Genomic DNA, 121,896 nt, shown 5'->3' with positions numbered 1-121,896 from the left:
TCATTTTTAGATAATGCAAAGACACAAATAGTACTGATGAACAGTTCACTACCAGAACATCCACCTGCAGAGACAGAAGTATGTTCCAAATTAATTAGTAAAATAACACTTCAATAAAAATGAAGTTATAAACAACAGATTCACATTATCAAACAGTGCTGCACTTGCTTCACTTACAGTTATTTTTAAAAAGTAAAAGAGTAATAATACTGTAACCAGCTTTAAGGTAAAAGTGAACTGATTTTTTAACTCCATACTCTTTTAATGGAAATAGCTTTTTTTAAAAAAAAGAATAGATTCAGCATTCAAAATTCCAGGGTGAAATTATGGTCATCCATTAACCCATCCATATCTCTTGACAATGCTTTTATTTACGTGATTTGTATATGAACAGATTAAAAAGTTGCTATATCAAATTTCATCATAACGAATGCTTATCATGAAATAAGATTAATAAAATGCATTAATGCGTTATCATCAATCATGATTAATGCATTTATTAAAGGGTATGTAAAAAATTCAATGTAAATATATATGTATTTTTTTTTAATAATTGTCACAACTTTTTACAATTAAAACTGGAAAATGTAGTAAAATGAAAGGAATTTATTTCATTGGACTTGATTACAAACTGAAAAATTACAAAGAACAATCAATTAATTTTTCTTTTTTTTTCAACAACACCATCAATTTCATCCATTAATTTATTCAAATTTTCTTCCTCTAGCTCATCACTCATAAAGTAATCTGTCATTTCTTGCTGCTTACAATCCTGAAAGAAAAAAAACTCAGGCTATATAACTAATAAAATAACTGTTTTTTTTAATACGTCCACAGAAAATGATCAAGTCAATTTTATTTTTTCACAATCAAATTTCTAATGATAAACATCTGTACAGAACTAAAATTAACAAAAGTTAACTAACAACAAAACACAATCCTCCTACAATCATATTGTCACATCAGGCATATCTCAGTGTCATCATCTTGGAAATTGAAGGGTATGAATAATTATCGACAAAATTCCAAAGGCTGAATAACATTAAATCAATTTCACAAAAGTTAACAGACCCAGAAAACAAAAGCAGAAAAAAATGTTAAGAAAGAATACCTACTACAATTACATGGCTTCATAAAAACTGAGGCACAAAAAAGCTAACTCATAAGAAAAATGCAGGAGGAGTAGAATGTGACAACTAACAGCATCAAGAATTCTGACCTTTGTAGATGCTATTTAGAGAAGTAGACATTTCTGTAACAACTAACAACAAAAGAGTGCAGAGATCTGACTATGTTAACAATTCCTTATTTAGCAATCAATATATTTTTATTAACTAGAAGTAAGAAGATCTTTACCAGGTTTAATTTCAGGAAGGAAAATAGAATTAACCATGATCTGGATCTATTAGGTGCTTCAGAGAGATATGAATGAGAGAAATGGAAGACGGCAGTTAATAAAAAGAGGTAATGAATTAACTATGCTTTAAATAGTCAGAACCAATTAAATGTTTTAATATTACAATAAAAACTAAAAATATAAAGTATTCTCATTTGAAACAATAACAAGGATGCATACAAAAAAGATTACATTTTTTATAATTACGTTAATAAAATATAAACTAGAACTATTAGCTCAAACTTATTTTCACCTCTTAACTGATGAAATGAGATCCCACCCCAGTTTTGTAGAAAAAAAAAAAATTATTTAATAATCTCTTCATTTTTGAATTGCCAAATTTTCCATCAAACTTAAATTATTCAAATATACAATTATTATTCAAAAAGAGGAAATACAAGATGTGTACAATTAATTACAAATTACAAAGATTACAAAATTATACCATTGTCAATTGTGATTTCAATATTGTCCATTTCAAGCCAAGATATCTCAATTAGTAAGCGATGAGAATCGGTAAGTTCATTAAAAAATTCTGGTCCAACTAGCTCCAGAGGTTAACCAGTAAGAGCCTCTGCTTAGGGTTACACAAAACAACCAGACAGTAGATTTGAATGTGGAAGAGAGACATCCTTCACAGTGGAAAGGATGAATGGCACAAGGGGCTAAATCCTGCAACCCTGAAGGCAGTGATGGAACAAATCTACCACCAAGAATTATCTTTGTAGCATTTACACTGTGACCAAAAAACTGTGAGGTAATTCTCTTGTAGGTGCTCCTATACGGCTCCTCTATTGTCTTGTGAACCTAAAATGTGAGGGAAGAGCCTCAGAAGGCTGAGGCTCTAGTATCGTATATATAATTGCTAAATGGATTAAAGATATCACAGGATTAGATGGATTTCTTGGCGATACTTATATTTAAGAAAGGAGACGTGGTTTTTTGGACATGTGGTGTTCAAAAAACACTTAATATCAATTAATGGTAGATTTCCTCTGACTCCTGACAAATACTACTATGACCAAGATGTGAAGAAAAGTGCTTTACCCTTTTGCAATGTAGCATCTTCAAAGGACTCAACAAGGCACCATTGTGGAATAAATATTCTTTCACACCCAATATGTAAACTACTTTATATAAACCACATTATCTAAACTGACTTTCATCAGTAGTTCTCTTGTTATACTTGGTTCTACTATTTAACTCCTGGTCTGGATTTGAGGATGCTCCCCCTCTTTTTGCATTGATGATTTCACCTTCATACACCACCAGTTTTTACTGCTACTGTTTCCAACATGATAAGGAATTTTAATCAAACCAGTATGAGTATCATAATTAAATATAAACAATCAAGTTCTGTGATTAAAATAAAGAATTAGTATTCATATGTGGGCAAATTTAACATTTTGCAAATCAAAATGAAATATAGGAGCATCGTTTTCCTTGCCCTTACTCCAACCTTCTTGAACTGCAATTTTTTTCTTTGATTTGAAGGGTGTATTCTTCTTCAAAATCTTCTATAACCATTTCTGTTAGTTTAGCAACTTTACATTTTTCAGAGGGTTCGCATTTATCGCCCTTCAGGATGTGGAAAATGCAATTTCAACACAAAATATTTTATAGTATGTAAGTTTTGTAAAATGTGTGAAATTGTTTTGATTACTATTCCAATATACAAATTGCGCATTTTGGCAATTCAAATTTGATTCCAAGCATTTTCTTATGATGGAACCTCTGCATCTGTTTAACTGACGTGACTGATGTATGATTTAATTTATTTTCATTTCATAGTTTACATTTTTCACATTTTCAGATTTTTACATAGATGGTTTTACAAGATCTTTCATTCATTTCTTTTCTTGGTGTATCAATAATAATGTTTGATATATCCATTTCATTATGTTTGAAATCAAAATATAGAATATTTAGCCTTCAATAACAAGAAATGAGTAAATACATAAACTGGTCTTCGTGGTTAAATTTACAGTGTTTTAATTATATTAAATAGTGTAGTTCATTCGTATCAAATGGATGCTTCAAATATAAATTCCACACATAACAGAGCTTCTACAGAAGTAAAGGCAGCCGCCACCCATATATTTTTTTATATATGTATCTACTATTTGTATCTTCTGTTTGTAGTTAAATACTGAAAATATCTCATAAAATCATTATTCGTACAACTTTTAGCATAAAAATAACACATTAAGTATCCATAATTCTGAATCTTACTCATTTACTTTACTATATTGTTTGTCATAATCCTGTTGTTGTGTAAATTTTAACTGAAAATAAATAATTACACAGCTGGAAGTAGTCAAACTAATTATATTTTTTTTAATGTTAACACAATTTTACTAGAATTGACAGGTTTCTTGTAAAATAGATTATTTCTACTCCATTACCTGTCTAACCAATTTTATTGATAGGCCTTCTTAAAGACTGAATGTAATCAGAATCAGTAGGTGAATAATTTTCTAACAAATCTTCAGAAACAGTATCACGTAAATTTTTATTCCAAAAACGTTATTTTATATTTAAAAAAAAGAAAGTAAAATCAGAACACAAACTCAATTTATAACATTTAAACTTATTACAGTCTCCTCCCAGAAAGACAACTATACTAGCAGTTCTTCTACACTATAGTTCTACCATACTAAGCAGTTGAGCTGACATACTGGTAACAAATTTCTTCAGCCTTTTTGAGGCAATTCTAACTACATTTGGAACAGTGAATAAACACATGATATGATAAAAATGAATTGCAGTTTTAACTTTGTCAACTTACTAGTTCTGTTAAACAGAATGATAGATCGTGGCTTCACAATTGCAAGAAACTTAAGGTCTTATTTTATCATTTTTGTTGAGTTTATCAGTCAGAGCCTTTCAAAGGTAACAAAATATTTACATTGCATGTGTACTTTAGAAAAAAACAAAACTATTAACTTAATAAGGCTAAAATGTTGATTTATCAATGCCATTAACATTTATGGGCTATGCATTAATGGTTTATTAAGCATTTATGGGTTCCAGCTTCAAAGTCTATTCAATCTGTTCTTGGCCACTCCAAACATTTTGTACCTAGAAGATTGTCTATCCTGTGTAATCTATGGTACATGCCTCTTTTGATTCTCCTTTTACTTCTGAACTCTCCTAATTTCAGGGTTTTCCTTCATAATTACAGTTATTTAATTTTTAAGTTTGCCATTACATTTATTAGCTGGGTAAGATTTTAGTTTTTTAATACTTTGTTTTCTAAAAAATAACTACTTTATATATTCATTTTTAATCATTGATCTTTGCATTAACTTTCATTTCATTTTTTTCTTTCACTAGATGAGACACTATAAATCCTATCTACTTTTACTTATGCCAACATGCATAGATACTTGGGAAAGTCGTTTTATGTACTTAACAGCAGTTATTACGGTTTTGAAAGTTCAAGATGGATACTTATCTTAGTAAATTTATATTATTGCCATTATTTTTAATTTGTCAAGTAATAATAACCATAAATCTTGTTGTTTTAGATTGATACTCAGCAATGTATAGTAAACTAAAATAAGTGTTAACCAAATAACTATTTAATAATAAAAAAAAAACCTTTAACTGAAGTGTTTCTTTTGAAAATTGAAATCCCAATCATAAATGTCCTATACTGTAAACATAGAAGAAAATAATTTCATTAAGGTTCAAAACATTCAATATGGAGAAATTTTACAGCAAAACTATATGACAATAACCCTTCAAATATAACATAGGTGTATATTTTGTTATAACAGTATATTCGGTACAGTGAAGAAGGCAACAGGAAGCTACATCATTATTCTTTTGATGTTTAGTAAGACAGACATAAGACAAAGTTAATTTAAGCTAAGAACAATTTCCAATAGAAAAAACAGTTCAATACATAAGGGAATTACAAAATACATACTGTTTTTCTGTTAAGTGATGAAACACTCATATCAGTAAAAGTGTCCTTTGAAAGGCCAACTTTAGTTAGAACATCCAACTTATCCAGGACTAATGGCCAAAGATAATCATCAGCAGTCCCTTTGGCTAACAAATATTGCACAAATACACTATCTTGCTGGCCTATCCGATGTGCACGATCTTCTGCTTGTATCAGCTCCTGCAGATAACAAAAACAATGTTTTCTTTTATTAATTTTTTTTTCTTAATTTTGTTACTAACTATTTACAAGATACGACTGTCAATTTTTCACATGTCTTTAATTCAAATACAGTTTAATTTCGTCAATTTAAATACAGTAGGAAGAATCAAGGAATTTTATGTAAATGGTTTGTCAAACTTTATAAATGACATACCACTAAAATATCAACCTAAAACTTATTCTACAAATTTATAAGTAATAGTTTCTTACAGGCACTTTTCAGTTAACTTAGAAATTCAAAAGCAAACACAATGATTGATATAATATGATAATATATCCTGGCTCATCAATTTGATTCAGGATTGGCATTTAATTTTATTGATCATTACCAATAGCTCTTTGATATCCTTTGTATAAAAGTACCAAAGACTTTCATTCTATTTTCCCCCCAAGAAATCACAATGAGAGCATAAAATTATTACATGAAACTTCTTGATTAATATCACTTGTTATACTATATGAAACATTAATAACACTACCTGCCATCATGGCTAGCTAGTGTTATTGATAACCAGTGCATTTATTCTATCATCACTGTAACACTGCAGGAATAGCAAGCCCAGACTAATATGTTACAGTTTTAGGGAGCAATATATAACATGTTCCTTGTAAGAATTTGATAAGTGTCCGACACTTAAACCAGCCGTTATCATTCACTGCATATAGAGCTTAACCACATCATTTATACTCCTTGTATTCTTTCTCAATAATCCCTCAAGTATCAGTTTTATTTGCAGACTATCAACAAAACAAATTTTCTCAAATTGATGAAATATTTTTCTGACACTGAACTGTAAAAATTTATGACAAAACGTCATTTTAAAGTTTTTTTTTTTTTTATTATTTATTTTACAAGTTCAATTAAATACAAGAAAAACATAAAAATTGTTTAGTGTCCTAATAATGAATTTCTGTTACAATCTCCAAGCAAAACAATTTTCACTACAATAATACTTTTAACATACATCACTTTACATCACAACAGAGTTGAGCCAACAGAATTTTGAATAATAATAATTATAAAAACAATTGTAAAATAATTCACAGAAACCTTATCTAAATTCCAAAATATTAACCAGTTTGTATTATAACAACACTATTATACTTTTAATTATTATACATGACTTATATCATTTTATTAACAATCAATTTTAGGGAATGTAGATGATTTGTATTTATCTACATTCCCTAAAATTCATTTACATTATAGTTAGAACTTGGCTGTAAGAAAACTATCAATTGGAAATTTATATTCTTTTCAAATGAAATAAAAAAATTATACCCAGATAACTTAGTTTCCTTTTTTTATAGCTGGATTTTACATACTTTAACAACAAATGTATTTTCTTCTCATACTATTCTTATAAGAATATCTTAATTACATTTGAACATATTTACAATATTAGCTTATATGTGCAATGAAAGTAACAGTGGAAAATCTACAATTACATGAATGATCAAATAAAAATTAATTGTTACTTCTCTGTAATTCATTAATATTTTCTAGATTGTATTTCAAATTAATGCTGTATCTATAAGATGGTGTAAATATCAATTAAAACAACAATGAAGTAGAGACTTTTGAACATTTTAAAACAAAACCAAAAAATTTTAAAATAAAAATAACCAGAAACAATGCTAAATTAAAATTAACTAAGAAACTTACTTCCCAGGACATGCTGATAGTTTGTGGGTTATCATGCCAGGAAATGTTTTATTTTATTTTTTAGTTAGAAAAGGTTTTTCCTTTTTAAACTAAAATATTTCACTTAAATGGTATATATATATACTGATATAACTAAAAAAACTAAATTTACTAATTATATTTTTAAAACCATGTATAAATGATTACCACAAACAATCTTCATAATTAGCATATGCAATAGAACTGCTAATGAAAAGAGAATTTTGTTCCAAATTTTATTAAAGAATTAAAAATTGAATTTCTTATTCAATAAAGTCAGGTTCATGTGATACAAAGTTTAAATTTTTAGTCATTTTATCAGACATTTCTTCAACAGTTACAAAACTCAATGATGAGAGCCAAAGTAAATAAGCCATCAAAGTGCCAATGGCTAAGACAATACCACAGAAATCAACCGAGTTTTTATCAAGAAAGTGAAGTGGAAGGTTTTTTTCTGAAGGTGAAAAATGCTTTTGCGTTATCACCCGGAATAAAACAGTCTCATAAAAAAATTAAATAAGTGTAATAAAATAATAAAAATATAAAACATAAAATAAAACTTACAAACTCCCACAAGGGAGGGGGTGTAAACGGCCCCTTCTCAGATAATAGAAAGACTAAGAACTAACATAAAAACTATACCTAACATAAAACTAAAATATTAAAAATGAAATAAAACTTAAAACTAATATCATTAAAAACTTATAACTAATATCACAAATGGAACCTTAAAATACGATAAAATTTATTTAAAATAAACAGAAATAAAAACAAAAAACAATATAAAATTTACATAAACATAGAATTTCATAATACCTGACACAGGTGTAAAGGGCCCCTTCTCAGATAACAGAATAAAAATAAAACAACACAAAAACATAAAAATTAAAGAAAAAACAGACACATTAAAAACTTTTTCAAAACAAACACTACGCCACAATATCAAATTTTAGATATAAGACCAATACGATGCAAAAACAGAAACATCTGGTCTAAAACTTCATTATCATTGCCCAAAAATTGATGGAAATTTCTGGGCAATTTAAATTTACAATGCAACGCCACAAAACATATGCAATCCACAAATCTGTGGTACACAGTGAGGCGTGTCAAAGCTCATGAATAAAAAAATAAAGCTGACACTATAACTTGTATTTAATTGTATGACATTGTATTAGATGTAATATAAGTAGCGTTTTTTGACATTATATTAGATTTAATATGAATAACGTGTTTTTTACTAGTATTAAGTAGATGTATATTAGTGTTAAGATGTTGAAGTTCTCACGCATGCGATCTGTAACGTAAGAAACTTTGTTGGAAGGGGAAGATAATTTTTTTTTTCTCCAGCTGACTAGTAAGCGTGTGGAAAGGGCACTGGCACTCTCACTCTGGACTTGGAAGAAGCAAGATTAAGACATTGAGATCGGCGCCCGGGTGTGCTGTGAACGGCGGAAGGCGAACAACGTAGTGAAGAGTCGAATGCGTATGAAGATGACTTCCTTTTATGATGTAGCGAGCGTCCGGCCGGCATAAAAGGGTGAATCCCAACATAAAAATTATTAATTCTAAGACAAATTATGTCAATAAAATTTAACTTTGTTCAAACATTCAAATTTCTTAGCGTTATTTCAGTTCATTTAAAAAGATCCTTCAAAAAACCAAACAAAATCAGAATTTTAGTAATAATTTTGTAAAACATTTAAAACATTTTCATTTTTTTGTGTCGTTCTTGGCACGTCATCGGTGCAGGGCGAAGCGTGGTCGGCCGAGAACGGCGCAACAGTCATGCGACAGTTGCATTGTGCACATGGTGGTGCATGTCCTGCTGACATTAGATACTCGTGTGTGATTCTGTTATGTCCCAATTGCAATCAATCCGTTCTATTTTTGACAAAATTTGTATTTTCCTTGATGTACATTGTTTCTAGAGTGGTCCTTTTATATGTATATTATTCTTTGTCTAATATTTTGGTGCTGTCAAAATCAAATGAGTGTTTATGTTCTATTGTATGTTTTGTGAGTGCTGTCTCTTCCTTTTTTCTGTGTTATGGGTTTCTATTTTTTTTTTAAGGTATTGAGATGTTTGTCCAATGTACACAGCATTACAATATTTACATAGAATGCTGTATACTATGTTGGCTTGCTGATTTTTTTCAATTGGCGATTTTAATTTAGAAAATATGCTATTCAGATTGATGTAATTTTGATGGGCTACTGCGAAATCCTTTTGTAGCAATTTTTTTATCTTTTCAGACAGATCCTGCAACATATGGTAATGCAACATAATTCTCACTCTTATTTTATTAGGATGGCTGGCTGACTTGGCATGACTTGAGTCATGTATGAGTAGGGGGATCTATTACAATAGGGGTGGGGATAAAATATTGTTATCTAGGATGAGTAGATCAGTTAATTTCTAAGTATGCAAGAAAATTTTGTATGATGTACGTATGAATGTGTATTGTCACCTGAGGAAGCTTAGAGAATTCTAAGTGAAACATAGTGAATTTAAGATTAATAAAGATAATATTTTTGTAAAATATGTCTTGTTATTAATTTAATTCTATCCAACCAAGAGGAAAATAAATTACATTTAGTTAATATACATATATATGTTTTCTTTAGTATAAAAATATCTGATGTGGACACCATATGATTTCCTTGTACGACTATTAAATTACATACTTTTAAAAATGTAAGTACATAAAATTTTATTTCATTAATAACTTATAAAATTCTAATTTATTGTAAAATTTTTTTTACAAGGGTCTATTTTTCAGTCACTGTAGTTAACTTTAATTTAGGTAAAATTAAATACAAAATCCAAAATAATGAAATAAAATTAAGATAGAAAATCCAAAAATAATACGATTCTAAATTATAATTTTCAATTAATATTAAATAATCAGATGTTTCACCAATTCTATTATGTATACACATATGTAATATTGCCAATTAAATTACATATACACATTTTTAAAAGTATATAAAATTTTATTTCACTAAAAACTTCTGATTTTTTCATATTTTTTTTATTATTATTATTATAGAATAATTATTTATTGTAAAATTTTTTTGCAATCACGGGTTAATAATTATTAATAAATCAATACATTTAATTTAAAAAAAAAAACTAAAAAGGTCCAAAAACCAGCTTTTTTGGATTTTGGGCTTTTTATGACACTTTTGGTTCAGTTGATAGCAATCAAAAGGGTAGGTGCACAACTAGATGTTACAACAGTCCTAAATCCAAAATTTCAATTGTTTTTGAGTTATGCGAAATACATACGTACATATATATGTACGTACAGACGTCACGCCAAACCTAGTCAGAATGGATTCAAGGATGGTCAAAATGGATATTTCCATTGAAATCTAAAAACCAAAATTTTTTGCAATCACAATATTTCCTTTCCTTTACTTCATACAAGGAAGTAAAAAGAAAAACATAAAATGCCTTCAAGAATATATAAAAAACCAACAATGACCAACACTTTGATTTACAAGAATCCTAATTACACAACTTAATAAAAAGTATCTAGTTCTAAAAACATTATCCACAGACTGCCAACACACCCATGTCACTTTAGATCACGTAGAAAAACTTATCACTACAAAATACCTAGCTCATACAAATGGATACAACAATATATTCTCATTAAGATACTCCTACACAAAGTAAATAAAAACAAATATAACAAAAAATAGATCACATTAACTCACACACACATATGCGCACATATAAAAGAGTTTTATTTATTTATACTAGAGTTTAATTTTTGCTGTATTATACACAGCTATACATATACATATTGTTACCACAATATACTTATATTATACCACAATTATAATTATATTGTTACTACAATATAATTAGGCATATGTATATACCTAATTTAATATCAACGGACAAACATGGTATAGCAACTCAGATGCGAGTTGGCCCACAGCATATGGACGCGTTGATACAAGCATCACTACCGCCGCATAGTTCTCTCACCATAGTGGTGCTGCAGCCCCACTACTCTCAGGCTCCGATAAAAAAGTGTGCACAAGAGTGAATTTTCAATACAGTGTCGACCACCACCTGGAGAAGACCAAGAAGAAGAAGAAGAAGAAGATGAAAGAAGACAGAATTTTCCTGGCTCAACGTGGAATCTCTTGGTGGATGCTAAAATCCCCGCCAGAGCAGCTGGCCTGCCGAGGGTGTCATTGGACGTGGGTACTACCTTCCTGCTCCAGCTCACCGGGCTTCAACTTCCCTGACCAATGGACTTGGCAGCAGTAGCTGGCCCAGCATGGAATTGCTCGGGAAGAACTGCCTCGGTTGGGACGCCGACCCGACACTGCGGTGTTCTGGGGGCCACCACTGCCACGCTGTAGTGGGGACCCAACTGCCACTGAGGGAAAGCCCGGTCTGGCTTTAATGGATGAGCCGCAACTCCCCGACTTCACCAGAGACCAGCTTCTGGACCCAACAAATCTTCTCAGAGCTAACACAAAAAAACAGGCCTTTTTTTAGGGCCACCACAAGGTTATAGATTACAAACCGTCAAAGCCATTCGATGACAACAGCCCTTCTCAGGGCTACCATTAAGTTAGCAATTACAATGAACTATCGAAGCCAATCGATGACAAAAACGGTCCTTTTCAGGGCTACCATAAGGTTAGTAAGTGCCACGTGCCGTTGAAGCCATTTGGTGACAATATATATAAACAAAAATATGAGACAATTAGAGATGGATCTAAAAATATATATATATATGAAACAATGAGACCCTCAGAATAAGGAAAACAAATTATGCAATAAAACAGTGCAATAAACACTGAAAACCCTTCATAACAGAGGACAGTCAATAGTTACCTACCATCTCATATGCAGAAACTACAAATCCACACTGACAACAATATTGATATTCAGCTCATAAACAAATAACAATGATAACACACTTTTCTAATGTATTCTAAACATGTGTCTGCCTTATAAAGAAAAGAAAGGCTGCCAGGAATAACATGAGATGACAGTAGGGTGAGAATAGCAACACACAAGTTGCTAAAGATGGCTGCAAGGGCAAGTAAAAATTTATTAATTGTATTAATAAAATTTGTATTAATTGTATTTTATTAATTTAAAATTGTATTTATAAAATGACTGTTTGTCATTTTGATAATCACTGGCAAAACATAGCAAATTTATCACATTGCAAAACCTCACAGAGTTTATTTGCCTAATCTCAAGAACTACCGTATAGTCACATGAAAAATTCCTATTCTGTTTTAAGGCTTATTCCTTTATGATTGACTATGGCTATATAATAGTTTCGTCAACTCACTATATAACCCCTCTAACGTCATCTTATTTGGTAATGCATAATAATATGATTATATTTTGAAAAAAAAATCTAGTCTGAGCAAACAAATGATCACATCAGTCAAAATAATAATGGAATTGGTTTCTTCCAGTTCAAAAGCATACCATGAAAAAGGATGAAGAGACTTCAAGCACTTGAACTCCCAAAATTATATTGGGGTAAAAACTAAAATATGCATACATTTAAACTGTTCTTCAAAATGTGTCCTACCTTAAGAAAACAAAGAGGGACAGTAATGGCAACCAAGAAGGTTGTGCTGCCCCAATGGGCTTTTACATCTCAACCCTGCTAAATTAACAAAAATTAAAATACTGCTATTCTTGAAGTGTACTTTTTAAATGTATTCTATAATCTTCAAAAATTCATTTAAAAAATTTTTTATACCTTTTAACTTTAAAGTCCATAAAGGTGTCTAAGAAGTCCAAATGCCCTTGACCACTAGGGGCCCCTAGCCTACCTCAAATATCAAAAATTGAAATGTTCTGGATATTTAAGCCATTGTCTTTTCAAAATATGTTCTTCCTTAAAAAAGAAGTATAAAACCTAATTTAGTCCAAAAAGCCGACTTTCTTTCTCCCAAATTTTTCTTCAGCCTAGCCCATTTAATTAAAAAAATTTAAATTTTACAATAATGGAACTTATTTTTTTAACTGTGTTCTACCTTCATAAAAGAGTAAAAAATATAACTGTCAACTAGTAAGCAGGTCACTTGCCTCCCAGCTCCTCAAACTAATGAAAAACTGAAACATTTCATCCTACCAGTTATTATTTTTTTAAAACATGCTCTAAAAAGAAATTACACTCAAGGGTTCAGCTCCCCTAATCGCAGAGGACCTCTAGAACCCTTTAATTAAAAGCTGAAATATTTTGATATTTAATATGGTTTTTCATGTGTTATCTCCTGTGAAGGCAAAAACATTATGAAAGTTTTATTCTGTTGTCCACAAACTCTAATGTCTTTTTGGGTCCCTTCATAGACAAAAAATGAAATTCTGTGATATTTTAACTTATATTCAAACTATGTAATTTTCCAAGGATACAAAGAAACCTCAATGATATCAATGACCTTCTGCCACCTCAAGTGTTCAAATAATTAAAATTGAAATTTCTTATCTCATAAACAGAAATAAATATTTCACTTCTAAACGTCTTACCAAAGCTTCTACAGCACCTTCCAGAACCCTTCAACTATGAAAATCTGACTCATCAAAGAATTACTAAAAAAATTTAATAAAATTAAACCTTTGTAAACAGAGACCTATCATGACTTAATGCATAAAAACATTTATCCAAACAAGCTCAATTCTAACCAATTCTGCAGTATTTATATTAATAAATTTGTTGCTCATCACATAACACCACCAGTATTAGTTTTAATAAAACTTTCATGGGAATTTAAATAAAAAACCAGGATTGAAGTACATTTTGTTTTAAGATTAAATATTTTTGAGGATTAAGACTGAAATATTAATACATACAAAAAAGGAAATGATAGTGTTTCATAAATTTTCACAAAGTAAAAATCAACTTGTTAAAAATACCAACATAAAATTTGTTAGTTTAAAATCCTCCTAAATTACACAAACTCTATGGGAATTGTCAATCCCTCCCCTCCCCTCTGATTAACAGGGGATAATCAAAAGGGGTTTTAAAACCCTTTTAGACAGGTTGATTAAAAATATATAGTTCAATAAGATATTATGAGAAAATGTATTTATTACACATCTTAAGGATTCAGGAGCAGATCATACCAATTTTGTCAAGAGTACAAAATATGATAACCCCAACCAAAATTATCATGGAAATAATTTGAAGTATTGCAATATAAACTGATATTCTTTTTAATGAGCCCTAATGTTGAGGGAAAAGAAAGAATTGGTGTCAACATGTTCAGGTTCCTTCCTTCCCAGGTCCACTGTTTTTACCGTGCTAAAAAAATAAATAAAAAAGTAATATTGAAAAATTCAGAATATTATTTAAAAAATAAACTATTTTGATCCAAGGGGTAAAAAACTTAATAGTATGATTTAGTTCTGGATCCTTTTATTTTCAGACATACTATACCTATCTGCTCCACCTTAGCCTCCTTAGGCCACAGTGGAGCAGATAGGTATAATTAACAAAAATTAAAATATTATTATATTTTAATCATTCTTTTTCAAAATGCATACTAGCTTCTGGGACAAGAAAGTGACTCAGTTTTGTTCAAAGCAATAAGGTCCTTCATTCTCAGTCTTTCTAGCACCCTTAGTTTATGAAATTTAATCAAAATTAAATTCAATCAAATCTTTAATAAATTAAAAGGTATACTACTATTTTATATAAGTTATCTAAGAAAATATTTTATTTTAATAAAATAATCCCTCTTACACTGTTCTTGAATCAATCAGTCATATGACTTGTCTGATTATCATCTCAATTACTTTCTGTTTTGGGATAATCCTTTCAATTATCTATGTAACAAATGTATCACCATCATCTGAGTGAGATTGGGTACTCCTGCTAGATACAGATTAATATTTACAAACAATAAAAGGAATTTTTATTATAACAAAATATATACCACAATTACGTTAGAAATACTAGCCAAAAAGAAAATTTCAACATTTATTTTTTCTTACGCACATATTAACCCCAAAAGGCACAGGGATATGAAAACTCCTTCGCCCCATAGTGCCACCATGGCAAGCAACCTCTATAGAGTTCCTTCTCTTCCCATAGAGCTAAAGGGAAGCTGTTTACCTTATACTTATCTCTTTAAGCTGCTTGATAACTTTTCTGGCTAACCCTTGTTTCAATCCCTAATGACTGTATCGAGAGCAAAAGCAGTCCATTTCACTATCACTTTCCTGACTTATAATTTTTCAGCTGGCGAAAGCTTTAAAACACCTAGGGTGAACGGCAACATCTAATATTTACAGTCCAAAATAAATATAGTGGTTAAGAAGTAACCAGACATAGATTCAAATAGCTAAGAGTTAATTAAAATTGTGTGGGCACCTATACTGAATGAATGGACTGTAAATGTAATGTGTGGGAACAGAAGGAACTGACATTAGAATAACAGGGCTGGAAATGGAAATGATGAATGGATTCAGTCAGGAAGTGGAAAGAAGAGGGCTTCAAGTGCTTGGGAAGTGGTTTTTTCAGAGGAAAATGGGCAGACACATTGTTGACAGCTTGACCTAGTGCAAGATAACATCTGAAGAAAGATATACTAACACTTAAAAGTAAAATATTGCTTTAAAATTTTATAATATTTAATCATTCTAGGATTCCCAATAACTTCTCAATAATAAATTTAAACATCAAGGAATCTTATTTGAATAAATTTTTTATAAGACAATTTAGTTATTATTTTAAAACAAAAAAAAATCAATGAAAAAACAACTGAAACAATGAAAGAAAGATAATGGAAGTTCAAATAATTGGATTCATGAAATAAATCAGATCATTTTTAAATGTACTATGTAACAAACTATAAATTTAGAAACTAATATTTCAATGTACATAGCAAAGAACAACATTGATCATCAAAATGGCGTGGTAGGTTGCTTACTGAAGGTTCTTAGAATGGAAACAACTATCTAAGGTTTTGTGATGACTAATTTCAATTAATAATGCAATAAAGACTATCTCCTGCATTTTTATTTCAATACAGTTTAAGAAATCTTTATAAGAGTGGAATTAACTTCTATTATAGCTGAACATTACGATGTAATTCATAATTTAATCGTTCAATATTATTTAATTCACTTACATTACTTAAATTACATTTAAAAAAAAAATCAGTTTCAGACATGAAAATTATTTAATGCAAATGAAAAGAATTAGATAGGAATTATAACAATGACTCTGAAGAAGATAGTGTGTATAATTCTGGAATAAACAACGATGTCAAAAGAAACTTGGTACATATATTCAGTGGAACTGTGGTACATAAATCAGTCTAACACTTAAGTACTTTTATTTTTTCAAGTTTAAAAACATGATAGAAAATGAATTATTTCAAAAAACTTAATTCTAAACAATTAAAAGCAATTTTTTAGAAAGCTGTCATAAATTTGCCCTATTTGATTAGAACAGTATGATCAGTAAAAAGTGTCTACCACATTTTAATTATGAATGTTTGTAGTAGAACTTTGTAGTTTTGCTAAATTATGAATTACTGACAAACAAAAATGTGCTCTGTTAATAAAGATACAAACCTATTTGAAAAAGATAGAGGCTAATATTTTCTGCATTTTCAAAGTAATGAAATTTGTTTTCAATACATCATACGTGAACTGGCCAATTACAAGTATAGTCATTAGAGAAAGTTTTTGAGCTACACTAATTAACTACAACTACTATTACCACTACTCAGAAGACTAAGTCAAATACTTCATATTATTTCTATATATTAAGTTTAAGAGCTAAATTACTGTTACTTGTATTTGAACATCCAAACTCATCAGTGTACTTTGGCAAGTTGGTTTTCAATTACTGACAAGATTTTTAGGATTGATTACCTTGAGATGATTATATATAGTCAATCACATAGCATCTAGTGCATGTGCTTAAAGAAAACTTGCTTAGCTGAATAATAAAAAAATACTTAACAGTTTATTGTGTTCTCATTATGTCAAATGTCAGATACAGTTGTTTTGTGTAGTTCCTATTCATATCATAGTTTAAAATTAATTTATAAAATTCAGAAAATTACAATTACTGCTGTTAAATAATGAGTTTGCAAGTTTTTTTATCACTAGATAACATAAAATTCGACAATCTCCAAGTTTGTAAATATATAAAACTTATTCTCAGAATCTTCAGCAATACAAAGAATATATATATTTGCATGTGATTTTAATACAAAGAATAAGAGACTATTTACAATAAACAACACAATCTAAAGCTACTTTAAAGACCCCATAATATGTGAAGGGTTATACGATAACAAAAAAGAAGCTTGTAGAGATGAAAAATCATTAATGGCATTTTTAATCGATAATCCAATCTACAATTATTGATGAATCACTTTTCTCATAAAACTAGAAGTCTATATTACATATCACATATTGATAACATTAACTATATAAATTATACTGTATTATAATATGGTGATAGCACTGTATGTTAGTATTAAGTTTTTTTTTTACACCCTATGCTTCTTTGAAGTTGGGGTAGAATTTGTTTTACAAGTCAGTTAGGGCATTAAATGCCTTATAATTAGTTTCTTGTGAGGCAATAGAGTAACAACATCATACCCCAGGATTCCAAAATAATTCTGCAAAGACCACGAGTTGAGCAGATGTCAGAGTAAGGCCAGTATTTGCAGCTTTAATGGAGAGAACAGCAACTCTATACTTCTCTTCATACTGAAACTTATCGCATAACATCTTCCGGTCTTCTGTACTTACTTTGCCATCAATCCTAATATATCTGTAATAAAAAAATGTAATTATCTGCAATAGAATTTAACAACAGAGCAGAATTACAGAGAAATCCCTAATTATATGGGAAATCTTACAAGAAAATGTCATTAATCTTATTTTTATGGGATTTACTTAGCCTGGATTATGGAAAATCCTGATTATTTGGAATGCATTTTAATGCACTAATACATCAATTTTTTTACTTATCCTGAATAAAATACAAGGGTCATTTAATAAGTCATTAGAAAATTCAAGAGATGGCACTCATAGTATCGAAAACGGTTTGCTTTTAGTAAGCGTCAATTGTACCTAGAGTGCACTTAAAAGTTTCAGCTGTATCCATCACATGGTTTCATTGTCATAGACAATTGAAGCAACAAGCTATTGTTTATTTAGAAAAATGGAAAAAAGTGAATTTCAAGTGGTGATTAAACACTTATATTTAAAAGGCTTAACACCGAAAGAGATCAAAGCTGAGTTGGATGAAGTTCATGGCACATCTGCTCCTGTGCTTGCAACTGTTTACAATTGGGTAAATGAGTTTAAACGTGACTGTACATCCACAAAAGATGGACATCATGTGGGATGTCCAGTGGAAGTGACCACCTCCAAAATGATTGACAAAATTAACAAATGATTGACAAATTAATTAAGGGATATCGCAAGGTACAGTGTTTCCAATTTTGCATGAAAAATTGGGTGTGAAAAAAATTTCAGCAAGATGGGTGCCACGTTTAATCTCAGTGGAGAATAAACACAATCGTTTGGTCGACTCTGAGGCTGTTTTGGCGCATCTCTGTCACAATCCTGATGAGTTTCTGCATCGATACATAACTGTGGACAAAACATGGATATGCTACTACATTCCAGAGACAAAGGAACTGTCAAAACAGTGGGTTTTTGAATGCGAATGGGCTTCGAAGAAGGTGAAGATGGTGAAATCAATTGGCAAGGTGATGGCCATGGTTTTTTGAGATGCATGCGGTATCATCTAAACTGATTCCCTTCATAAGCTGCCCTAGGACAGCTTATGAAGGGAATCCTGAATATTTCCTGATGGCGACTCCAGAATCGGTAGCATATATTAGTTTGTTAAATCTTTGTTTATAATTTTGACTGTAATTGGTGTTGTGTTTAGGTGCCATACGCTAAATAAATAAATTTGAGATGCATGCGGTATCATCTACACTGATTACCTGGAAAAAGGACAAACAATAACTGGAGAGTATTATGCGTTGTTATTGTAACGGTTGGGTGAAGAAATCAAGAAAAAACGTCCTCATTCGAAAAAATCCTCTTCCATCAAGACAATGCACAGGTGCACACCTGTGCAGTTTCGATGGCCAAAATTATGAAATTAAAGTTTGAATTAATATAATATTCACCGTATTCGACCACCTTGAAAAAATGTCTCAGCGGGCAACGGTTCACATCAAATCAGGAGGTCATCACCCAAACATTTGCTTATTTTGAGGACCTTCTGAAATGCTTCTTTTTGGAAGGCTTAAAAAGACTGGAGAAATGCTTAGAAAAGTGTATAGAGTTAAATGGAGATTATGTTGAAAAATATAGAAAATCTACATAAAATAATTTGTTTTTCTATCTTTTTCTAACGACTTACGGAATGACCCTCGTAAATTTTATAATTTACTTATTTTAGTGCAACCTTCCAGCCCTAAACTCTTTTGAAATAATCAGCTTGTGAACTCTGGACACTTAACCCATTATTTCTCTGTAAGTATATAATTTCTCTATATATAGTTATACTCGTAATCTGTTTTTTCAATGTTTCATGAAAGTGGATAATTAAAGAATAGCAACCAGATAACAATATTTAACCTTCAAAATAACCTTGATAACACTTTAAACTGTTAAAATTAATTTATCAGAAAAACAGCAAAATCTTGTTTTCGAAGAGGCCTTTCAATCAATTAGACCATCAGTTCTCATTATAAAAATAAATTTTTCTTTATTATAATACACTAATTCATTATGAGAAACATTTGATTACATAATAAAACTGTATCTTCAAGGTCTGTTCATAAAATAACCAAACTTTTTTTATCTGGTGCTTATAAAGATATTTTAAGACACAAGGTTAACATCATTATAATGTGATTAACATTAATTTCCCCCACCACCCAAATATGTTAGTTTATATAATTAGTTTTTGTACAGCATTCATTCAAGTAGATACTGTTTGGTTCTTCGGTGATTTCTCCAATAAGTGAAGAGTTACACTGAAATTTTGTTAATCTTTGTAGAAATTTTATTAAAACAGACAAAATGATTCAAGAAGCTTATATGGAGAGTTATCGAGTGCACATAACACTACAAGTAGTTCAGGCTTTTTAAAAGTAAACGAGAAGATCCACTATCACATCTAAAAAGGCCATCAATGTCAACAGACAATCCCACATTGCCCAAGTGAACAATTTTTACAGTTTACGAGGTAGCAGAAAAGACTAGAATTTCAGTAAGTTCATATCACAAAATTCTAATCAAACAGTAGGGAATGCATATCATGTTACAGCCAAGTCCATTTTGAAACTCTTGGCACAAGAGTTGAAACAACTGCAAGCCAGCAAGTTTTGAATCGTCCAAGTGATGATGAAAACGTTGATGATAATAATCAGTGATAAGGCATGGGTAAGATGTGGAAACAAAGCCTTCATCATTGGTCTAACAAAGTCAAACCACTGTATCAGAAAATTGTAAGAGATCAAAAAGCCTTGTAGATGTTATTCATAGTAAGTTTCTATCTGCAGGGTAGACAGTTAATCACCACTATTACCTAGAACTTATCAGATGTCTCCACAAAAATGTGAGGAAGAAGCGACCTGTACCTTGGGGTGACAACTCATGGGTTCACCATGGCAATATGCCAGCCTAGGCATTACTGGTAATTCGTGAGTTTTGTAAAAAAAATTCACTGCTATTTTTCAACCTATTCACCTGGCCTAACACCTGCTGACTTTTTGATTTCCATAGAACTGCCATTAAAAGGACTAGTTGAATGTTCTAAAGTTATTTCCAAAAGTCTGTTTCAGAGCTGCTTCACAAAATGGAACCAAAATATTTATTGTCTTTGAAAGTAAGAGTTTTATTTGGCAAATGCCTGAAAAAAACATGTTTTATACATTAAATTCATTTTTTGGCTCATATTTTTTCAAACACATTGTTGGACTCATATTCTTTTAAAATGGTTTACAGAAATATGTTTTGCCATTGAGAACATTATGCATCCAAAACATAAGCACTTAAACTCCCCTTTCTTGAATGCCACATCACTTTTTGAACTTACTGAGCCATCCAGAGCTGGCTTGGAAGTTAGAAATTACCAAATTTGTAGCATATTCAGTCACTTTATCCTTAATGTGTTCCCAGCTACAAGCATGTTCTTGTATCGTTTTTACACATTTCAATTCTGCTTCATCGATCTTGTCAAATTTTAAGGATGTAAATCGCTTCCAATCTCCTCTTTCCTTTCAAAGATTTTAATAACCGAATCATGATTTTTAAAAATTGTTAATACTGTACTTGTCAAAATTTCATACTTTTTTGCCATTCATTATTTTTCATTCTGCTTTCAAGATCTTTTATTGAGCTAAACTTCTCTTTTGCACTTAAAAATTTATGTTTAGGGGCCATGTTCATTATAAAAAATCTGCTAAACTGAATTTAAAGTAAAAATCTCACTCCAAGTAAGAAAAGGGATCACTAGAACCAGTGTTTATTGCTTTTTCATACTTAACCTTCCAGTCTTCCATGAATTTTTATTGCAGTAAGAATCAGCAAAACAATTTTTTTATTATTTAACTTACATTCCTTCTTATGAACAAAATCCACAGGCGCTTTATGACTACAATAGGTATACATAATATTTTAAGCAAAAATGTTTGTTCGATGTATAGAAATTTTATTCTATATGCAGAAACTGTTTTTCTCAAGAAAATTCGAAGTTCCTGAAAAAAGTTCAATATATAAAGATTTTCGATGTAAAGAATACAGAAGTTTGACTCTTTTGGCTATACTTTAAATCAGCATTAAATTAATCTAAATAAAAAATGTAAAGCTGTTTTTCAGTTGTTAAAACAAGTAAAGCTAGTGTCATTACTTACTCATTCTGGCATTTCTGAACAGTTTCACTAATTTTATCCAAAACTTCCTTGTGATGAGCAAAACACAAAAACTTTTTCCCTTCATCCAAAAGTTTAGCAATATAGTCACTAAAAAATAAAATAAAATTATCTGAATAACTTGAAAATTTTCTCAAAATCAATGATTAAAACAATAAGAAAAACAGTATAGACACTAATCTCAGTATATCAACTTCACAATAAAATATAACTGCAATTAAATAATTTTAAAACATTTTCTGATTCAGGGAAACTGAATTTCAAAATCAGAAAGAAGGATGTTTTTATACATTGTACAACAATGAGGTAATTATAATATGAAAAGAAAACAAGTAAACAAAAAAGAAGCATGACAAAGATATAGCCAATCTCTGTCTGCTGAAAATTTTACATAATAACAGTTTCAGACATGTAAACATGGAACTGTCCATAAATCTGTTTCATGTTTAACAAGCATTTAATGACAGATTTTTAGCAGTGAACCAAAATTAAAACAACATGAATATCACTTTAAGGAATAGTATTTTTATTTTTTGTTTTTTTGTGTTTCCTTAGAAAATCGAAGAGATGGTGCTCATAGTATTGACAATGTTTTGCTTTCAGTAAGCGTCATTTGTCGCTAGAGAGCACTTTCAGCTGTATCCATCACAAGGTTTCACTGTCATTGTCAATTGAAGCAACAAGCTATTGTTTATTTAGAAAAATGGAAAAAAGTGAATTTCAAGTGGTGATTAAACGCTTATATTTAAAAGGCTTAATACCGAATGAGATCAAAATTGAGATGGCTGAAGTTCATGGCACATCTGCTCCTGTGTTTGCAACTGTTTACAATTGGGTAAATGAGTTTAAACATGGCTGTACATCCACAAAAGATGAACATCATGTGGGATGTCCAGTGGAAGTGGCCACCTCCAAAATGACTGACAAAATTCATGACATGGTTTTGAGTGATAAACGAAAAGTGCACGAAATAGCTGAGGCTACAGACATATTGCAAGGCACAGTGTCTTCAATTTTGCATGAAAAATTGGGGGAGAAACAAATTTCAGCAAGATGGGTGCCGCGTTTCCTCTTAGTGGAGAATAAACACAATCGTTTGGTTGACTCTGAGGCTGTTTTGGCGCATTTCTGTCACAATCCTGACGAGTTTCGGCATCGATACATAACTGTGGACAAAACATGGATATGCTACTACATTCTAGAGACAAAGGAACTGTCAAAACAGTGGGTTTTTGAATGGGAATGGGCTTCGAAGAAGGTGAAGACGGTGAAATCAATTGGCTAGGTGATGGCCATGGTTTTTTGAGATGCATGTGGTATCATCTACACTGATTATCTGGAAAAAGGACAAACAATAACTGGAGAGTATTATGCATTGTTAATGCACCGGTTGGGTGAATAAATCATGAAAAAACATCCTCATTTGAAAAAGAAAAAGATCCTCTTCCATCAAGACAATGCATGGGTGCACACCTACACAGTTTCGATGGCCAAAATCATGGAATTAAAGTTCAAATTAATATAACATTCACCATATTCACCAGATTTGGCCCCCCTTGAAAAAGCGGCTCAGCAGGCAATGGTTCACATCAAATGAGGTCATTTGATGACCTCATCATATGATTATAACATTTGATTATTTTGAGGACCTTCTGAAATGCTTCTTTTTGGATGGTTTAAAAAAGTTGAAGAAATACTTGGACAAGTGTATAGAATTAAAAGATTATGTTGAAATATAAAAAAAATCTACAAAAAATAATTTGTTTTTCTTTTTTTTTCTAAGGACTTATGGAACAACCCTCGTATTTTCTATAATTTACTTATTTTACTGCAACCATCCAGCCCTAAACTCCTTTGAAATAATTACCTTGTGAACTCCACACACTTAACCCTGTGATCACCATTTCTAAAAATAGTTTTTTGTTATAACATCATATTTATTGAAAATTGTATACTAATTGCACATTGAGTAAGGTAACAGATTATTATCTTTGAAAACAAATAATAAAATAATGAGTGCTGTCTATTATGACACTATTTTACACAGTTCATTGCTTCCTCAAAAATATAAAATACAATTCATCTTGTATGCTTCACATAGAAAATGCAACAATCTTAATCACTCTTCAATCTATATTTTTGAAACTAAATGAATCTCTGTCTCTCTTTACTTACTTTATGAGACTAATATATTTAAATTATGTTATATCTTATTTTCCACACGTTTTATCAGTATGAAAGTGTTAAAAATGTTAAGTTTTTGTATTTCTGGTTTTCTTATACGTAGTTTATTGAAATCTTTTCTAACTTACTGCAGAAAAATACATATAATTACAAAAATTGTTAAACTTACTTTGATTAAGTTGGTGATGAATAATCTTTGAAACAAAAGTTTTCTTCAGACATCTGCTTTTGGTGATAAATCTAAATACTATATGTCACAGTTTCAATTTCTGACTATCCGTTATCTTTACAGGAAATTATATATGAATAAGGAATAACTTTAATGAAATTAAAACTTAACTTTTATATAAACTTATAAACAACTGTAGTGTATATATTTGCTAATTTATAGCATGTTACTATAAAATAACTGTTAGTTTACATAAAAATAATAAATAATTTAATAATTTTATTACATTATTTGTGCAATTTTCAACACTAAAGAACTGAAATTCTACTTTATCCACTCATAAAAATTAGAAGTCTGGCTATATTTAAAAAACTATACAACACTCAATTTTTTCAATAATATTTTAAACTCTTTTGAAATTCCTTAAACATCTTTAATGAAACACCAGTATCTGAGACCAGGGAGAAAGTCTGTTTTTGTATGGTAGCATCCCTGCATGACCTTGATCTTCTAGTCTGCTCAGCAGCTTACCCTCCACTATCCTTTTCCACAGCAAACCTGTTTTCATATAGTCTGAGGGCAGTATTTGATAGTGGTTGTATTGTGAAACTCACCCAGGCCATATGACTGGCTATTTCTCTGTGCGTTTGTTACGTGCTGGTCTGTTATACCTGATCTTTCTGTACACATTATACCTTGTGTTTATTAATTGTGCATTTCAGTATAAACCTTTTATTGTTTCTGTAAACAGTATGTAATTTGTAATATATTTTGTAAAAAACATTTTTAAAATAGTGTGGAAGGGTATATTTTGAAAATAGTGTGGACTACAAAATTTTGTAAATAGAGTTTAAGTACATATTTAGTAAAAAATTTTGTAAATAGTGTGGACGAATATGGACCACCAGATACCAGTAAACAGGTTGCTTTCGATGACAAAAACTATGAATAACACATGAACATGATGTTTGAAGAATTGGAAGTAAACAATAATGTCTCAGAAATAAGTGAGTCCATGGACGATTACAACAATGACCCAGATTATATATTGTCTGATGTAAAGTTAAGATACAGAAAATACAGTAAAACGGGGCTTGAAGATGCAGCAAGGGGTGGTGATCTGAACAACAAAATTGAACTAGTTGATAAGAACTTGACAGAATATGTTTCAGGCCGAATGGAAAAGAATGAGTGTGGACCAGGTTATCCTTGGTGCACCAATGAGCCAAAGATGAGTGCCCATAGGCGAGTACCAGTGCGCAACATCATTAAAGGATATTTGCCAAGCTTGACTGGAATAGCAAAATGATTAGGAAATAAGCCTCAAAAGATGGAAATATGGAACATGCTGTTTGATCCCAAAATAATTGATCAAATAGTTGTATATACAAATGCAAAACTTGCAGCAGTGAGAAATTAGGTGATTCAACTAAGTCAAATTACCGTGATACTGACAATACTGAGATAAATGTTGTAATCAACTAACTGCTTTTGTCCTTTTTTAAAATCTAACCAGGCCATTTTTCAATGCGTCTATTTAAGTAAAGCACTGAAATTTTACCCTCATGTTTGAGATATGACAATACTCAAACCCGACATGTAAGGAAAGCTTGTGATAAAGCAGCTGCAATATCAGAAATTTTCACCAGAGTAATTGAAACCTCTAAACAGATTTATCAGAAAACATAACAACTGATGAGATGTTAGTCCCATTTAGAGGTAGGTGCAGTTTCCAAATGTGTATGCCAAAGGAACCATAAAAATATGATATAAAAATTATGTGCCCGACAGACGCCAAAACATCCTTCTTGTATAATGCCTATATTTATACTGGAAAGGATAGCGATGGAATAGGACTCATTCCTGAAGAGCACAACTTAAGCAAACCAACTCAAGCCATTATTAGGCTATGCAAACCAATCGAAGGAAATCACTGTATGTCACAGCAGACAACTGATTTTCAATTATGTAGGTTATGGATGAGCTTGAAAAAAGGGGTCTAACTTATTTAGGCACCATGAGGAAAGATAAAAGTAGATACCTACTGAATTCCTTCCCAGTTTAGGTCAACTTCTAAATTCAGTTTGTTTTGGGCTCAACAGGAATAGAGATTGGTAAAACCAAGCAGTGGATTTTATTTCCACAATGCATCATACTACTGAGATAAATGAAGAAAAGAACAAGTCAGAAGTTGAATGTTATTATAACATCACAAAATATGGAGTGGATATTTTGGATTTGAAGTGTGTCATGTAAGCATTGAACAGAAGGACCAGCGCTGGCCCTTAGCGGTTATTTACAGACTTGTAAAGGATTGCAAGTGTAAACGCACACATTTTGTACATGTGCTATATCAACGCAGAAAGTATGAAAAGATTTCGATTCACTAAATAATTAAACCCCATCTAAGAAAGAGACTGGAAATAATGAGCCTTTGAAGGGACAAAAGTGATCTTGTAATGAAAATGCTTGGTAAAGACCAAAAACACGGACATTGCAGAGAGCTCTGTGATAAGAGGCCCAAGAGAAAAACCTGCAGAAAATTCCCTTTAATTAAGTAAAGGAAAACCTAGTATAAATGTGTCAATAGTCAAATCCCCATCTATGCTTGAAATTAGCAAGAAAATCTGAAATGAATGTGCATTAGATTGTGTGTAGACTGAAAAAATTGGACTGACAACTAGGCACTTTGAAAATTGCATAGTTTATTTTATTATAGGTTACAAAACATTTATATATTTTATGTTCTTTCCATATAATAAAATGTTCTTGAATTTAAAAAAAAAATATTTGAACATTTATATAAAATACTACAGATACTAGATAGTTACATCTGTTATTAAAATTGTACAGCTGTATCTGGTAACTATACACAAAGTAAAAATAGTTAAGCCAGAGCCCATGGCCAACCCTTATTATAAAAAAAATATTTACAGTTAAACATTTAATACTGTTATCATTCCATAAATTTATTTATGGTATGATAAAAGTATTATCATATTATTATTATCAAGTATTATTTTATGAAATAAAATAAATAAATAAATTTACTAATTCTACAAATCATACTACTCATATCAGGTCATGTTTATTCCTAAGAGATCTTTCAAGGACCATTTACTAGTAAAAACTAGAACTGTATGCCAATATTGATTTTTTTTTTTTTTTTTTTTTGCCAATATTGACTGCTAAATAACAACTGAACTTACTTAAAGAAATTTATAAAAAACAGATAAAAACATAACAGAAGACAAAATATTATTTTGTCTTTATTTAGTTTTAAATACAACAATATTTAATACATAAATTTGAGTCATAGATGATTTCACACCAGAAGTCACTCTAAAAAAAATGACTCAACCTTTTCAACAATAACAAATCCCATGCCAGGCTGACTAATGAAAGTGAGGAGTGAAATGATTTCTTGTTCATTAAGCCAAAAATACTATTGCATATCTGTTTGCCGAGTCTACCACAGTACAGACTTACAAGGGACAAACCTTTATACTATTTACCATAGTAATTGAATACACAAAGAGCTCATTATCAACCTTAAAATTGAATAAAACAATTAAGTACGCTTCTCTATACAAAAAACTAACCAACATTTCTAAAGATTCTCATAAAAATTTAGAAGGAATAAAGATCCTGATCTTTCCAGTATTGGCATTAATTACATTGTGATAGACTGAAGCAATGCAAAAAATTGAACAACTAAAGACAAAATTAATGAAAACTGTGGCTAATATTATCAGTGAAAAATGAAGATGAGTTCTGACTCATAAATTATTCTATAAACTAGGATATTATTTACAATTACTTTAAACAAAATAATTATAATATTGATGAATCCAGTTATTTAAAATGTTTACTTCCTTGTGAACAGGAACAAACATACTTAAAGCACTTTAAAAGAAACAACAAAAACTGACAAATATTTTATTCAACAATAAATTAATTTTTAATGTGATATAGTTAATGTTATCCTTTCGGATGATATTAAGGATCCAATCATATTAGTTAGCTTACAGATCAAACAGCTAAATAATGCATTAAATTATTGGTAGGCTTACAATTTTCTTTTACCTATTATTTCTATGACCAACTCTGTTATGAAAATCCATTCTTTTGCGTCAAGGTATAATACAACTACACCAGCTTTAAAGGACATAAGTTGTCACAGACACAAGAGCTGAAGTCCGTAAACTGGTTTTCAAAAACACATTACAGACAATCAACGTAAAATTCATGCATTATACACAAACTGACTCGCAAACAAAAGTAATAAGTATAGTAACAATATTAATTAATCAACTACTGAGATTAATATAAATGGATTTAGTTTATCAATATAAATAAAAAAAGATCAGTAAAATTCTGACAATTTAATATACAAAGTAATTACCAAACAGCTTTTAGTTTAGTTCTGCCTGTTTCTGCAAAGTACAACAGTAACTGTCCACGCCGCTCCATTCCCTTTAAATTTGTTTGCTTTAACCTATCAGCATATTCTTGCATTGTCTGCGACTGCGTTTTAATATCATCATTATTCAAAACTATAACCTGCCTATACAAAAAGAGAAACTTCCTTTTAGTTAAGTTGTATTTTATAATAAATATAAAACATGCACATACTCTGTAATTGAATTTAAATAATTGAAAGAAATTTCAATTAATCATTAATATTAATAATAAATACAAAAAAATATATTATTTAAAAGCTATAGGCTATAACTTATATGCAGTAGAATCCCAGATATCCAAATCCAGGTGAACTAAAACACAGGTTATCCAAAATGACTATGCAAAATTAATATTCAATCAACAGATTAAAACATATGAAATGTACATAAAAAAAATTGTAATTGTATACATATTTCATAGGGTATTTTGTACATTACAATTCATAATATACAGTCAGCCATGATTCATGGGATATAACTGCCACAAATTGTCTTAAATGCTGCAGTACAGCTAATCAGAGACAAGCAAAGTGTTTACATTAATTCTGGCTGTAATAACATAAGTCATTTGCTTATTAAATTTATATGCCTTCCTGGTCAACAGTTAGCTAATGGAAAAACAGGTAGAGTTTAACAACTGAATGATTATAGAGAGAAGCTGTTGGATAAAAAATGCAAAATCTTTCCGATTATAATCTAAGTTACTTGCTCTGTAAATTAGGACAGCTTCTTTTTTCTTATTTACTTCAATGTTTAAAAAATTCATTAAAGCCAAGAAATGAGAACATTTTGTGGGACAGCTGAGAAATGCTGCTGAAATTTTAGCAAGACAATTTCTCATATTCCAATATGATTCAAAAAAGGGAATTATATATGTATACCTGAAAATGAAAATATAAAAAACATACTGTACTGTACACAGAAGAAAGTGAAAGTTGTACAAAGAACGAAATGGAAGTAAGATTAGAAAGGATAATGCAGAAATAAGATTTTAAAATTAAATTTGATATTAGAATAAGAACCAAACTACAAAAAATATGAAATCCTGAAAACAAAGTACCACGGCATGATAATTAAAATACAAAGATCTGAATGCAATTTATTTAACTTCTGAAATCTGCTTCTCAAATTAATGAACTGTATATGAAAATCATGAATATTAGAAAAGAATCTTTCTCATTTTCATATTGTAGAACCTTACCTGTTATGTAAAATTACTGAGGTAAAAAAATTGTAATAACAGTAAGGTACAACTGGTATAAGTTCTACAGATTCTTTAGTTAGTAAAACTCCTTTTTAAATTGCTTTTAGCAATAACAATACTATTAAGTTTATTAGTAATAATAACTAAATTTTAATTTAAAAATTAATCCAACAACCAATCTTAAGTTACTTCTCAAACAAAGTACAAAATAGTAACTAATAGTTTACTATGCTAAACGTAAGTAATCTGTTATATTATTTAAAGGTTAAAAACATTAATCAAATAATATTTATATCAAATTAGCTCTGTTTGTTCTTGCAAACCAATTTCTTTACAAACACTTGATTTTAACAAACATAGATTTTATTTTAAGTTAGATTTTGCATTTTGGTTATGATACATTAAGGACTTCCGCCTTTAACTGTATTTACTGTAACATTATTTTATTTATGCCAAATTATTTACCATTTAATTATTTCACTTGTATCTTTTACTTTCCCATCTAGTGCTACAGCAGAGCTATAGCTGTATAAGGGAAAGTATTGTAATTGGTCTAATTAAACTATGGTTTTCACTGGATCTTGACATTTTGACATCTAAGCAACCCAAAGAAAACGGATGGAAATTTTCCGGATGTTCATACATATGTGTGCAGTGTCTCATACCTCATATCTCCAGAATTATTGGACCGATCTTGCTCACTAAGTCAGATTACATCTGTATATGAAGCACTGATGCCATTAAATTTTCAACTTAAAGTTCAAGGGGGTCAGGCTGTAGAGCAAGGTCACCCTCAGTATCTCAAGATTTCACCTAATTAAGGTTTTATTTTTCAGTACTTATCTTATCTTAAAATAATACTCATCTTATTTTTCAAACAATTAAAAAATAATATCTGAAAAAAGTTTTCAAAATCGCACCCCACCCACAAAAATGCACTAAAGTAGTGGCTGAGTGGGTATAATGAATGGGTCAATAGTAGTATCCCCTGTCACCAGAATGAGTGTTAGTGTATCAATGACATAGTGTTGTTGTAGAAAAATATTACATTTAAATAAAATGACAAGTATTTTAAATTAAGTTGCGTGCGTAAGTATGAGTAAGCCGTGCATCAGAAAAAAGCCGCATGACTGAAAAGTCCTACAAGTGTGCGGTCAGCTTATTTTAATCAATAAGGGCTATAAATACATATTAATTTAAAATGCCTGCCTACATAACAATAGCTGTAATTTTACAATAAATATCTGTAAAGTTAAAAAAACTAAGTTTAAATTTACATAAATTTCATTAAATAATACCTTATTTTTGAAGGTAACTGTAAAATTACATCTTTTTTCAATCGCCTGATCATATACTTTGATTCCAGTAAAACCTTTAGTTCGCCAAGATTAGATGATCCACTGAAATTCCAGCCAAAATTAGTCATTTTTCCATCACAATATCTAAGACCATATTCCTTACTGTAACATAAGTCAAATGAATAAAATGATTTTACGAAGTACAATGGCAAAATGTAAAAATTAAAAAATTAATTGTATATTAATTATTCAGTACTAATTAATGGGTTTAGAAAGTCATACGTTTATCACTCAAAACAGACTACAATAAACTACTATAGAGCAACAAATTAATGCACATCTTTCTGTCCAGAAGCATTGCACATTATTTATAATATCTCCATTTATAAACAGAAATATAAGTACATTTATTAATTTATAAAAAATCTGATGTGGACATAACATAACTTCCTTGAACGCCTATTAAATTACATATACACATTTTTTTGCTGCACTTCATTTAAACTTATTACATTTGAAAGTGAGACACAATCCTCCAATTCTTTAATAAAGTGGACATTTACACAATTGCATTGTAGCAGACACCACACTGCATCACATTTTTTTTGTGTCCTTATCAGCATTTTATATTAGTTTATATATTAATTTTGTTTCACGTCGCTCAAGTAGTTATGTGATGTATGTGAGAACATGTCGAATCTGTAACCATGGACACATCGGTTCAAATCCAACTTCATATTCATATATTTATTTTTAACTCTTTTTCTTTAATTTAACCTCTGTAAAAATTGTTGAAGTACATCAAATTTTATTTCACTAATAACTTCTGATTTTTTTTCATATTTTTTTTTAAATTATTATTTATTGTAAATATTTTTTACAATCAGAGGTTAATAATTATTAATAGATCAATATATTTAAATTAAAAAAAAGAGTTATAAAAAAATGTATATATATCTTAGGTCGGATTCAAACCAATGTACCTTCCCCTTGTAAGATCCAAATATTTCATTTGGCTATAACTCTACAACTGATGAAAATAAGAATCACTGATATTGTTAAAAAGCTCTCCATGAGAGCTATTTACTGCAATTAAGAAAAAGTCCAAAATTCAAATTTTTAGGATTTTGGGCTTTTTTAGACACTTTTGGTTCAATCGAATGCAATCAAAAGGGGAGGTGCACAACTAGATGTTACAACAGTTCTTAGGTATGTACAGACATCACGCCGAAACTAGTCAAAATGGATATTTCCGTTGAAATTTGAAAACCAAAATTTTTCACGATCACAGTACTACTTCCTTTACTTTGTACAAGGAAGTAAAAAATGCTTTATTCCACCAAACCAGTTAATAAAAGGACCCCCCTTTCATTTTATACAAAATATTAAAAAATCCTCGCACATATGCACGCACACATGTGCACACACACACACACACACACACACACACACACACACACATACACACACACACACACACAATATTAATCAATTATCATAAACTCTCCCTTCCCATTATAAAAAGTATGTATTTTATAACAATAGACAAATAAAGACCAACATATCCTTAACTCAATTTACCTTACTCCAAAATAAACTTTCTGGCACTGGAGTGATTTATTCAAATTTAATGTAAAAATAAAAACTATTGTGTTTTGATGTGTTTTCAATAACAATATTAGTTTAATCAACTGCCTAAAAGCTACATTAATGCCAACAGTTAATAAAGCATGACTATGAGTCCCATCACTTAGCACAAAGCCACAGTGTGAGCAAATGTCTTTCCCTCTATATTATCCTACTTTAACTGAAACAAGCGGCTCAGTCACCTCATTGCATAGATATTTGTATGTTTTCATGGAAAAATCTCACCAACACTACAAATTTATTATGTAACATGATCTTATCAACACTCATTTTTTTCAATTCCACATTATTTAAATTTCCTAAACCTTTAATAATCTTTTATAAATGAAATGATTAGACACTCATTAAATATTCTGTGTGATAAAAACAAGTGTCTACAATGTTCATTATAAAAATAACAAGATATATAATCATTTCAGAGTAGCTGGACCGAAGGTGCAACCATATCAGAGAGGTATCTGTTGAGAACCAAACTAAGGAATGATTCCTGAAAGAGGGCAGCAGCTCTTTCAGTTGTTAGGGGCGTGAGTCAGAATGACTTAAACGGCCATATCACATCACTCAGTCCTCTGCATACTGCGCAGCTGAAAGCAATGGAAAACTACAGCTGCTTTTTTTCCAAGAAAATGTGGCTCTCTGCACTTTCATATAGCAATGATGGGAGGCGCCTTCCTTGGTAAAATATTCCGGAGGTAAACTAGTCCCCCGTTTGGATCTCCGGGTGGGGACTACTAAGGAAGAGGTCACCAGAAAATTAAAAAATAAATTCTACGAGTCGGAGCGTGGAATGTTAGAAGTTTAAAAAAGGTTGGTAGGCTAGAAAATTTAAAAAGGGAAATGGATAGGATAAATGTGGATGTAGTAGGAATTAGTGAGGTTCGGTGGGAAGAGGAAGGCGACTTTTGGTCAGGTGATTTTAGAATAATTAACTCAGCTTCAAATAATGGGCAGGCAGGAGTAGGTTTCATAATGAACAAGAAGATAGGGAAGAGAGTAAAGTATTTCAAAACGCATAGCGATAGAATCATTGTAATAAGGATAAAATCAAAACCTAAACCGACAACAATTGTTAACGTCTATATGCCTACAAGCGCCCATGATGATGAGAGGTAGAGTGTATATACGAAGAGATTGATGAAGCAATTAAACACCTAAAAGGAGATGAAAATTTAATAATAGTTGGAGATTGGAATGCAAGCATTGGAAAAGGCAAGGAAGGAAATATAGTGGGTGAATACGGGCTGGGCAAAAGGAATGAAAGAGGGGACCGACTTATAGAGTTTTGCATGAAGTATAATTTAGTAATTGCCAACACCCAATTTAAAAATCATAATAGAAGAATATACACTTGGAAAAAGCCACGCAATACTGCAAGGTATCAGATAGATTATATCATGGTTAAGCAAAGATTTAGAAATCAACTCGTTGACTGCAAAACTTACCCTGGAGCAGACATTGATAGCGACCATAATTTGGTGATAATGAAATGTAGATTGTGGTTTAAAAACCTGAGGAAAAGGTGTCAGATGAATCGGTGGAATTTAGAGAAGCTTGAGGAAGAGGAGGTAAAGAAGATTTTTGAGGAGGACATCGCAAGAGGTCTGAGTAAAAAAGATAAGGTAGTAAATGTAGAAGAAGAATGGGAGAATGTTAAAAAGGAAATTCTTAAATCAGCAGAAGCAACCTTAGGCGGAATAAAGAGAACTGGTAGAAAACCTTGGGTTTCAGACGATATATTGCAGCTGATGGATGAACGTAGAAAATATAAGAATGCTAGTGATGAAGAAAGTAAAAGGAACTATCGGCAATTAAGAAATGCTATAAACAGGAAGTGCAAACTGGCAAAAGAAGAGTGGATTAAAGAAAAGTGTTCAGAAGTGGAAAGAGAAATGAACATTGGTAAAATAGACGGAGCATACAGGAAAGTTAAGGAAAATTTTGGGGTACATAAATTAAAATCTAATAATGTGTTAAACAAAGATGGTACACCTATATATAATACGAAAGGTAAAGTCGATAGATAGGTGGAATATATTGAAGAGTAATACGGAGGAAATGAATTAGAAAATGGTGTTATAGAGGAAGTTGAGAAGGATGAAATGGGAGAAACAATACTGAGATCTGAATTTAAGAGAGCATTAAAAGATTTAAATGGCAGAAAGGCTCCTGGAATAGACGGAATACCTGTAGAATTACTGCGCAGTGCAGGTGAGGAAGCGATTGATAGATTATACAAACTGGTGTGTAATATTTATGAAAAAGGGGAATTTCCGTCAGAATTCAAAAAAAGTGTTATAGTCATGATACCAAAGAAAGCAGGGGCATATAAATGTGAAGAATACAGAACAATTAGTATAACTAGTCATGCATCAAAAATCTTAACTAGAATTCTATACAGAAGAATTGAGAGGAGAGTGGAAGAAGTGTTAGGAGAAGACCAATTTGGTTTCAGGAAAAGTATAGGGACAAGAGAAGCAATTTTAGGCCTCAGAATAATAGTAGAAGGAAGATTAAAGAAAAACAAACCAACATACTTGGCGTTTATAGACCTAGAAAAGGCATTCAATGACGTAGACTGGAATAAAATGTTAGGCATTTAAAAAAATTAGGGTTCAAATACAGAGATAGAAGAACAGTTGCTAGTAATTCTAGCTGAGAGTAAAAAGGATTTGGAAGAAACAATGAACGGCATAGATGAAGTCCTACGCAAGAACTATCGCATGAAAATAAACAAGAACAAAACAAAAGTAATGAAATGTAGTGGAAATAACAAAGATGGACCACTGAATGTGAAAATAGGAGTAGAAAAGATTATGGAGGTAGAAGAATTTTGTTATTTGGGAAGTAGAATTACTAAAGATGGACGAAGCAGGAGCGATATAAAATGCCGAATAGCACAAGCTAAACGAGCTTTCAGTAAGAAATATAATTTGTTTACATCAAAAATTAATTTAAATGTCAGGAAAAGATTTTTGAATGTATATGTTTGGAGTGTCGCTTTATATGGAAGTGAAACTTGTACAATCGGAGTATCTGAGAAGAAAAGATTAGAAGCTTTTGAAATGTGGTGCTATAGGAGAATGTTAAAAATCAGATGGGTGGATAAAGTGTTAAAATATTGCGGCAAATAGATGAAGAAAGAAGCATTTGGAAAAATATAGTTAAAAGAAGAGACAGACTTATAGGCCAAATACTAAGGCATCCTGGAATAGTCGCTTTAATATTGGAAGGACAGGTAGAAGGAAAAAATTGTGTAGGCAGGCCACGTTTGGAATATGTAAAACAAATTGTTAGGGATGTAGGATGTAGAGGGTATACTGAAATAAAACGACTAGCACTAGATAGGGAATCTTGGAGAGCTGCATCAAACCAGTCAAATGACTGAAGACAAAAAAAAATAATCATTTCTACCTATTTTAAGATAATTGCTTTATCAGAAGGATTGCAATCCATACAGCAAACTAAAAAGGAAAAGAGTTCTCATTTCACCTAACTTAAGTATCAATAACTGTGTTGAAAGATGAAGTTACTCCTAACTTAATCTGTACAATCTCATGATTTCAACACTTAAATAAATAAAACAGTATGAAACGTGATTTTTATATTCAGATCAAATCTGTAAAAAGAATTACATTAACAATTATACATGATATTTGAAAAAAAAGTTTTTTTTTTGCCACAGTTTTTTTAAAGTGACTTCTGACAAGCCTAGAAATCACATTACTTATAAAACTATAAATTGATGTAATTCAACTGTTTGCCTCTACACTACACCACATTATATTTAAAACCAACTGAAAAAAAAAATTAAACTTCAATTATTGAACATTATGTAACATATATAGGTATATGTGAAAGACTAATTATTATGTAATATATATTAGTTCCTATAAATCTGGGATCAACTTCCTTCTTAACTAATGTCTAGGAATTATTTTTTTAAAAATGAATTACTCATTTAAAAAAAAAAGATTACTAAATATGTTACCAAAACAATAAATCAGTACAAGAAAAGAGAAAGATAAGTAACAAAGAATTCTTCACAAAAAGCACACGTCCCCAAAAGAAATATGACTAAGGAAGAAGAATATTGTAATGGCATGCTTTTCAAACAAAAAATAACATTCCTACTGGTAAACCTCATCAGTTATTAAATATGCTAAATTTACAGCCTCTGATAAATCATAAGTGCATAATTGTGACTCATTTCTTTTTAATGTTTATTTATTTATTTATAATTATAAAATGTACTTATTTCTGATTTACTGTAGATAAAAATTTTAGATAATAATTTTCTATCTCTAATGTATTGGGGGAGCAGAACAGATAAACATTAGTAAAGATATGAACATGAGTAGTACAGATGAACTTTTCTAAAAATTTATCTCCCCATTGTACTATTGCATACCATTCTGGGTTAAAAACATCTTGCTGTATGCAAAAATATATTAAACTTCAGAAATATAACCACTTAAATTTTTTTTACAGTGGTTATTCATACTATAATACCATTTTTTATACAGCTTTACTTCTTACACCTTACATAAATCCATAAACAAAGTATTATAACATGAATAACCACTGTAAAAAAATTAAAGCATTTGACTATTGAAGTTGAAAAATATTAACTGTATACAGTAAGATGTTTTAACCCAGAATGGTATGCAATAGTATAGTGGGGAGATACATTTTTAAGCTCTACCCTAGCAGAGCAGTAACCGTCAGGAAAGCTCCAACTTTCATTCTTAAATGAATATGACATAATCTGCAGTTTACCTAAATGCAAAAATACAACTTGATTTTTTATGTTAAAATAGGAGAAATTAAGTATAAGCTAGAGTAAATATCAGCAAACAGATTTTGATTACATATTTGCATAATGTTTGATAAGGAGTTGAGTTCTAGCCTTGACTGAGTAAGGATCTTGTGCAGTGCAATTGCTTATCAGCACTGCCTGTTGCTACTTGTGTTTTTACACTTTATTGTGCTTTCCAGTTAGTTAATAATAATTTCTGTGTATTTTATGAAATTTGAAACATTTAAAAAATTAGTATAATTTTTAATAATTGTAATTTTTATATTATTTATAAACATTATTAATTTTTTTTCAGGTTGTATCGATTTGTTTATATTAAGGATAAGGTTGTAACATCACCATCTTGAGGAGGAAAATGGGATCAAAAATTTAATTTGCCTAACAGGAAAGGCCAGGGAGCAAAACGAATACCTGGACCTGAAAATGAGGATCTCCTTCAAGACATAGAAGCAATGATGAAGAGATTCTTCAAAGAAAACTTGGCCAAGCTGGTAATGAAAGAAGATATTTTGGGTATAACAGCTGTGATTCATGATCTTATATAAGCAAATAGATCGTTAAAAGAAGTGTGGACTTTCAAACAGGAAAACATCACAATTTTATGTAGCTGGACAATTACAAAGACCTGGCAAGCCGAAATAATTGAATATTTAAAGGCCTTAAATTTAAATCCAATGCGAACTGTCTTGTGATTTTGAAGGACTTTTGTAGGAATGTGTAACAAATAGATCGGCAATTAATGATAATTGGGCGCATAAACTTGGTAATAGAAAAGGATAATGCCCCTATTATTATCCAATAATATATTATTATTGCCATATTTGCCATCGATAATGCCATCAAGAATATATTGATAAACACAAGGAGATTAGAAGGAACTGGCAAGTCATAACTGGCAGGAATGACTTTTGTTTGGAAACTAAGAAAAAAGGGGAAAGCTTTTGGCCATTCAAAGGGAGATTACACTGAAAAACATAATTTTTGTTCCCTAACAAGCGATACATGATTTTAATCTGATTTTTGATGCTGAAAACGAATATGAACTCAGAATCTTTCTATCACCCACCATTTTTGAAAAATGTTTAAATTTTAATTAAAGGATTTTTTTCACTTTTCAATGTACAGTTAGCATTTTAAGCTCCTATATTGTATTTTGTTAGCTCATTTTTTATTGATTAATTTTGTTAACATAATTTGTAACTTATAAATATACAATACTAGACAAAGAATTAAATCATATTAAATGATATCATAATCACATATTATGACAAATGTACCTATGGTTTAGTGGTACCAAAGGATCATGTAACCGATTGTTACTTATCCTTCATTGCAATTTGCAATCAGACCTGTACCTCACATGAAATTATTCCAGTTCCTGAGTCACCTGTGAATGTATGTTTCAAAAGCAGCAATGAAGAATCAAACAATACTGAAGAAAACAATAATGATTTGGATTTTGAATTATCTTCCAATAAGTCACATCTTATATCACAAGGTGAATTAAATGACTTGGTTAGGGATTTAAATTTATCAAAAAATCAAGCTGAACTGTTAGGATCAAGACTGTATAGTTGGAATTCACTTTAAAAAAATACAAACATTTCGGGCTTTCAAAGCCGACAAAAAGAACTTTCTCAGTACTTTACTGATGAAAATAATTTGGTTTATTGCAAAATATTTATGAGCTTTTCTAGCACTTAGGACAAGTTCATAAACCTGAGGACTGGCGCCTTTTCATAGATAGGTCCAAGTATAGTTTAAAAGTGGTTCTGCTACACAACAGTAACAAATATCCTTCAATACCATTCGCTTATGGTATTAATTTGAAAGAGATATGCAATGTGATGAATGACATTCTTGAAAAAATAAATTATAAAAACATAGATGGAACATATGTGATAATTTGAAAGTTATAACTATTTTGTTAGGCATGCAGTTAGGCTATACTAAGTACACGTCGTGTTTTCTTTGCAAATGGGACAGCTGAGATAGGAATAAACATTATGTTACCAAAGAGTGGAAGAAACAAGACAACTTAACTCCAAATTGGAAAAAATATTATTCACGAGCATATAGTTGAACCCAAAGAAGGAATATTTGTTGATCCTCAAATAAGAGAGATAACTCAATATTAAATAATGTAGAAATATAATACAGCTTGGGCTTCATTTAAAGATGTTTGTAAAAGTTTTCTCAGATAAAAATCCGGCAATTATCACGAAATTGTTAATCAACTTCTTACTTCATGCAGCGTTGTGGGATGTAATATGTCTTTGAAAATACATTTCCTCCACTCACATTTGAATGTTTTCCCAGACAACCTCAGAGACATAAGTGACGAACACTGTGAATGTTTCCACCAAGACATTTCAGTGATGGAAAACTGCTATAAAGGTAAATGGAATACTAATATGATAGCCGGTTACTGTTGGACATTAATTCAAGATGTGCCTGAGGCTATTTATAAAAGAAAAGCATCAGCAAAATTATTCTAACACAGGTATGGCCATGCAAAATTATTAATTTTTACAGATTTTAACTATATTTTCCCTTAATTTTTTTTTTTGAAGCGGTAATTTATGTATAAATAAAGGAGATAGAAAAGTTGTATTTACAGATCTGTAATGTACACAAAAAAGTAAATGGTATCATAGTTAGAAAAACATTAAAAATTTTTTTTTGGTCAACAGTAATTAGCCTACTTAATGGAAGGGATTGGAAAAGGCTAATAAGATTTATTAGGTATGCATGGTCTTACAGAGGTAGTTTAGTTGTAGAATTTAATATGTAGGAACCACAAATTGTCAAATAATAGTAAGCATACGAGGGTGCATGCCAGTGTGTGTGTTTGTGTATTTGGTGCACGTACCAGTATACTTGTGTTTAAGACAGTATATATATTGCTGAATTCTATTGCATGAAATTCATAATTTCAATGAAAGATAATAAATAATCAAGCTGTATTGATTAATTGGATAGGGGATTCATGGAAATCTTTTTGCCTAGCCGTTGATTACAGTCGGATTTTCAATATTATCTTATCATGGTTTTTTAGAGGTAGCATAACTAAATAAAGAACTCAACTTGACAAGATGGCCAGTTCAGGGTCATGTCTATAAAATGTTCACGTATTTGTTGTATTTATCTTTTACTTAGAAATAAAAATTTTGCTTTATTATTAATGGTGATTGTAGATTAGTATTCACTCAACAGTCATAGTTGAACCCTGTGAATGCTCACTAATACATACAATGAGCTGAAGGCAGATGGATGTATAGCTTCCAGTTGAGTGTACAATTCACATGGTCGAGACAAAGCTGGAGTACCACTCAGTAATATCACTCGACCAATTTTTTTCACAATATCCAGCGCTGCTTTAGTTCGCTGAGTCTTTGAACTCTTCAGTGAATGACTTTCATCCTTAAAAAAAAAAAAATAAATAAAAGAAAATTATAAGACTATCCTAAAATATAATTAAATAGTCATGCACTATAAAATAGAAAAAAAAATACATTCAGTGCTTTAAAATGTGTATTCTATAAAATAAGATTTTTTTAAACATTACAAATTACTATAAATTAAAGAAGCTAAATCAGCATTTTAATTTTTAGCTGTTGTATTCCAGCAATTATTAAAAGTTATAAATAACAGAAAATTAAAAAAAAAAACCATTGACTATCATGTATACTTTAATTCAATTATTATGCAAGCTTAAATTTGATTTTATTCAATTATTTGTTATATAGCTTAAAATATAATTATTAGTTTTATTTAATTATGCTTTATTTGAACCAAGATGTAAAAAATTGTAATTATATTATTAACAGACAAGGATTTTCAATAAAGCTTTTTACTTTTAAGAAGCAGTAATTTTCTTGCTGTTTTGAAATAACATTTGGAAACATGAGGCTACTTTATAATCATTTATTTTTTAACAATATATTCTGTACAAATTAACATATATTCTTTACAAATTTCATTCTATATTCAGGTTGTTTCACTTTTATAATAAAATATTTTTGTCAAATTTATTTTGAAAAATACTTTTAGTTTAGAATAGAGAAGTAATTATTTTTTATACCTAAAAAACGATAATTTATTTTTATTTTTTCAATCAGTTTTAAAATTACTCTCAAAGGTCTCTACAAAAAATTCTGCTACTACATATACCAATTCTAGCATAAGCAAACACTTTTTCTTTAACAATATTTTAAAAGTAACATTATTTTTATATCCACTTCCACATTTAGTTTTCTTAATTTCTTTTAATATTAATTATATTTCTCTCTTATGCTTCAGTAATTTTCAATATATGAGAAAATGCTGATATTGATGTCAACTCTTATTTTTGAACCAACAAAAATATTTAATATCATAAATTAAACTAAGATAGAAGTTTATCTTGAAAGAAGTAATTAACAAGAAATTTTAACCTCCATAAAAATATCTCCTATAACAGACTTTAGATAATATTAGGTAATACAAATGTTCATATTGATAAAATCTGAAGAAAATTTACAATTCTAAAGGCTGTTAGATATCTGTCCACCATTATTTGATTATAAATTGGCCCTAACATTATTTTATAGCCAAATCCTCTACTACTCCCTGTTAATTATGATTTTTTTTTTTTTAATATTACTGCCTAACAAATTTCTTTTATGACTCGTTTCAATATTAGGCAAGACTAGTTACAGAAAATTTATTTTATTTTATAATAAAGAAAAGGGACCTTTATTTTAGTTTTAATTCTCCTTTTAGTTAACTTTCAATGTAATCTAAGTTACAATTGTCCTAAAAGAAATTTATAAATGCCTATTTTCTCAATCGGTTTACTTTCAGATCTATTATTTCCAAGGACAGAGCTGAATTTTATAAACACAGCCACAGGAACATTACAATTATATATTTTAAAATATTTTTATTTGTTGCTACATGTGGAGGTCAATGAGAAATTTTTCTGTATCCACATTTGATTCTTCTTGGCTGTTATTTTAATAATATTGTTTTCTATGTCATTCTGAGAGTTTCTAACATTTATGGATATTTATATTTTTTTATTAACAAACTATGTACTACTCTTTACTTCACTAAACACGCATTTTATTCATAGTACTAACCAAAATTGCAACTCCAAATTTAAGTTTTTTCAGAAGGGCTGTTTGCTTTCCCAATAAATCATAAGAAACAATCAGAACCTTGACTAAATCTTCATCAATGTAATCTTTGCTACTTTTCATGATGAATATCATGTGTAAAGGAACACTAGGTATATATTTACAAACTTCTTCTTCCCACTGGTATCTTAAAAAAAAACATAAAAACTTTAGTTAATAAATATATACATTCAGTATACTAAACTTAACTGTATGAAATTTAAGTAATAAATGTATAAACAACAAAACTTGCTCCTTGTGTTGCCCTACTTCAAATCAAGTAAAAAATCCATTTTGAAGTACTGACAAACTGCACATAAAATAACCATCAGATCTATTTCAACCTCATATCAACCAGTGAAACAGCTTTTCTCTCCATTCTACAAACTACTTTTTTTTTAACAGAATGAGCAGAATAATTACTTCAAAACATACACTTGTTTGCCAATGCATAACTGATCTTTCTTTCTACAATAACAGACTTTTTTTTTTAAATTTATTTAATGTCACATCTACCTTACTGCTTATAAACCTTATTAGCAACACCTAGTGGGTCACATGTATATAATATTAAATTACAGAATGCTGCTTATTGCAATAAGTACTATTCAGGGGTTTACACAGATTTTGAAGACATGTCTAATAGAATTTGTTACTTATAATTTACATTAAACCAGGTGATTCAAAAAAGACTTCACAACTTTAAAGGCATGTAAGAATTTATTTAGATAACTTACAGAATCAGTTGAAGTCTCATTTCATAGCAAAACACAGTTTTGACTCATATAGTTCACTAGTACTGAATTCGACCACCAGTGTTGTTAAAAATGGGTGGGTACATTTACTGGTGCGGAATGTGCTCACTGTGTGATTTGGTTTCTACTGCAGTTCAACGTAATTTTCATAAAGTATGGTAGGAATCCATCCATTCAGGTATGGTGGGCATCCAGGGATGACCACATCCTGAAGCTCCTGTGGAATTCATGAGAAAGCTTTATATGTAGTCTGAAGAAATGAACTCAGACATGCTTCACATGAGACTGGAATTCCAAAAATGACTGGTGCATGTTACATAAATGATTGCACTTGAAGCCCCTACAAACTAACCATGGTTCAACAACACATTACAGATGACGACAAAGTTGCTCAGCTGCAGTTTTGTATGTAAATGATGGATAGAATTGCAGACAATAATACATTCTTAGACAATGTAATTTTTAGTAATGATTCAAAGTTACACATCAGTGGCAAGGTAACTGCCACTGTAACTATATACTGCCTGTAACTGCCAAATATGGGGTAGCAAAAACCCTCATCGAAGATTGCAGCACATTCGTGATAGCTATAAGGTCAATGTTTTTTGTGCCCTAAGCAATCAAAGATAGTATGGCCTGTTCTTCTAACAGGAGACAACCATAAATTGTATCATTTATCCAGACATGCTTTAAAATTTTCTAATTTCTCAGTTAGATGATGACAAAGATGGACACCATTACTATCAGCAAGCTGGGGCACCACCTTGAAGTTCGAGATTTTCTTGATACTCGATTCCCAGGTTGGGTGGATTGGTCATAAAGGTAAAACTGCATGGCTACCTCGCACCCCAGATTTGGCCCAGCTAGATTTTTTCTTGTGGTGTTTCATTAAAGATCAAGTTTGTCTGCTGATCTTGTTGAGCTAAGACTTGGGATTAACCCTGCAGTGCAGAGGCTTGTTGCCTCTGCACTGCAGGGCAACAAGTTGGGGCTGCCCAACTAGCTGGCTCGTCTGGAATGAAATCGACTTCAGATGGGATATATGTTGCATTACAAATGGAACCATATCAAACCAAAGTGAATGCTGGATGACAAACCTTTTTCAATGAAATGAGACATCATCAAATCTGTAAGTTATCTCAGTAAAATTTTATAAGTTTTTAAATTTGTTAAGTTCTGCTTCAATCAGCTGGTATATAATGCTGAAAAACAAAGTCCTACAGATAATAAAGTTTTCTATTTTTTCTATTTAAGCACTTTTCTAGATCTTGAGGTATCTTCTGTTTCATTCTTTCCATTTGAAACTGTGGTCAGTCGGTAGATAATAATGTGTTATACTGATAATTACCCTGGCAATATTCACATTGATTTCACTCCTTTTTCAGTATGAGATTATATGGCTGAAGTTAGCATGTCCTTTTCTCAATCTAGTTATGATGACTTATTTCCAGGGAAATGAGCTTGTAGGATTTTCTTCATAAGTATTTTTTCATATTTCATGAACTTTTTAAGTTTTGATCTGTTACCATTTTTTGTTCCAGCTGTTATTTTATTTTTGGATAGTTTTTGAGATTCTTTAGGTGTTGGCAAAATGTACAATCACACAGTGTTCGTGAGATTCAGCAGCTTGTTCAGCCAACTTGTCTGCTTCTGCAATTCGTTTAAAGATGTGTTTTAACAAATTCTCATTTCATTATGTTCAGATCATTGAGGTACATTGTTGCTTTCTCTTCGAATAGTTTGCGCAATTTCTTTGCATTTTTGTATTGAAATGAGAACTGTATGGATTGTATGATGTCTATGTTAGATGGTGAGGCTATTGTAGATATGGTATAATTTAATGTTAATATTTTTCTATGGTAATCAAGTTGTTAAGATTTGCTTTGCAAAATAAGTTTTAGATTGGGCTAGTTCGGAATGCTTCAGTCAGCAGCCTTGCTGCAACATTGTATGTTGGTTCTAATATTTGCAGAAACTTAGGTTTCACCGCGTTATAAACTAGTGAGCCATAATCTAATTTACACTGTATAAAGACAAACAGGGGGTGTTTTAATTAAAACTTTTTACTTTGCTTCCCAGTTCTTCAAAGTTAATGTTTTCAACATGTTGAGTCTTTTGAGATAGTCGATTTTTAAGTATTCCACATGATTTTTCCATGATAATTTGCTGTCTAGTGTTAGATCTAGGAACTTGACTTTATCCACAACATTTAGTGTCTTATTAACCAGATATAGTACATCTTCATTCTCATTTTTCTTCTGTGCCTTAAAAACTATAACAAGCTTTTTTTTGTAGATATTTCTTCCTGCTAGCAATAACGTACAGAAATCAGCGTATAACGCAACCTTGATAGGTGTTGGAAATAGTTTTACAATGTAATTTATTGCAATTAGGAATGCGGTGACGCTTATGATACCTCCCTGCAGAATACCATTTTCAATTTCAAACAGTTTGGGAGTATGCCATTAACTCTTACTCAGATTTTTCTAAATGTTTGCAATAAAATTAATCATACTTCCATATACCAGGTAATTAGCTAGTAGTTTTATTACACGGTCTCTCCAAAACATGTCATAAGTCTTCTCAAGGTCTAGCATGATAAGAAGCAGGTGTTGATTGATTTTAAAAGCATTGCTTATGGTGGATTCAATCGTTACTAAACAATCTGTTGCAGAGTGCCACTGTCTGAATTCATGCCCAGTAAACTATTACTTCCAAAGTACCACTTAATTTAACTATTTTTTCCACAAGTCTACATGTACAGCACATTAAATCTATTGGTTTATAGTTTTCTTTTAAAGAGGGGCTATTACCTGGTTTTAATACTGGTATAACAATCACTTCTCCTTATTTCTAGCGAAATATATTGTTCAACTATATACAATTGAATATACCAAGCAGATACTGAAGTTCTACAAGTGGTAAGTTTTTGAGAAATATATTTTGGATGCTGTCCGATCCTGTGCTTGTATTTTTGCATGATTTAAATACATTGTGTAGCTCTTGGAAGAATCAATTTGCCATTTATATATTTTGTTGCTTCATCAGTTTCAGGGTTTTCTGATATCATATCATTTATGAGATGTGGTTATTAAATAACAAGACTAATGCTGCTACAAAAGAACTATGCATGCACCAAATTCGTATGACCGACAGCTGTGTAGCATGAAGCCTTGTCTTTTGATTTTTGCTACTCCAATTTCTGTTGACAAATTAGTCTGGCTGTGATCTTTGCTTGGATAACATCTGTTTTTTGTTTTGCTGAAAAAATGATAAGTATTTTATTACAGCAAAGAATTGTCGTGAAATTTCATATAAAACTTGGAAAAACTATTACTGAAACTTATCTTTTATTAAAAAAAGTATATATCAATGAATGTTTATCACGTGCATAAGTTTTTGAGTGGTTTAAGCATTTCCAAGACAGCCAAGAAAACATTGAAGATGATGTTCACCCAGGTCACCCTTCCATGTCAAAAATCGATAAAGATATTAAAAAAATTGGTAATCTGATCCGATCTAACTGTTGGCTAAATATTCCTGTCTTTATTCAAGGTCCTTGCTCAACTCCACAAAAAAAATAAGAAAAAACGACCCTAATTGTGGAAGAACAAGTCATGAGTTCTTCATCAGGACAATGCACCAGTCCACACTACATTGTCTGTCAAGATGTTTCTAGCCAAGTATAACATCCCAGTGTTAGACCATCTGCCTTATTCACCTGACTTGGCACCATGTGACTTTTATCTGTTTCCCAAGGTCAAATCTGCATTTAAAGGAACAAGATTTGAGATCATTGAAGATGTGAAGAAAAAAGCGGCACGCATCATGGAAGAGCTCGCAGAAGAAGACTTGTAGCACTGTTTTGAAAAATGGAAAATTCGCATGGAGTGTTGTAGGGATAGAGAAGGGGTGTATATTGAAGCGGATAAAATAACTAAATATGTAAAAATTTAAAATAAAATATTTTACAGCATTAGTCTCATTTAATAGCCATACCTCGTATTGTAATATTCTTTTTGTGTTGAATGAAATTTGGATTGTGATTAGAATTAGCAAAATATTTAGATAGAAGATTGGCTGCCTCTTCTGTGTGTGAGTGTTTCTTGATTTAATTAACAGCAGACTTTTTATCAATTTTTTATTATTGTCTAAAGCATGAATTTTGTTCCAAATTTTGTCACTATAGATGTGACAAATATCTCTAAAATATACAGTCTCACATGACTGTTGCAACGGTTCAACTCAGTAATTGTATTATAGATCTTGGTAATGAAAAGATGTTTAAAATACAAATCTTCTAAAGCTTGGAGAGCAATGCCCAAGTCATTGCGGCAAAATATTTTTTCAGCAAAATATTTGCTGAAAAACAATAGGTGGTGTTGATTCTTTATGGTATATCATAAGGTCAAACATAAAATTTATAAGGTTGTTCTCCATGGAGGATACATAGAAAAAATATAAGGTGAGTCAACATTTATAAGGTGTAGTAAATGCTGGATATGAACATCCATAGGTGTGATATAATGTGGACGGTCTTCGTATCTTTGTAAATTAGGATTTGCAAGGACTGCATTAAAAACCGGGTGATTCAGTTGTCCTTTAGAATAGGCAAAGTAAGATGCGCACATATCTTACAGTAATCAAGCTGATCATGAATAATCACAAACACACTACCATAACTGATGTTAAGTTCATTTGCAAACTCTCTAATTTTGATGAGTCGGTTACTCAAGATCAATTCATTCATGCATTCTGGGTTAACCTCAAGTTTGCAATTGAAGGAGGCCTAGCACGCAGTTCGTCACTCACATTTGTTCTTCTGTTTATGAACATTTGGCACCATTTTGTGATCATCAGGCATGACATTGCATTCTCACCATATACCTCAACAATTTGGTGATCAATTTTAAAATTGTAATTTTTTGACCACAAAAATCACACATACTGATTGTCATACAGAACTGCTGCTGGAGGAGTGTGAAGATAACAACACAACCAGCGCTGCCACCATAAGACATTAATATATTCCTTTCAATTCAAGAACATGGCAAGGGTGTAACTTACTTTTTGATCCACCTCTCATACAAGATGATAATGACATGAATGTGTATGATCCATCATTCAGTAGATAAAGGTCTAATTCTAGTCTCATTCTGTTTATCATATTTCCTGGAGAGGAGTAGAATGATGAGCCCCAGGAAATATGGTGGGCATTGAAGCCTCCTACTATTAACAACGGCGATGGAATTTGTGTGAGGAGATTTGACATGTCTAGAGCATAGAACTCAAAGTTCGGTGAAAGAGAAAAAAAAAATGTTACAATAAATAATAATTCAACAACAATAATAAAAAATATTAAAAAATATCAGAAATCATTAATGAAATAAAATTTGATGTTCTTTTCATTTAAAAAAAAATGTGTATATGTAATTTAATAGGCGTACAAGGAAGTCATGTGGTGTCCACATCAGACTTTTTTCTTTTTTATGCTGTCTTCATTGAGCTGGAAAAGATGGTTTCTGCTCCGTACAGATTTTGAAAATTGTCAGAGGTATCTTGTTAATGGACTCGAGGTGGACCCGTGGGAGAGGCCCTACCAAATTGCCATGAAGAGATTTGGGGGCCCTCCCACCCTACTATCCAGGGCGCAAACTTTAAGGACTGTATTGAAGTTGTTTCTAACTGATAAACAACATACTGAAATTTTCTGTACCCAAGAAAAACAATTTTCCATAAATGAGCTTAAGTGGGCAGTCATGAAAATAAATCTTAAGAAAGCCCCAGGGCCTGATGGCGTCTTGGGCATCTTCATTAAAAAACTAGCAGAGAAGTACCCACGGCAAATTCTTGAGGTAGTTAACAAAGCATTGACAAAATGTAGCTTTCCTGGAGCTTGGAAAGCAGCTACGTTGTCCTGATTCCCAAAGATAAAAGGGGTCAGGAGTCCACATTTACATTGATTTGTCTCCCCAATGCCATGGGGAAGGTCTGAGTGTATGCTAGCAGAAAGATTGAGAGAAGAGATATAGGACTATGGGAGACTTTCTCCACAGCAATTTGGATTTATACGTGGTAAATCCACCCCTGATTCAATAAGCAGAGTGACTGAATGGGCTAAGGATTGGGCAGCGGGAACCAGGAGAACAAGGCAGATCCCGCAGGTCTTCCTATTAGTTGTTCAAAGTGCATTTGGAAGTCTTCCTTGGTGGCCTCCCTGCGGATTAACATTGATTGATTATTGACATTTAATTATCTTGATGATATTTTGCGACAGGAGTGCCCGGTGGACACTACTTTGATCGCCTATGAAGATGATCTCGCTCTTCTACTGCGGGTCATACTGAGCTGGAGGTTGAGGTTTCTGCAAATGGAGCAATAAAGATTATCAGTAATTGGTTACAAGCATGAGGCATGAAACTGGCCACACACAAAACTTCAGCCCTGGCGATGGTGGGTTATCACAAAATCAGAGAGATCAGCAAATGTGTTAATGGGCTCAGGGTGAACACCTCTAAGTATGTAAAATACCTTGGAGTTTACATTGACAAGGCACACAGTTTTACAATACATATAATGGAGACTTCAAAAGAGGCTGAGAAGGTTATAGTTACTCTTGGAAAGCTTATGAGCAATAGACAGGGACCTAGTCCCAGTAAAAGAAAGCTACCTTTACGGTTGCTACTTCGGTCCTTTTATATGCAGTGCCAGTCTGGGTTGATGGTCTGGATATCAAGAGAAACCAAAAAAAAGTGACCTTGCTGCATATAAAACAATTTCTGGCCCAGCAGTTGAGGTCATTGCAGGAGTTCCCCTGGTGTACCTCAGAGCAGTTCAGCTAAAAAGAACTTATAGTGGAATGAGGAAGGAGGAGGCTACTGAATCAATGATTAGGGAATAGCAAGCGAGTTGGGAAGATTCAAACAAAGGTCTATCGACAAGACGATTCATTCCATGGTTGCAGCCAGCCATGCCATGGTATACTAGGAATCACGGTAAGGTTGGGTTCTTCCTGACCCAGATGTTATCAGGTCATGGAGTGTTTAATTCATATCTCCATAGATTTAAAAGGAGGGATTCACCCCATATGTGTATTGTGGCAACTTGGATATATGTGAACACATATTCTGTGTGTGCCCATGGTGGTTGAGCATAAAGCAACAATTGGGGCTTACAGGAATTACACCAGATTATACTATTAACATCATGCTATGGGGGAAAGAAGTCTAGGCTGTAGTTGAGCAGCTTGCCTACTGTATTATCAAAAAGAAGGAAGCTGAGCTTCAAGAGTGGGGTACAGACTAATATGGAATAATGGAGAGGATAGATGAATCATGACCGTTTACTTGTCAAAAGATCCCTAACATAGAGGTGAAGAAACTGACCAATCAGCGATGGGGAGAGGGACAGCCCTCTGTGGAATCACCATATATCTTTGCTTGCATAGATGGGTGGCGGTGTGATGAAGCACGGGAACTCCCAAACCCCTGAACTCAAAAGCACCTCTCGGGGCCTAGTAATGCTTGACTGCGGGTCAGGCCCTGGGAAAGGAGGAATGGTGAGAAAGGAGTTTTAGTTGATAGGGTGTGGGTACATGTAGGCCTTTAATTACATCTAGCAAAACCCATGCGAGTCTGACACTACCCCATTTATGGGAGGTATGTAAATGGTATTTCTCCGAATCATCAAGAAGAAAAAAAAGGTGATGGTTCTTCCATTCCACTCTGTTATTTCAGGATGTGTTTCACATCTACAACTTCTTGGGTACAAAGCTCATCAACTATTACAGTTACTTCCACCTCCAGAAGATCTCTGCAAAAAATTACTCCCTGGCTGGTATTTAAAGTCTTGTGACCCACTGCACTTACATTTATACTGTCCATATTAGAAATACGTAAGAGATATCAACTTTGCTCATCATTATAAGTCTCCATTAAATATTGATCCAGCTCTTAATTTTTTGATTTTCCTCAGTGAGCCACACAATCCTGTTATTACTTTGTTATCAGGAACAGCAAGACCATTCCATTCGCCATTACTTGCCTAATGTGGCTGCTAAACAGCAACTTCTCATCAAACAAAACACAATGCAATAAAAACAAACAATGGTGCCTCTACATCAATAAAAATTGCCATAACATAAATATGTTAACTATAAATATAACTATAACTATAAATATAGTTGGCGCTTTCCACCTCGGCAAGAGCATTTAAGATGTGATCCTCCGTGCCGACCCCTTTCATGAAGCCATAATGGCCTCGATTTCAAAATGAGTTCATAACGATGCTTTCCCAGAGCTATTCTACAACCAGACTTTCAAGCAACTTGCTGATTACCAGCAAGAGGCTGATGGGTCGATAACTTCTGACCTCACTCGAATCCTTTCCTGATTTTAAGAGCACCCTCACCAAAGCCACCTTCCAACATGTCTAAAGTAACCCCACTTTAGGGACCCTTAGAATAGTCTGCCAAGCGGCTCTCTTATGACAGGCAGCAGATGATAGAAAATATCCGGGTCAAGTTGGTCAATGCCTGGAGTTTTCCTCAGTGCCATTTGAGAAACCACTCGGTCTATATCTATGGGTTCCATAGGCTGTACCCAAGGAAAGGTGTCTCACTTGCCCTAACGTTGACTTCTGCCTCACCCTCTGGGGTCAAGGTAGAGAAAGTGGAAGTAGTTAAGAAAGGGAATGAGAACAAGTAGATGAAATTGGATAAGAAAACAATGGGAGAAATTAGCTTAGGCAATTAAAGAAAGCAAAATGGAAAATGAGAACAGTGAGAAGACCTAGATGAAAATAAAAAATGGCATAGTAAAAACAGCTCAAAAAGAAATACACTATTATGTGGAAAATACTCCCAAGAAACCATGGTCAGCAACAGAAGTGCTAAGAAATTGCAAGAAAGAAGATGGTACAGAATAAGACAGGAGAAAATGAAAAAAAAGATGTATCGAAAATTAAACAATGAGTTAAGCAGGGAAACACAAAATGCTAGGAAAAGGTAACTGAAAGAATACAATGATTTGAGGATCTAATAAAGAAAGGACAGTACAATATGAATAGGAAGGTGAAGAGCATTCACCTTCATATGATATAAATGGAAAGGGAATGCTAAGTTGAGAGAAATTGAGGATGAGGATGGTAAAATGCTACATCAAAGATAGATAGATGTAAGACAAAGATGAAAGGAATACATGAAGGATCCGCATAAGGTAAGAGAGAAACCTGAGGAACTAAACATAGAAATGGAATGGGGATAGCTGATGATTATAAAGGACCATCAATATTGAAATGTGAAGTTCAAAAAACAATTAAATTAATGAAGAAATAATATATGATTTATAATAATTTATAAATCATAAATTTATATAATTTAAATTTATATTATTTATATAATTAAATAGATTAAATTAATTCCAAGGAGATCCAGGGGCAAAAGTCTGGCCACTGCGCCAGCAGGGTTGCCTGAGATGGTCCTGTATCTGTAGCGTACCCGAAGGAAGACAACCCTGTGCATCTGGCTAAGAATAGCACAAGCTCTTCCCTCTCCAGCACAATGGACCAAACTTGGGGTCCATATAGTACTATAAAGAGCACCACCTGAAATAAGACCCTCCTGATTGATGGTGGCAACCATTTTCTCACCTTCGATCAATACTTCTCCTACAGCTTTGGTCTTACACCTACCATCACTTTGGTGTTCTCCAGTGAAAACTGAGGTCCAATTTCATGAAAGAGCACAAAACAATAATGTTTAATGCCTTGTTTCCACTGCTCATCACCGCCTATTCCAACTTTGCCATCCCCACAAGTGCCAAGTCACCAGTGAACTCAATTGCTGCCCCAAGCAGATCGGACTAAAGGATACTGGTTTGCTGCCTTGCCTCCCCTCCTTCCTGAGGAGCCCAAGCTGAGCAGACTTCCATGATTCTGGGAACCATTCTCAGGAGATGGCATAGTTGAATGCATCAACCATGCAGCTAGAGAAACAAATATTAGTAGAATCCCTATGAAAGCTCCTGTCACCCAAGTTTTGCCTTTATGGGCAGGAGTAAATACAGCTGGCGGTAAGCCATCTAATAAGTTCCCTGCTAAGAGAGCCTATATAAACACCCCCCCCCCCCTTAGAGTTGTCTTCTGCAACTTCCCATCTTTCCCACTGAAGATGTTAGAGTACTGATGTGTGCACAGGAGCCTTTAATAACATGGTTCCAAGAAATGCATCTTCTTCAACAAGATGCAGAAACACTCACAGGCTATTTCTGTGAGAAATATGACTGTCTTGTCGGGTTGCTATCTTCATGTGAGACAAGGTGTTAGTTACAAAGATACCACTAGCTATCCTCATTCCTGCAGTTAATATAGAAAGCTCTGTTCCCTTCAAATCACATATCTGCAATTTGTATCTCCCACCATACTCAATGCTTTAGATTTATCTGAAGCATTAGAGTTCAATGCTATAGATATATCAAATCTCCTCAAACAAATTCCATCAGCATTGTAAATAGTTAAAGACTTTAACACCCACCATATTTCAAGGGCTCATCAGTCTGCTCCTCGTGAGGAAATTTGATTAACAGAGTGAAACAGAACTTGGACCTGTCTGCAATCATCAATATAACACCTATCATCTTTCAGCAAATGTTCATGAATTTCTCTCCAAGACAGAGGCAGATGCAATAGTACAAAGAGAAGAATCAAAACAGAATGACACAATAATATAAACAGAATGACTTGGGTGTGCATTTGTTGCTAATGACAGAGCCTATATGTTTGATCTGCATCACATATGTTCGATCAGTATCACGTGTGTCTTCACTGCCGAACTATAAGCCATCAATAAAGCTTGAATGTTATTAACCCAAAGTACCAACATGTCCTTATTTGCAGTGACGCATATAGTGCACTCAGCTTTATACTAGAAAATTTGTATTCTAGACATCCTATCATCAGTTGCAGTGCAATCGCTGAGTTGAACCATTGCAACACACAAATGAGTTTCTGATGGATTCCTAGCCACGTGGGAATTTTAAATAGTGATCGTGTGGATTCCACTGCTAAAAGTGCATGTAGTCTTTTACCACTCATGTTACTACTGCTGACTTTATTAATTTAAAAAAATACAGTCTTTGAGCAAAATGGCAAGGTGTCTGGACTGCTATAATAGATAATAAACTCCACCACATCAAGGAGACTGTGCTGCCATGGAACTCTTCATGTAAAAAAATTCGCCGAGGAGTGGTTGTCTACCAACTGCAGTTAGGACACTCAAGAGCTACCCACAAGTATCTGATGTCATCAAAAAACAACCCCCCTGTGTACAATGTAACTGCTGCTTGACTGTGCACTATATCCTTGTGGATTACTTATGTTACACAGCCTTGCATCATAAATTTAGATTACCAACAAACATTCATCAAACCCTGGGCAATGATAAGGAAGTTTTCGACTGGGTGCTGTTGTTTCTACAAAGTATCAATATACGTTATAGAATTTAATACTGTTTTAACATTTGTAACCAACAATCAATTATGTTTAGTCGTGTGTATATTTTTTTATGGTGCTGAGACTGTTTTTGACTTAATTCCTTAATCTTTTGTTATCCATAAAGGGGCTCTTTACACTCCTTTCAGACATCATTAAACTTTGAATTTATCTAAATTTTCTATTTTTTGCTTGCTTTTGTGTTAAGTTTTGTTTGTTTTTAGTGATACATTTAGTTATGACATTGATTGTAAGTTTTTATTTTTTGATATTTAGTTTTGGTCTGGTTTTCATTTTTTTTATTAGAATATGTTTGTTACATGCGATGATAACGCAAAAGCATTTAAAAAAAGCCATGCACTAAGGAATAAGTTTTACAAGGTCAACCACCTCCTAGGGTATGCTGTCCAGACAGGACTCTTATCACACTTGATATTATAAGTGGCCACCATGAGTGCTCTTCTATGATGATAAATTGAATATCAAAGGCAGCTATCTCCTCACAATGCATCTGGCCATATCGAGGAAAGAGAGCCTTTACACAACTCAATATAGTAACCCTATCGAGGATAGGAAGACGTGTTGATAATACCTTTTGCTTTAATTAGTGGTTGAAAAACTACCAGATTACTCAGGAAGAGTTTTTTAGAACAATTCATAAATCACTGAAATAGAAATATCTCTAATTTCACACAATATGACAACTCTAATATCACTGGTAGATGTAATGTCTCTAATAAGGTACTGATAGATATAAATAATTTATAAAAAATAATGATTAAGAAATAGAAAATACTAATACAAACATAGAAATGCTTTCTACATTTCTTCAATCTGCATCACAAATTTCTACTGGTTAAAATTTAAAATAAACTTACATATAATGAACATCTCAACAAACTGGAGTTATTAATAAAAAGACTTAATTAACCACAAAAAATGCTTTACATAACATGAAGAGGTAATTTTTAATTGCATGGCTAAGAAACACACTAATGAAAAAATTCATCTATTTATTTAACTCATGATAAATTTATTCCTACCTCATAGATGATGGGCATACTATAAGTAATGGCCACTGTGATTTGTAATAATCAGCAACACCGAGTGCCTGAAGTGTTTTACCTAGACCCATTTCATCAGCTATTAAACAGCGACCATTTTTTGAAATAGCAAACCTAAAACAAATAATACTAGCTATAATAAAAAAAAATAACTGACTTAACCATCACAGAACTAATATTAAGTTAACTCTAATTCAATATCATAAGCTAGTAGAATGATAAATAAGCATTAAGCTAAATTTTCAGAATTACTAAAATAATTCCAGCAATAAACTGAGAAACAAATTATATAATGTGAAGAATATAATTTTATCTTGTAAATTCACATTCAAGTTGTTTAAATGTGAAAGTACATCAGCTAAGTAAGCCAAGAGCAACATATACTCATTACTATGTAATAACATTACGAATGGTGTTTGTTATCCTGGAAAAATATTAATTTATCTCACAATATACAGGTTAACATTTAAGCCTGCGATAAACATCTGACTTCAGTATAGAAAAGAAGGTATTTTTTTTCGTTTTGCCAATTTCATTGCATAGTTTAGCAAAAACCTGTTCTGAAACAGTTGACTTTAAATAAAATTAACCATTTTTATAACTTTATAAGGAATTTATTTGAGATTTTCCAGCATATTTTTTGTGACAAGAGCATATCTGTGAAGGAAGCAGTGTGTCCATTTCACCCTTGTATAAGACAATCTTTTAATTTTTCAGAAATTAGTAGCTTCATAAAAAAATCAAATAGACTTTATCCTGTTATGTGACCAGGTATTGATTTACAAACCAACATATTTTCTCTGGTTGATCTGTCCCTATTGCATTCATATCCCACAAAACATAAGAAATGAGAAATGTTTGCCACATTTATTGATTCATCAAATTGAATACTAAAAAATTCAGTTCAACTCACTTGCTAAATTATCTGAAACATCAGCAGCCTTGTCATCAATTCGCCTTGATATTGTGTTATTAGAAAGAGGAATTTTTTTCAATTTTTTTGCTTCTTCCACGCCTATTAAACACTGACCATATCAATTGCAACAGGCAATATGAGGTTTTCTGTGATTATATGGAGTTTAGACATCTCAGCTACTCTTAATGCTATGAGATAACATAAATGAAATAAGACGCTTCCAGTGTACTTTTATCAGTATTGCTTGATTTACAAATAGAAGCTTATTGATTTCTCAAAGTATGTAATTTTCTTTTGAAAAATTTTAAGGGTTTGCTTTTATGATCTAGGTGTTTAGTTTCCAAGTGTCAAATTAATTTTGATGATTTCATGCTTTCATTGGAGAGGACTTGAAAGCAAACAATGCACTGTGGCACCATAATTTAAATAACTGTCATTGTAAAATCTTGTCTTTTTACCCATCAGTTGACTGGATCACTTCATTTTTTCATAAATTTATCAATTTTGCATAAGAATCTAATTGAAAAAAAAGTTACACTGGTTTCACCGCACACTAAAAAACTCAAACCTCAGTTATTATTATTTTCAATGAAACTATGCTTTTAAAAACCTAATAAAGGTACGGACGCATGCTTTGCATTCAAAACTAAACTGACATTCTGCAATCCCTTACGCTTCTTTTACACTGCTCAGAACACAATGTCTTCAAACATATATGCATGTTTGACATGACACTCTCACAGCAAATATTATGGAAGCAGACCAAATTATGAGGAGCACATATATATCAAGTCAGAACCTGTAAATTGCTCATGTTTGTACACTTCATATATGCATATACACTTCATACCTGTCACTATCAACGTAGTTAAATAGTTTTAACTAGGTTTCATTGGGTTGGTGTTGTTAGGGGGGGGTGGGGGTGTAAAATATTCATTATACATTTTTTTTACATTTTAGAGTCGTAAAACTAAAAAGGCTGAAAATCTCTGATCTAGAAGTTTACAGACCTTATGGATGGTATTTATCACCAAGGAAGGACAACAATTAGCTTAAACTACACAATTTCTACAACTCATAATTTCTGCTGAAAATACTTGAGTGGTGAAGTAATAAGTTATCTCTGCATCACAATCCAGTTTACTTATCAGACAAGCAAACCATGTGCGACAACACTTCTCAAACATATCATCATGCAGCCCAAGAAAGAAATTATATTGGGTCCATTTCATATACTGAAGTATTTTGTCAACAACTCATATGCAAATATCAATTAAAAAAAAGGAACACTCATTGCCCTGAGAAGGGGTGTCTACAGTTGATCTTTCCCTGAAAAAGTGCAAGAGGGTCAAATCTTTACTCTGCAGCAGAGGAGAAAAAAAGTAAAGCTGTTTGGTGATACAGTGGCAGTGTCTGCAAGCAGGGGATATCTCAGAGGGATTTAATCCCCTCTGTAATATTATTGTCTTGGTGTAGATGTATTTCTCATCAAACTAAAATGAAAAAGTTTTAGATGCAAGATTTTAATTATGGCCTTACTACTGTTCTTATTTAGGAGAAATTTTCCCTTACCATTTCAGGGATAATGAATATACTTTGCTTACATATCCTTTGTAAAGAAAAGAGGGTCTAGGAATAAATCCTCAGAAAACAATTGCAGTAGTACTGTTTACCAAAAATAAAAAACCATACAGGCATAGTGGACCAGACATCATGCAAACAGTTTTGGAGCTTTTGGATAAAGACATCTAAATATTATCCTACAAGAAAACTCACTAAGAATAACTATGTGATAAAAATCATTAAAAAAGGTAGATGGTCACTAACGATTTGTAAACAAAGAAGTTAAAACTGAGAATTAATACTGCTTCTAGTATATGGTATTACTAATACTGGCCATTCTATTACTACTACTGACGTGATTAATGAGCTCTGACATCACAATTTATACATTTATGGCTTCACACATTTAGTGTCCATACTGAAGACAAGTAGAATGGAAAGTTTTTATTCCTAGTGACAGGGAACAATCTGTTTTCACAGATGGTTCCAGATTAATGAACATGCAAAGGTTCAAGAACTGTTATATACCCACGGTTTTCCCAAAGCTGAGCCTCTGCAAGTATTTTGAACTCAAAAAATACCTATCAAAAAATGCATGTTGTTTTATGGAATTTTAATTAATGTAGAGTTGGGCAGCAGAAACAGGAACATCTTCATCTACACAAAAAATCAAATAGCTCTTGGATCCCTGAGCTCTAAATTGGTATAACTTTGAACAAAATATAAGAATTACTAAGTTTTACTTAATCTCTTAGCTTATAATAAAATATAACAGTGGGCCCTGAGTACCAAGGGATTGATGGTGAAAAAAGTTAATGTGCTTATTAACAACGAAACATCTCTTCCTTTTATAATTTTGCTAAGAGACATACAGACTCAGCCTATCTGTGGCATAAACTCAACTGCACCAATATCAATGATTCTCCTGGTGGGCCTATATTGGGCACACCAATAACTGGCACCGCCTTCCAGAACAGTCCGTAAAAGATGCAAATTCAAAACCCTAATTCACCTGGAAGTCAGGGAGTCAGCAAATGCGACTCCCTCCGGAGAAGGGGACGCATTGCTTCCTCCAAATAACTAGAGCCCTGGTAGATGTATTCCTGCTAGCCCGAAAGGCATTAGCACCAAAGGACTTCAGCGGATGAACTGAAAGGGAATTACGCCAGGAGTACAAGACTCAAAAGCTCAGTCTCCCAAGGTCAGACCCAGTAAATAATATTTACGCTGATCCATACGGATACGAATGGAAATTACCAAATCCATCTATAAATAAAACTTAAAATTAATAGCCACCACTAAATAACAACCAATAACCCGCTCGATAATAGAAAGATACAGCAGCAAGAGACATTGTCCAGGCTCTGCGATCTGTAGGGAGAAATAATGAAACTCCCGCCATTCTTGCGTTCCGTTCCAAGTCAGGGACTGATTTCTTGATCTACTGGGCAGGGCTGCTTAAGGATTGCCCTACGTTTTATTTCTGAACATGTTCTATAAACACAGCAACATCTGCTGTAAATTTCCAGAATAGCCTAGTAAAGTCACAGTCCTAATAAACTAAGTATTCATAATAATTTATTATAAATATTAAAATGTAAGCAAAATAATTCATTAAAACAGACCAAGCTGAATTCTTCTATCATTAAGATATTTTTCTCAACAATAAAAACAAATTAATTTTGCTAAAGTTTGCATAGTTTCTTCAATCAAAAGCTAAATTTTTGTAATAACCACATATGACAACTAACAAGTAAACAGAAAAATCATACTAAATTTCAGTAAGTGCAGTAAAGAAATAGATAAACATAATTATAATACTGACTGAATTCCTTCAATTTGAAATGGATACAACTGCTTCTTCAGTTCTGGTGAAAGACAAGAAATATCAATGGATTCAGAGGAGACTGATGGCAACTTTCTTAACAAGAATTCCTACAAAAACATATTTATAGATATAAATTCTAAAATCAACAAATAACACTATAATATACATAAACATAAATTTCTAATTACTAATGCTAGTAAGAGTGCAGTTATACATAACTCCTCCTTTCATACTACCAGAAAAAACTCATCCAGCTGATGCATGCCAAATCTTGTAACTTTTAGTTTTATCACAACTACGATTTATTAAGATTCTGGAGAGGAAAAATATTGAAAGATTAGTTTCTCTTTAATTTCTTTAGATTGGTTTATAATTCCCTACTAACTTCCTAAAACTATTCTACAATGGCATTCCAGTATTCCATTATTATAAGATTTTCATAATTTTTAATACATTTGACTACAATACCTAATTCTTTATATATATTTCTATATTTATGTATTCTTCTTAAAATGCTATGTTTTAACCTTTTACCTACCTTATCTCCAATATTTTATTGGTTTCAAATTTGAATCTATCCTGTCTACAATAATTATTTAATTATAGTGGTATAGCTGCAGACTTATGTTTAACTGATTAATATTCTTACTTCATTTTTGTTACCTAATTCTGTGTTAATTACACTAAAATCGCCTAACCAGAAATCCTGATTCTCTCTTCATCTTATATAACCACTACATCAAACATAAAATAATATAATCAGACTTAAACAATAACTACAACATCAAAAACTATAACTTCCCATTTCTCACATTATCTGCTGCTATATATATGTGTGTGTGTGTCTCGTATTTATAGTATTGTTATACAGTCATTTAATTTAACTTGATTCCATACTCAACTCAAAGAAATTCATTATGTTATATAGTTTGATGATCTCTAGAACACTTAACCCAAGACTTCAACATTCCAAATAAAGAAAGACGGAAAAAGATTATTTCCTGTACAAATCCAATAATTTCCAATTGTTTTCAAGTTTACCAAGCTGTAATAGTTATTGAGGTAACTAGCAGTTATTTACAACTGCTCATTTAACAAACCCTACAATTTACAAAAAGTTAACAACTGACAGGGCACATGAAGAAAAGGTATATTTTATTAAAGATATTAACAATATTATTTCTTATATAGCCTGACCTGCTGGGTGAAGCTTTTTTGCTATATTTAAGTCCCAAATATTTGTTACCATGCTTCTGCATTGTGTAGTGTTGTGTGCAGTCTTATTTTATTACTTTATATTTGTTATAATTATTTTCATTGAATAAATTACCAGAATTATTATATATTTGAAGGCATTTAATTTATAGTTGTAGTGGCAGGGAAAAAAGACAGAAAAATCCAATGAAGACTGATAATTTAAATGGAAAGAAAAGTATAACATTTTTAAAGTAAAATAATGAAACTGAATGACATATCCAAAAATATAAATTATATTCAATTGTAAATAGAATTATAAAGAAAAGAGCAAACATTTGAACAGAAATCCTGTCTAGGGCAATAAGAACTCATGAGTTCCACTCATAAATAGAAACAATTTTTTTTATTATGGATTAAGAACCAAATGTAATCAGCAAGTACATTTCTTAATCAGACATTTCTACAAAAGCAGTGTCAGTATTTCACAAGTTAAAGTAATAGCTAAGTGAAACTGAAAAAGCATTCTTTACCAGCAAAGGATGGTTTATTAATTTCATTAATGATTTTTAGGACAAAAATTAAAATACAGATATGGTTACATGTCCAGATATTTCAGTTGCTGAATACTATCCTAACTTACCCAAAGTAATAGAATAAGATGTATGTTCAGCTAGTTTAGTGTTCTATGAGGTTGGCTATTAGATAACGAGACTAATGCTGTAAAATATTTTATTTTAAATTTATACATATTTAGTTACTATCCCCTTCAATATACATCCCTCCTCTATCCCTACAACGCTCCATGCGAATTTTCCATTGTTTGAATAGTGCTGGAAGTCTTCTTCTGTGAGCTCTTTCAAGACGCATGCTGCTTTTTCTTTCACAACTTCAACGGTCTGAAATCGTTTCTTTTAATGCAGATTTGACCTTGCGGAACAAATAAAAATCGCATGGTGCCAGGTCAGGTGAATAAGGAAAATGGTCTAACACTGGGATATTATACTTGGCTAGAAACATCTTGACAAACAATCCAGTGTGAGCCGGTTGTCCTGATGAAGAACCCATGACTTTGCATGTTAAAATTGTTATGTAAAATTTGCATTGTGCATTCTTTGTCAATTCCTAGTTTCAATAATCGCACAAATAGTTAACTGACCGTCAGATCAGATCAGGTTACCAATTTTTTAAATATTTTTATCCATTTTTGACGTGGAAGGGCGACCCATGCAAATATCATCTTCAACATCTTCTTGGAAATATTTAAAACACTAAAAACCCACACATGTGAATAACATTCATTACCATATACTTTTTTTAATAATGATAAGTTACAGTATGAAACTTTCCAAGTTTTCTAGTTTCAGATGAAACTTCACAATTCTTTGCTCTAATAAAACACTTAACATTTTTTCAACAAAACAAAAAAACAGATGTTATCCAAATGGAGACCACAGCCAGACTAATATGTCTACAGAAACTGGAGTGGCAACAATCGAGAGAAGGCTTCACACTACACAGCTGTCGGTCATACAAATTTGGCAAATGCACAGTTCTTCTGTAGCAGCATTAGTCTCATTATTTAATAGCCACACCTCATATGTCAATGAAATGGGCCTTTCCTGGTAGAATAACTTAACCCATTTATTATTCTTTGGCTTCAAAGAGTAATATAAAGCCAAAGAAGAGAACAGTATATCTGGTTTCAATTCTACAATTCCAGAGACCAGTTGATTAAGATGAGTTGCCATAAATATAAAAATAATAACAATTGGTGTAATCAAATGCTAACTTAGAGATATAAGCTTGTTATTGAGGCAAAATTAACCAACAATTAATTAATACTTTGAGGAGCTGTTGCCCCCTTTCAGGAGCCCTTACTCCTTATAAGAAAAAGGAACAAAACTGACAATTTACGAACTCTCAATCTTCAACTGCTCACTTTAATCAACACTATATCTTATAAAAAATTAACAACTAATATTGCATACAAAGAAAAGGGATATCTATTAAAGAATTAAATATTAGCAATTATTTCTTATGTTGCCTGATCTGCTAAGGGAAGATCTATTAAGAGAGCTTTCTTAGATATAAGGTTTATTAATAACATAGGTTAGTAGCAACAAATTTAGTTATATGAAATGGTGAGGACATCAAATCAATAGTGATATGGACCATAATTATTACAGTTCATACCTTAAAAGTACATCAAGATACTCAAATAAACACTTAAATTTGCAAAAATAATATAAACAGCTGAAGATGAGGTTATTAAAAGTAAAAAAGAAAAAATACATTTTGTATCTGTTTCTTTGAATTATGTAACTGATTAATGATGAACATGATTAATTATTTTTATGATACACACAACTAATGGAAAGTATAGATTGTTTTATTATGCTTTATTTTTCAGTAAAAAAACTTTCATTATACTTATTTCTCTAGTGATGCAATTCAGTTTTTTTCATATTAAATATCAGCAAGTTTGTAAAATAAGAATGTAACTATGAAACAAGATAAGGGTCCTGAAATAAATTTTTTTGAGGTTCAGAAAACTTTCCAATTTTTACTTTCATACAATTTTACAAGGGTCATTCAAATATAAAGCTGAATTTGTTTACATACCTTTATTGATATTAGATAAAATCAGAAATAAATGAGCATATTTTTCTACACAATTTCCTTAAACAGAAATACATTTTCTCCACCAGATAGGTAGCTTTCTGACTTCCTGATCCCCTTATCAAAAAAACAAGAAAGCTACTTTAACAACTAACTACACACATAATGCTCAACTGCAACATTCTGCAGTTTCACGATCTTTCTGCAGTCTTCAGTTGCCCATCTTTGAATCTTTCCCCTCCTTAAGCTTCTTTCAGCAAACCAAACATGTGGAAATCTAACACAGACAAATCTGGACTGTATGTTGGGTGTTCAAAAGGTCCAATGAATTTTAGCGAGTTTATCGTGAGTCTGAGGTGCTATATGCAGCCATGTGTTGTTGTGAAGGGCATTACAAATCAGTTGCAGTGATTTTGTTGCAATAAAAAGACCTGAAGTCATCCAACGTCTGACAGTAGTATGCCATACTTACTGTCCCTTCATTTATGCAGGAAATCAATCAGCAGCATCTTTTGAGTTGCAAAACACAATTGCCAGAAATTTTCCAACAGACAAGCATTTCTTGGCCTTGATTGGTGTCCCCTCCCCACTTTAACCCCACTCCATACTTACTCTCTTGTTTTTCAGGTAGCAGCTTCGGCCTGCCTCTGATGCAATTTCAACGATGTTATGCGGCAGTCACCTTCCACAAGGTCACAAACGACCTAAACGTTGTCTTTATTGACCCTGGTCCATGTCATAACTTTTGTTCTCTACTGAATCATAGCCACTTTGAAATTTTTTGGCCCAATCAAACATTTAAGTTTTTGATAGCGTAGCATCTCCTAACTGCCTGGAGTTGATCACAATTTCAGAGGATCTGACACCTTCATTAGGAGAAAGTGGATTATAATTTGTTCCACAATGGACAATGGCACCTCCTGCTCATACATTCTGCTACTGACATGGAAACTATGTGTGTGGCTGGCCAGTTGCTTCCCTCCACACATATCCACATAACTACTTGCAGCACGACACTATATTCAATATTCTTCCTCAGTCCACGTGGAAAAATTCCAGTTTATATTTGAATGACCCTTGTATAAAGAATAAGGTAAAAATGAGGGCTTTCATCTGTCAGCCCTCCTTGTGCTTTTTTTCAGATTCAAAACTTTAGTTAAAGCACTTATTTGTTTACGGTTTTTCCAATTTTTACTTTCACAAAATTAATGACAAGGATGAAAAATAAAATTTTGTACTTTTAAATACAGGAAATGACATTTTTAAATTTGTGACTCTGGAAAAAACTTTGAAAATGCTTACTCTGAATTTCTGTTTCTATATGCATGATATGGTCACTAAACCAATGGAATTGGTAGGTTGTGCTATCAGCATATTAATGCACTCATATTGGAGGTCAAAATCAAACATTTTCAGTTGTCGACAAAAACAACTGGACAAGCCACTGAAAGAAGAGACAAAAAAACATTGTATATTTCCAGTAACAACAGAACTTATACTGAACCCTGGAATAGTTGGTCCTTATTTCTTTGGGAAAAATGATGGAAATGCTAATAAGGTCAGATCATAGAGATATATCTGAATGATTGGCAAATTTTTACCTACTTTAAGTAGAGAAATGAAATAGCTCTTAATAGTATTACAGGTACACAATGGTTATTTCAAAACACCACTTCAATATTCCTCAAATGATGTAGCACCATCACCACATGGCATTAAAACCTGGTGCAGCATTTTAAAAACAACAGTAGTGTTGAATAAGAAGCTTCCTGGTAAATAAATAAATGTACATATTTCTGAAAATAATGACACTGTATGAGCTGCAGTAAGATCAAGTTAATTAACTCTATTTTAATAATTAACCTTTGAATTTTATAAATGTTAATAAAAATTCACAATATGTTGTTAATGAGTGATGAATCACATTTCTACTTGTAGGATATTGAATAAATAAAACTTCTGTAGAGTAACAAGCAACCCAAAATGAAATAAACTATTCCACAGTACCATGTGGTCTGTAATATAACCATGTGGTGTGCAATAGCATCCTCCGGAATGGTTGGTTCTTATTTCTTTAGGGACAATGATGGAAAATATGGTAAATTCAGATCAGAGCAACATGTCTGGATGATTGGAAAATCTTTTTCTTCTTTTAGTTGTAGAGAAATCTAAAATAGATCCAGACAGGTAGTTTCAACAGGATGGAGCTACCTATCATAAAGCTAAGCAATCAATAAATACAGTTAAATGATTGTTTCCAGACCATGGCAATATTATTTAGCTAATAAGATCTAAGCTAATAAAATTTCACGTGCAATTTTTTTTGTGGAGCTTTTTGAAGAATATGGTACTCATCAGTAATCCAACCCTACAAGACATTGAAGAACTGGAAAAAATTTAACAGAAAGTTGCTGCAATTGCTCTGGATATGTTACATTTGTAACCATTATAAATTCTGACCTAAATTTAAATTAAATTGAATTGGCTTATTTAAATTGATGAATTTATTTTAATTTTATTTTATTGTAAATTATTTGTTATATGAATTTCTTAATAAGTCGACAGACAACTTTTTTTTTTAAATATTAAATTAATAGCAGCATGATTCATTAGTTATCAAATTCCTTCTTAAAATAGAATTTTAAGAAATATTACATCACGCATGAAAAATGAGCAAACATTTTCTATATAAAGAATGTTACGTTTGTGGAGTACACACACTCACACTGACTTGGACAATTCGAAGAAATAGTGGTGGGGTTACAACTGTGACACCATCGGAAAGCGTCAGTTATATGCAGGACTTCATCGTGGTTAGATGAGTGTTGTGAGTAGTTTTAAAAAACTTATCAGGAAAATCATAGACTGTGATTTGTATGGAATACAGGTATGAGAATTTGATATCAAATGCTACTCCATAAAGACATTCATGGATTTATCAGAAGATTTCTTATCTGTCGATTTTTTTTATAACATTAAAAAATATTATTATTGAAATTATAACATGTTAAAATGAAAAATTATGTTTAAAATTCTAATTAAAATTAATTTTTGATTGGCCAGTTCCTTACTATCATAAGTATTAATAAGATATTTTATTAAATTTTGATGTATACAAGTAGTTATGTAATAGCAGTTCTACAAACTTAAGCAGACTAGTTATGAGACTTTCAAATATGTTTATTGCCATTTTTCTTTATTTTTTATAAGTAATGTGTATTATCCATCACTGTTAGAAATATTTTTTGATGTGTTGAGTTAATGTAATTTTTTTTTTTTTAAAGCTCGAGAGAGAAGCATAAGCAGCATGGTCCTAGTACATTGTTTCGTAAATCCCGACATAGTAAGCACTTAACTTAAAGAATATTAGTATTGAAATGGAAGCTACCTTCAAGATGAATGTTCAGAATTTAGGATATTTTAATGTACTGCTAAATGTTATAAACTGTCAATTTGTAGAAAATGTTTTTTTAAGTATAAATTTTTTAAATTACCTGTTTTATTGACTGACCCATTATTTTCAAAACACCAGTTTTATCAAAAACTGATAATAAAAATCCACTGATTTTTACTAAACTTTTAGTTATTGCCATAACATTTTACTATAATACATGAATGACTGCATCACTGCATCAAACAGTATGTTTGAAACAAATCAAAATAAATCACCTTATGACTTAAAACAATTCAACCCCAAATCAATAACAAACTGAATGAAACAAACAAGCCTTCAGTGGAACAGTTTTGTTCAGAATTCAATGTTTTCAATTTCTAAAATTTTACTTTGAACTTTACTTTTTACTTTTTTACTTTGTAATTGTGAATTTTAAATTTATAATAACTTCTAATGAGGAAATAGGTGTGAAAATTTTTGTAACAATTTCTAAATTGAAAATGATCACAAATTTTGAAAGTACTCTACAATAAAAGAAAAAAACTGATAATATTTCTGTAGCATTGATATGAGAATTAAGAAGATATTTTTTTAAGATTACACAAGAATTGCTTCTCTAACTTCTGATTCTATACTAAATTTAATGGAAGATGGCACAAAAAAAAGAAGTATCAAAAATAAACTATTTGTAATGCACACAACAAATCTGAAATATTTTTATTAATTTTACTGAAATTTATCTTTATAGTTTTCAGTCTTATCTTAAGTTTTTAAATATTAACTACTTTTTCTTCATTAAGTTTTAAACTCATTTTAAATTAATGATGAAGTAAGAAAAGTCATGATTTTGGAGTTTTATCAGGTTCATGGCAAGGACTTTCTTACAGAAGAAGACAACAGTTTTTCACACAAGTTAAATATTAACAATTTTTAGGCTTACCATATTTTTTGGGTCCAACCCGGACATATTTTTTAAATTACTTAAAAGTCTTAACAGTTTATTAAAACACATTAAATTCTATTTATTCAGTTGCATTTTTCACTAGACATGACTTTTTTCAGAAATGGTTTATCTGTTTTAATTACATCATAAAATTCACAACAAGAAAGTTCTGAATTAATTTTAACATTTAGCAGATGTTCAACAGTAGATACTGAAAGTCTACCTCTTTCTGCAGACCATATATCCCCGTCAACTGGAGCAGATGTCCCAGGCAAAGATATCGCAAACTCAACCAACCATTTTAGAAATATTGCAATATGAAATATCAGTCTTTTGAAACACCTTAAAAATAGCTTTCCACTTCTCTTCAATAGTATCTGGTACTTTTTCAGAACTTGAACCACAACCTACCCATTGATTTTGAATTACCTGGTTCAACAATGTACATTCATCAAATAGGTCATCAATATTTATAGAATCTTTTATAATTTCATTAACAACTTGTGCACTATCTTCTAAATCAGACCAGGCAGTTTCAGTTTGTAAATTTATCCACTGAAACTTACTAACTTTATCAAAACTGGTTCTCCATAACTCCACAATAAAAATTGTGTATGCTTGAAAAGAATTTTTGTTCCTGAACATCATTATTTTCTTTTTGAGTGCATAGCAATTCTTTGGCAGATGGAATAAATTTGTGGGTTTTTCCCTCTTAAAGTTGACAAATTAATTCAGAATATCTCTGAAATGCTTCTGTTGCTGTGATAGAATGAGCTTCCAATTTCAGAACTAAATTATTAAATAACTGTAGAGTACCATATAAAAATTTTAAAAACAGTTTACTTTCTAGATTTTCAAAAAATCAAATAACAATTTTGGGCATTTGTCACAAGGTATGGTTTTAGGGAATCAAAAAAAGAAAGAATTCTTTCTATTGCAGGTAACAAACTAAGGAACTTTATGCTGCTATGAGATAATACTTTTTTGTAATCTGTTTCCATAAATTCACAGAACTCTTTAAGTTTCATTACTCTTACTGTATATATGTGAAAATATTTATAACAATAACTTCTATGTCCAGGGGTAAAGAATCACATGCTGTTTGTACTGAATTGTGTACAATGTGAACTGAACAACCAATTCCTAAAATAGGTTTATCTAAATCACTTTGAACTTTTCTGAACACATTTTCATTTCCCTTTCTCTTCACACCCCCAAAATTATTGTTAGTGTTATCAGCAGTATAACAAAGCAACCTTTCAAGTTTGTATTTTTTCACATACTGCAAAAGATACTGGGTCAAAATTTACTATTACATAACATTACTATTACATAATTACCATTACTAATTACATAATTAATGTTTTCCAAAGAACACAACACATTAACAAATACAAATGGCAAAAATAATGATAACAATAATTATCTCGGATCTGATTCTAGCAGATGAAAATTTTGGGTCATATAACTTTTTAACCAGTTTAGATGTGCAGTCTGATGTTTTAAAACTGAGTTCGTGTCTAGCAGTGACGTATGAAAATGTAGCTTCTTTAGCAGCATACCCCAGATCACTGTTATTGTTATTCCCTTCTTTGGCTTTAAAAAAAATTCCTTATGTTTGCTGAAGCAGTAGCATTAATAGCACTCCTATGATTAACTGTTTTCACGTGGTCTTTAATATCACCCTTTCCTTTAAGTGCAACAGAAAATTCTCCAGTACATGGTGTGCAATAAACATGTTCACTGTTACTATCATTACACAGTTTCAAAAATTTGTGTTCCTGATGTAGGTTAACATTAAACACACATTTTCTTTTGCCCATTGCTAAACAATGAGGCAAAAACGAATAGAAATAAAATAAATGATCAAAAACATTTAGATGAGTTACTTCACACACGAAAACAACATAAACATATTGCCCCAGTTGTATTGCCAAAAGACTAAGTAAAACGTTGTGGCGAGACCAGTAGCCACGCCTCCACCAAAATCGGCGTCAGCACGAGCATCTCTCAGCCGACCTCACAGCTGTAAGAGAATGTTTAAAAACGCAATCTCGAACATATAGGTCTAAAATTAAAATAATTCTCGCCAGTCATAAAATTCTCAAACCCCGTTGACATTTTTGCAACCCCAGACAGCACTAAAAAACCAGGACTGTTTGGGCTAATTCCGGACGTATGATAAGCCTACCAATGTTGTAATAACATTAATTAAATTTTGTAATAACCATGCCATTTATTAATGCTTTCTTAGTAAGTCTTACCACAAAGTAAAATACTGTATATTTACAGCACTATTAACATGCCAAAACAAAATTGTTTATGCTATGATTTTATTTCTATATTTGAATATAATAAAATTTTTAAGTATTTAGATCATATATTTAAATTTTTATCAGAGGATGAATTTCTCCAACAAATCTTTCAATGAATGTAAAACACCACACACTTAAAGCTTCTAAAATCATACAGAAGTAGTTTTTATTAACTAAATTACATTAACCAAATAATTTTTGTATATCAGCATTGCACAATTTTAACAACATAATTCAATTTCACATACAATAAAATAATATGTCAGCAGAAAGTGATTCATAAAGTGATATCCCTTTAGACAATGAAATGAGTTAAAATACCAACCTACCTTTAATATAAATTTTGGTAAAGGATTAATACTAATTTCTAAGTTTAAGAGTTCAATTTTTTTCAATAAGTTCTTATACTGAGAAAGTGGAAAATTCCATTTTCGTTCTTTAGCATCTGAAAAATATAAAAAAAACTATTTTCAATTTTACACTGATTAAATGTAAAATAAAGATAAAAAATAATTATGTTAATATGTCAAATTAATTAAATTTCTGAACTACAGTCTAACTGCATTTATAGATTTAACAGCAAAAATTACTTATATCACAACTGTAATATAAAAGAATTCGCCTGTTAGTAGTGAACTGTAGTAATTTTGATAGCAATCCTCCCATAAAGAAGTTTAAATAACTAATGCAAGGTAATCAATATCTAACAAGAAGAAAAATGAACAAGAGGTATTCAATTTTAATTCAACAAATGATTGGTGCATCAATATTATAGTAGTTGATGTTTGGTATATGATAACTACCCACCTTGTAGTGGCCAAAAAATATTTTTTTATATTTAAAACAAAATTTTTTCTTGAGCAATAGACTATTTTCCAAGTTGCCAACAGGTAAAAACAGCCATTTTCATCACTGTTTCCATGAGCTGTAGTATTCTTATTTTACATCATGCAGAGATTATTTTTTCCAAAAAGCCCTTTTTGATCTCAAGCCCAAAAAGGGCTTTTTGGAAAAAATAAAGATGAAACTTCATCTTGGTGTACTCAAAATTAATTTTGTTACATAACTAAATCTTGCAATGTTTACTGAAATTATATTTACAAATTCTTTTTTTCAAATTTTGGGCCCAAAATAAATAATGAAGGGCTTAGAGTAACAGGCCTGTCTTTTTACCTTTTAACTCTTAGGTACTATTAATACTTTTAAAAAATTTGACGTTAACTGTATGTCCTTCATTAAAAAAAAAAAGGGTCACCAAATCTTGGAAGATTTTGAAAATGTCTTGTTTTTGGGGGTCAGAAACCAGATGTAGGGCAGATAGCAAAAATCTGAACTGTTTACAGCAGTAAGTACTTTTTATGTACTGTAAAACCATGTAAAATTTATTTTGTCAGTGAAAGGGGTTGACAAGTAATGAAGCCAACAAAACCACTAAAAACACCGTTCCTTCTAACTGTAAACAGCACATCCAAAAATACTGATGTTATGTATTTTTGTCAGATTATAAAAATTACAAATAAATTCATTAGGGTGGATAAATTGATAAATAATAAATAGGCAATTACAAAATGATAAACAATTCAAATACATTAACAAGTTGTTCAATTCACTTTTACCTTATTTTACTCCTGCTAATTGAAGTTATGAATGAATCTTGCACTTTTTGATAACAAACTTAACTAAAATAACTTAGCCATTTTTTTATCGAGTAGAACTGATAAGTCCTCATTCATCTTTGGTGTAATGTTGTGTCCTCTACCCGTAGTTGATAGAAAAAGCTCTGAAGGTGTGAGAATCTTTAAAATATTTTCCAGTTGAACCCATGTTTGATTATCTCTCAATGATTTCTTGAATGAAGTAACACGACTGTGAGGGTGGAAAAAGTGTATTCAATATTCCTCTTCATTTTCATGTATTTTGACTTCAATAACTTCACCTAACAACTTGCCATTGTATATGCAGCAGACATAATTTATACATTTTGACTGGTAAACCTATAAAGCAATCAGAAACACTAATGTCCTTGTGTACCGATACTAATGTAAATGTTTCTATTCAGAGGTCACCTGGACTTTGAGAATGCATTTCTGACTTGTTGGAACATAACTGTGAAAGGTTCTTGTGTTTAGGACTGTTGTGATTACCTGATGATGAGAACAGAGATATTCTTCAGTTTCTTGAACATCTTAATTAGAGCAGCAAATAAATGTTATATTTGTAATATTGTCTGCAATAATTGTACATTTCAGAAGGTGTAACAATTTGATTGTTCACTGTCCTTTGAAGGCTTGCTTTAGTCACAGTCCATTTTACAGTTCCATCACTACCATCACATGGTCCTTTTCCATGTAATGAGGTAAAAAAATGCCATTCAGCTGCGATTTCTAAATCTTCTTGATGGTAGCACAAATTTATGAATTTTTTTGTTTTTATATTGGGCTGAGAAGCCATCAGAAAAATGAAAAAAAAAATCTGTTTAACTTGTGGTAACAGTGTTTTTACTTTATCACTTGCTTTTGGAAACAGAAGAACAATGTAGTACTGTATTTCAAGTACTCAATATTCACACAGTAGCTTTGGCTACTGTGTGAATACAGTACAGTTTCCTTCCTTTTTTAAAGTACAGTTTTTTTTTACAGTACAGTTTCCTTCCTTTTTTAAAAAGAGAAATGGATGTACTGTGGCATAAGTTTATGACCAGAGATATGACTGGACTTCATCCTGCATCATAATGGGAGAGAAGTCTCCCATTACAATACATTCACCCTCCAACAAGTTTTCCTTTTTAATGTTGAGGAAATTAGCTTGTTTCTTTGCCTTTCTAGATTATTTAGATTTTCAGTAAGTTTATCTAAGTACTCTTGAAATAGAAGAATTTGAGTAGTTAGTTCACAACAGTCAACAGAAACCCAGTGTTTGAAGATAATTTCAAAATCAAAATCACCCCAGCTCTCTTGCAGTAATCTGAACACTTCATTAGTACCTGGACATTTTTCACACTGTGACAGAAGGATGTTTCATTTTCTACATCCCACTGTGGCTGAAAGGAGAATTTTACAATCAAATTTCATTTTTAGAATAAATAACATGAGTTTTACATCTTTGTGGGCGATACACACCTGAACAGAGTGAGTACCTGACCCAAAAATTTAGGTCTTAAAATCAGGAAGTTTTGAAAAACCATTTTTTAAATGTTTTTCTTTGAAGGCTGTGTACAATTCTTTTAAGTTACATAAGATAAGACTTTTTTGAACATTAATTTTCTTCCTTCAGGTTCTCTTACAGTGAAACAAAACTTCTTACCTGGCATCATTTGGCTGTGTTCATCATTCTGGTAAATATCTTGGACTCATTTAATAACATTTCCATCAATTACGTGACTGGGTTTCTTTTTGCCGATTTGTGGCAAAATTCCACTTAACTAACTGTTTGGATTGATGGGTTAAATACCGAGTAACACTAAACTCATTTTGAATTTTTTGAATGCTTCTTCTGCTTGGTAATAAACTTAAAATATTAATTTTTTCCTGGGATGATGTAACTGTTTTCATTTTATCCTTTATTTTAATGATTAATTCTTCATATTTCCTACCTAAATCAGCATAATTTTGTGGTACTAAACCACAAAATTGGTTTCTTCTGTGGAAATATTTAAATGAAAGGAATCGTTTAATTTACTGGTAACTGACTCGGCTATTTTTGTAACTTTATTTTTTAAAATTGGGGTCTTTGCGCTGCTCGATAATTTTTGAACCTTAATAGGGGGGGGGGGGATACAAAGTGCTGAACAAGCTTTATTCACTGACTCGACTATAACACATTGGGGCTCAAATATATCTTGACATTCCAGTTTGCTTTATGTTATCATCTTTAAGTTTTGTATTTTGTTTAATCATTTTTACACAGTGCTCTGCCTGGAATTAATTTTAAATTTGGATTGTTTGTTGAAAAGGTCAAAGATATTTCTTAACCAGTTTAGTGTGACAGCTAAATGGTTCACAGCAACTTTTCCCATTAATATGAAAATATTTATCTAAATATTCAGTTTTATGAAAAGTACAGATATGTTTTGTTTCAGTACATCCACTTTTTAAAGATATCAATGTTATTTGCTATTCAGTAACTCTAAAATATCATGCAATACTGAAGATCTATTGTAAGTCAATTTGTGACATACTGTTTCAATGTGAATGCCAACTGAACACTCCATAATCCGTTTTTAAAAATGCAAGGATTCTTACAATAACAATACACTTAATATAAATTATAAAACTAGCAACTCCACCTCACTTTGTCTTACCCCAGTTTCTTTACAGCTAAAATAAAAATTTCTCTACTTAATAAAATTAAAAATAAAAGATATCACATAAAAGAAAAGTTAACTGCTAATAAAATTACTTTATAAACAAATGTACATTACCTAACTACAGTATTAATACAAGCAACAATACAGCATATCACATTGAAATCAAAACAGTAACAGAGCCTTCTACAATGTTTACGCAAACATGCATGTCCATGCATGTCTATTCACTTTTATGTTTAAACATGAGTTTGTGTGTATGAGTCATACTTTGGGTAAAAAGTATCTAGAATATAAGCTATCTCATTATAGACAAATTAAAATATTTTGTATAGTAGGCCAACATTATTATCTAAAAAAAATACATGCTGTGACTTTTTTTGGATATATTGTTCACGGTTAGAAAGAACAATATTTTTAGCAGTTTTGATAACTTCATTAGTCATTAACTTCTTTGAGCAACAAAATAAATTTTATATGGTTTTAAAGTACATTAAAAATTCTTACGTTAGTAAAAATTTCAGATTTTTTCCACTTGTCCCACATGTGGTTTTTGGGCCCCAAAAATGAGACATTTTAAAAATATTATGTTTTGGCAACCCTTTTTTTTGTAACTGTCCAATTTTTTTTAAAAGTACTACTAGTACCTAAGAGTTAAAAGGTAAAAAACAAACCTGTTTTTTACAAGTAAACATTACAAGATTTGGTTATGTAACAAAATGAATTTTGAGTACAATGATGAAGTTTCATCTTTACTCTTTCCAAAAAGCCCTTTTTGACCTGTGTATGATGTAAAATAAGAATGCTACAGTTCATTGAAAAAGTGACTAAAATGGCTGTTTATCTGTTTGCAAGTTAGAAAATAGTCTATTACTCAAGAAAAAAATTTGTTTTAAAAATAAAAAAAATATTTTTTGGCCACTTCAAGGTGGGTAGTTATCATACCGGATATCAAAATAAAAGATAGTGATGCAATAACATTTTTTGAATTAAAATTGAATACCCCCACAAAACAAATGAATCACAGTTCAGGATTCAAACAAAACATAATTTTACTCAAGACTAGATATCAGGAATATGTTAGGTGATGTAGTACACACTGAGGTAAAAACAATAAGTAAGCTAAGTATATATAAGTGAGCAATAAGTAAGCTAAATTTCGGTCACAAGACATTAATCTAAAGATAGTTCTGTCATTAAAAATTACTAAAATGGATATGTAGTAAAGATAAATAGATTACCACCGCACACGACACTCAACGTAACTGTTACTTGAGATCATCATGTTTTTCACTAACAGAAAGGCTTTACACACCTTTCTTAATGAATGCAACTACCTTAAATGGACAATAGCCCAACTATAATCCCAAAGCTTCATACTTTTATGTGACAGAGCACCCTAGCAACATTACAGTACATTTACTCATTAAATATTAACATTTTTTCATCAGCTAAACAAACACAGTTGATTATTCCTTAGTCATGTTTGTTATTTAGCAACATTCATGAATTAGACTGAAGACAGTGATCCCAATTATGAAATTCTAGAGGAAAGCTTGGAATTCTAAAAATGTTATCTGCCATTATAAAAAATTGCTAACAGAAGGAAAAAAAGAAAAAGCAACCTTTTTACAATGATTATACTTATAAGGAACCAAATAAAAGACAGCCAGATTGCTATTCTGAGACTGTTATAACTTAACATGCATTTAGTAACACAATATTTTTTTGCTGTACAGTAGAACTACAGATTATTAATAGTCCATTCAATAATACCTTATAATAACATATTGTTTTTATTCATGTTGAAATAGTAGTGAATTATAAGTTCATGTTATTGCACTGCATTGATTTTTACTATTAAGTTAACTTTTAATAAAAAAAAATGAACCTGAACAAGTAACATGGTAATGCAATAATCATAAGTTGTTGAGAAATATTGTCAATGATTTTCAAACTAGATTAGACAGCTTTTTATATTTTTAGGTAACTAAAGAAAGAAGATCATTTAAGGTAACATCAGAATGGAAAAGAAATGGCAATTAACAAGTTATGCCTATATATAAAAATTATTAATATTCATGGATTATCTACATGTTTGTAAATCCAATAGTAATATTAGGTAAATATTCTTCTACAAAAAAGGCATGTATTCATACCATCCCCAAATTAATCAACATTTTGAAGAAGGTAATTACAATCTGAGAGTGAATTACTATAATTGATTAATAGGAAATAATATTTTGCTCATACAGATACTCTTTATGGATAAACAATGCGTAAGTGTGATGATACTCATAAAATTTTTCTGAACATCCTCAAGTAACTACTGAAACTTATTTCAAATCTAATTTTTCCAAAAAATGTTGATCAGATACAATATGTAACATTCATATCAGATCTTATATTTTCAACGATAGAATCACAGGTAATGATTACAGTACTTTCTTAAAAAATGAGGAGCAACAACATTAAGAGGGCATCTTACTAATGACACAAACATGTGTGTATATCCAAAATGATACAAACCAGCTTCTTTTAATATCTTATTATTCACCATCTGAATAAAACACATCTGGTGGATTGGACAAGTGAATATAGTTTAGTATGTATTAATAATAAGGTAGAATAATAAGAATATTTAGAATTAAACTCATGAGATTAACTAACTAATAAACTAACATCATAAAAGTAAAGTTAATGTGATGATGACAGAGGTGCTTGGCATGTCAACCACACTGCTTGTGCTCAATCAGTGAACTGTGCTCAGCTGCACTCAAGCACTTGTTAATCACACAATATATCTCAGAATGATGAGGTAGACACATGCATGAACAGTCAGATTACCTGATATAAATCCACTTTATTTCTTTTAATCGAGCTTATGAAAGCAAACAAATATGCACAAGATAGATAAAGTAAATGAATTTTTACTAGAGCCATGTATGCCACTGAAGAAATCAAGAACACAAATATGTTGCAGAATGCTGTAGCTTACCATCTGTAATACACACTCAGGATGATGGTGAACAAATTTGAATATTAAAAACAAAATTTAATACTGTGAATAAATATATCAAATTGTTTTGCTGTTTATTGTATGAAATTATTTTGATATAAAAATCAGCAACTGATTTTTGAACAAATAATGTATTCAGCATAAATTTAATTATTACTGTTTATACTGAAAATACAACTTATTCTTACAACATGTTTACTACTGTTGATTTTTTACACAAGTTTGTTCAAGATCAGAAACTTTATAAAAGTTGTATTAAAACTACTTTTTCTGAAACTTTCATAATTTTTTCATTAAAATTTTATAGTTAAATCTTTTATCACTTTATGTTCATAGGGATTTCTCAAAAAATATTATATTCATGACAGTGGAACCTAATTTTTTCAATCCTTTACATAAAATTATATTCAAACTCAAACTATATAAATTGTGTTCAGATAAGTATAATACTACATTTTTCCTGAAATCAAAAAGGGGGAATTTTTAACGATCAAGTCAAATCAAATCTTTTTCAGTCATGTTTTAGACAAACTCTTTCCATTACGTTAATCAGAAGAATATTTCAGTAGAGTGTAGCTGAAACTTACTGGGGCACACAGTACATTTTATTAGGTAAGGTCTTTTCATTCTTTCAACTCATGTCAATACATTTATATTTCATTCTTGCAAATAAAATACCCATTACTTAATACTGCACTTTAAAAAGGAAAGAAAAATAACAAAATAATTAACAATCAATACTACATAGAGCCTTTTTGCATACCATTGTATGATCGTGGCACGTACTGATTGATAGGCATGTAATGATTGTTTTAAATTTTTTAAGTTCCTTTTCCTACTCTTCCTATCACTCCCCTCCAGTGACAGCAAAAGAATTATCCTGTAATGTGGGCACATTCATTACACAAATCGCATATGAAACCTTGGGCTCCACATATAAAAAAAAAAATCATTAAGTAATAAAAATCATACTTAGAAGATGTAACCAAAACTTCTCAGTATTTATCGATGCATCACGTGATTATACTTTATATGGCCTGAAGAACCAAAACTTAGCAAATAAGTTTTAAATACTGCAAATCCAAAAAAAAATTACAATTGAACTTTCTTTTTTTCATTCCTCTTTTTAGCTGCAGTTCAATATGATGGCAACTTCAAAGTGAAATATACTAAAATTAGAATAGTTCCCTAAACAGATTTTCAGTTAGAAACTACTCATGAAAAAATATAACTACAAAAAAATGCATTATTATTACAAGTATAAGTAATATAGATTAGACAACTTGAAATAAGAGATGCATAAGTAAAGATTAAAAGTAGTAGGATCTAGCAAGTGATGATGGAAAGAAGAGCAAAGTTTAAAGTTAAGAGATTTTAGGATATTCAACTCCAAATCAAAAAACAGAGGTGCGTGAGTAAATGTAGTCATTCTGTGTTCAGGACCCACAACCTGACAAAGTGGGATTTTCATGAAATTTGGTACAAATTAACTGTTGATAGAGTTATGAGAAAATACTGAATTTCGGATCTCTATCATAAACTGATTTGTTTTTAGAGCCCTTCAAATTTGCTGGAAAATGGCAAATTTTGACTTGCGTCAATAGTGTTAGGTCAAAATAGCTGTTAGTTATTACAGTAGAACGACAAACTTTTTATCACTTTAAAGCTTATTTGATGTTCTTTGATATGATATACAACAAGCCTACATAAATTTTGATTTCAAGGTTACTAACTACCTTTGACCTTGAATTTCAGAAAAAACAGGTCTTCAATTTTGTAATAAATAATATGTTATTTGTCATTATACTATGAAGCAGTTGAAAAAATTTGAAACTGGGACTGCTTTGGGATCAGGAGATAAAAAGCAAAATGTATATCAATGTTTTAGCAAAATTTACTTTGTCTAAAATTTCTAATCAGTTTTATAACAAGACTGCAATGAATATTAATAGAGTCAAAATAAGGTTAAAAATCATTTTACTTTATGCTTAAAACTGAAATTAAGTCAATAATTTTAATTAAAACAATAAATCTCAAACATTTTTAAATGATCTAAAAAAATTCAAGTGTAAAACAAAAATAATATGAAATATAATTCTCAAGACTCACTTCTCCTAATACAAGAAGCTACAATAATATAAATAATAACTGTACACCTAATAATTAGAATACAATAATGCATTTCTTTAAATAATTAGTTATGGTGTTTATGATTTGGACATTTTGATCTTAAAATCTTATACAATATAGAAAAAATAAGGCAAATCAATAAAAATGTCAAATTAAAGGGTTTATGCATTCTTAAATTAACTGTTTCATTCCGGTAACTGTTATTTTAAATAAATATTTTAATTTGTATTAATTTTATCAATAGTCTGATAAAATACATTAACAGCACTTACGTATTGATTAATGCTAACGTACTTATTAATTTTTCCCAGTAATGTTTCTTAATAAAAATAATGTTTTATAATAATAATTTAATAAATATATTTTCACTGGCTTTCAATTGCTGCTACTTAAAAATTATACAAATACCTTTAATATGAAGTTAAATTTTAAAAGAATGTTTATGTACTTATTTGAAATACCTGATTATTTTTCTGTCAGTTTTTCATGTAACTGAGTAGTATGCTTTTCAGATAACGTATATGTACATCCAGTAGCACTTTTTGGATCAACTTCTGTTAGTAGTTCCTGTTGAGGTAATATTAGAATATCACTGGGTGCTGGAAAAATATAGGAAGCTGGACCTTGAGGGTGAAGAGAACTTACTTCCACTTCTGTAATTCATTTGTAGATAATACACAAGCCAATCACAAAGCACAATTATAAATGCACATGACAAACCCTTTTATATCAGAAATTTCAGGAAAACCAACTTTTTTCTCTTCATACAAAACTTTATGTTTTTCATATTGTTCATTTTCAGAAATAATTTTTGTTTTTTAAGATATCCTTTCCTGACTGGTAAAAAAGCATGCAACCTTTGAGTGCCTGGGATTGCCACCACTTTGGCTAAATGAGATGCTAAATACTTTTCTTCTTTCTGATATTCTTTATTCGAAACAAATATGAAATTCATATTTTTAATATTCGACTGAGCCCAATCATAAAGCTGAGTAACTGTTGTTATTTGATCTTGGTATGGGTGTTGTAAACTTGCTTTTGAATACCACCAGGACCATCACATTTACTCTCACCATGTGATGCGACAAAGAAGTGTCATTCTACATCAGCACCAAAGTCGTCCTTCTGATACATTAAATCCCCAAAATTTTTACGATTTTTTTGTTGTGCTGCTGGGCCATCTGAAAAGTGAATTAGTTTATTCACAATCAGTTTTATTCTGAAACAGATGAACTGATATTTTGTCATGCTTAAGGCAGTCAGACATAAAAACTAAATTATCATTTAAAGTGTCTGCCAATTCTTGGCTTTTAAAATAAATTGTGAAAGGATGAATTGTAGCGTGTCGATTGTTCTAGTGAAACCGTTGAGCTTAATCTTGTAGCAAAGTCACATATTGTGATAAAGATTCCAGGTTCAGTTACAGTTTTTAAATTTTTTAAGACATTAGATTGCTGAGAAGCAATGAATGAATGGCAAACAAGAATTGACAATTTTTCAATGAACTTCTCAATAAAATCTTCTGTATTCTTCTTTACTGTTTCTAAACATGAACGTTCAGTTGATATCCATTACTTAAAGTTATTTTGTCCGTAGAATTTTCAGCAAATATTGAATCTAAATTTTTTTTTAAATTGTCAGAATCTGGACTATTCTTATACTCACCAAGAATAAATTTCTTGGATTACAAATAATTTGTGCCATATAGTGTTTATAAGAAGTAGAATGATTGCTGCACTTTTTTGTTAAATAATTTAATTTACATCCTTCAAACATTAATTTCACATTCTGATGGATAACACACACACACAGACACTCACGCGTGCGCACACAGTTCTGCTGCTGATGTATCTCTATCAGCCAGAACTTGTCTTTTTTGAACTTGAATGTTTCCACAAGGTGATTTGATTGTGACAGACTTTTTTACCTAGCGCATTACACGACTTACATCATCTGATTTATAAAACACCTGAATACATCCAACTATGTTTTGATCGAAACATTTTCCAGGTTTAGGGGTAGGTGAAGACAGAATCCCTTATTCTATAACTAGTTGTTTTGCCTGTTGTATTATGTAATCGGTACTTCATCTTGCTCTTTTTGATGCTCCAATTTTGTGGAAGAAGAGTAAGAATTGTTATTTTAAGACTTCTATCAGTTGTACAATTAAATTTCTCTTTCAACTGTACCAAGATTTTGTTATCAGGTTCAACTTGAGATGAGGTTTCAGCATTTTTACTAGCTACACTGAATATTTTTTCCCCACTGAAGACTCAATTTTTGCAATCTTTTTGGCAGATTATGTTTTCACTTTTAAAATCTTTTAGATTTTACAGGTGATTACTCATTAGCCTCTCATTGAGCCTATCTAATGCATAATTATTTCATCATAAAGAGCTTATTCACCATCAATCTGCTTATTCTTAAACTTTATTACTAACTGAGGCAAGTTTTTTCTGATCACAAATCTTCTAATCTCTTTCTCTAAACTTGGATTTTTTTGTCACCCATGGTAACACTTTTGTTAAATTCTTAGTAACATTATTATGAACCACTTCTTGAAATAGATTACATCATTTATTATTGTAAAGAGTTGTCATATTTAAAAAAAAACCTAATTTTAAACAAAACTGTAAGTAACTACACCAACACTTAGCAATCAGTAAATGAAAACTGAATATCTTGTCTTCAGAGCAAGCATATTTATGCAGTACTCATGCTTTCTTACATCATATTATTCCACAAATAAATTATTTAAATAAATCCAATATTTTTGGTCATATTTAATACTGTTTAAACAAAAAAAATGCACACAGACTATGACTAAACTGATGATATAGTAACCTTCAATACATTTTGTCTTTCAATTTGTATTAATTATACTGAATCATTGCACATTACATCATCATTTGACATCTGACTGAGTTGAGGTATACTATTTCTTATTACTAGACAAAACAAATGAGCAACATATTACCTCATTACTTTTAGTTTCTTTTATTTGATTGTGCGAGTTCAGCTAACAAAAGTTTAAGTATTATCACCTCAAAACCCTACAAAAAAAGATTTTTTTGTAAAAACATTGAAACACATTTTTTATTCTCTTAATCCCAATGCAGTCCCAGTTTCAAATTTGCACAGCTATTTTATAATATAATATTGAATAAAATATTTTTTTCATAAAAAACTTGACTTGTTTCTTCTAAAATTCAAGGTTAAAAATCCAAGGCAGTGACCTTGAAATAAAGATTTAGAAAGTAGCAGAACTACTGATCAAGAAACAAAGACTTGGGACATCGCACAAAATCTAAACTGGTTCTTTCAAAAGGGTAGTATTGTACTGGAAACAACCTGTGAGCTACACAATTTTGATATAAAAATTAAGTATTTATAAAGATATATATAAAGATGAACATGGTGCTCTTTAATGTTGTTCCTATGTTAGAAGAAAATGGCATTTCAGACAGGAGAATTAGGAAGAAGTAAAATTTCATTAAAAAAAAATTAGATATCACTAGAAAAGTGTTATTTTTTTCATCTATGTAAGAATTACATAGGAAAGAAATACAAAAGGAAAGAAAATTATGGGTTTCTGCTAATATATCACATTCATTCAAATCATTAAAAAACAACTTCAACAGCAACCTGATTCTTATGTTAAAAATGCACATAAAATTTGTGAATTGTGGGAAACAAACAAGTCTTCAATTCAAGTGTTCATTTATGTAAGAATAAATTTTACAAAATGAATCAACAAATTTTTCAGAGGGCCATTTCCCAACAATAGTAAAATAAAAAAATTAAACTCATTTTGAAGGGACAAACCACATGCAGAACTACAGACCTATTTTCCTGAAAAGTAAATAGAAAATAAAAGATTATAGGAAAGCTTACTCCAAACAATACAATTAAACACAAAAATCCCACTAATTCGCTACTCAAATGTTAGCAGTTCCAAATTAAAGACCTAATTTTGATAAATTAAATTCATAAATAATAATTATACTTCATAAGATTAGGTCATGACTGAATGTAAATTTTTAAACATATGCATAGTTTCAACATTAAAATACATTAGTTTACATTAGGAAAATTAAAAAAAAAACATAATAATCAGGCTTATTTCAGTTCAAACAGCTAACTCGTTTTAGCAAGTCTACATTAACAGCTCTTTCAACACTTCAGAATACTGCCACCACCATGTACAAACAAATTACACTAGATAAAAAAACCTATAAAAATTGTAACCTGCTGGGTACTGACATTAATAAATACTAGATGCAGGCTCTCTCTTTAACTAATGAGGAATAAATCTGTTTTTTTATTATTATCCTAATGTTTGGACAAAAAGATATTTAACAAACTACTAATACCTATGAAAATTAAAGAGTGAGTGAAATTTGTTGTAAACTCACTTCATTCAGCTGAATTATTAGTAGAAAATAAGTGTTACCAATGTTTTAAGAATGGTTTTTAAGAAATTATTTTTGAAATTTATTGATTTGATTATCAATAAACAATTTTTTTTTTTAACTGATATAATGCGATTCCAATCGATATAGGCCTACTTTTAATATACACATTTACTTATTATATGAAATCATTGTAATAGTTTTATGTTTTTCTTTACAAACATGTTTTTTATACGACTATAAAAATAAATATTAACAATAAGATGGTTATTTTTTTAAATGTTCAAAAATAAGTAATTTTACTGAGTATACAGATAAATTGAAAAACTAATCCAAGACTCAAGAAAAACAATAGTGCAAAATATTTCAAAGTTCTGAAATGGTGGTGTAACATTATTTCAGGTATCTGTATTAAGCTTTTTTATGATTTGAGAATGAAGCTACTGCCAAATATAAACATACTAGAACTAGCTAAATGTGCCTTTAAAGACGTAACAAGTTGGATACGACCAATAATGCTTGAAATGCATTACAGAATTACAACACATTATAATAAAAACATTCACTCAAGAAGTAATGTAAAGCTATCTCTCAAAAAGCAATATCTCAGAAGTAAATATGCTGATCTGTTGAGATACATCACATAAATAAATTCCCAGACCAATCAAAAATGGACTTCCCATGATTTACCTAATTTAAACTAAGCAGTGTAAATCACTATGTTTGTATTTATACGACAAAGTTTGGAAAACACTTAACAGAATATTATGTGATTAGTATCAGATAAATAGATAAAAAATAATCTGATCATGACACATATAGTAAATGGCTATAGATGAAGCACACAAAATGTGCTCAAACTGCTAGAGCAATAAAATTGGCATGCCATTAAAATAGTTGATAACCTAACTTCTGTAAACACGATCATGCAGGATGGTGAAGTTTTATCCTCTATATGATAGCATTGGCGTCATTGTTGGAGAAAAATATCCAAGAGAAAGTTTCAAGTATTTGGGAAGTAAAATAAATGTTAAATACATTTCCTCTTTTTGTGAGGTCATTTTCATAAAGATAAAACAAAGTAAATGAGAGAGCCAATCAGAAGCAAGCATACTTGAAAAGGAAGGGAAGTTTCATACAGAACAGGGATGTATCACAGAAAAAATGAATTGATCTTGGACAGGATGAAAATTAAGCTGAAGATTAGCTGAAACAGGAACCCTTGCATGTTAAATTAAGAGTCAAGAATAAGAGATACATATACACGAGGAGAATGAAAAAAATAGAAATAGATATATGTATGAGGTAGAAGTGGGAAAAGGAAACCATAAAATACTTAAATAAAACATAAAATACATAATACACTGGAAGGAGAGGAATAGCAGTGAAGTAAATAAAGTTGGTCTCAGGAAGGACGAAATTGAGAAGTTTTTAATATTTTAAGCAGCTCTAGCCAGAATCTATAAATTACACATGATGATGAAAGTAATTATTGTATTATAGATTCAAATCTCAAGCCTTCTTTCCCTCCTCCCAAAGCTGGACCTGCACATAAGCATAAACACAGCCCTGGGAGGTGCCATAGTCTCTTAACTGCTAAGGTTGCCATGCCAGGCCTGACTATGCCATTCCCAGCGGCACCACCTAAACAGCCAGGTCTGTCTTTTCTCTGCTTTCCCTCTAGTTGGGAGACCCCGAAAGGAGTACTCCCCACTGGGACTTCGATCCTTATTTTACTCCACATCTTCTCTCGAGTCCTCACACTCATTGAAGTGGAGCAACAGAGCATTCCAGCCCTCCTGTATGAGGTTGTCCATCTTTCCATAACCTTCTTAATGTTTCCCTCCTCCACATAGTTCCTTCTTTGTCAAAATTCAACTGGCAAACTCACCACCACTTGTCACTACCCCACCCCCTTGAGCATGTAGTCCAGTATGCCATCACACATCAGGTTTTTCATCCCCAGGTCTCTCTTCAGCAGTGCCCACATCCCACAGTCAAAGACGATGTGATCAGGATGTCTACCTCCTTACAATAGACATACCCTGAACTTTCCCTTAGGTGAAACCTGTAAAGGTATTCCCCAAACTCACTGTGACCCATGAGGAGCTGCATCAGGTGATAACCCAGCTTTCCGTGCTTCCTAAGGTGCCACAACAGAATCCTCTTGAACAACCTCCAGGTCCACCTGCCCTTCTCCGACCTATCCCAATGTTCTTGCCACTCTTCCATCATCTGCTCCTCGAACTCCCATGGCTGCACAACTCTGCGTCTCCAGACTCTTTCATCCACCAATAAGCTTACTGGAGGTAACCCTACCAGTACTCTGACCACACTGTTAAACCTGGGTTCTAGACCTCTGTCCACCATGACAAATCATAAACGGACAGATTGAACTGCAATACAATTTATAAATGAGAAATCATCAATAGGTTCATTACTGTAAATACCTAGTAAACCTGCAGTTTTACCAAAATACCAACCATTCAATTTAATTTTACACACATCAGAATCATACTGCAATTTATACTGAAATATTATCTGTAATAACAGTTTTATTATAAAATTGTTACTATCTCTATACACTCATATTATTAAAGATTCTATGCTAATTTTTGAAGCCAAAATAAAGTGATGCTCAGTTGTTTGTCTCTGATCTTAAGTCTACAATTATCTGATGTCTTATTAGTCAATGAATCTTTAACATGTTCACTATCATTCTTGTTTTTATATTTATCTAATGTGATTGTAACATTTTTAGAAAGACCAAAAAAACTGAAACAATCAGGTAGTTGATCAAATTAGGAAAGCTGTTCAGTTCACTAAAGCACAATCTGGTGATATTTGAAAAGATGATTCTTATTCTATTTTGTTTATAGGTGTTACTAATATTTTATTAATGTCATCAAACTGGTGTAAGCTTTCTTTCAATATTTCTGAATTATTATAAAACCATTTTGTCTTGTAATAAATGTTACAATTGGAAATTATATTAAGAATTCTTTTCATAGCATTTATTACAATAGGATTGTTTTCAATTGTATCATAGCTGCCAATAACAGCAAATGATGTAGCATTAAGAAACTGTTTACATTCATCAAACTGCAACTGGGCATCTTCAGTAATTATTCTATTACATCTACTCCAAACAGTTTAAACTGACTGACGTAGTCACTGAGCCTTTGGTTTTTAAACCAATAAAAGGCAGACCTATATTGTTGAACTAATACTTTTATTAATGATTCCAGTTCGTTTATTGTTGATGGTTTGTTTATTTATCCTGCTTATGCTGTTGACGAATCTATTTGAGTATTAAAATTAAAAATGTAGTACAAATCATTAAGATATAAATCCAACCTGATGTTTCCATTATATTATTTTTATAATTAAACTTATTTTTTCCACTGCTATTATTACCAGAGGTACTATTACAATTCTCTCAAAGAGATTCCCTATAATTTTTCACAAGTTTTTTTTTTATCATAAATAACAGAATATTTTTTTTTTATTTTTAATTAAATATGATCAAATCAAATTAGGTAGCCAATTTTCATCTCTGATTTCTAATGATGCATCTGGATTTATACTTTAACTGGTATTTGAAATAAAATAACTTTCATTAAAATGACAATTTTCTTTTAAAATCTAAATAATTTCACATAGATTTCTTTCTATAATCAACTTGATGTATATTGCCAGTTTGAAATTCATAATTTTTATTTATTATTCTCAATTTCTTAGAAGGTATTAAATTTACACTGCTTAATAGATGGAAAAATATTCTTCATAAATTTAAATCAATCATCTTGTATATTTTTATTGGTATTATTAACAATTACTTTGTTTCTTTTAACTTCATCCATTTTTCATCTAATAATGTGTTATTTATTTTAAAATAATGCATTTCTTTTTGAGAAGTTGTTTTAATATTTAACTCATTTAAACTCCCATTTGGGATTGATTTAAAGTTCAATATTTTTCCTGAAAAATCATTAAATTGCAATTCGAGCTGTGTTGAATAATGTCTTGTCTTCAAAGTACCCATTTCAAATTTTAAATCTTACACTGATGTGTACATCTCCTTTACTTTTTCATAGTCATTTGAAACAGTTTCAATAAAACTATTATAAATCTCTGTTGAATACTGAAAATAACCTGACAAATATCTTGTAGTATTCTAAGTTACGTTTTTTAAACATGGCACAGTTGGTTTCTAATATTAATATATAAATAAATGAAATTCAACTTTACCAACAATTCATCCACGTTCTCTTTTCTAGCATTTTCAGTCATTCAACCACCCTCAGTAAAAGTTATTCTTCAATTTCAGATAATTAAAATTAAATTATGTAAAATGTAAATTTATAAAATGTTAAATCACAACTGGTCATCATAGTATAAAGTTAGTCATGTCTGTAATGTAAGAAGGTCACACTTGTTATGAATATTAGTGGTTAGAGGGAGACAGTTTAGGCTGTCTATTATATTCATAACAACTGCGACCTTCTTACATAACAGACATGACTAACTTTATACTATGACGACCAGTTGTTGTGATATTAACATTTTATAAATTTACATTTTATATAATTTAATTTTAATGATCTGAAATTGAAGAATAACTTGTAGTATTCATTAGTATATTTGTTGTTACACTGATCACTGATCTGTAAACCATACAATGAATGTGATAATTTAGATTTTAACAAATGATTATTTAGCATACCAGTGTACAAATGGTAACTTTCACTCAAATCATACATAAATTTTATTTCTAGATCAGGATTATACCTATTCAGACCCATTTCTAGCTTTAATGGTCTTTTATCATTAATTGTTGAACTTACTGTTAATTCATATAACTGTTTTCTTTTGCCCATATTAAATCTCCAAAAGAATGTTTTTCTTCATTGTTATCTAAATAAATAAGCAGACCTATATTGATACTCATGTCATTCATAAATATTTCATAACGAAAACTTAGATCATTTTTATAATTAAATTTTACATCATTCTTCATAATCAGTTAAAAATGATGTGGATTCAAATAAAATGGTAAATTCAATAAAAACCTTACATTAATATTTGTTACATTATTGTAAATGTATAAGGACTCACAAATAATTTTTCAATTTTAAAAGGTATTTGTAAATTTAATAAAATAGATTTTTGTTTTGTGTTCTCAACAGCAAAATTAAATTTTCTCGAGAATTTCTATAAAATTTTGAAAAGTGGGAAACCGTTCGTTTGAAAGTCTTTCCTTCCATAATCTGCAGGTGTAATAGTCCAATTTTGATGTTCAAAATTGAATGACAATAAATTCATATGTGTTGATTGGGATTTGGCTTGCGTCAAAAGTGTTCACGTTCGAAGATACTTCATTGATAAATTTGGATAGTCCAAAGATTTTCCTTTTATAGAATTTAATTTTAAAATGTGATCAGCATTATGAAATGCAAATATATACTTATTATCAAATTGAATTTTTAATAAATCTAATGCAATTATGTAGTTTTTGTTCGTTACTGGTAAATTCTTAATAATGGCCAGCAGTTCATCCTTCAAAGAAGAATGTAAATAATGTAATTTTTGTAATTGGTTTGATCATTTCCATTATGTACTAAATCATTAAATATGTTGTAATAATGTAACCAATCTAAGACATTACCTTTGAATAATGGTATATTAATCGGTTGTAACTGTGTTTAATTGTTGTGTTTGCACTGACTACTGGATTTATTGCCTTTTGATTACTATTTTTATTATTGTTTATCAGATGATGCAATTTGCATTCTATACTATATAAATCCTCTTCGGCTTGAACACAATCTGATGAACACTCATCATCATCAACTTCCGTTTCAAGTTGTGTTTGTATAACGTCATATTTGCCTTATAAATCAATAAGATTCCTTAATTTAATGAGCAAAACATGACTATCACCTTGTGAGACATTTGATACATTCATTTGTCAATGAATGTATCAATTCTTGTGTTAAGAGGCCTTAACTGACCATCTCTGTCTCAACAATTGATCTTTATAAAATCAATAATTCTAATTAATGTAATCCTCTAACAATATAAATTAAATAGAAAATAAATTTAAAATGATATTATGTTAATGTTGCTGAAGAAATAAATTGTTGTGAACCCTTTTTTCAATCGTATAATCGGCAACTTCATTAATTCCTTTTTTTATATTAACCGTAAATTAAAAATATTGAAGGTTGAAAAATGTAACTTGCAATTTATATAGTTTGAAGTTTGATAAATATCACAAACAAACCTTCACATCCGTGGTCAGAGGACCAAAAATGTTTGACGAATAACAAAACCGCCCTGATTCCATTATTCTAATATTAACTCGCTGATTCAAATAGTAATAAATAAAGACACTGTTCAATTTATCATAAGAATAATCTTTAATGTTTATATAAATGATTCATTGTTGATGATTTTATGAGAGTATACGTGACTGTGTGAGAACTAAATTTAGACTGAACAATACAATAATTAATAGTAATTTTCTAAATGGCAGCTGATGAACTAAGTCAACTGAATATAACAACTTCATATACTTTCACATAAATAAGAAGAGATTCTTTCACATAAAAAGAGAAGTTTCTTTATTTACAATTAATAAAGAGGGGAGGATACATAACACCAGGTCATGTGCCTTCCTCCACCTGTTGAGGTTGATCTGAAGCACTCTCATTCTATGCCCCCGGCATAGAATAGCTCTCATTCTGTCTTCAAGGGAGCCTGGATCTGAGCACCACCGTAGCAGTCTATGTGCTCCCAGACACAGCTCTAAGCAACGTGACTTGGAGGTCAACCTCTGCCTCCAGTTCTTTTGTAAGCTGAAGCCACCTCCTCCTTAGTCATGCCCAGATCTAGGTCTTTCAACATGCACCAGGGCCATCTTTTCCCTTCTGCTTCTATCTGCTACCACCAGGCCTGTTATCTTGGCACCAACTCTCTTCTTGAGACTGTATTGCTGGCCACTCCCCTCTTTAATGCGGACTTCCCACTCCTCATTCCTTCTCTTTCTCACAAAGAGGATAACTCTGACTAAGTCATCACCAACACTCTGCTTAATGTCACACAGTAGCTGGGCGTAATTAGCCCTTCCTTTTTCATTACTACTGTAACCAACCTTGAGCCCTCCTTAGCTTTGGCCCTCCATTCTCTTTTGTGTAGAAAGGAATATCAATAACCCTTCTGCTGCCCCAGTATTCCGCGGCATTCTTGGCCAGCATACCAATCCTGTCCTTGCTGGTCGCAATCACAATTCTACCTCTCTCCATCTTAGCAACCTTGTCCATCTCCTTCAGCATGTTGGGCACCAACTCCCGATCATCGGCCTCCACTGTTATTACATGTGATGTTAGCTTCTGGCTCCTCTGTCTCCTCCACCACCACCTCTGTCGCAAAGGAGACATCTTTCTCTACCATTAGTTTCCTTTCATGTCTATTACACACACCATTATACCTTCGGCTCCTTCAGCAGGCAGCTAACCCATCTCTTCTACCGCCTGAAAAACCACACTTGGACATCTCTTATCAGAGAGTGAACTCTCCAATAAGTGTCAGCTCCTCCACCAAACCTTCTTTAACCTTTTCAGATCATTTAGCCTTGGAACTGGTTATGTACGGCGTCAGTTTTAAAACGCTGTTACAAAATCATTTTATATGGAATCGTAAGTCGGTTATTTTGTTTTATATTCACAAAGGAATCAATTTTATTACACAATTTGAACGACGTTTATACGATGTAAAATGTTTTATTTAGACTAGAAAGAATATGACCATTTTTTCTCAGAAATGTGCTTGTGTGTGTGTGACTTGTGTATTATAATTGCTATGACGAATATGGATTTATTTATTATTTACAAAAATAGCTTATCTTAGTAGCAACATATCGATGTATTGAAACACATAATAAATTATGATATACGGCACACACAAAAAAAAGAAGGTATACAGTAAAAATTGTTTTTTGTCAATCTGAATACGTCTTTCAGTGGTGGGAATTTTTATAAAACGTACTTTTCTGAATCTACTTTCACTTATACTAACATATATTACTAATCTGTGATTTATGACACGGGTTTTTCAACATATTTTGCCCAATTTTTAACAGATTTGCTTGAAAGTATTATTTTTAAAATCAGCAAACTGTTTCATAAACACAAAGCAAAAAAAAAAATTACGCTAATAAAAAACGCAGTAGAAATGCGCAAAAAAATTCTGCAATTAAATAATCGTAATTTTTGTACTGCTTCAATTTTTTTTTTGTTACAGGCATAAAAAATATCCAATCGTAATGGGTTTTTTGTCAGAATCTGTTAAATCTCTTTAATATACTGTAATTTTTTTCACAAGAGGGTAGCATAAGACTATGAAGGGAGGCAATCAGATAACAAAATATTTTCACGGAGCGCTAATCAAGCTCGGATCATTGTGATGGGAAAAGGTTAAAGACCCTTTTGATTACACTAACTTCTGCCCGCACGATCTATGTACACTTATCACTCATAAATTTTGACTGCGATAACTCTTACAGCTTGTTCATAATGAGCTCAACATCCCTCGCCCTGCTGCGGACCAACAGTGCACGTTCTTTAATCTCTTCATTGGTGTTAACATTCTTCCTACACAAGTCAACTAGCCTCTGTATTTCTTACATGAGGTGATCTGTATCAGTCCCATCCATTATGTAACCATTGCTACTGCTCTCTCTTACCTCGAGCTTTCTCTTAAGTGGCCTTTCTTGGGCTTCCTCTGTACCTGAAGTCACGGCCACACATCACTTACACTGGAAACAGGTGTTGGTCACAGGGACCATGCCGCCGTTTTCTGACAACTTCTAAATGGTGCTTCCACCTCCAGTCTCTGCTGAGGTTCCATGCTGTGGTTGTCTGAAATCCTAAACGCGCACAAAATCCTAATTATTGTACCCACTCGACTAAATTGGGGCGTCCTCAGGGGAGGGTATGTAAAGAAAGGAAATTTTGAGAAAAGCTGTGCAGAACCCAAACTGTTTAGAGTTTGGGTCAACAGGTACCATGTTATTACCAATAATAACTTCCCCTGTATAATCTTCTCTATCTTAGAATAATTCTCCTTGTATAATTTCTTCAAAAATTCTCACACTTGCACAGACCTGCACACAAGACTTCATTTTTTTATTTTTTCCTGTTTAGCCTCCGGTAACTACCGTTAAGATAATTCTTCAGAGGATGAATGAGAATGATATGTATGAGTGTAGTCTTGTACAATCTCAGTTCGACCATTCCCGAGATGTGTGGTTAATTGCAGCCCAACCACCAAAGAACACCGGTATCCACGATCTAGTATTCAAATCCATGTAAAAATAACTGGCTTTACTAGGACTTGAACACTGTAACTCTCGACTTCCAAATCAGCTGATTTGGGAAGACGCGTTAACCACTAACAACCCGGTGGGTTTGCACACAAGACTTAGAAAATTCTCTCCTACTGTTCTTATAATACTACTTACAATAGTAATATAACCTACAAATTAATAAACTTACCTGTTTATTTTTACGACCTTCAGTTCCGTGCCCTCTCCAAAAACACAAAATAGGATGCCTCACACCTTATTCTTATATAATAAATAAAAACTTTGTGATCAAATCACCTATATTCAAAACTGGTTTGCACAAAAATACTTATAACTTCCAATCCCCACATAGAATTTTCACGAAATTTGGCAACAATATTAAACAACTCTAACCACAAACTTGTACCAAAAATCAGCACCTAACTCTTCAAAACATTTCTTGAATTTCTATGAGTGAGTAAGTGTGTGTGTGTGTGTGAGTGTGTGTGTGTGTGTGTGAGTGTGTGTGTGTGTGTGTATATGTGATGTGCAAAAACGCACAAACACACACACATGATGCGTGATAGCATACTTTCTTTACTCTTCATTTATTTATTTTTTGATTTTATTTTTTTTCCACAGAAATGAGTCCGTAAATGTGTTATTAAAATGTATATGTGCTAGGCATTTTACAACATCAGGTTCTGTTACTCAAGTGACAAAGATATGTTAAATAATAATTTTTGATCAAGGCTCTAACCTAAGAGGTTTATGAAAGACTGAAGGGTTTAGGATGTTGTAAATGTGAACGACTGTCATTGACAGTTTCTACATGCTATGAAAGTGTATGACTTTGCTGCATAGTTTTTTGTTATGGTGAGGTGGAAAAAGTTTATTTGTTTGTTGTCAGTATTCAGATGGAAAGTTTAATTTGTGGTTTATTTTGTTTATGTTTGTTAAGTTATTCCCATTTACTTGTATTGCCTTGGTACAAGATGATGTTGTCAACATATTTTGCTACTATATTATTTTATGAGTACAGTTATTGCTGGTGAGTATGCAAGTTTGGCTATGTGTTACAAAAAAAAGATCTCTGCTGAGTTGTTGGAAATAAGACAGCCCGTAGGCCAATCATCACATGTCGTGCATATTTATTTTGTAATACTGTTTTTTTTCTTGAGATATAGTTTTATATTCTGCAATGTATGAGTTCATCGTTACAAATGGGGTGATTCTATTGTTTGATATTGGAATATAGTGGTTTATTATGAATTATGTGAGCCTTATCTTGTTTATTAGATCTGTTCTGTGCGTTATGGAAGTATTTACTTACAAGTATTTATTTGAATATTACAAAATATACATATATATATAAATGCATAAAAATAATATTTTAAGTAAACTGACCACATTTTAATTATGAGTCTAACCTAAAAAAATACCCAGCAATAAAATCAAATTATACCAAGGTGAGAACCACAGAGCAAATTAAACCATTAAGGTGCAAGTTATAGAAATTCCTATTTAGCAAATTTAGTTATTTAAAAACTTGATAATTTTAAGTAATTTTCACTACTGATCATGCACAATAGTATTCTCAAATTACAAATGTAATTACCATACTGAAATCAAAATAGAATAATTTTACAAACAAAGAAGAAACGAATTTACTTCCATAATCCAGAAATTTGATTAAATATACATATTTTGATTAAAATTAAAACTTATTTTTGCTGAAATAGTTGAAAAACCTTTTTTATAATACTCACATGCATGCATTTGTGTGTGTGTGTGTGTTTCACAAACTCACAACAAAAGTAGCACAATGTTATAAAAAAATGGCACTTTTCAAGATGTTCGCACCCAATCTGTAGTTATTCAGTTGTCATTGTAGTTTGTTATTTGTTAGATGGTGCCACTGAAAGGAGAAAATAAATAAATAGTTTTTCTTTTTCTTTTTAAATACATACATCGTACTGTAATATCATTAAAATAATACAATGATATTGTAATAATAAAATAGTAAAATAAAATATAGCATTTTTGGGTACAGTAATTTACTTATAACTTAACAAAAACCTAACCTGTAATTCTGCTTTAAAATATTACAATGATACTGTAATAATAAAATATTAAAATAAAGTACAATATTTTTTTGAGTAAAGTAATTTATGTATATCATTTACCATATAACTTAACCAGAACCTAACCTGTATTTCTACATTAAATGTGAGCTTCAAGTTATGTGATTTCATTATACACAGAAATTGTCCAGAATGTAACTCCTGTGTAAATTGAATGTGAACTGTACAATATATTCATGTAATAAATCTATACAAATAACTAAATATATATATATATATAAAACCTATGCTCGTTTCACTTACTAGTCAAGGTTAGCGAATGAAGCGAGTGTAGGTTAAGTTTGGTTAGATTATATTTATTTTTTATTATATAAAGTTAGATTATAATTTTAATTAACTTATTTTGTCCTTTCAGTGGCACCATCTAACAACTAACTAATTACAATGACAACTGATTAACTACAGATCAGCTGCGGGCATCTTCTTGAAAAGTACTAAAAAACACCACATTAATTAGACATCTATGAAATAGATTTTTTTTTAAAAATCAAACGTAAGAGTATGTTTTATCATAGGACATAGACTGAATATATTAAGAAACTAGTTTGCCGATTCCTATATCAACAGGCTGACCAGCTGCTGTAGAGGGTACTCCAGAAAAAGCAAAATTAAACATTTACTTAAATTATACACCAATAAAATTAAAAAGTTAAAGCAGGCATATTTAAACTATAAAAGTCAAATAAATACATACCATACATCTTACCAGGAACTGTTTTTAACAAATCAATTAGTTTCTCGTGGAATGGTATATCAATTAAAAATCTGGTTTTTGAGATTAAATAACAATCTCCAGCAGTAGGTCTTGGCAATAATACTTTATTTATATCTAATTTGGACAAATCTGTGCTTTCACCAGTATTTACATCAGTTTGATTAATTTTATACGAGAACTTCGTTTCACAGTTTTTACCAACTTTAAAATATTCAGAAGTTTGACCATAAAATGATTTCATATCATTTTTATTAGAAATAACACTATATGTCATACACTTATTCTGAATATCTGGCTGAAGCACACTAGAATCATGACTTTTACTTTTTGTAACATCTGAATAAATAAACTGGTGAGGATTTTTTTCTTTAGAAGATAACAATGATTTTTGCCTTTCTTGTCTACGTTTAAGAGCAGCAAGTCGATTTTCTTCAATTTTTTTCAGTTGTTCTGGAGTAAGAGATGACATTCTGTCAACATAATTTCCTGAAACAAAAATAATTTATTTTATACTAACCCAGTCATCACACCAAATAATTATCCATCTACCAGATAACTTCACATCTCAATTATCTAATGCTAGGCTTCACAATGATAAAAATATCACATTAAATGCAGTAAAATTTCCTTACTTCCAGAAGCATCTAAGTAATATTATGTAAGACAAAAGTAAACACTTATTAAGTTATCAATATGCTGAATGGGTGAGAGGGGTATACCATTAGCTATATCGAGATATTGCAAGAACCCTGGTTTAAATTCAATAATTAATTTTATGTAAATATGAATAGAATAATATTGAAGTATTTCTGAAGTATCAAGTTCCATTAATGCATTTTCTTGGGGCAAGAATAATGTATATGTTACTATAAAGATACTTATGTTGAAACAAACTTCAGGGCCTCAAAAACTGCTTTACCACAAAAAGAAAAAGTAAATCATATTAATACATTTTCTAAATTAGTGGCAAATAATAAATGTAGTTACCAATTCATCTTACAGATGCTGTTCAAAATTTCTGATATTTCCTGTAATAATCTTGAAAATATAGAAAAGTAATATTCACAACAGAATATCACAATTCTTTGAAGTTGTTTGATTTTGATTTACGTTTTCACCACAATAAAATTCACATGACTTGACGTGGAGACCAACGTGTTATACTCTACCATCTGACCCATTCTTCAGTTACTTGCTGGGGAATTCCTGTACCTCTAAACTATAATGCGGAGAAGCAGCAAATTATGTCAGAGTCCCAAGCAATGGGCTACTGTAAGGCAGGTTACTTTAAAATACTATCTGAGATACACTGAAAAGGTATGCCACAAACCCACACATCTTGTCATATACTTAAACCAGGAATATTTAATTCCTGTTTAATTATCTTGAATTTGAATCACCCAAAAAAATTATTTATGGTAATCAATATCACCACCATTCAATTTGAAAAAAGCTTTATCTGACCGAATAATATGTTTTAGAAAATCTAGCTCCATTTCACATCATATTAAAAACTACTTCTGAGAATACTACAATGTTTAATAGCATCATATTTTATATGAATTAAAATAAAATAACAATAAAAGGATATGCTTTCAATTTCAAGTATTTCAAAATGCAATTATATTTAAATAATTATGGATTTATAAGGTTTAAACAATTGCTTTAGCTAGATTTCTTTTTTAACAATAATCAAGGTATGGTAAATATTCTCCTCCTTTGTAAATTGTACATGTTTTCACTAATTTCAAATATTTTACATTGCAGCTGGCTGGTTTGGTTTGAAATGATATTGCACCATTCATAAAAAATAATTACAGCATTCAAAGAGTTCTATTTCTAGGAACTACTGAAAAAGTTAATATGTAAAAGAAATTGGGTCTCCTGACCCACTAGGAACAATAATATATCTTCCTTATTCCTTAAAAAAGAAAAAAACTGAAAACTGGCAAATTCCAAATATCCTTTTTTTACAAGTATTTTTTATTAAATAGAAATGTTAATAAACAAAAAATGTTAATGAATATATTAACCCCCAACAGGCAAACTTTACAACAGAATATGAAAACCAAGATTTCAAAATACCAAAACAATATAAAATTTACAATCAGCCTACATCACATTTAACACACACAACATATTAAACAAACAGAATATTGATCAATTTATTATTGAATTACAAACAAAAAAATTTTCTAACCTTTTTTGACAGATAACAATAATAACAGCACTACTGGATACTCTTTATTAGCTTTGAAAGAAAAGTTCAATTATTTTGAAAATTCTTAATTTTCTATTATTTCATCTAATGCTTTTGATATATTTTCCAAGCCTCAGTTTTCTGGTATATTTTGAGTATTACTTAACAAAATAAATTATTAGAAACATAATAAAAAGTTTTCCACCTATTATTTCCCTTCACTGAAATTACTTCTTCCAAAGTCTCATAATTTAAACAGCATTTTAGGATACATATGTATGTTATCTGGAATATATAATTTATCAGGGAAAATACTTTTAGTAAAACAATTACTACTTTATTTCTTATAAAAGCCATTTAAAAGGTGTTACGACTGCACAGTGATTTACAATACAGCTGTACATTACTTCTACAGAATACAATTACAGGCTTATATTTGTTGTTATAACAGATTCTTGCTTTCATTTATTCTACTTTGTTTAAATTTAAATTAAAACTGAAATGATTTTTAGTCTTCAACTACCAAAATCATAAATCATTCTGTAAAAACCATCAGTGTTCAAGTTATCAACCAGCTTAGGAAAAAAACACTTCTAGATCCTCATTGGTACTAAATCCTACTATTATAACTTGTTACTGTTAATTTTCAATTCTACTACAACTAATTCTTATCTTCTAATAGTTAATTTTTTTAATTACCTTTTACTTTTAATTAAGTTTAACCTTTACAAAACTTTATGCATTTCTTTAATAAAATGGCTTCCCCACTTTTAATCCCAATTCTTCTACAAATTTTTATAACTGTTTGAACCATAATTTAACAATGTGATTTTTTAAATTATAATCATCTTTATTTTTTTTCTAAACACTCTAATAAACGTTTAAGCTAACATTTATTTGATTAAGATTTTGGATGGCATTATGTGTTCTAAGTTCTTGCTAGATTCATTTTTATCAGAAAATTAACATTTTACAGTAACCTTTAATGAATACTGATTAGCAACAGGGAAAGATACAAGAGACAGATAACCTCTTAATATTTATTAATTTTATAAAGCTAATATTTTTTAAGTCATATTTCCGTTACAATTCAATTTTTTTTTTATAACATCTAAAAATAAGATTTTTAATACGCTTAACGTAAACACTATATAAAATGTAAATATTAAAATTCAAAAACTTACTGTGTGTTCAGGTATGCTTTCCGTTATCTACCCATCTTCGTTATAATCATAATTCATTGTCCAAAAGCTGTATCGTAAAAAAATAAATAAATGAGTAGGTAAAACACAGCTCAGAAATGAATCGGGCAGGCGAACATAACCGATACAAAAACATAAAGTACATTGTTTACATAACTACGAGGAACTACAAGTTCCAAAAAACAAGTGGTAAGAACTGTTCAAATAAATTAGTCTTAAATCTAAATAAATCATCGATTGTTAATAAGAATTTTCAGAATTATTTGATTGCATTCTCCCAAGTATCACTCACTGACGTTCTTTGCTGTTACAGCCGTTGGATTAATCGCATGCTGATGTTACAGTTCTGCCAATGGAAAATTTAAATGAATGTTTAGAGTTCATGTATTCTTAACTGAATAAACTTTAGTTAATTATTATAAAACAATTCATTTTCAAATCTGTAGTAGTTCTATCGCTAGTAGTTTTACTCGCTTGTTATATACGAGGTCTGTTCAGAAAATAAACGAACTTTATCTTTTTAATCTTTATAATTAATTTTACAGATTTATTGGTCCTTGCTCCTTCAAAGTACTCCCCTCCCACATTTTTCCCAGCGGTCACTTCGCAAAGCAGTCCTAGATAGCTTCATTTGAAATGGCCTTTAAGATCCGTGGCGAATTTGCTTTAATGTTATCAATAGTCTCAAAAATGCCCTTCCTATTCAAGGGTCATCTTCGATTGACTGACGACCACTTTTAAATCGTGAAAACCATTCGTAACATTGGATACGACCAACAGCATGATCTCGGTAATCTAGTTTCGAAAATTGAAACGTTTTGCTGAAACTTTCCCTAGTTTCAAGTAAAAGTTTACGTTGTATCGTTGGTCTCGAATATCGCACATTACAGTTATCGCTATTAAAAACAAGTTGTACTCAAATAACAATAACACGAAAACTAAACGAGATATCAAAAATCCAAGAACATGTGGTTAAAGAGGTTATGCGAAACACAATGCTGCCAACCGCACGTCACTAAATATTTCCGTTGGCGCGTAATTAAAAATGTTCGGTTATTTTCTGAACAGACCTCGTATAGCTGCTTCGCTGATAAAGGCCCTTATACACGAAATAATACGTATTTACCGTGCAGAATTATCGGAAGTGTTAAGTGAATTCATTTCACAATGAACGTAGATTATAATTAAACAATAGAAAACAGAAATGCCAATTATAGGTCAACATAAAATATTCAATCTCAACCCAATTTTTTGTACTTTACAGCATAGTTTAGGTGGATAGCAAAATAATTATTCTGGTAGAATATCGGTTAACACTAAAAACTGTTTCTGCCGACTTTTATCTAAGAAAACAAATAGTTTTTACAGACTACAAGCAGTTTTACATGTGAAAGGAATCAATGATTTCTACAAGAGAAAAAAAGGTTAAGATAAGACCATTACCTGGCTTTTATTCTTATAATGCATTCAGTTATAATACAATAAAAAGATGCAAGTACTGTTACTTAAAATATGGGTAATATACTTTACATAAATAAAGTATTGGTTGCAGAAAACTAGTTATACAATTGGTGCGATTAACCATAAAAGATAATCATTTCTTTTAGTTAGGGTTGAAAATCTATCTCTGGGAAACACCTTATTTTAATTAGTTTACATACGTTGAAGAAGTTTATTTTAAGAGTAGTGGTTGATGCACAAGTAGTTCATTTGGTTATCTTTGGGTGAATTGATGAATGGCTATAGTGGGAATATATGGGTTGAGGAGGGGAATGAATTATAACTATGGTGCAAGTCAATTCGTAAGACAATTTTCAATCTTCAATCAATTTCATTTATGTGTTTCATCTCACTTTGGTGCTACATCAGTGTATTTCCTCACCTGCACCTAAAACATTAGGTGAAGTGAATAAAAAGTAAAAACTACTTATTAGTATCTAGTGCCTAAACTTAGCATCATCTAATTTTGATGTGAATAAACAAGCACTAAGTCTAGGTAGTTGTATCCTTCCGAATCTGGAAAATTTACTAACTCTAGTATGGTAGGTACATCTTAAAGCTAAGCCACATCTTGGTTTCCACTTCAACCACGCATGTATAATCCTTTACATGTATGTTTTTCATTCTGTCGGTTGCATCATGTCGTCCCTCTATGAAGGCAGTAGTTCTGTCGCCAGTCTGTTTGTGTTTGTCAAGGGAACTAGTGTCTAAACTTATCAATTTAATCATGTCATCCAGAGAAGGTGAAGAATATGAGAAGGAAATGGTGAACAAACAATTGTTAGTAAATTTGCTGTGGGGACACACTGTTTTTGAAAAAATTTGAATTCCCAAACTTCCAAATTCCAAAGTAGAAGAAATAAAAGTCCATGGAATAATATAACAGATCAATACTGTCATGCAACTAGTAAAGAAGTCAGTGTTGCTTGAATGAACAAACTATTGACCAACTAGAAGAGCCAGATAAAGAAGAAAACTGCATAAAGGAAAATGAGAATAAACTAATTAAATTACAGGATTGGGAAAACTGTTACTTGCCCATGAAAAATCCTGCATTTAATAAAGTGAATGAAAGTGTTTCAGTAGATGCAAAAAAAATGTACAAAAGGAACCGACGAGTGTTGGTAATAATGAGCAAAATGATAGTAATATATCAGCAGATATGACCTTATCGAAAGACATAGTACTACTTTTAAACTCATATACTAGACCTGGTGTAAAAAAGCTGATGTCAAAATTTACCACTGCCTTAGTTGCAATGGCCGATTATAATTCAGCAACTTGAACTGCAGAAATTCCAAATTGAAAGAGAGAAAAAAGATCTTGAAAAACTGGAATAAATCCATAGTTGACAACTCAATTTAAATACATTTTGATTACTAATCCTTATTATTTTCCTTGATAAATGATAATAAAATAAACTATTAGAAAAAAAAATTAAACTGAAAAAATATTAATGTATATATTTTTGAAATTAATCTTTTTAAGATTCATTCTTTCAGATGTGCCTCTAACCTCTAACACATGCGCGCTCATGTGTTAGAGGTTAGAGGCACAGAAAATTCTCTCTTCTGCCCTAGTACATTGCCCCTGAACTAGCTAACCAAGTTCACAGATGCATGAACCCATTCCTAAGTGATAGGAACTCTGTTCCTTCTATTTAGAAACTCTGGTCTACCAGGGAAACGAGGACAGACCGCTTTCTCTCACACAGCTCAATCACAGAGTTCCACATGACATTTACCTGCCCTGGTTTGGTCTGACAAAGAGTCAACGACAGACCCCCTTTTCTCAGTAAAGCTCTATTGCAAAATTGTTTGTAAAGAATATGCATGGTTCTGAAATTCAACTCTCAATCGAGGTGGATGATCCTACAAACACCAAAGGAAACATCACATGCTTTTTGTGACATACTGAAAGTGCTCCTTGAATTGAAGATTCTCATCAAGATTGAATTGTAACATACCTAATGGGAAGGCTGACCATCAATACAAGTGCTTGACGCCTATTGGCAAACCGACCTTTCAAAAACATCATAGTCATCTTGTCAGGACTAAAGACTATCTTATGCTGAAGACTCCAGAACCTTAACACCTTGCACACCTGAGTTGCCTGAAACTCAATCTCATTTCATGAGTTTCCTTCAATCAGCAGCAACCCATCACCTGCATAAGCGATGATGCGGCAACTCCTAGGCAACCTCAACTGCATTAGAAAGTCGAATTCAACAATCCAAATGAGGGGATCTAACACACTACCCTGCAGATATCCTTTTGACAGGGTCTTTCCTACTTCTAAGCCACCATCACAAAGGATGACAGATTGTTGCTAAAATAACTTGACAGTACTGCTGTCATTATGCATGACATTATGCATGCAACCACGCCTCTGCAATTGGAATAAGGCAGAGAGCCACCATAAAATGTTGAAAGCCTCTGAAATATCCAAAAATACACCTAGAACATATTTGCAATCACTGAAGGAAGCTATCTCTATAACCTTAAGAATCGCATCCTCTGTGTCTGTACCAGGACAAAAACCATTAATGGTCATCCATCAACAAGCAATTGGAAGTTAGACTACTATTAATGCAAAGATATAATATTTTCTCAAAAACCTTACCTATTACTGGCAAGAGCATCACAGGCCTACATGAAGAACTCACGTTGGGATCCTTGTTGCCACCCTTGAAGAGTATTTTCAATTCATCTTGTTTCCAACAAACAGGAAAATATCCAGTAAAAATCACTCTGTTGTAAGCCCTAGTCAACATACCAAGACTAACATGCAACTTGTGAACAGAAGTTCTACCATGATAAAATCATATCTGGGAGTTTTATTCCGTGCAAGACCACAGATCACCTGACGGACTTCCGCTTCAGTAATCTCAGAAGACAGTTCTATAGAACAGAAACCAGCTACTTCCCTACAGATGCACCAATGATATGAGGTCTCATTGGCCTGGATATCATCAGGCAGCAGATTGTTCAACAGAAGATTGAGAAGACAATCTTTATTTATAACAACACCATCCTGAGTCGAGAGAACTGACAGAAGAACGTCTTTTTTCCTCTTGTGACCTGTTGCTTTTTCCTGTTTAGCCTCCGGTAACTACCGTTTAGATAATTCTTCAGAGGCTGAATGAGGATGATATGTATGAGTGTAAATGAAGTGTAGTCTCTTGTGACCTTTTCTTTCTTTCTTTCTTTTTCCTGTTTAGCCTCCGGTAACTACCGTTTTAGATAATACTTCAGAGGATGAATGAGGGTGATATGTATGAGTGTAAATGAAGTGTAGTCTTGTACATTCTCAGTTCGACCAATCCTGAGATGTGTGGTTAATTGAAACCCAACCACCAAAGAACACCGGTATCCACGATCTAGCATTCAAATCCATGTAAAAATAACTGGCTTTACTAGGACTTGAACGCTGGAACTCTCGGCTTCTAAATCAGCTGATTTGGGAAGACGCGCTCACCACTAGACCAACCCGGTGGGTTAGTCTCTTGTGACCTAGTACCCTATAACAACACCCCATTTGTTTCCCTGCTCCTGTGTGAAAAAGGTTCAGTTATCACTAAGAAGTACCTAATCTTATGGAAGTACTCAGTCCTTGTCCTTCGATAATCAACAAGTAAAACAGTACATCTAAACAGGATCACCCTTACATTGAGCGGCTCTCCTGAGTCGGCCTGCTGTCTGCTTCATCGTAGTTAAATTCCGAGTCCACTAAGCGGTGACTCTCTTCCAACCCGTGTCTCGGGGAATAGAATGGTCAGTGGCTTCAACGACCGCAGAAGAAAATTTCTGCCAAGTCTTGTAATGGAAGATCGTCCAGACTTCAGTCCAAGACACAAAGCCTGGCCGCAAGAATATTCGAAAATTTTGGTCAATCCTCCCTCCTGTGCAGAAAGCGCCCCTGCTGAACAGGGGCGTGACTTCTGTAGACATCGCAGAACCCATCCACCAGATCGAAAACTATTAGTCGATGATCGCTTGCACAATCATCGACAACAGACCAATTCCGAATCCTTTCCGATGGTAACATCAATGTTGGTACCACGGAAAGCCCTCCGCCCGTCGACCATGCGAGCATAAGCAGCTAACTCGCCGCAACATTGAAAATCTCAAAGTTATGTGTGCGATGAAACCTTCTACTAGTTCACAGCTGTCATCCGTGACCCCACTGTGTCAAAGAAGCGATTTGGCATTCGCATCAACACCTACAAGAACCGGACAACCATTAAAAACCCAGAGAATCCTATCCTATTTTCCCAAAAGTTTTTGAGTGGGGTCCTTGTACAGAAAAAACGAGCTAACCACAACTAAATCCGAACTATTCATAACAAGCTTCAGAACTACATGATGTGTGTCAGAGGATAGCCAAATGAAGACACTATCTAATGGCTTTCTGCACAGAATGGTGGATTTGCTGTCACGTCCGACGAAGAACTAATTCCAACCTCGAAAACCTGGCAGATCACCCTTAACAACATACGGGTGCTAGAGAAGAACGACATCGAGACTTCGTTGTTCGTCAATATCACGTAATTCTACTTGGGCAATATAGGCACCTTAAGCATTCAACTGACCGAACCTAGCCATCTAATGAATTAAAATAAATTTCGACCACTTTGAGATAACAGCCACAGTCCTTGCTATTAACTGAGTCCTATGTTACTTCCGCAACCTTTTACAGTTGACGCAGCTTGGAGTCCTACCCTTACTCGGAAAGACAGTCGTCACGCTTGTGGCCTTCTTCACCACAATGAGCGCAGACCGACGCAAATTTGCAGGGCTTGACCCTATGGCCGAAACGATAGCATTTAAAGCATCGCTGCGCGTCTACGTACTCTTTGACGCGACAGAATAAGAAATCCACTTACAATCTACCCTCAGCCATAAATTCCTTAAAAAGATCAATACCTACCTCAAAAATGCCGTGATACCTCTGGGCATCACACTTGCCAGTCTTGAAGACCATCCTACACTCCTGTTTGAAAGATGCCTCATCCAAATTGATGTTCTGTTTTCAGATGAGGGACAGAACCTTCTCAACAGACAGGCGTCGATCAATGTTATCTATGAAACGGGGCCTACGCTTACGTTTAGGATCAACCTTGACATCGAGCTTCTTTACTGTGGGAGATTCCGCGATGACTGGGATTGTCTCCCTGTTCTCAGCAGCCAGAACTAGACTTTTGCTGGTCTCCTTTATCTCCCGGATTATAAGATCCTTCTTGTTACTACGAAGGGCAACCTGAAGGTCTTCTTTCATCTGTCTACTAGTTTGAGTAGACCCCTCTGGCTTATTAATTAAGACAACCTCGGGCTTTTTCTTGTTCTGGCTGGCTTCTCTCTTTCCCCGTACAATTTCGACGTAGCGCCTAGGTTGCCGGAACTGGCTTTTGTACTACTTTGGAACCGAAACAAATATTGGTTTAAATTTACATGTTTAGAAAGCACTCGGGTTCCCGTTGCCCTTAAAACCGAAGGAGAGGCATACCATTTCCCCCAGATCCTGTATAAATCTATACAAGGACCTTCCCGTAGTCCTGGCGTGCCATTCTTGCTGCCATGCTTCCATCGTGAGATTGTAAAGCCTTCTCCGCAGGCTATAAATGGGCAACTGTTCAAAATTTAGAACCTGTGCATTGAGATCACCGTTCCGCTCTGGTACAGCTCCGGCACAAAACCGCATCCCAAAGGTCTCGGCCTCCCTGCCTTCGCAATCTCCACATGGCCACCCGAGCTTACACCACTAAATCGATTGGGAGAGCCTTTCCCAATACAGTAGTAGCCTTGTGGAGGTTGTTTTAAAAACACTAGTGCATACTATCAAGACTGCGCTGGGCACTCCTTAAATCTAGAATAAATGCTCTATTCCTTACACTCTCGAAGTGTCACACTCTCGAAGACACCTCCGTACATCATGTATAATTGACAGCCCGAAAAATCCATAGTCCTTCCGAAAAATCCTCCTAAGCTTATGCATCACAGAGACGGCGTCCACCACTACTTGTTTAATATGGATGCTAAACAGCAACTTCTCATAAAAACAAAACACGTACATTTAATGTAGGGGTTTTGACTGAACGATAATTTGTCTACACTCTTCAGAAGCATATACTTCGTCTTGGGTACAGAAACTTTTAAATTTTGATAGTCCATCCAGCCTTTTGCAGCTGACAAGGCTGCCTGCCATCTTTCTTCCTGTTGTAATCGTGAATTGCCACGAAATAAAAGGAGATAGTCATCGGCAAAAGCCTAGGCTGTGACCCTTTCTGGGATTGTTAATCCCAGAAATCCATAAAAAATCAGGTTCCACAGCAGGGGACCGAGAACGGAACCCTGTGGGTTTCCTCTGGTTACGAGGTTTTCCGCAACTGGACGCGTGTATTTGAACAGGGCCGTGCGGTTAGACAAATAGTCTCGGACCACGGCCTGCAGGGCTTCGGGAACATTGCGGCGTTTCAACTTATAGAGTACAGAATTCCAACACAAGAAAGTAAATGCCTCCTCTTGTCAATAAAAATTACCATAACATATTTATAGTTGGAGCTTTCCACCTTGGTAAGAGCATTTTAAGATACAATTCTCGGTGCCAATCCACTTCATGAACCCATATTGACCTAGATTTAGAAAATCGTTCATATCATTGCTTTCCTGGAGACGTTCCAAAACCAGTCTTTCCAGCAACTTACCGAGAACCGGCAAGAGGCTAATGGGTCGATAAGTGCCTATCTCACTCGAATTCCTTCCAGGTTTTAAGTGCCCCCCCCCCCACAAAAGCTACCTTCCAACATTCTGGATAGCAGCTCCAGCTAAGGCATCCCAAGAACATTCTGCTAAGCGGCTCTCTGATGACAGGAAAAAGATGGTGAATAACATCCGGGTCAAGTTGGTCAATCTCCGGTGCCTTTCTCTGTGCCATTCGAGAAACCATTAGGTCTGTATCAACGGGATCCACAGCCCAAACGTCAATGAAGGGTGACACACCTGCCCAAACGCCGACTCCTGCTTCACCCTCTGAAACATCTGGAAACAGAGTACCCAGGAACGTCTGGTGAGTCGCCACAGGTGTTAATGTGTGGTCTCAACCACTAAACCCGCATCGAATACTGGACAGAACGTGCAATGGCTTTGTCCGGTAACATGATTTCACAAGCTGCCAGAGGTTGCCTTGTATCTCACGCATGGAGTCTTGTCAACATTTGAGCTATTATGTAGCTAGAGATCTTGATGTTTTCCTGTCACAGTTCTCACCTCTTTTCCGCTTCTGGATCTGTTACATGAAGTTTGGAAACTAACACGCAGCCATGGATTACGGCCCTCGTTCTTAGAAGACCGCAAGCAGGAGCATTGTCACAAGCATTCCCTTGCTTGTGACAAGGGTTACGACCAGATGTAGTTGCCACTCTTTCGCCACGTTGAGGTGAGTACAAGACCAAATATAATGCCTGTATATTCTGGCTTTGTTAAGAGAAGCTATTTAATCTATAGTTATAAGTTGACACCATGTATTACAGCAGCACTATATCAGCAATACTCCGACACTTCTCAAAGGTACACACTCGACCTTCAGTTCGAAACAGCACCAATACAGACAAGTAACAATATAATACTCTGTTCGCATCAAGAGACCACAGTATCATCATCACTGCGGACATTTATTTATTTTTTTATTCCTATTTGTGTGCAGTCCAATGTACCTATTACAATTGGCAAACGAAAACGTGTCTACCAGTCTAACCTTCCAAATAGAAAAGTTATGTATTTGTAAGCACTGTAAATAACCCTGCCAATAACAAAATTTATAGATTTACAAACTGTAGACCGATCATTTCCAATATAAGTGCTACTCCACTTTGGAAGCCTGGATCACTCATAGTTCCATATAAATGTAACAGTTCCTTACAATTACTTTTTTCAAACATGTTATGTTTTCTCTTATCTGACATGAACATCACTTTTATGATGCATGATTACTGAATTTACAAGAGCTAAAACATTAGCGTGTCCTATTGCAGTCTTATAAAATTTAATGATACATCTAGACCGAAGAAGTAGAAACTACTCTTTATGCATACAAAAATTAAGACGTATATAGTCCGTCCAGAAAATTCAAGATGTATCTACTCATAGTAAATCCTGTAATTTATATTCACATAAAACCGAGATACTATTAAAAAACATAAAATATTTAGCAACAACCCCTTTTTATTCACCTCGCCCATTCTTTCCAAATTGTGAGAAAACAACGCTTTTTTTTACGAGGTGGAGGAACTCCATTTACGGGTGTCTAAGCAGTGTCGGTCTCCCTAACAGGTTCTGCAAGATGTTAGGGTGGATGTTAGGGATGTTGTAAGTGCTTATGTGTTCCTGCGCAATACCGTCTAAACCTCTACCCCTGGCTATCCACCCTCCTTGGCACAGTTTAAAGAAGCATTATTTCAGGAAGAGGGAGATCGTCCACACACACAGTTGTAGTCCATAATTGCTACGATACAATAAAATACAATACATCATAATATACACCTAAGTTCATACATCTAGATACATACAACAAGAAGCAGTGTTAACCTACAGCACCAATACACACTATCATCAAACAATCTTATCAACAGGAAAATAACATCAATCATTATAAAACAAAACATCAAAATAATAAACACCATAGTTCATATCACAAATACATATTTAGAACAGGAAGTAGTGAAAACCTGCAGCATCAATACACACATAGTCATAAAATCATGATCATGCACAATCAATCAATCATGCTCAATACAAATCAATACAGTACTACAAGTACAGTGAAATAAACAGTAATAACATAATACACATGAATCATAAAGCAGGCAAAAATCAATGAGTGCGAAAACAACGCTAACAAGACAAATTCTTACTACCTAAATAAAATAAAAATACTGTCTATGTAGATATACTCTGCATAGTGGCACGAATATGTATTGAAATTCACAAATACCAATAGTAGGCTTCACGATTTGTGTCCGTGTGTGGACCCAACAATGCCTTCTTGCCTGTATAAAACATTGTTTTAAACTATCTTAACCAAGATAAAATGTGAACACCTGTTCTATTTAGCTGTTTACCAGAAATAATAGTCCTTCCTCATTACTATCTGTGTGGTTCATTCAAATGGAATTAATTTTGTGGGTGCTTGTGTAAGCTTAAAACAAACTTTTTACTAATGCTGGATTTTTTCATGTTTAAGCAATTAGCTCGAAAATATGGAATTGAACGACACTTTCAGAAACATTTCATCTAATCTGATCTCTTTGAAGGAGTTAGAGTTGCGACTTACATCTTCTGATGTTGTCTTAAATGATGTCGTTACTGAAGTGATTCAGATGTTTAATTGCCTCTGCGGTGAGGTTGAAGAGTTTGTGGGAGATTAAAAAAATGTTAGAGAAAAGAGCGCGGCATACGTTCTATCTCGGGTTCGGAAGCTGAAGTTCTCACACCTGCTAAATGTTAACCGGGTCGACAGGTGTTGCAAGATTATTTAGAAGGCTTCAGGGCGGTTATGGGTGAGTGACAGCGGATCGATTCATTGCCAACTATGTAGGCTAGTCTCTGAAGTTGTGAAAGCATCGAAACCAAAGGTTATGCTTATTGATAAGCCTGAAGGTGTTACGGCTTCACCATTTAAGGGTGAGGTGATGAAAAATCTGGAGGCTAGAGAGAAGGGCTTTCTTGAATCGTCAGTGTGCAGGACAATCCGAAGGGTGTAAGGATTGTAGCCATCTTGACCTCGTAGGAAAGACACCCTCCATGTTGTAGTTTCGGTTGCAACACCATCCCCTCCGTACCTAGCCCTTATGGGCTTTACCGGAGGTCATCTTCAGAACCTCGGAAAAAGGCAACTGCAGGTGGAGCGTGGAATAAGGAGCAATGAGGCTATTAACAAATATTCGATCACTAATGTTGCAACGAAACCCTTGCAGCCAAGGAAGATAGTATATGATGTCCCGCGAGACATTGATGAGGAAGGGTTCGTGGAAGCGGTAATGGTACAAAGCACGGCGTATTCAGCGGAGGACTTTGCCACTTTATTAAAAGTGGTGTTTTGTGCTGTACGTAGAGACAGCAATGTTGTTCATTACATAGTTGAGTGTGACAAGCTTTTGTGTACAATATTTTTGGAAAATGGTAGGTTGTTTATCGATTACCAATAATGTAAATAAAGGACTACTTAATTGTCAACAGATGTTTCCGGTGTCTGGGATTAGGCCATGTGGCAAAATCGTGTAAAGAAAAAGAACTTTGTTCCCACTGTAGCAAAGAGGGACATTATGTTAAGGAATGTCAGGATAAAAAGGATGGGGGCCCTCCTACTTGCGCAAACTGTCTCCATGCTTGAAAGTTGGCCAATCACGACTGTCGATCAGAAGAAGGAACCGCGTATAAGCGTGCGTGGGAACTTCTAAGTGATAGAATCGATACTTATGGCTATTACACGGTTGGTGTTATTGTAATTTCTAGTTAAATATATAGTCATTTCGCTTTTGTTAGGGTTTTTTGCTTTGGCTTATTGTTCTGTTTTTAGTTATTGTGCTCGTTTTTGATTTGGGTTTGGTTTTTCTAAGTTTGTTTTGTTTTATTTTTATGTGTATTGATTTATTTTATTAGCTTTAGGCTTTGACATCTTTGGTTTTGCTTTTGTTTTTGTTATATATTTTCCTGATTGTTGTGGTTTAACGTTAATGCTTAGTTTGGTTCTGTATTATACGATTTGATTTAGTATTTAATTTTAATAGAGTTTAAACAGATCAGAGAGGAAGGAATTGATCTTGTTATGCATTTTTGATAAGTTTCTTCAATTTTGGTTCTTTTAGATTCTGGTTTATTTTAGGTTGGTTTTAGATTTGTTTGTTTAATTGTTTTATTTTTGGCTTAGATTTTCTTTCTGCGTTTCGTGTTTTGATTTCTATTAATGCCTGTTTTTTTTTTTTTGTTTTTGCTAAGGTTAGTGTTATACTTATTGTTTGTTCTATGATTTGTGTTTAATATGTTTTTGTTTTCGGATTAGCATTTAGTTTGTGTGTTTTCTTTAGCATTTCGTTAGGTTTATTTATTTTAAATATTTCTAGGGTTCTTTCAAGTTTGTTTATTTTACTGATTAATTTTAGCCTTGTATTCATGTTGTGTTTTGGTTTGAATCAGGTGTTTTGCGTTTTGTTTATTTTACAATTTTATATCTATTGTTTATAGTTTGTTTTTAGTTTTCGAAATAGAGCTTGTTCTGCATGTTCGGATCACCCTCGCTTTATTAGGACTCTAGGTCAGCTCATTCTTTATAGGTCCTGTTTGGGATCTATAAAAATCATTGTTGCGTGGATCCGTGTATCCATTGTAGGCGTAGTACACCGATAGGGATGTTGCTTGTGGCATTCGCATCGGTGGCATCTTGATAGTGACTGAAATATGTCTTGAGGCTTTTGAAGGTGACCTCCAAAAATAGCCCTTAAGGGATAGGGATACGGAGGAGGTGGTGTGATGGCCGGATCCGTCACATGGTGGGTGTTTTCCCTCCGAGGTAAAGATGCCTGCACGGGTATTTTATGACTTATCTTGCAAAGGAAAGGGTTTAGTAATCTGAAAGGGTTTTCCCACTTTAAGTTTTGTTGTTGTTGTGTTTTTGCTTATTGTTAGTTTTGTTACTGTTATTGTGTTTTAATGTTCTTGTCAGTTCTTGTTTTATGCATTATGATTTATGTTACGTATTGCATGTTGAACTCACTTTTGCCTATTTCGGATAGGTAGTTCAGTTCCTTCGTTACAGTGTAGTCCAATCAGTCTTATTTAAGACTTAGCATGATGTGTTTTATTTATAAATTTGTGACAAGGGTGTCAGCAGGGTAAATCCTCCGGAACGGCTTTTGGTGGCGGTTTGCAGCCGGCAATGCCGTGGCGTTCTTTTCTCCCCGGACATAGTTCGCGTCTGTAACCTGGCCGGAGATGGCGCTGGTGCGGTTTGTGGTAATGAGCGGGGTAGCGGCCGACATATCCACTCAGACGGCAAACCCGGTGCACAGCAGACTCATCACCACTATCTCAGAAGTAAGGCCAGCAATGGTAGTGTGTAGATGGGGTACTTTTTCAGAATAATATAGAGCTAGTAGTGGCCTGATTTCTCCTTCAGTTTAGTGGCCTGATTTGTTTACTATTTTGTATTTAAGTATAAAAAGTTTTGTATTAATTTTGAGTTGCTTTCTGCAAGGTTTTCTTTTTACTTGAATTGCCATCAATTTTTAATTAATTTGGGAGCATGAGTACTCAACCGGCGAAAGGTATCTGTCCTAAAACAGTTGCTGCTTCGGAAGGCAATTTCTTCCCAGAAGGATACTCGTTTAAGAATTGCTGTTATTGCTGTGGATTTGTCCTCACTCTTCTGATGAACGATCTGCTTTCAGATGATACTGAGGTAGGTGGAACCTCTTATTATCGACGTGTCCGAAGGGAAGTTCTAGGTTTTCGCTCTGAGACTTTGTCTTCCGCGATTACTGAGGCGGAAGTCCTCCAAGTAATTTGTAGCCTTGCTAGGAATAAAGCCCCTGGATATGATTGTACCACAATGGAACTTCTTGTTCGCACGTTGCCAGTGATTCTTGGTCCCCTGACTAGGGTTTTTAATAGGATACATTATGCTGGATATTTCCCAGCGTGTTGGAAACGTAGTGAGTTGAAATTGCTCTTTAAAAATGGTGACAAGGACCCCACTGTAAGTTCTTCTTACCGGCCTCTGACACTCTTGCTTGTAGTAGGTAAGGTTTTCGAGAAGGTCTTGTACCCCACATCAATAGGTTGATTTCTAACCATATGTTGATGAACGACCAGTATAGTTTCCACCCTGGCAAGGGCACAAAGGACGCTATTCTTAGGGTAATGGATTTGGCTTCGACCAGAGAGTGCAAATAAGTACTCGGGGTCTTTTTGGACAATCCGGGGCCTTCAATAATTTGTGGTAGCCCTCTGCCTTGTTTCACATACAGCAGCGTGGTTGCGCGCAAAATGAGATTGAGAGACCCCCCCCCCCCCAAGCTATTTCAGCAACAGAACCGTTGTCTTTCGTGACGGCAGCTCGAAAGTAGGATAGACCCTGTCAAAATGTTGTCCATAGGGCAGTGTTTTAGGTCCCCCCGTCTGGATCATTGAGTTCGACTCTCTAATGCGGTTGCAGATGCCCAGTGGCTGCCGCATCGTGGCTTACGCCGACGATGGATTGCTGCTGGTCGAGAGTAACCCGCGTTCTGAGATAGAACTCAGAGTGACACAGGCATGTAAGGTACTAAGGTTGCGGAGTCTTCAGCATAAAATGGTTTTCAGTGCGGAGAAAACCACTATGATCTTTCTTAAAGGTCTCTAGTCGCGACCCGATGCCTTCTTTGGTGTTCGTAGAGTCATCCATCCGATTGGGGGTTGAATTATCGTACCATGCGTATTCTTTATAAAGGTGTATGGGCTCATTGTTTACAATTCCAATGTTATAGGGACATTTTATTGCGAGCCCAGCGTCTTCTATTGTTAGCTGTTGTCGGAGGCTACAGAATTGTCTCGAGAGAGGCAGTTTCTGTGATCACCGCCGGTATAAAACCCATTGACATTCTAGCTACAGAACATAGCAAGCGGTATGTTTCTAAGAAGGGAGGCCTTCTTATTTCTTCCCATGGGAACTCTGTTTAAGGCTGGGCGGCCGTAGTTTCTGTTTTTTGTTTATGATTTGCAATTTGTGTTGTTAAAATTGTGGTTGTTTTTGTACGCAAGCATACGGTGATGTATTAAACCGGTTATACAGGACGAATGTGAGATCATTTAGATGGAGAGAACGTTGAAAAATACGACTAGGTCATTATCTATGTACCGACTCATGGCACCGCCCGAAGAAGCCGGAGACTTTGTCCGAGGATGGCTGAGTGAGGGACATCTATGGCCGGCCAGTGCTACTACACAAAAGGTCTGAGGGCATTTTGAGGTCTGCAGGTAAAGCCACTAAAGACTAGGAGCTGCAGGGCTAGTGGACTACCGGAATAGCCAGAGGACGGTATCTTATTACAAAATAAAATAATTCAAGGGCAAGGTACGGACCGCTCGACAAAGCGACCGAAACTATCACATGGAAGGTGTCTTCCCCTAAAGGGTCAGGTTGTGCCTGCCTGCATTTAATAATGTATGGCGTAGCCCACCATGGACTTTCCGGTAGTCCTGCACGCTTGCCTTCCTGCGCGTGCATGCGCGCCTGCCTCCGTGCGTGCCAGCCTGCTTGCACGTGCCTGCCTGCGTGCGTGCATGCACACCTGTGTTCTTGTTCGTGTGCCTGCTTTCCTGCGCCCGTGTATGAGCGCGTGCCTTTATTTCTCTCTGTGGACGCGCATGTGCAACTGCCTGCCTGAGTGCGTGCGTGCCTGCATGCATGTTCGCCTGCCTGCCTGCGTGCGTGTATTGGCGAGTTTCTTCCATCCGGTCTTCCTGCGCGCGTTCTTGCCGCGTGACTGACTCCGGGACCACCGTTAGGTATTGCTTCACAGCCTGCCTGCCTGCCTGCCTAGGTATTGCCGTGTATGTGCCAGCGTGCTTTTAATTATGTATAGAGGATCTCGACAAACCCACCGGGTTGGTCTAGTGGTGAACGCGTCTTTCCAAATCAACTTATTTGGAAGTCGAGAGTTCCAGCGTTCAAGTCCTAGTAAAGCCAGATATTTTTACATGGATTTGAATACTAGATCGTGGATACCGGTGTTCTTTGGTGGTTGGGTTTCAATTAACCACACATCTCAGTAATGGTCGAACTGAGAATGTACAAGACTACACTTCATTTACACTCATACATATCATCCTCATTCATCCTCTGAAGAATTATCTAAACGGTAGTTACCGGAGGCTAAACAGGAAAAAGAAGAAGAAGAAGAAGAAGAGGATCTCGACAAGGATTTTTCCGGTATTCTTCTCCCCTGCTCCTTCTAAGCAACAGACAAGTGTTCTAAAGCAATCACACCTTTCTGGTAAACACTGCACTTGGTACTGGGTAATGATGTACCCCTCAGCCCTCATCGAAACCTCAGCTAATTTGCAGCAAATCAGTAGCTGATTCGCTAGCCATTTTGGGTATTTTTACACTTGTTGCGTTCAAATTTCGCCTTCTTAAAGATTTCAAACGTCTCTTCTTATCTTCGTCGTTTCTTCTTTTTGTCTGGCGTCTTCTATTCTTCTTTCTATTTCCTAACTTCCTTACTCGCTGGGTGGTCCACTTAAATTTTTTTTGTTTTGTCTCTAATACATGAAATAAATCCCATGTACGCGTTCATGAAGATTAGCAGGCTAGAATATTATTGTTACGTTAGGGTAGTAAGAACTGGCTAAATCTAGCGTTAACAAAAACGTATATTTAGTCAAGAAAGTCTTACGAAGAAAAGGCGATAAATTGTATGTACAGCTCCCTGTGGAATACGGGACTGGCCATTTCCAGCCGGTTGCGGTTGTGCTTTTCAGTTTCACTGTTTACAGCGGGAATGGAAGGGATGACCGGAATCTATTTTGCAGATGCTGAGAGGGGACTGCAGACGGGGAGTAGTTATCCCTCTTCCCAGTTGTGGAGCTGTGATGAGGGTAGGCTGCTGTGAGCTTGCTCTGTCGAAGTCTTGCGCCGCTCAGTGTGAGTCAGTCACTTCAACCCTTAGCAGGGATTGTCCCATGGTAAGGGCTCCGAGATTGATACAAAGTCCTTACTGGTACGAGCGAGCCCTGGTTGTCGGCATCATCATGGGTCAGGTAGTACCTGCCCCCCCCCCCTGACATGAGTAAAATTTGTGGTAGGCGGTGAGCTGGGGGAGCCCAGGCAAGATCAATGATCCAGGTAATGCCCTATGCTCCCTCCACCTGCACCTTGTGACATATAAGCTGGTGTAAATTTAGTTTTATGGAGAATTCAACATCCACAACTTCCATGATAGAGGGTCCACATAAATATATTTTTTTTACTTTTTGGGGGTTGTGGAGCTAAAAAGGATGAGAATCACTATCACAGAGTAACATCATTTTTATAAATTCAGATAAAAAAACCTGTCAAATATAACATTTAAAAAATATTTCAAAACTATTGCCAAATGCATAACTACCAGGAAAATGTTTTAAGCATACTTTATATAAATCTACTCCCTCTATGAATCATGAGACCTTGTCGATAGTGCTCTCACTATCAGCTTGAGTGCTCAGTGATACAGAGTATCTGGACCAAAGCAGCAACCATATCGGAGAGGTATCTGTCGAGATTCAGACTAAGGAATGATTCCTGATAGACGGCAGCAGCTCTTTCAGTAGTTGTTAAGGGCATAGGTCAGGAGGACTTAAACGGCCATATCAACATCACTCAATCTTTTGAGTACTGTACAGCTGAAAGCAATGGAAAACTTGGCTGTTTTTTTTCCAAGAAAATGTAGTTGTCTCATTTTCAGTAAAAAAAATGGAGGTGCCTTCCCTGGTAAAATATTCTGGAGGTAAACTAGTCCCCCATTTGGATCTCCAGGTGGGGACTACCAAGGAAGGGGTTACCAGAAAATAAAAGAATAACATTCTATGAGTCAGAGTGTGGAATGTTAGAAGTCTAAAAGAGGTTGGTCGGTTAGAAAATTTAAAGAGGGAAATGGGCAGGTTAAATGTAGATGTAGTAGGAATTAGTGAGGTTCGGTGGGGAGAGCAAAATTACTTTTGGTCAGGTGATTTTAAAATAATTGACCCAGCATCAAGTAAAGGGCAGGCAGGAGTAAGTTTCATAATGAACAAGAAAGTAGAAAAGAGAGTAGAGTATTTCAAAAAGCTTAGCGATAGAAACATTGTAATAAAGATAAAATCAAAACCTATTTTGACAATGATTGTTAACATCTATATGCCTATAAGTGCCCATGATGATGATGATGAGATAGAGGATATACACGTAGAAACTGACAAAGCAATTAAACACCTAAAAGGAGATGAAAATTTAATAATAGTTGGAGATTGGAATGCAAGCATTGGAAAAGGCAAGAAAAGAAATATTGTAGATGAATATGGGCTGGGCAAAAGGAGTGAAAGGGGGAATTGACTTTTGCAAGTATAATTAAGTAATTGCCCAGTTTAAAAACCCAGTTTAAAAACCATAATTGAAGAATATACAAATGGAAAAAGCCTGGCGGTACTGCAAGGAATCAGATAGATTATATCATGGTTAAACAAACATTTAGAAATCAACTCCTTGACTGTAAAGCATATCCTGGAGCAGACATTGATAGCAACCATAATTTAGTGATAATGAAATGTAGATTGTTGGGGTTTAAAAACCTGAAGAAAAGGTGTCAGATAAATCAGTGGAATTTAAGGGTGAAAATTAGCAAAAGAAAAGTGTCCAGAAGTGGAAAGAGAAATGATCATTGGTAAAATAGATGAAGCATACAGGAAAGTTAAAGAGAATTTTGTGGTGCATAAATTAAAATCTAATAATGTGTTAAATAAGGATGGTACACAGATTTATAATACAAAAAAGGCTGATAGGTGAGTTGAATATTTTGAAGAGTTACACAGAGGAAATGAATTAGAAACTGGTGTTATACAGGAAGAAGAGGAATTCAAAGAAGATGAAAAGGGAAACACGATATTGAGATCTGAATTTAATAGAGCATTAAAAGATTTGAATGGCAAAAAGGCTCCTGGGATAGACTGATACCTGCAGACTTACTATGCAGTGCAGGTGAGGAAGTGATAGATGAGATTTATACAAACTGGTATGTAATATTTACGCAAAAGGGAAACTTTCTGTCAGACTTCAAAAAGAGTGTTACTGTCATATACAAAAAGAAAGCAGAACCAGATAAATGTGAAGAATGCAGAATAATTAGCTTAACTACTCTGATGAAAATAATGAAAAAATTTCATTTAAATGTAGGTCTGGAAAGGCTTTGTTTTCGAGTTATGGCTAGCCAAAAATTTCGCCTGGATTTCAGCTCAAAGAGTTGGTAACAAAACGTAGAGAATTTAATTCTGAGAAAACTAATGAAAAACAGCCAATAAAAAGAATATAAGAATTTTTTAAAATAGGTTTTTTTTAAGCAAAACAGACGAAAAATATACAGAAAATCGTATTATGCGTACATAATAAAAATTATACTTATTACAGCAAAGCAAGAAGATATACATGACGTGATAAAAGGTAACAGAATAACAAACCTGTTACAATAATTGTTCAAAATGTATACAACACTCTACCCGATGTAAAATACAGAGTGATTCAAAGAAACGGGAAATTTTGAAAGTTGGGTTGGTAGCCGTGGGCGATTGGTACCACTTGGTAAGTGGCGCCAGCCTCTCTAACCTAATCTGCCATTTAGTTGTCATGGATCCTTGGAGTGGTGTTCAACGCGCACATGCTATCAAAGCGTTTTACAAAAACAATGACAGTGTGGAGGGAGCGTTTAGAGAATTTTGCCGTCATTTTAATCTGGGGCGGCACGACCGTGTTCCATCACCACATGCAATTAAAACATGGATATCTAATTTTGAGGAAACTGGTTCGGCAATGAAAAAGAAACCTCCAGGCCGTGAGCGAACCGTTCGTACACCACAGAATGTTCAAGCTTTACAAGATGCTGTCACACGAAGTCCACATCGGTCAATCCGTCGTCTCTCAGCATCTTTACAATTGCATAGTTCAAGTGTTCGAAGAATGTTAGTGAAGGACTTGCAATTCTATCCATACAAGTTGCAGATCGTCCAGGAACTGAAACCGAACGATGCAGTTGTGCGAGCACAATTCTGTAATGTAATGCTTCAGAAGATAGATGATAACGAAGAGTTTGTTCACGAACTGTGGATGTCAGACGAAGCGCATTTCCACCTCAGTGGATTTGTTAACAAGCAAAATTTCAGATACTGGGCACAAGAAAATCCTACGCAGCTACACCAGCGTCCGTTGCACAGCCAGAAAGTGACTGTGTGGTGTGCTACGTCATCTTACTGTGTTATAGGCCCTTATTTTTTTTGAGGATGACAACGGTCTTGCGATTACAGTGACGTCGGCTCATTACGTAGCCATGCTTGAAACCTTTGTTGTGGAACAACAAAAGAGATTTCCACCAATTCTTAACACAGCTTGGTCTCAACAAGACGGAGCAACGTCACATACTGCACGAATATCGATGGCAGCTGTACGCCGATTGTTTGGACAACGTGTCATTTCACGAAATGGTGACATTAGATGGCCTCCCAGATCGCCTGATCTCTCAGCTTGGGATTACTTTTTGTGGGGTCACCTTAAAAGCAAAGTGTTCCACAGTACACCTGCTACAACGGAAGAACTGAAGGCAAAGATCCGAGAAACAATTGCGGAAATTCCAGTTGAGATGTTACGTCAAACCATGAACAATTTAACAAAGAGACTTCGTGAGTGTTTACGTAGAAGAGGAGGTCACCTGCAAGATGTCATCTTTAAAAAATAAACTAAAATGTATGTATCCTAAAATGGCAACATTTGTACAATTACATGAAATAACATTCATTTTCTAAAAAAAATGTTTCATTAATGTTATTTAATTTTTAAAATTTCCCGTTTCTTTGAATCACTCTGTATTTCCGGTGACTTTCTGTCTCTGGATCGTTTCATATAAATTCAGTAGAATTTCTCATTTTAATGAGCATTATCATTTTGTTCAGAATTACATTGTAAGTTTTG

General features: G+C 32.6%; 1 protein-coding gene across 2 annotated transcripts; it reads right to left on the bottom strand.

Annotated features, from left to right (window-relative positions):
• Window positions 1-529: 529 nt before the first annotated feature.
• Marcal1 (SWI/SNF-related matrix-associated actin-dependent regulator of chromatin subfamily A-like protein 1) lies at window positions 530-101,077 on the bottom strand. 2 transcript variants are annotated; one of them, XM_075354369.1, is made up of 13 exons: window positions 100,660-101,077; window positions 97,255-97,761; window positions 71,536-71,651; window positions 60,736-60,845; window positions 56,411-56,545; window positions 43,090-43,273; window positions 41,220-41,389; window positions 31,504-31,665; window positions 28,944-29,105; window positions 22,168-22,275; window positions 17,879-18,053; window positions 5,331-5,528; window positions 530-772 (listed from the first exon to the last, which is right to left on the bottom strand). In XM_075354369.1, exons 2-13 carry the CDS (start codon window positions 97,742-97,744, stop codon window positions 653-655), a joined length of 2,130 nt encoding a protein of 709 aa, XP_075210484.1. In that variant the 5' UTR covers window positions 97,745-97,761; window positions 100,660-101,077; the 3' UTR covers window positions 530-652. The 2 variants fall into 2 exon arrangements, with proteins under 2 accessions (XP_075210484.1, XP_075210490.1); XM_075354375.1 differs by lacking the exon at window positions 100,660-101,077 and adding an exon at window positions 96,186-96,334 and having other exon boundaries at window positions 97,255-97,388.
• Window positions 101,078-121,896: the final 20,819 nt, after the last annotated feature.

This window comes from Lycorma delicatula, chromosome 1, assembly GCF_047948215.1.
Source record: "Lycorma delicatula isolate Av1 chromosome 1, ASM4794821v1, whole genome shotgun sequence".
Classification (NCBI taxonomy): domain Eukaryota; kingdom Metazoa; phylum Arthropoda; class Insecta; order Hemiptera; family Fulgoridae; genus Lycorma; species Lycorma delicatula.
Note: the sequence above shows the minus strand (reverse complement) of the source record. Positions and strands in the feature narration are given on the sequence as shown.

Excerpts from the sequence above, each read along its gene's own strand:
- Marcal1 (XM_075354369.1), bottom strand. The coding sequence starts at position 97,744 with ATGTCATCTCTTACTCCAGAACAACTGAAAAAAATTGAAGAAAATCGA. Across the intron at positions 31,666-41,219 it reads CCATCTGCCTTCAGCTCATT|TAAGGAATATGGTCTTAGAT; the intron begins GTATGTATTAGT and ends CTTATGTTACAG. Across the intron at positions 5,529-17,878 it reads AATTATTTTGGAATCCTGGG|GAGCTGATACAAGCAGAAGA; the intron begins GTATGATGTTGT and ends TGTTATCTGCAG.